This window comes from Opisthocomus hoazin, chromosome 7 (genome assembly GCF_030867145.1).
Source record: "Opisthocomus hoazin isolate bOpiHoa1 chromosome 7, bOpiHoa1.hap1, whole genome shotgun sequence".
Classification (NCBI taxonomy): Eukaryota; Metazoa; Chordata; class Aves; order Opisthocomiformes; family Opisthocomidae; genus Opisthocomus; species Opisthocomus hoazin.
The window spans coordinates 34,465,832-34,593,527 of record NC_134420.1 but is presented as its reverse complement, the minus strand read 5'-3'; the positions used below and the strand labels follow the sequence as shown (position 1 = coordinate 34,593,527).

The 127,696-nt window shown below is 40.8% G+C and overlaps 1 protein-coding gene across 9 annotated transcripts; it reads left to right on the top strand.

The window, feature by feature from the left end:
- The first annotated feature begins 20,393 nt into the window (after nt 1–20,393).
- Nucleotides 20,394–116,863, top strand: PCNX1 (pecanex 1). 9 transcript variants are annotated; one of them, XR_012764624.1, is made up of 37 exons: nt 20,394–20,693; nt 30,223–30,431; nt 36,398–36,503; nt 39,540–39,585; nt 40,499–40,588; nt 42,446–44,146; nt 55,676–55,808; nt 60,450–60,592; nt 67,951–68,041; nt 69,758–69,815; nt 72,019–72,236; nt 73,308–73,461; nt 74,238–74,270; nt 75,304–75,475; nt 79,100–79,210; nt 79,699–79,790; nt 81,009–81,118; nt 82,847–82,952; nt 84,669–84,761; nt 86,356–86,506; nt 88,462–88,603; nt 90,023–90,200; nt 90,599–90,707; nt 91,325–91,454; nt 92,554–92,612; nt 93,384–93,599; nt 95,182–95,435; nt 96,412–96,642; nt 98,051–98,151; nt 99,419–99,569; nt 101,303–101,533; nt 101,924–102,198; nt 103,900–104,141; nt 105,238–105,674; nt 107,083–107,223; nt 111,640–113,525; nt 114,687–116,863. XR_012764624.1 is itself a non-coding variant. In XM_075427291.1 (36 exons), exons 1-36 carry the CDS (start codon nt 20,541–20,543, stop codon nt 111,778–111,780), a joined length of 7,005 nt encoding a protein of 2,334 aa, XP_075283406.1. In that variant the 5' UTR covers nt 20,394–20,540; the 3' UTR covers nt 111,781–116,863. The 9 variants fall into 9 exon arrangements, 8 of the variants coding, with proteins under 8 accessions (XP_075283406.1, XP_075283407.1, XP_075283405.1 ...); XM_075427291.1 differs by having other exon boundaries at nt 55,679–55,808; nt 111,640–116,863; XM_075427292.1 differs by having other exon boundaries at nt 72,034–72,236; nt 111,640–116,863.
- Nucleotides 116,864–127,696: the final 10,833 nt, after the last annotated feature.

The following is a 127,696-nucleotide window of genomic DNA, read 5'->3' as shown; positions in this document are numbered from 1 at the left end:
CGGGGCGGGGCGGGGCGGGGCGGGGCGGGGCGGGGCGAGGCGAGGCGGGGCGAGGCGAGGCGAGGCGAGGCGAGGCGAGGCGAGGCGAGGCGAGGCGAGGCGAGGCGAGGCGAGGCGAGGCGAGGCGAGGCGAGGCGAGGCGAGGCGAGGCGAGGCGAGGCGAGGCGAGGCGAGGCGAGGCGAGGCGAGCGCCGCTGCTCGCTCCCTGACATCGGCAGTGGGCGCCTTCCGCGCCCCGGGGTTCTGCCTGGCCCGTGCCCCCGGGCCGAGGGTGATGGCCGCGCGTCGCCGGAGCTGCCGGCCTGGCCTCCGCAGGGCCGCGGTCGCCCGGGACGGGGGCTCAGGCCAGAAACCAAACCGAAGCAGGGGCCGGGAAGGCCTCGCACCTCCCGCTGGCGCCGAGCGAGGAGCCCCGGTACCCTGCCGGCGCCCGGCGCCTTCCCGTTCCACAAAACCCCGGGCTCGGCGGGTCTTCGCTGCTCTGTGAGTGGGGTTACGTGATGCTCCTCCGCCAGAGGAAGCTCTTAGAAGTTCCCCGTTCCCTGGTCGGGCTGTTATTTCGGCCTGTGCGCAGGGTAACTGCTGACCGCTGGTGAATCTTGTGCAGTTGGGCCTGTGGATGATGGTCCATCCTTGGGTCGGCGGCGAGCTGCTGCGCATGGGGAGCAGCGGGATTTGGGCTTCAGAAAGCGTGATGGAGGTCTTAAGGACGGCGTGCTCTGAGTTAAAGAGGTCATGCAAAATCCTTATCGTCATTTGTAAAATATTTGTATTTGTTTGTTTCCTGGGAAGACACCTCCACCCGACTGAAACTCAGTAACAGGCGCTGCGGAGAACCCTGCAGGGAACTGAAATCTTTCTAGTTCCCTTCTTTTTTTCATAAACTTCACAGCCTTCATTTCTGTAAGAAGCCAAAACCACCTTGCCTATAAAGAGCTGGTGTATCAATACCCTTATTTTCCAAACAAACACAGTGAAAAATATATCCACTTGAGGTTGGAACTAACATTTCAGCGCGACAGACGCGAGATTTGGGCATGCTGCAGCACCACTTTTTAACTGAGCTTGCCTAAGAAATGAGCTTTAGATTTTCTCCTGTCTCTCCATCTCCTCCTGGCAGTGACGGCAGAGCTGAGGATGCAACCTCTCTGCTATTCTTTTGTTTCTTAAGGGTGGGTTTTCACACTTAGCGTAAGCTTATCCCATATTACTCTGTTGCTAAAAGGGAATTTCATGCCCCTTGTCACACGCGTGACCCACTTCCTTGATTGCAGCAGCAGTGGCTGCGTGGCTGTAGAGTTGCTTCAGCTCATTTATCTCACTGAAAGCGAAGCCGCCAAGCAAAAGCTGCTGGTTTCCAATCGGCTTTTTAGGTTGATCTGACTTGTGTTAGGGCTCTCCACCCGGTCGGCAAAGGCCACACCATCTAAGGAAAGCAGGAAGGGCAGGCAGAAGGGGCGGCAGACCTGGCCCTCGCAGCAGCAGCCCTTAGTCAAGTTACCTTGTCTTGATCGTGAGGCCAAGGGGTGACAAATCGCTGTATTCATGACTTTTGGGGTTCAAATGGTAGATGACCGAGGTGGAATCTGAAGGACTGATGTTAGTGTCCCTAGTTAAAACAGCCTCAGCTGCATGCAATACTTTTCTGTTCAATTTTATTTAGGGAAAAAAAATACTTCTTTAGTTCACACAGTGAGGAATTATTACGCTTTATGTGAATATTGTGCTTTAAAAGTTGTAATATAAAAATTTGAGTGAGACATGAGAAGTTGGAGGCCTCCTGTCTGTCAGCTGACACTTCTTTTGATCGCTGCCGTAAAGCACTGATAGGCTTAAAGCAGACAGTTGTATTACCGATGGTGAAAACTGGGGAGAGGAGAAGAATGACTTCTGCAGAGGCTCGAGTCCCCTGCTGCAGTGACCAGCCGAGACAGAACCCTGCCATCTTGGGGGATGCCTTGATAGAGAAGCTCGCAGCCAGCTTGGCTTCCCAAAGACATCTTGCTTATTTTTTTCCTTCCCCTTTTTTTTTTTTCTCACCGATGATGTGTTTGTTTCTACAGAGATGGTGTGACTGGCTCCGGGAGCCCAGAGCAGCCAGTGCCTGGAGCTGGGAGAGTGTCCAGGGACACGAGCTGGAAGAGCCACGATAGGATTTTCCCATTCTCACAGACTTCTCTTGGCATCTTTTACCAGCCATGTCAGAGACTGGTTTCTGAATGAAAAGATTTGGCCAGACTGGGAAGGCTGTTCTTGGGATCAAGGTAAACAGAAGAGTCAGTAAATGTTAAGTTCATCTTTTGGTAACTGGCAACAGGCAGTAAAGAATAACGTTAAGAAGTGTCTGCATCCAGTCTGTGGATGATGATATTTTAGCATTTGCAAGATACAGAAAAAGTTTTGAAATGGCACATGCCTTTCTGGTGAACGTATAGCCTAAATGCTACACTGAAGGTTTTTTTCTTATGCATTTTCTAGTGAGAGCGTATCTTTTCCATTATTATTCAGCAGATCCAAATAATGGAAATTAGATTCTAAGTACAATGGATCCAGGTCTTAAAGTCTGTGTCTGAGTACACAATCAGTGCTTCCCAAAGTTTGGATATAGATTTTGTTATAATATGTTTAAAAAGGGGAGTCTAATCTGCAAAGTGCAGACGATACTCTAAATGTAGTTCAAAATTCCTCCAAACTGGGAACTTCAGACCAAGAATTTTAATTCAGGCTCATTTTTGTATCTACATTTTAAACCCCCCCCACATTATTAGAGGATAAACAAAAAGGCCAGTCTATAGAATCACAGAATCATAGAATCCTTTGGGTTGGAAGCGACATTTAGAGTCTTTTAGCCCAATCCCCCTGCAGTGAGCAGGGACAGCTTCAACTAGACCAGGTTGCTCAGAGCCCCGTCCAACCTGACCTTGAATGTTTCCAGGGATGGGGCCTCCAGTTCCTGTCTGGGTGACCTGTTCCAGTGTTTCACCACCCTTATCGTAAAAAATTTCTTCCTGATATCCAGTCTAAATTTACCCTCCCCTAGTTTAAAGCCATTAGTCCTTGTCCCGTCACCACAGACCTTGCTAAAAAGATTTTCCCCATCTTTCCTGTAGGCTCCCTTCAGTTACTGGAGGGCCTCCTCTGGACCCACTCCAACAGCTCCATGTCTCTCCTGTGCTGGGGGCTCCAGAGCTGGACGCAGGACTCCAGGTGAGGTCTCCCCAGAGCGGAGTAGCAGGGCAGAATCACCTCCTTTGACCTGCTGGCCACGCTGCTTTTGATGCAGCCCAGGATACGGTTGGCCTTCTGGGCTGCAAGTGTACATTGGTGTCTCATGTCCAGCTTTTCATCCACCAGTACACCCAAGTCCTTCTCCTCAGGGCTGCTCTCAATTCCCTCATCCCCCAGCCTGTATTGATAGCGGAGGTTGCCCCAACCCAGGTGCAAGACCTTGCACTTGGCCTTGTTGAGCCTCATGATGTTCACACAAGGCCCACTTCTTGAGCTTGTCCAGGTCCCTCTGGATGGCATCTTGTCCTTCTGGTGTGTCAACTGCACCACTCAGCTTGGTGTCGTCTGCAAACTTGCTTAGGGTACACTCGATCTTGCTAAGTCATTGATGAAAATGTTAAACAGCACCAGTCCCAGTACGGACCCCTGAGGGACACCACTTGTCACCAGCGTCCACTTGGACATCAAGCCGTTGACCACTACCCTCTAGCTGCGACCTTCCAACCAATTCCTCATCCACCGAATAGTCCACCCATCAAATTCATATTTCTCCAATTTAGAGAGAAGGATGTTGTGAGGGACTGTGTCAAAGGCTTTACGGAAGTCCAGATAGGTCACATCCATACCTCTTCTCCTGTCCACTGATGTAGTCACTCCATCATAGAAAGCCACTAGGTTGGTCAGGCAGGACTTGCCCTTGGTGAAGCCCCAGCCCTTGTTTTAAGAAGCTGTATAAAGTACTCTCCTTATTCAATTCCATTATTCATATAAATTTAGGATGATCATCATGGGGCCAGACTCCTTTGAGTGGTACCTAGCAACAGGACAAGGGGCAATGGGCACAAACTGAAGTGTAGGACGTTCCAGCTGAACATGAGGAAGAACTTTGTCACTTTGAGGGTGACAGAGCACTAGAACAGACTGCCCAGAGGGGTTGTGGAGTCTCCTCCTCTGGAGATATTCAAAACCCGCCTGGACGAGTTCCTGTGCAGCCTGCTGTAGGTGACCCTGCTTTGGCAGGAGGGTTGGACTAGATGACCCACAGAGGTCCCTTCCAACCCCTACCATTCTGTGATCTCGGCTTTTGCGCTGTCTTTTCTAGATGTTTGTGCAAACTACTACAGTAGTACTCTCTCTTTCAACAGGTGCCTTTCCTCTCTCTTCACTGAACTTAGCAGCTCTATAACAACATGTTACCACTGTGCCAGTCCATAGTTATAAATCTACAGTGGAGCACTCTAGGCTCCTAGCTTCTGTGCTCTGTGAGGGGAAAAGACCAGAATGCTCAAAAAAAAAAAGGAAGAGGAATGTCCAGAGAAAAGGAAAAGTACCAGCACAGTCCAACTACACCACAATACTAGAAAACCACTGTACTTCCAACTATAGCTACGATGAAAGCACATCTCTACCAGCACAGTAAGAAAGTATAAAAGAATAAGGTGATGCTCCTTGGCACATCTGCTTAGTGCAGCTCACTCCTTTTACATCTCGCGGTAATTTATATTGCATCTTAAATTAACCCAGCACTAGTGCTGTCATTTGGCTTTTATACATTTCAGAGGGTATATCTCAGCTGCGTTCCATGGTTATATCCACAGATATACCCATAAACACCACGCTGGAGATGTATCTCATCCCAGTAGATAGATTTGTTTGATCAACTGCTGATAATCTCTCCTTGAACAATGTAAGCTTTACTGACAAATGGATTCTTCTGTAATTACAAATCACCTCTCTGTGTGGCTGTAAAGGCAGACTGTGATTTTTTCTTCCCCAGTTTAGAACAGTACTGCTTTGCCAACATCACTTTAGCGTAGGTTTGTTCTTCATGCAAGGGAGAGAGGTAAGCCACTGGCAACAGAAGCTTTACGAACTGTGCTGTGCTAGCTAGGAGGCAGGCTGTGAATCTGGGTCTTCAGCATCTGAGTCAGTAAAAGAGAGAGCTCCACTCTGCTTCATGAAATATATATGCTAATCTCCCAGATGGCTGTATCTTCTTTCTCCATAGAACAGATGACCTGGAAGACAGAAGAAGAGTGAAAACACTGGAGAGTGGAAATTCTGGGCCAAAATCTGGAAGCTTCCCAGTAGATTTTACAGACAGACTTGGCTTTTAAATTTAGTTTGAATTTGTTTTGATAATAAAATATAGCAATAATTACATGAATATTCTTACAGGTCACGGTATAATTTCACATGTAACATGAAGCATTCATGAATTTATCAGCATCCTTATAAGAAAAATAAAACAAAGGAAGACTTTCAAATGAGATTCCTGCCTGCACTAAAAGATATACAGCTCATAAATATTGTTTAACTTTGGCTTAGTAATGACTACCATTTGCATACTGTGTATTATCTCAGTCCAAGCCACATTTATAGCTCCTGTTTCATTTGTTATTGGTTGAGTTGCTGTTCCTGTAGAGGAACACTAGAACTGCATCACCACACTGGCAACGCTGTGCCACAGTTTTGCAAATGTGTGGAACAAAAATTTGACTTATTTGTATAGAGGAACTGAGATTAGTGCGATGCAAGTACTCCCACTGGAGTTCAGCAAAGACACTAGAGCAAACCTTTTGGGTTTCTGAAATCTTTATAGCCACTGGTGGCCCTGATCTTCCTTTCCATGTTTTGTCTGAAAAACCAAGCAGCAGCACAGTGCTCTTCAGTGCCACAGCCAGCATCTGGTGCAGCTCCTGCTCAGAGCGTTCCGCACTGCCTGTGGCACCTCGGCTCCCCTTTGAGGCCTTCTGCCCAAGGGAATGACCAAGTCCCCTCGTTTGTGAGGGCAATGAGGTTTTGCTTGGAAATAACAAAGGCAAGATGGAAAACAAGGTATTAGCTAGTCCATGGTTTTGTTTAGGTTTTTAAGATTGTCAAACCAAGAGTTTGGTCCCGTTTTCAAGTCACTGAAGCCACCCTTGAATAGCTTCAGAAACATAACACAGAAATGAAGAATCCTGCATCTGAACTCAAACCATAGGAGACTGATGCAAACTTTACTCCTAATTCAAATGGGGCATTGGAATTACGACATACAGAGACATACAACATACACTAGATACCAGCACTTATATCCACATCATAGCTTTATACCCAAATCATAACTCTAGTAAATGTCCTGTCATTACAAAGTTATGGGCATAAAATAGATAGTCTTTTCATTTGGAGGAAAACAATCCTTTTGTTGATTGAGGCTGATGTCTTTTTTCTCTAATTTTTATTCAGTAAATTAATTTACTATTCAAAATAATAAGCCTCAATCTAAAATAAGACCAACTAGGTCAGTGCGGTAGTAATTTTTTTTTTCCATGTTGTCTTGAGGGAATAGGCAACATTTGCTGCTGTCTCCTTTTATTTGCAATCACAGTTTAAATCCTTAGCAGAATTAGTTAGAGGAGTCTCTTTCAAAAAATGTATGACTCTTTACCGGAAAATTTTCTGTCTTGATTTTCCCATATAGCATGTACTCTTTGCCTGGTGACTAAACTCAAATATGATACTGTATTCATTCGATATTTCATAAGGCAACTGTAAGGGGATTTCCTTGTACTTACATGGAAACGGACCTAATTCTGTTTTGATCTTTCAGTTAAGTGTGGGCAGAGAGACACGTCATGTTTTTATGTGACGCTGTCTCTCAGTACCGGCAGCCCCAGATCCATAGACAGCCAGAGACGTCAACCCGTTGAGCAGGCATTTCATGTTACACTGTTGCAGCTGTCTCACGGAGTCTGCCTTTACACTCCAGAATTAATTCGCATTACCTATTTTTTTATTCCTTTCCTTAATTGGCAGTGTTAATTGCTGGTGTCTGGTCCTGTGCACTGTCAAGGCACTGTACAGTTCACTCTACAGCTGAAGCTTTTGTGGAATGAGGGAAGCGTGATTCATGGAGTGAGCCCACATAGATCAGTCCCAGACTGCAGACTGTTGAGTGTCTTTGACTCTAATTGGTACCTGAGTAGTTTTCAAAAGGTAACATTAAACATAATTAGCATCCAAAGATACATGCCTCCTTCTTTCTCACGGTGTGGTATTTTCCCTCCAAATTACATCGCTGAAAGGGCCTCTAAGAGTAAAATTTATTAGTGTATGGAGGGCAGGCTTTCTGCATATATGTATTGCTTAAGCATAAGTCTTCCTGCTCCATTGCTGGTAGAATCTGAAATTTTGTATCACTGGGAAATGGAAAGTCTCAGCTTTGATCCCAAAGGGTCTCAGGTAAGACTCTACCTACAATGTTCATGGACTGACAACTGATAATCGGATCTTTCTTGAAGTCAACTTTGCCCCTTGTATTCAAAACAAAGAAGACACTTGGCTTTACAGGAAGAGGGGGTTTGAAAAAGAGTCACAATAAAAGGTTTTGCGGTTCTCAGATTTTTTTTATATTTATTTTTCTGTAACTTTTGTCGAGCTAACGGGGAACGGGGTAATGATGAACCAGCACTCAACAGAACGAGCTACATAATTCACTCACAGCTTTAGTGCTCGTTAAGCGTTCACCTCAAATTCATGCCAGCAGAGCCCTTCCATTGCTCCACAACAGTACCTACTCTCATTAGACTCCATGGTGCTCCTATGGGAGTCTACAAGGACTGAAGCCTACAACACAAGCAAGCACCTCCCTGGGACTGCGGGCAGGTAGCTGGTGGGACTGAAACACTGAACAGAATCCACTGTTGTTTAATAAGCTTCAGGAAACCTAGCATGCTGTTTGCTTGTATTATTTTGAATGCATATGTAAAATATATTACAGTGGGACTATATTAACAGGTACAAAAAGTTTGTTTCCCCACTTTCACACCGTTATCTCATCCTTTCTAGTATAGCATAGCTGCTTCACTACCAGCAAAGAAATACGCTTCCTTTCCATCCAGTTTTGGTGTCTGAATTGTTTTGCCCACTTAACCCTGGTAGAAGGCATCCATCCTTAAATCGTCCATACTGTGCCAGAATTTCTTTCTGTGGATGACAAACAGGAAAGGTGAACAAACTCCAGAGCTGCCTGGGGAGGAGGATCTCTAGCGAGGCAGGTCTCATTATGGGTGTGCCAGGGGAATGTCGCCCATGCTTGGGAGGTGCAGTGTCAGCCCTGGGCAGTCTTTCTTCTCTCTTCTCAGACCTGCTCCGGAGATACAAGCCGTAACATGACATCTACAGTAACCTTCCAGCACTTATTGTTGGCCATTTTTACCGGTGGAGGCGAACCAAGATCACCCCACCACCAGGAGCCGTAACTAATCGGCTCCGACGCTCTCATCGGTCTCAGCTAACACAGCGGAAGGACGAAACCTTTGACTTCAGGAGGGTAGAAATCCCTCCTGCCTCAGGCGGGTGCCAGCGAAGCACCCGAGGGAACCGAACCGGCGGCTACGAGAACCGAACCGGCGCCGCGGTGCCGCGGAGCCGCGGGGTGGCGCCCGTCCCGCGGCTGACAGCGCAGGAATCCTCTCCCGGGCTATTTCCGCTCCCGCTGGGGCCGCGCGCTGCCGCTTCCGGGCGCGCAGCTCATTGTTTCCGCTCACTTGGGTGAAAGAACGGCAGCGCGCGCGCGGCGCGGCTGTTTCCCAGGTCCTCGGGACATCGTTACCTTTTCCCGCTCCCCCTGAGGCAACGGAGCTCCCTGCGCGCGCCGGGGTGAGGTCACGGCGAAGGCAGGCGCGCGCCGTCACGGCAGGGAGGAAAGACTCAGACGGTGGAGGGAAACCTCGCCCCGCGGAAAAAGGCGCGTGGCCTAATAGTGAAGGAACGAGGTGGCGTGGGTCACCTCGCTCCCGGCCGAGCCCTCGCCCAGCCAGGGGGGAGTCTGCCGGGCCCCGTTCGCACCCCACCGCCAGCAGGCCCGGCCAGGGGTACAGCACCAAAAATGGAAGCGTGTGCAGTCATTGCCTAGCGTAGACGGGAGCCCATCTCACGGCTGCCCTCAGCAGAAGCATAAACATGTTTTACCTGCATTTTATTATGAATGACACCACCGAACCCAGACTCATCCAGGTCTGCAAGGAGATCTGGAAGGCTTAAGTCACAGAATCACAGAACGGTAGGGGTGGGAAGGGACCTCTGTGGGTCATCTAGTCCAACCCTCCTGCTGAAGCAGGGTCACCTACAGCAGGCTGCACAGCACCTTGTCCAGGCGGGTCTTGAATATGTCCAGAGAGGGAGACTCCACAACCTCTCTGAGCAGCCTGTTCCAGTGCTCCGTCACCCTCAAAGTGAAGAAGTTCTTCCTCAGGTCCACTGGCTCCCCAAGACACCCAGTTCCTCCACAGAAGACCCCTTTGTCACAGTCCATGCTTCATACTACTCTTACCATACTTTTCCTCCAGCTTCCCCCTCAGAACAACTCCTTTTACCCTCTGAAACTCGCTTGATTTCTGTTCTTTCCCATTTAAGCTCCAGTTTACCCTTTTTAATCTTCTATGGGACTTTGGTGTGCCATCACAAACCCTGAAGGTTCTGTAAGAGGGAGAAAAAAAGAAACACATGCTTTTTGGATGTAATGTTGTTCCCTTTTCTTCAAACTGCGCAATAGGGTGATGCAGGGTAATTAATTTTCACTTCAAGTTTGAATTAGTCTTAATTCAAGCGTAACTGTAGATGCATACCTAGGACTCCAGGCTTTTTCCTCAGCTCTGCTATCGACCGAACATGACAGTTTCCAGGTTTGTACCCACAGAGACTGACCACGTCTCAGCACACTCCCATTATTTTGGATAGAGAGTGTTAGAAAGGAAGACGGATCACAAAGACAATGGCTAGCTTATCGGTGGGAAGAAGACAAGGTGTTATTATAAAGGATGAGCTTTCGGTAATGAAATGTCCCTTTTTCCTGTAGACTACACGAGGCCACACACACTGCCTGTGCAGCCACCTCCTACTGAACTTGCTTGAAGGTCACTCTGTCTGACTGAATTTGATGGATTTTCTGGAGACATCAGTCCCACTCTGTGGTAAACGCTTCTAGCCTGGAGCTGATGTTCTTCCATCACTGCATTGAACTCAGTCCCTGGTAATTTCTGTGTTGTATTTATGAGCAAATCTGACAATCTAAGGACTTTTCTTAAAGTTTATGAGATGATGACGTTCATAGAACCAGGAGATGCAATTAACTAGTGAGAACAGCATCCGACAGAAGCTCCTGCCAGGCCTGCCAATCATATAGAAAGCTTTTTGAGAAAGTATGTGTTGTTTAGATCCATTGTAAGGAGTAAGGAAGAAGGGAGGCTAGTGAAAAGTTGGATTATTATAAGCTCTGAACTGTTTACTTGTAAGACCCAGATCCTACAGACTTCTTGCGTTAAAAAAAAAATCGAGTTGTGTGCAGTTTTCCTGATCTCAGTAGAACAGCTGTGAATAAAGATGCTTTTCAATATACAGCTTGCAAAATTATTCCTGAAGCTTTGACTTACATCTCTTTTTTTTTTTTTAATTTAAAATGTTTTGCTTGTTTTCCATTATATGCCATTTAAAGGCTTAGAAGAAAGCATTTAGTTGCATTGCTACCAACAGAACTGTGAAGCAGGAGTGTGTACCAGAAATTCAAAACTCAGTCCAAGAGTCAAAATACTTTGGCCACCTGTGCTTAATTCTGCTGTTACCACAGCGAGACTGGTTTTCATATGATTTGTGTAACACTCAGTATTGAATTAAATCTTGGAAGTACATCTTCTGCTGCAAAATAGCTTTTTGTGGTTAAAAAAGTGTTTGCAACAAAACCTCCTCTTTTCATGTCATGTCCCATGCTGAAACAATGGCAAAAACATAACTCACTCCAGATCTAATTTTAAGTGCTGCAAATTTTGTAAGAAGTTCACTACTTTCTATAATGTTTAGAACACTGTATATGACAGCTATAGGCATAGAGCTTCCAGATTTCTGATGCAACCTTCACTGGCATTTCTGGCTTCTATAAGCAGCATGAAGCAGAGTACAAATCTCTCCAAAAGGGCTGCTTACTCCACCCTTCCTTTGTTTCAAAGTCCTTTCTCATTTTTGCCTTTAGCGTTATTTTTAATATTAGATCATTTCCATTGTTTATCTCCAGAAAAGTGTTTCCAGGCCATTTTGCAGTCATCACTGTTCTGGGAAGGCCTATGAAAAGGTGAAGGTTACATGATTCTCTGGCAGATGTGGTCAGAAATATATGACTGTTATCAGCATCATACACCTATACCTAATTCCTTTGCTCTCTAACTGTTTTCTCCCTGTTCATTTTCATTGCTTAATCCATCAAAGATTTCCCAAGGGGCTGAATATATCTTTCCATGCTGTGGACTGATAAAGAATGCACCAATGAAATAAATAGACTAATGCTACTAATATGGTCAGTGCTCTGGGGCCAAACCCAGAGCCAAGAGCCTAGGAGCTGCACAAGGCATCCATGCAGGTGGCCTTGGGAAGCGCAGGTGCCTCTGGATGCCCGAAGATCCCTAAGAGTCTGCCCTGAGGGATTTACAGGCTGCTGCATATTTCTCTGATCAGTGAACTCCACCGCTACTGTGCTGTTCAGTATCTGCTCTTGATATGGGGAGAAACAATTTCATGTGATAAATAAATATAGAGGAATGAATAGCATTAGTTTCATCCCACTGAACCAAGAAAAAGCTCACTTGTCTAGTACTGACTCTGCAGAAGCTGTGACAGTTTGTACAGACGCTCTGTATGTTAAACATCACGCTGTTTAATGGATCAGGACCTGCGAGATCTGGGTGCCTGCCTATGTTGGTGGTTTACAACATGAACCAGAGTAAATCACATGATTTGCAACAGTTTCAACACCTGTACAAAGGAATTAAAGATACCTCCTTTGCAAGTTGCTTTCATCCACAAATTAAAAAGCTATATCCAACACATGCGTTAGTATCAGTGTCATTTAACAGATAACATGGAGTTGCAAAAACTGAATCTATTTTTAAGTCCACTTTTCTTGGCTGCACATAGTTCCCTACTCAATATGGTGCCACCATGCTGCTGGTGTTGATGAGGATCGTCAGGCCTTACCTGTACAGATGAGGGCAAAGAATTCTGATGACAGACCTTGTAGATACAAAGATAAATGTAAAAAGTGAAACACAATCTGGTTTACAAACAGGCTGAAGACTGTCAGCTAATGCAGCCGAAAGAATATTTGCATGAAAAATTATGCTATCTCAGAACCTGTGGTGTATCTACATATGTACACGAACACATCGGTCTATATATGGGCATATATGTGGTCTGTGTTCACTGTCCTACTGGGTTACAGCAAAGAGCTAGCTGAAAGCCAGGGCTGCAAGTAGAGGCTGAGTTGAACGTGCGTATGTGTTTCTGTGCAGCTATGGATTTCTCTGACAGTAAGAGCTCCCTCCTAAATCAGCTCAACATGAAATGCTTTTTATGGAGGGTAGGTTAAAAACAGTTGCCCATTGAATGGCTGCAACAAATCTATTCAGCCAGCAGGGGAGGAAGAAGATCTTTGTAGCTGCTGTTGTTTTCCTGATGAATAATTATGCCACCTCCAGCTGGCTGCCAAAGACCCTTTCCTTAAAAGCCATATGTCCCCTCTAATAAACCTCCCATTACACCTCCTTCAGGCTTCCCTCATTCTGCTGTACTTATGCCTGACTTCATTTGGTTCATGCAGTGGTATGGCTGTAGGATGATGGCTTCCTTAAGCTAGTGCTTAGAGAGGACATGGCCTACAGAAAAAGGAAGGGTTGCCCAGGACAGCCTGGGTCTGTGCCTCTGTGATTTCTGGAATGTTACTCACGGGCTCATACAGGTTTTCTTTTTAAGTAACTCTTTAAAGGGTTGCTGGAATTCAAGTTACTTTAGATCTGCCATAAAGTGGCAGTGTTTCAGGGTACTCCCCCCAGATTGATCATTTTCACATTTGAAATCTGTCAACCATACCTTTAGGCACTGCCAATTCAAGCAAATACAAAAATAGTATCCACAGCACCTCAGGGCATGATTTCATTAGATCTTCTACACTAAGCAGGTCTGACCTGCTCAATATTTATCTGGGAGACCTCCAGAGAACAGAAAGAAGAATACAGGAATGGGCAGATCTTGTGAGGCAGCTGAGATTTCTTGCCAGTATAAATCATACCACATCTCTGGGAATTTAAACCTTGGTTGTTTAAAAAATAGCACTGCTTCTGCTGCGACCGACCTATATTTGTGCTGAAGCAGCGTGTGACTAGCGATGCTACCTTCCAGAAGGGATTTAAAACGGAGATTCTGCACTTCTTTTCTCAAATTCAGGTTGTTAACTATGGCCACATTCCATCTCAAGGCAATGAATTACATACTGTTTCCAATAGTCTTGAATGTCAAAATTATTCTTCACACCTCCTACTAAAGCACACAGTCATTGCCATATTCCACTTCAGACAAGGCTGTATTCAGCAAGGAGTCTTACATACACACTTAGCAAAGGAGCTGAAATCAGACAGAAATATAAAGTTAGTCTTCTGTTTATTCAGAATGAAGCTGAAATCCAAGAAGGATCTAGGGAAACTGCCAAGGCTTGCGGGGCCTCTCAACTAATCTGCTTGAGCGGACCCTTGTATGAAATCCAGCCGCATGAAACTGTGATTTATATCCCCTACAACATTGTTGCCTTGCAATGCCACTAGTTGTTCCACAGATTTCCACAGTCCCTGCATCTGCACGTTACTCGCAGCTTCTTCCCAGGCCCTCACCACAATGCCAGAGCTTCCTCCATAGTTCCCCGCAATAATCTCCCCAACCCATGTTCCCAGTCTACACATTTTTTTTTTTGGCCTGCTAACTGTGAAGGACCTGGTCCATACTGTGGATAACATGAAATTACACGCCTGTTGATAAGCCAGACGGTTTAAGACTATTCTCCAGGTTCTGCTCACATTTCTCCTTTGGGGATCCTAATTTTGGCATCTTTTCATTACCCTGAAGTTTGGAGACTTAAATATCTTAAATTCTGCCTCTGACAACGTACTTGAAACAGAAACCCTCTCATAGACAGGGACAGACCAATTCAAAAGGTTTAACTTTCTCAGAAAAATGGCTAAAAAGAGCCATAAGAGAGAAGAAATAATTTAAAATGGAGAAGATGGTGTTGGGGACTCGTTTGCATGCTGTGGGAGCTTTGTACTTCAGACAGAGAGTTTTAACTGTGAACAAAGATCTTAAATAAGAATTTATCCCAGTGGCATCATGAATCATTGTTTGGTAGAAATTTCTTACAGTGAGGCACCACTGTGCTGTACTTTAAAGAATGTGGTATAAATGCTTCTAAAATACTGTCAGCTCTGTTTGGATATTCTAATTTTAGTCTTGTTTATTATGTTTCATCTCCATGGTGTTTTTAGGTGATTCTTGTAGCAGCAATGCTAGCAAATTCCTCTTTTTCAGAGAGACCTTGTGGTCACTGGGACACTGATGATGCTTCTGTGTGTGATTTCTGTATGGACATGTTTACAAAATTAGGTCTCGTAATGTGGAAATGGATGATGCTGTCACAATTTTCTTGCAAGAAACACTACCAGAACCACCTTTAGGAGGAAAGTTCATCTTAAAACTGCACTCTGACTCTAGCAATGGGAGCATTAAGCCATTCCAATTGATTTTTCAGCCATAGTGAAGCAGCTGCAAGAGGTTAGGTTAGTGAGACTGGGGCCCACGTAGCTGCTAAAATGTACAGCAGGAAGCTGTATAGAGACACTTTCTAGACATCAAAGAAAAGGAGAGGAGTTGAAGATGCTGTTGCTCGAGTGGCAACTTACAGAAGGTTGCTATCAACAAGTTGGTAGGAATTCTTTTTTCCTAGCTGTCATGGGGCTTCTTTGTCTGTGTGGATCTATTTTAAACAGTTTTCCCCTTTCAGCACTCCCTGATAATAAGAAACTTATGTAAGTGCTCTTCTTCAGGGAGAATCTTGCTTTGGTCTCCTTATTTTGTCTCGAGAAAAACCACAGGGCTCAGAGAGTGTACAAAAAGATCTTACATACTCAAAAGGTGCAGCAGGCAGCTGAGACAAACTGCAAGGGCAGGATTAATGGGACTGTGAGCTTCGTGGTTCAGCTGTTTGCAGATCAGTAATTAGCATCCTCCACCCAGTGAATTGATCTCTGCCTCAGTAGCACTGTGAAGTACTATGGAGAGCTATATTAGTCACAGGGATAGTTGAAAAAGAAGAAAAAAATAAATCCAACCCAGAAACTCAAACCTTTCTTCACCTTTATTGGTTTGTGAGGGTAAGAAGTACGTTCTCCCACACTGCAGAGGGGGAATGGTTTGGCCTGGCCTGCAAGGTGCTGGGCAGGGTGCATCCCGACAGGGAAGCAGGATCTGGGAGCGTGCTTGGTGCCGTGATAAAGGTGGGTGCGGGCTGTACCCTGGCACACAGCTGGGGGTGCATCGTGTGCTGTGAGCTGGGAACCAGCCAGCGCAGCAGGGAGAGGAGGTCTCCTGCCAGGTAGTCTTCCTACTGGTAAATCCGTGCCCGCTCTGTACTGAAACACTAGAGAATAGGCTTATTTTTCACACTGTCTCTAAAGGCTATGTTCTAGTTGGGAGTAGGGATAATACACAGGACTAAATTTCACAAAGTAATTTCGTAACAATCTCTTAGTCTGCAAGGCTGAATATAGTGTGACTTCTCTGCTAGAAAGGGGGTATTGTTTGTGAAAGGATCTGGCTCTTGTTGAGAAGTGTGTTTAAAAACTGTGCAGATAAGCTGCCACCAGAAGCTAACGTGATGGCAATATGTTCAGTAGATTCCTGCAGTTGTCAAAAGCCACTCTACTGTAATCAAAAGCAAATGTAGAACAACTTCCTGACAGGTTTTATAAGAAAAATAGCCATTTTATGGTGAAACCAGGCTAATAAATATTATTACAGAATTATTTTCTGCTTTGTATCACCCTGGTAAATAAGCCTACTTCTTAATTCTCATGTGAGACGACGAGAGAATAAAATGCATTGATCACCATTTATGACAATGTTCTGAATTCAGACAAACCCTTTTCTAATCAGGTTACAATTACAGGGAAACCGGGGGGGGGAGGTTGTAGGGGTGTCAAGACTTAAAATTATGCAGACCCTTAATGCCCCAGGAGCAAGTATGTATTTTAACTATTGCCTCTTCAGGAAATCAAAAGGTAGATGCACTTCCCTCCTAGGCTGATGAATTATATAGAAAATTGACTTTTTTCTTCTTTTTGGAGCCAAAGATGTTGCTTTGGATACTGTTTTCAATCCACAGTAAGTTGTACATGTCAGCAGGATCCAAAAATCAGGGTTGAAATGCTGCTCTCTAACTATAGATCCTGAGACAAGGAATCGATAGGAAGAATTTAATAAAAGTTGGTAGTGAGCCACCAAGGCCTAGTTTGTTAATCTGAAAACAAAGGCTGTATCCAGCATGGAGAGAGAAGTGCTAACCCTCATAATTGTAAAGTGAGTAAATCCGTGTTTTTCTTATTTTCTGCTGATTGTTTTATTAGCTATTTACAGCTTGGTATCATAGTGTGACGATTACTGTAATGAAAACTTACAAGGAAGTGCTAATCATAAGCTTGTTTCTGGACATAATAAGTTTCACCCAATTTCAGCAACATATTTTTTTAACTTTCTGTTTCACCTCTTGTCCTAATTATCTCAGTTATGTTCTCATAAAACTTAGGAATTCTCTTGATACCCAAAATTATCATTTTTAAACTAGTTATCCCACAAAAGATGTCTGGAGGGAAAGTGTAGTACTTCATTCCCTTGAATGAGAAGATAGGAGAGACTAGTGGTGCAAAGCATGCTGTAATATTGTTCTTAGAAATGGCAACACGTTAGAGCATTTTTGTGGCAGGCTTCAGCGTTTTGTTATTGTTTTGATTAACTTCCTGTTCTTGTAATATGATGTGTTAGAAAAAGCATGCTCATAAGGCTGGTCAAGAAACTGTGGTTAGTTTATCCATCTGAGTGTTTGGTATAACGTGCGTTCTACTGTGTACTCCATATAGCCTTGCCCTGATTTTGCAAATGCCCTTTCAACCCACTGGAGTGTGGCATGAAGGAAAATGTTGCTGTATATGATTACAAGACCATCCTTCCCTGGCCCAGCCCAAGTCAAAACAGTCATATCTTTAATATGACGGCATGCCTAAAAGGGCCCATAACATCAGTTTCCTCTAGAAGTTTCCCCAGTAGCCTGCAGTTGTGAGGAGGGCACTTCACTGTGTACCTGCATAAAGAATGTGAGGAAATAGGGAACTGAAGTATTGTCTGGCCAAAATAAGTTACAGTTTCAAGTTGGTCTCCTCCTGTGTGATGCTGGCTTATGTGTCAAATTACGTCTTTGCCTTAGTCTTGGCATACTAAGTTACAAGAAAAATGCTGGAGTTGATCTCCAATCATTTGATTTAATGTCCCCTCAAATATTTTATCTAATAAATTGTTCACTCCTCACTGATGTTGTGCTCTATTTTTCCTACAGCATGCTTTCTTTTCCAGTACAGAGAGTAATACCCATCCTAAAGAAGTTCTGTTAAGGCTAAAGTAGGGTGCAGAAGATAAGCTCGTTATCTGTTGGATTGCAGAGGTTCGATGCTTTCAGTCTACTGCTGATTCTTTCTATCCAGATGTGGATTTTTTTGTTTCCATTAAAAGCTAGTAATGATTTTTTTTTTTTCCCTGCTTTGTTAAAGATGCCTACGATGGAGCTTGTTATCAATTTTACCTTTGGGCATGGATGGATTACAACAATATTATTTCCCCATCTTGTGTTCCTAATGTTTTCAGCCTGTCTGCATTGTAATAGCTAAGCAATGAAATTTAATTGTCCTCTCAAGCACATGATATTCTCTTGCCTATTTGACTGGACACAGACTAGATCATGCCATGATTAAGTGCTCTTGAACAGGGCTATCTGTGCTAAAGTAGGGTATGCTGGTTTGGATCAGGGTTGAGCCTGTAATATTCATGCTTTGTTTCCTCTGTTTATTTGAGGTTTTTTTGCTTGAACACCCTTCCCCCCCACCCCCCCCAGCCTCTATCACTCCATGGCTGGTCCAGTGACTTCTAGGAGCAGGGCTGGGGACAACAGCCATAAGCTTCCACAGCATCCAGCCTCTCACACAGGGCCACTGTTTAGCATGAATCATTATTATGAGGCTGAGGCTAATCTGTCCAGATTTAATTAATGGCTCCTAAACAGTCGCATAAATGTTTTTAAAGCATTTACTATGGCCTTCAGATATGTTATTAATGAATGTTATCCCTCTTTCCTCTTTTTTTGCGGAGAAGGTGAACAGCTTTTATGTAACATTCATAAAACAGCTGCTGGAAGAACTAATGCTTCATAATCCTGATCGTTACAGTATCATACTATATTTATGGATAACACATCCTAAAAAGTCATCTTTTAACAGCTGTAATTTTAGTTTTTAATGGTATTTTGGCAAATGATGTAGTTGAAACAGGCTTTGTAGTTTTGTTTTGTGTGAGCCTACTGTAACTGGTGAGGCTTCTCATGCCTGGCTTTATCCCAAAAGAATAAAAGGAATTTCCCCCTCCCCATCCATGATAATCCTCTGTAGGTTTTCTCTGGGTTTTTTCCTCTTCTCCTCCCCCCTGCCCCCCCCCCCCCCCCCATCCTTTTTTCCTTTCATATCTCAATCCTGTTTGACACATTAAAAAAAAATGCTCCTTTGCAAAATACTGCCAGCAGTCTTATATTTGAAAATGCATTATCTGAAACAATAAAGTTAATGGTTTATCTGTTTTGGGGGGTGGAGAGTGCCATCGTGGTTGGGGTTTTGTGTCCATCCCTTCTCCCTACTTTCCCACTGGGAAAACAAAACATAGATCATCTGCCTTGAGTCAGTCATTTCTGGTTTTCCAAGAATAGCCAAATGCTGCCATTGGTTTGCTGTCAGGGAGGAAAACACTGTGGAGACTGTGGCATTAATGCAGCCTCTTGAAAACACCAGCCCAAATGCGTGCTCATCATGAGTCACGACTGAGTGCTTGGGTTATTTCATTCCTGCAATTCCTCCACAGTAGAGACCCAGAAAGTGCTGTTCCCCCGTCTCGTACCTGCTGGAGTGGGACAGTAACTTGGTCTTGGGACAGAACCTACATGGGATCCGTCTGTCAGCGCAGAGACAGTACCATAGCACGTCCTGAAAGCTACTTTTTGCCAAATACTGACTGGAGAGTCAGGTAATTTAATATGGGATCCTCAGCATTATTCCTTCAGGGGCTTTGAAGGAAGAGACATCGCCTTTCCCTTGCCCAACAGCATTTGCCAAACTCCTTCCCTGCTCTGTCCCTTTCCATCCGACGCGTGACTTTTGGGATGTGCTTGTCTAAAGGGGAAAGCTTGAAAAGCTGGGACTTGAGGAGAACTCGTGACCTTCTGTAGAAACAGGTGAATGTGGAGATGGAGACTCGTGGTGGACCCCTGGCCTGCTGTGTTGCGCTCTCATTTCTAATGAATCCAAGCAATTCTGGCTTTGTATGTGCTGAAAACAACATGTTGTGGGGGCGGGAACATGAGGGTTTTGGTAAAATTGACGATAAGTGGAAGGAGTCCAAAAAGGGCAAGGCTGTTATCTTGCTTTAATTGTGAAGAATTAAAACACACAATGGGACAATGTCCTCCTGCCCGGCCACAAGAAGAGGGAGGTCACTGCACCTCGCCAGGAGCAAGGCCCTGAGAGAGGGGAGGGAAAAGCCCTTTGCGACAGCCCCGTCTCTCTCCATTTTCTAGGAGTCTCCTGACACAGCACGAGCACCGAGAGCCGCGCTGGCTAGGCCGCAGGCGTCAGCCTGCCTCGGTGACCGGGAGACGCGTTTCCTCCCGGACACTGCGGGCCGACCCCGGCCTGCCGCGGGCCGATCCTGGCCTGCCGCAGCCCGGGAGCTGCGGTCTGGGCCGCCGACGGGCATCGCGGCGGCACCTCCCCGCCCGGCGGAGCGCCGCCCCGCCCTCCTCCGCGCCGCCAGGGGGCGCTGGCGGCGGCTCCTCCCGGCCGGGCGGCGGCGTGGGCGGCGGGGTGGCCGCGCGCAGGCGCAGTAGCGGGCGCCCCCGCCCCGCCGCGTTGTCCCTCCCCGGCGACAGAGCGCGGGGCGGGCGTCCCCTGCCGCAAGGGCTGCCGGTCTGTCGGCGGCGCGGGGGCGGGCGGCCGGCCCGGGGCCCGGACATAAGATGGCGGCGGCGTTGCTGGGGAGGCGGCGGCGGCGGTTACGGCCGTGCGGGCTGTCGCGGAGCGCGGGCGGCGCGCGGCTGTGCCCGGGCTCGCAGGGCGGATAGAGCGGAGCCGGCTCGGCGGAGCGGAGCCGCCATGGGCTCCCAGGTGCTGCAGATCCTGCGCCAGGGCGTGTGGGCGGCGCTGAGCGGCGGCTGGTACCAGGACCCGCACCAGGGCGCTGGGGTCAACGCGCTGCACCTCTACCTGTGGCTCTTCTTGCTCGGCTTCCCCTTCACCCTCTACATGGTGAGCGCCCGCCGGGGGAGCGGGCCCGGCCTGGGCCGCGGGCCTTGGCGGGGGGCCGCCCGCCTCAGCGGCGGCGGGGAGGCCCGGGGAGGGGGGAGAGGGCGGGAAGGGCCACGGGGCCGTCGTGCGCTCGCGCCCACTGCCCGCGCCGCCGCTCCGCCCCGTCGGCCCCCGGCGCTGCCCGCGGCCGGCCCGGCGGCCGCCAGCGGGGCGGCCCGCGGTGGGCCCGAGGCCGCGGCGTTCCGGAGGCGCGAACCTGCGCTCGGGGGGGGGGGTAGGGGGACGCGGCGGGGCTGCGGCCGCTGGCACTTGGCCTGCGTTTTTCTGCCCGCTTCCCTGCGAAGTCGGGCGTAGCTCTGCTGGCGTCCGCTGCCGGTCGGTGGGAGTCCGGGAGGGAGCGCGGCTGCTGTGGGAGCTGTGAGGTGGAGGCGGCATTTCTGGTGGCAACTCTGTCGCTTTCTCCGCTGGCTTCTGAGACTCGGGGAGCGATGTGCTGCGGGGTCCCTGACCTCGGGGTTTATTTGGCCGTAATGTAGCATGTGCTGGCTGGCAGCGTATCTGGACTGCGTGTGTCATTGACAGGAAGTTACTCTGGCTTTTCCGCTTGTGTCCAGACTTCAGTATACTTCGTTTGGGAGAATTCCTGTTGGATGTATACTTGTATCCAATACTGCAATCAAATCTGTTAAAATACTAACCTTTAAACCTAGGAGTTTTCTTGACGTGTGACTTGGAAACAAATACAGGAGAGGCATGATCAGTGGTGAGAGAGGGGTGCCATTTCCTGTTGGCCGTTGCTTTTTGTTCTGTGTGAGTTGTGTGTAATTTATGACATACTAATATTTCACTTCAGATTTCTCAATGGAGAAGTGTGCTCGTACTAGGTATGTTGTGACCACTTCTGAACCTGTGAGGTAGAATGTAATTTGCAAGTCTGCCAGGTCCAGATACTGTGACAACTTAAAGTAGAAACTGCCATGTGAAAAAAAGTGAGTTAGTGAATGAAACCTAAGAGGAAAAACTACGTGAGTACAGTTGCAGAGATCGAGAGCTCTGGGGTCAGGCATTTGCTTTGCTAAGGAGCAATTTGTAAGATTGCAGTATGAGACACTTCATACTAAGAAATAGCTAATGTGGAAGAGGAGGTTACAGCCCTGTATGGTTAGTTTTTAATTCATATTACCATGTCTTGGAAAAGGTAGCTCCAAGGCTTTTTGTTTGAATTTAGACTACTGGCAAAGAAACCGCAGGTGGAGACAAACTGCTTTTAAAACCAAAGTTAATGTGACGATAGATAAAACTTTCAACTAAGCAGATCCTTGCTGTAAAAACTGTGAATCTGTATCTATTCAGAGTTCCACTGAATGTGGGAAGAGTCCTTTAAGTCTCAAATGTAGGGTTGGTTTGGTTGGTTGGTTTTTTTTGGATGTGCGGCTGTTCTGCTTTGACAGAATAGTCTGTTTACTTAGTACTGCCTTGCTGAGAAAGCTGGTTGTAAAGGTGTGGTGAGCTTTATTGTGCACATGCAGGAGACTTTAGAAGGGGGACTGATATGTATTGTACATAGGTCTTTTGACAACTGATAAATCTGGACCAGTATTTGAGTTTCCTGCTCTTAAAGCAGCAGGTAAGCTTCAGTTGCCCGTACTATGGAGTACACTTCAGTGTTGCTTAAACTTTTTTCTTTTCCTGTGCGAAGGAAAAGACGGGCAAAAACAAGCCGCTTCAAGTTTTGTTGAGGTCGGAGAAATCTTGCTTCATAGCTCTGGACAAGTTAAAGATGCAACAACAAGTGCCAACTTCCCTGAGAATAAGTAGGGAGATTAGTCACAAGTTAAAGCAGATTGAATCATGTTTGGCTGTTTTCCCTCTTTCCACCCTCTGCAGTTGAAGTGTTGTCTAGACTTAAACAAAACAGGCAGAACTGTGATGGTCATCTTAGCTCTTTAGCATCTCTTAAGCTCTTTTTCAGAATAAAAAGCGGTATATGTTGTGTTCCTGTAGGACATACATAAATAAGCAGAACTTACTCAAAAAGTCTTAGGTAATTGTAATCTGAATTCTGAGCATGTCTCACTGGTGTGTAGGAGGGAGTTTCTAAGCTAGATTCAGATGACTTGTTGCTGGCAGACAACCCTGTGTGTTTAAGAAACAAGGTATATAGAAAGACTTGAATGCTGGCAGGTTTTACATTACAGATAAAACTTCCTCACAGAAGGAATTCAAAGATCATGGTGTTGCTTTGATGCATCGGGGCAGCAATAACTGTAATTATTCCTTTTTTTTGTAACGACAAAGGCAAAAGGATCCCCCTAAGAACTTTGCTTGTGTCTGGTTCTCAAGGCTGAATGCATTTTACAGTAAGCTAATCGCTTTTTTTCATGTTATTTAACCCCCAGCAGGAATGGAACACTTCATCTCTCTTGGATATGGTAATTTAAATGAACTTATTGCTTAAATACTTGGTTTATTGCACCCAATGTTGCAGATCTTTTGTCTGTGCATTCCTTCTATTGATCCAGTGTTTTCAGAATGGATTCTGGTAATGGCTGTGGCCAGAAAATAATAACATAAATCTGTGTGTTTCTTAGCACGTGTATGCTGGTGCTGGTAGTGTTGATGGGTTTAATGCAAACCGACTGAAGAAATTAGCAACAGAATTCAGCTAGCCTTTCTTCCTTGGTCCCTCATCTGCTTTCTGAGCTTAAGCACGTGAAAATCTGAGGTCTGTACCCTGTGTGAAGAAGACACTTGTATACATACATGTATCTATATTACAGATCCGGATACTTTTCTGTTTCTCGTGTGACACTTAACCTGACTTTGTCAGAAGTGGGTCAAAAAGAAGAGGGTCGATAATGAAGGAGTTGGGGTGTAGAGGAAGAGAAATGTCTGCTTGAGTGAAACTGTACTCATGTGTCTGTGGCTTGGCAGCATGCATACAAAAGTACTACTTTCTAGACTAGTGAAATCTATCATGTTTGGATGTTTGTATTCAGTAACAGATTCAACTGTGTTGCTCTGCGTATCTGTCTTAAGAGCTGATCCCTGTTTTACTGTAATCCAAAACTGAAGTTGGGAGAAGAAAATATTCTGCAATATGGGGAAACTGTATAACCAGGTTGTAAAATGCAGTGGTAGAGTTGGAAAAAATACCCTAAATGCGAGGCCAGTGTTGCGAGGGGAGGAGAGGAGGCTGCCAAAGCACTTCCCCTGGTCGGAATGCTGCTTCAGCCCCACCACGTGCGCAGGAGGAGGTGAAGTCTTGGCTCCAGCACTCAGGGAACTTTGCCAGTGACCGAAGAGGAGCCAGGACTGAACCTTGTTTGGGGTAATGGGCTCCTGTGTACTTACAGAACTTGTCTGTCAAAGTCAAGCTCGTTTAGACAACAGTTTGCTTTGTAGACACTTGATTTCCTGACTTGTGTACGTAGCTACAGAAGTAGGTCATGTAAATGTAGCTTCATGTAAAAGTCTTTTTCCCAGTGAAGTTTCTGAAATAGGTGCTGTTCCTTAAACTAAGAGTTCAAGTACTCGAAGTTGCATGTACGATGAGAATCCCTGGTATCCCACATTGCTCTAAGCCACAACTGGTTTCTCAGGTGCTCAAGTTTCATTTGTATACCTTGAGGTTTCCGTCAAAAACTATGTGATTTGTAACAGTGTGCTTCCTGATAACAGCAGTTCTTAAGAGCTCTGGCGGTTCAGAAACAAAATTGGTGATGAAACTACATCTGTTTTTTCTTGGTCTTTCCTCCAGTATGAATGCTTCTATAAAATACTGGCCTCAAAATGCTTGAACTTGAGAGCATTTTACAAGGCAGTTGTTGCTGCTTAATAAATGTTTGATTGATACCACTTTTACGTAAGGAGTTGCAATCTGATTTGGGTTAGGAGACTTTCCTGTGGATGTTCTCAACAGGTAACACACCTACACATCTTTTTGAAAATAATCTGGAAAATTCATTGCAGCTGTAGTGTCTAGCTAAAGCTAGATATGGTTAGGTAAGATCTGTATACTCTGTTTCTTCATACGTATGCAGCACAGATTATGATCAATGAAATTCCCTCTGGTTCCTGGCACTTAAATATTTGAAATGTTGAGTCAAGATATCTTGTGGTTCAGATGGGAATATTTTAGTCCTGTAACTAGTGATCTAAGGTTTCTTTTCTGTTGTAGGCTGACCACTGGAATCTAGGAGTGCTTAAAGCTTTTTCTACCCACTGTTTCACAAAGGCATGCTGTGATACAACTGAGCTGACCTAACAGCCAGCAGCTTCCGGAAGGGACAGTCCCACCCTTCAGCTGTGTGTTCCTGCGTCTTACCTTTGTCCACATGTATAGTATGGATTTCATAAGTTGTCTTAAAAGGTTTAAAAGGGGAAAGTAACTCCTGAGAGAGAGGTGGTAGAAAATCAGTGTCCTTCCCCTCCCCCTCTGTGCGTACTGCTTAACTTCCTGTTAAGATTTAGGGAAATATTTTCAGCTAGGAGTTTATCTAATGATTGGGTTTGTTCAGCTATTAGATGACTGAAGCTTTCAACAGAGTGTAATCAAAGCAGGCAGTTTTTATATGGTCATGTCTAGCTCTTTTTCCTCTCCTGCAAGAGCTTCAGTTGTGACTACTGCTCTTAAGTGTATGTTTTCTTTTGGTGCTAATGGAAGTGACTAGAGATGTGCAGTTAAATGGGGAGTTCTCTGAAATGCTGTTGCAGCTACAGACTTGTAGCCAGTTGGTATGTGCCAACAAGCTCTATCCTGAGGTTTTTAGTCTGTTGTGCCCTGTAAAAATAGTATAGTACTTGTGAAAAGAACTGAAATACGATCTAGCTGAAAATCTGTAGAACTTGGATGTGTATTCCAATCTTGAAGATGGTATTACATAGGATGCTCAGTTATGCTGGCGAGCGACTTGACACTCCTCAAATGTGATAAAATGCCAAGCACCGTTTAAAATACTCATCTCACTTTAATTTGCCTTGGCTTGTGGAGACAAGACCCTGAGTGGAAGTTTCTTTGCCAAACCAAGAAGCCTTCAAAATAGAGAAGGCATCAGTGATTTAGGATGGGTTGCAGTAGCTCTTTCTCTTCAGGCTGGAATGCAGGCAAGTTGCTGGTACAATGGGTAGAATCATAGAAAGTTTTGGGTTGGAAGGGGCCCCTAGAGGTCATCTAGTCCAACCCCCCCGCAGCGAGCAGGGACACCACTAACTAGATCACGTTGCTCAGAGCCCTGTCCAACCTGGTCTTGAATGTTTCCAGGGATGGGGCCTCCACCACCTCTCTGGGCAACCCATTCCAGTGTTTCACAACCCTCATTTTAAAGAATTTCTTCCTTATATATCCAGCCTAAACCTACCCTGTTTTAGTTTAAAACCATTACCCCTCGTCCTGGCACTGCTGTCTCTACTAAAAAGATTGTCCCCATCTTTCCTATAGGCTCCCTTTAAGTACTGAAAGGCTGCAATCGGGTCTCCCCGCAGCCTTCTCTTCTCCAGGCTGAACAAGCCCAACTCTCTGAGCCTGTCCTCATAGGAGAGGTGCTCCAGCCCTCGGATTATTTTTGTAGCCCTCCTTTGGACACACTCCAACAGTTCCATGTCCTTCTTGTGCTGAGGGCTCCAGAGCTGAACGCAGTACTCCAGGTGGGGTCTCACCAGAGCAGAGTAGAGGGGCAGAATCACCTCTCTCGACCTGCTGGCCACGCTTCTCCTGATGCAGCCCAGGACACGGTTGGCCCTCTGGGCTGCCAGCGCACATTGCCGGCTCATGTCCAGCCTTTCGTCTGTCAGTACCCCCAAGTCCCTCTCAGCAGAGCTGCTCTCGATCCTTTCCTCCCCCAGCCTGTATTGACACCGGGGATTACCCCGACCCAGGTGTAGGAACCTTGCGCTTGGCCTTGTTGAACCTCTTGAGGTTCACACAGGCCCACCTCTCCAGTTTGTCCAGGTCCCTCTGGATGGCATCCCGTCCTTCTGGTGTCTCGACCGTACCACTCAGCTTGGTGTCATCTGCAAACTTGCTGAGGGTACACTCGATGTCGCTGTCTGTGTCATTGATAAATATATTGAACAGTACCGGTCCCAGTACGGACCCCTGAGGGACTCCACTCGTCACTGGTCTCCATCTGAACATTGAGCCGTTGACCACTACCCTTTGGCTGCGACCATCCAACCAATTCCTTATCCACCGAACGGTCCACCCATCAAATCCATGGCTCTCCAATTTAGAGAGAAGGCTGTTGTGGGGGACCGTGTCAAAGGCTTTACAAAAATCCAGATAGATGACATCCATTGGTTTTCCCTTGTCCACCCTTGTTGTTACACCATCATAGAAAGCCACTAGGTTGGTGAGGCAGGACTTGCCCTTGGTGAAGCCATGCTGGCTGTCTCGAATCACTTCCCTGGCCTCCATGTGCCTTAGCATATCTTCTAGGAGGATCTGTTCCATGATCTTCCCAGGCACAGAGGTGAGGCTGACAGGTCAGTAGTTCCCAGGGTCTTCCTTTCTACCCTTTTTGAAAAGGGGCACCATGTTTCCCTTTTTCCATTCACTGGGGACTTCCCCTGACTGCCATGACTTTTCAAATATCATGGAAAGTGGCTTGGCAACTACGTCAGCCAGTTCCCTCAGGACTCTGGGATGCATCTCATCAGGTCCCATGGACTTCTGTACATTTAGGTTCTGCAGGAGGTCCCGAACCTGGTCTTCACTTAGAGCTGGAGGGATTTTACTTTTTTTTTGGGTAGCACTACTGTACTGCAGCATGACACAATGTAAAGTATAATCAGACAGTAGAGTATGCCAGACATGTTAAATTTCTTCTATTCCTAGAGTATACGCTCTATCTGGAAAGGAGTAACTACTAATGAATACTGAAAGCGAGTAGTAGTGAGTTAACTTATCTTATTTTAGCTTCCTCCAATCCAGTGGAAACAGGATGTGAGGAGAAAGAACCTATTAATTCTTTATTAGGTTTGCTACAAGTTACGTGAACTGTTTTGCTTTTTTCCCCAATTGTTCTTAAAGTTTTCCTTTGCAGAACATGATGTGTAGATTTTGCATTCCACAAGATAGACTGGATACGCTGTGTGACCTCACTGCTGATGGAGTGGAGGGGACAAATTCAAGAGCTCTCCAGATAGTCTAGAAAAGACGTGGATACTTTTCAAAGTCCAGCTTTTGTCATTTAGTGTTAAACTGACTCTTCTGGTAATGGTTTCTAAACACAAGGTACTTGTAAGGGAGAGGCTCATTGAAGTTGTGTTTGTGATTGAGTAGCAGGCTGCTTAGCAGGTACCGGAAGGTCATACGTTTTACCAAAGTTAACGGGCTTGTCCATGCCTGCAGGGAGCTAGCTGCCTTTGAAGTTCCTGGAAGCAGAAGCACTGCATTTCTTGAGGAAACCCTTCTAGCATTGCTTCAGGGGTTGTATGGATGCCATTAGCATCATTGTGGCTCCTGTTTGCTTACTGATGCTGTTTTTAAATAGCTTTATTTCCTCTTTCTTCTCCTAAGGTGGTGCTTGGTAAGTGAATCTTCTTGTCCATTAGGGTCTTGTCTAGCTCAGGATGCAAAATGTAGGTTAGCATACCTTAGCTTAGTTTGCCTGTCCCACTTCAAATGTTATATTAGGTGTTGACTTAACTTGTTTTGGAAGAAAAGGTAGGTTAAACTTGATCTCTTTAAGAAAAGAACCCTAATAAGCAACCTGCCTTGTGATTGATTACAGACTCAATTATTTATAGTTGTTTGGCTTTAGAAATGTTACATTGATTATTTGTTTTTGCTTACTACCAAAAAGTGAGCAGCCAGATTAAGGATTGTTTTTTTTCTGAAGTCAACAGTCAATGCAATATTTAGAAATGTTTATTGTTTTATCCCCTTTAGTACAGTATTTTGTATTTGGAGATCTCTTCAAACAGTGTTTTTCCTGAAGTCATGGCTTGTGCGAGCACTGCCAGTCCTTCTAGGACTATAAGCTCTTGAATATGTAGAAATATTAATGTTGTAATTGGATCTCTTTTAAAGGACTAAGACTAGCTTTATGTGCGGAATAGAGAGGGCTCTCATGCTCAAGTCATGTTCCCTTTCTGATTCTGCAAGTTGTGCATGGGGCTTTGATCAGCATAAAGACTCTTCTTTTGCAGTGGTCTGTATGGGGTGTACGAAACAAGCTGCAATTCTCCTTAGGCTAGGTGGTCTAAAAAGACAGTTCACTTGTTCTTCTCATGTACTAAAATTCGTGCTGGGTAACAAATCCTGTTTAATTCTGATTGTTGTATGTCTGCATGTGTGTGTATATTTATGGCTGTTAGAATTTTACATCAAACTACATCAGTGGGTTAAAGGATAGAGATGCAGCAAAATACACGAGAACACAGACTCTGGTTGCTTTTGTAAGGAAAGTGGTCTATTTGTGGATGAAGACTAAGAGTTAATATCCTGTTTTGTTTAGTGACTGTCTAGGGAAATGGCAAAGTTATAAATATGATTAAAAGGTGATCTAGAAGGGTGAAAGCCTTGGAGTGAAAAACTGAGGTTTAACTAGTACTCCAAACACTTCTTTTAAATAGCTGATACGCTGCACTTTATCAGTGTGTGTTGCTGAAGTGATTGGTCTGTAAAAGCCTTATGGGCCTCAGCAAAATTTGCGTGAGAAGTCTGAACTCTCAGTGGAATTTTAGATATTTAATTCAGGCCTGAGGTTTCTTGTGTGGCTTCTGGCCACCTTTGACACAGCTGAAGAATTCTCTTCAGGACGTCTGTGTTGGCTGTCTTTCCATGGGCATGTAATGGTCTAGCACAAACAATCTGCGGTGTGTGATCTTGCAGGTTATTGTGGACTGCTGCTCAAATGTGTGACCCACAAAGGTAAACAGCCTTTTTTTCATGTGTGTGTGCAGGTAGGGAAAAGTTTGGCTTTTGTGACTGATCAGTCATGGAAGAGTAGCTGTTGGAAGCTGACAAGCTAAGTCAAAACATCTGTACTGAGTGGTTGAGGTTTTCTCCCATCTGCCATGCTGTGGGACTGGCATCAGTTTTTCCAAAATGGGTTTGGTGCTGTGTGCTAGCCCTGAACTAAGGTCATACCCTGTGCTTTGTTTAGTTTTAAAGTTGCTTAAAATCTCTCTATCCTTTTTTTATTCATAACAAGTAATCAAAAATATTGAGTCTGACAAAAAATGCTAACCCTAGGTTTTGTAAATCTAGGTCTTGGATTCCAATAGCCTGGAAAAAGAGAATAAGAGCTGAGTTTGATTCTTGTTCTCCAGTGATATGTCCACTTAGCATGCAGCTGTGATGTTTTGGTATGTTGTAGTCAACTGTTCTTTTTTTTCTATCTTGCTAGACTTCTGATGATCTCCACACAAAGTTTGACTGTAGGGGGTGTTTGTTTAAACTTTCATTTTCAGCATGATTGATATTTTTGGTATGAAATAAGCTGTTAAACTCTAGATAGCTTTATGTATTCTAATAGACCTTTGACCTTGTGTTCATTAACTCTTTCTTACTCTCTTTTGAAAGGCCCTTCCTTCTTCCATGATGATAGTAGCTGTCTACTGCCCGGTGATAGCAGCTCTCTTCATCGTTTTGAAGATGGTGAATTACCGTTTGCACAGGGCACTGGATGAGGGAGAAATTGTGGAGAGGAATGCCAGTGAGCGTATGGACAGAGGTGCAAAACCAGAACAAAGCAATGTTTCAGCCAAGAGGAAAGACAGCAATGGGCCCAGGTAAGCTGTCTGCTGATGTTTGTATACTGCTTCAAATGATAAACAGACCTGTCTTTGTCAAATGTGTAACTGGGATGGTGGTTGAAATAAACACTGAGGAATATAGAAGCAGACTTCTGTAGCTCTGAAAGACTGTCTAAGTCTGGTCTTTAAAAGCAGACTTATTTATGTATGAGTTTGAAATGATGCGTTCATGTTAATTTTCTGGTTCCTCCCCCAAAGGATTCCAGAACAATATTGAAAATGCTGGAAGCACTGGAACAATAGCATGGAAAATGTATGTTGATTAGGTCACTAAATACTTAATGAACGCAACCAGTACAAGTAATCTTGTTTCAGCAGTAGACTTAGTTTTAAAAATCTAGCTGTTAAAGACCACGTACTACATGCTAAGTATTTTATTACTAAAAGGAGTGTCTGATCTGGTTTCAACTTGCGTAGTTTTGCAGAAGCAGGAGTCGGATGCAGTGCTTGATTCCAGTCATAGCCTTACTTCAGGAGGACACTGTCATGTGAATTTGGAAATTCTGGAATTGCTCAGCTCAGTGATGAACATGATGATTCTGAAGTACTGTCAAAAGGGGTGATTCCTTCCACAGATCTTCTTTGCTGTCACCAGCATAAAATAACCCCAGAGGTTTTCCTCCTTTGACAAGACTATTTGGAGAAAGAAGAGCAAAAGATGACTCATCAGCAAGGCCAGCCTAACCAGTCTGATCAGGCTGTGGATGTGTTACCAGCTCTATTATCAAAGCCTCTGCCTGGCTCCAGATAACTGAGGCCATCTTAAGAGTTAGACTACATGAAATAAATCAACCTTGAATTGCTAGCTTATAAAGAAGACCTTTCTCTTGTCGGAGTTTCTGGTGCTAGTAGCCATGAATAATTTTCAAAGTGAGGCAATTAGTATGCTGTCCTGACTTAAAAGGTTGTGTGTTTTAATAAAAGAAAAAGAACAAAACCCCACAATCCTGAAGCCTCTTAAGTCTGTTTATCAGGATGCTTAAAGAAAGGAAGTGTTAAAGTGATGCTCTTAAAAATGCTCAGCCTAGAAGTAAAAGGACTTCGTTGCGCATATGGGGTAGTTTCTCATGAGATGGGTCTTAAGTTCTTTTGTACCTGCTCTCAGCTGGGGGAGTGTGGTGTTAGCAAAAGTGGTTATCTTGGATTCCTTTGAAGTTGATACACAGTAACTTCTTGTATCAATCTTTTATAACGTGACCCTTTTTCCATGTTGTGTTTGGTAACTGAACCTGCTGATTTCAATTGTGACTCCGTTTAGATCACTGTATACCTTACTGAAACTGTACTGAGCTGTTTTGGGAGAATGCTTGTCTAAATGTATATTAATGCTTATTGTGCTTAATAAAATTCATGGAAGTAAATAGTGATCTGTTCTGTTCCAATGCAACCTTGATAATGTGTTTTAGCTATGTTCCTTAGATGATAGGGTGGGGTGGTTTATTTTGTCTTTTTTTTTTTAAAGCCATGTAGCTTTTGCTTCCAAAAGAGTAGCCAAGACTTGGCAAGGGACTTCTTGCTACTGGTATTGTGAATTACTTCTGGATGTTTCAGAAGTTGTGTTTTCTCTAAGGAGCAGCTGATATGGGACAAGTTACTACGTTATAAACATTAGTGAGCTCAGAAGTAGAGGTTAGTTTGCTGTGTGTCCTGCTTGCCACCAAAAGTTTCATTAACTTTTATATGATCCTTGTTCCCACTTTCAGGTCTCTTGACTAGAACTGGGAACAAGGTCAATGCAGAAATTACGGAGTTACTTTTTGGTAAGTGGGATGTACAGTATATACTAATCGTTGCCTGGAAGCTTACAAGAACTCTGGGATAACATTCAAACCAGCAGAGGGGATGTAGAGTGAGCGTTTAATATTAAGCTGTCACCTTCTTAGTAAGTTAAGTTGGAACACTTATAAAAAAAACTATCTTATAAAAAAGTGTGTATGTAGGGTTTTTTTTTTTTAAATTCTGCTCCCCAAGCATAGGGGAGATCTAGGCAGACATACTACCTTAAATATTTGCTTAATCAGAATATTAGTTTTGATAGCTTAGGCTGCAGCATGTGATACCAAATATATATGTATAGTGTGTGAAGCTGTCCTAAATTTTTCACCTCCCTACACACACACCCTCACTGAGACTGCTTTAGATATGAATATTACTATTTTTGAAGGATTAAGCAATAGTCTGGTTTCTGTTCAAAAGTTATGTTCAGGATTCTATTTAGCTTCTAAGAACTGCTGTTCTTTCTTTCTGAAGATGTTTATCTGCAAAGGGGTGCTTTCGGGTATCTGACAAAAAGTAGGTGCTGTTTTTTGTAGGTTTACATGAACTCATTTATCTTTGGTTCACGTTGGTTTGTGAATAGGATCAAACTGAGGGTTTTTAATCTTTTCATAAAACTTTGGCATGCTTATGCAAAGAACAACTTACTGTTCCCTAAGAAATACTTTGTTTATTTTTTTTGTCATCCTCTTTATAAAGCTGAAATTCTCCAGTTAATAAAAGAAGGTAGTCTAAGTTTAGAGGTAGTGTGAGTTGTCATCTTCTGTAGCTTCTAGTGCAGTTGGTGCTTTCATACTTAAGGAGGTGGGGTTAGTAATGCTTCTGTGAGGTTTCTGAAAACAAGTAATGGGGATACAAGGTCCTGATCTCACGTAAAAGGCAGAAGAAACAGTTGAAGTGTAATGTTTGGGTATCAGTGGACCTGCTTAAATGCCTTACAATATTCAAGTCAGTCTTGCTTTTGGGGATGTGAATATGGCTTCTTTCTTGTGTTGGGGACTACTGTGTTTCAGAGTGCCTTAAATCATAAACCTGGCGACATTGCTGTCCCCGATCTCTGTCAGCATGGGGAGCTGTAATCATGATGCTACATGAATTTCAGATGTACTTCTCCTACATTATACAGCTGACAGCTGGAGAATGTTGCAGCTTTGAGTTATGTACAGTCTACTTAAGTATGAGCAAGATAAACAAAAATAAATGTAATATCTAAAACTCTTGCCCTACCTTTGCTGTTTCTTCTCCTTGCAGTTTTCTGTGGCTGGCAGAGCTGTTTTTGAGCTTGGAGTTGTTTTGCCTTTTTGACTCTGTAATTAGTAATTCAAGCTTTAAAGAAAACTTCTCTTATTACTTGAAACTATTGTAGTCTAGGATTTGCAGTACATGCTGTGGTCCTTCTGTGTTTTGAGAGCAGCCTCCTGCTATTTTAGTTGGAAATTAAGGACAGAAGAACATGTTCGAAAGAAGAGAATAAAACTCTTCCTCTGCTTCGTCCTGAAATCAAAATTGCTCGTTCCAAATTCTCTCTAGAAGTTCTAGTCCCAGTATCGGATTTCTTTAGTTAAATCAGCCCAAGTCAGGTTTTAAACTTCTGAGTTCGTGTAGACTTAGAGCCTCTTCAGACTGACGTGCTAATGTAGTATAGTTGCAGATAGTAATTTTAGATAGGACAGTGACTAATAATTAGAAATACTAGTTTTAATTTGTTTTGTGCAATCTCTGGATGTTTCTTCCACAGCAATCTCCGTTACTGGTAGCTGGACATCACTTAGTCTGCTAAATTTGTATAGTAACTTCACTTCAGTTTTTTTGCTTGCAAAATGAAAAGTGTAGCACTTGGTTGAAGGTATGAAGTTGACAAACTGTAAGAAACTGTTTGTAGAACTTAGTAGCAGAAAAAAATGGCCACAACACTAGCAGAAAATAGTTCCTAAAGGATTTTACATGCTGTTGTAGTCCAGATCCTTGTGTGTACAATGATTAATCCTAGAAATCTATACTTCCTGCTTGTTCCTGCAGATGTTATTTGTTGTTGTTTATTACTAGCCTTTGTTAATCCGTTAGTCTGTGTGTGCGCCATCGCAGAATATAGCAGCTGTGATTAGAGTGGTGGTGTTGCCTTGTATTGTTGCTTATACTGGTATCTGTTGGGTCACTTTTAGACAAAATCACCTCCTTCTCCCCCAGCCTGGCTATGTACCTAGCTCTATACATGAGAGCTTATTTGCGTTGGCTTATTTTTCTACTTTGTAGGACATACTTTAATCATATGTAGTATTTCTGAATGAATTATTCAAACACGAAAAGAATTTAATCTTTTTGTAAAAAGTGTTCTTTGTTATATCTCCAGCTGTCATCATTATGTATGCTGAACTTAAATGTTAAGTGACATTTTTTTCAGCTTAGTCTTTAACTTCATGTTATGTCCTTATGTGTTCTTAAAATCCTTATGTAGGGAATATTTTGTTTGACTAAAGCTGGTGGAAATTACTGAAGCTGGAATCTGTATTTTTTTTTTTCCGCTCACCTGGTTCTGCCTTAGCATAATTAATAATATCAGGTCAGAGAGGGCTCTGTAAACAGGCATCCATAAGAGCATGCTTTTGTCTTGCTGCTGAGCTGTACCAAAATGGTGGCTTTTCACTTCTTTCTTCAGTTTGCTGGAGTTGGACCATAATTGTTCAGCTAACTCATGGCTGGCTGTCTCTTAAGTTAATTTATTTTTACTGAAGTAATACATTCCTAACTTCAGACTGTCTTTTTTGTCATCTCTTTCATGTAGGAAGGTTCAGGGATCTAGAATGGTTCCCAAGGTTGTACCTTTATGCCTCTTAGAGACTTTTTTCTCTTTAAATGTCATGCTGTGGAGTGAATGATGTTTCACGTTCTTTAGTCTACAGGCAGTTTGTTTGTAGTATCCTAGATTGATGTCCATATATTACAGAAATTATTAGGTGTTGGTGTTGTGAATGAGACTTCTCTGTGAGACTAGCTGTCAATTAAGTCCCACAGTGCTTCTGTCCATTTCTGTCCCCTTCCCCAGAGGGGCTTTATCTTCAGTTTCTTTAGTCCAGCTGGAGAAGGGCAGTACATATGTTCTTTCTCCAGCAAAGTGTCCGAGTGGACTTGCCGCAGCAGCTCTGAGTCGTTGATTGTTGGGAGGCAATTGGTTATCTTTGGGCAGGAGCAGACTGTCAGTGTCAAGTTACACTGCAGTTACTTCTGTTTAGAAGTCTCCTGGGTCAAGATGGTTGAAGAGCACTGCATTGGGAGAGGAAAAAGGATGCCTCAAATTCTCCCTCTTAGTTAACAAACAGGGCTAGGTTGGATCCCCCCAATTCATTTCACACCCTGTTGTCCTAATGGACAGGCCCAGCTTGCTTTTGTTTCATAAATATCTGCCTTTGACAAGCTGAATTATATTGAATTATAATTTGATGGTGTTGATTTAGAAAATACTTTCAAACCAATACTTACTAATCCTGAAAAGGTGAAATTGCTAGGACGTAATAATATATATATTGTACCTCAAACTATTTCTTGGTAGGGCCTGTAAATTATCTGAAGGGAAGTTATTTTCTGGTGGAAAGCAATGGTTTGTGTCCCTGGGAGAGATACTGTGTCCCTGTATGTCTTTGCCTTTCCATAATCTTTTACTGAGAGTGTGTGGCTTTCGTGGTTAGCCCATCCTCACTTTTGCTCCTAGATCCGGTCTAAGGAAAAGATCTTGATCACAAGTGCCTTCAATCTGAGTCCTTTCCCTGCTCGTTGAAAAAATTCTGTTCAGTACTTTTTCTGTTGATTTATTTCTAGGTATTATAGTTGGACAGATAGTATGAAAGTTACGTGTGTGTACATATAGACAAGAGAATTTCATATGTCAGCATTTCAGAAGGCCTTGTAGCTCTTAAGTCTTCATGGTTTATGTTGGCTGGTGACAGTGGACTTTACAAGGCAGTAGCTTCTGTGACAGTGCGTGGGGTGCTCGAGCTCTGAGCTTCCGGTCTCAAATGGGCAATATTCATCTGAGATACTGGGATGCATTTGAAAAGGGAAAAATTGTTTTGAATCTGCACTTAGTGTGAACAGAGAAACTTCTGTTTAACTGGTAGGTTAATGGTCTCTTCCCCCCCCCCCCCCCCCCCTCCCCTTTATGTTTCTCTCAGTGACCCTGGTGGAGGGATTGAGATGTCTGAGTTCATACGAGAAGCAACTCCCCCCGTTGGCTGTAGTTCACGCAATTCTTATGCTGGGGTAGATCCAAACAACCAGGTAAGAATTAAAGCTACTGCAGTTGTTGCTTTAGTACTGCTGGCTTTGCTGATTTTTGTCGTATTGTTTTGCTTTTGTTTTTAAATTGTATTAGGATAAACAACTTTCTGTGTTTCTTAACTGCTTTATTAGGGTGGCATTGCACTCTCCCAGCTGCATAGCTCTTGCTCGTCCCATCTTGTGTTCATTTTGGGAATCTCTAGATTTTATAAGGCAGCCTACTGTATCATCAGGAAGTATTCCTTTTTGCTCAGTTACCTTTCTTCTGATTTAGTAAATCAGAATGGCTCAGAGCATGGTCATATAAGTACCGAGACCCACTGTGATGGGCTTCCCTCTTCCGTTTGGTATCAGTTAACTGTTAGCTCAAGCTGTAACTTCCTCCTTATGTTCTAACTTTGTTTTACTCCCTTACTTTTTTTCGATCTGTCATTTAGATGCTTAATTGGCAAACTTCAGTTGTGCTGAATTTGAGGAGGCTTCTGTTAAGTCTTCTTAGAACATATCTAGTGCTGATTATCTTATTATTGCAATGCTAAATGGCTTTCTGAAAGTTATTATTCCTGACAATTCAGACTCTGCAGTCAAAACTATCTTGCTTTGTACTTTAGCAAATTAATAAAGCGGTAGAAATGGAAAGACTAGAACTGTTTATTTTTGGATGACCTCTACAAAGTCTTTGCTATTTTGACACTTCAAAAAGGGTGGGAAGAAAGTAATAAATAGGGGCTACTGTGCACCAGATGGAAGTGCTGAGGAACTGGGCATTATTAGATTTTTAGTGTAACTTTATTATGCTCTAGTTGCCTTGTAATTTCACTGGGGAAGTTGCTCTGTTTCCTTATTATGTCTGCTAGGTTTATGCATTCAAATACCATAGTGCTGCATGTGCAGCTCCTTCCATTTGGCTTGTGATGTTGAGCCAGTCGTGACATCTTTGTCCTACCAACATTTTATGAGGACAAGTAGATTGACTGGCCAGACTGTAAGGTTATGCTGACAATGAGCAATGCAACGTTATATGAAAGATACAGAAGCTATTTTTGAGTGAGGTGGAAATCCTTGGTGTGGTATTAGAATATCAAGTCCTTCTAGTTAGCTCTCTGAGCAAGCAGTATATAATGTAGTGCAGTGTTATGTTAATGTTGATATTTTATCTGAATAATGCTCTGTTATGCAGCAGAGAGAGTCTTGGAGGTTTTCTCCTTTGAAGAGAGCAGGTATTTGGTGGTGTTAAAAGGAATAGGAAGCAGTGGTCCTTGTAGGAAGACAGAACTAGGCTGAGGATCATATTTCTTTAACTGTTTTTTGGTAAAAAAAAATTATTCCAAACGTACTCATGACAGTTTTATTGTTAAAGCATGCGAAGAAGCTATGTGTTCTCTCCTGTGTGCTTTAATGCTGGCACTATAATGCAGTTAAAGCTACTGTGAAAGGTAGCACAGTGTTGAAAATGTGTTTTTGCTGATAAAATTAGTGCGCAGTAGTCCCTTGTGATTGAATTTGCAGCATCAAAAGGGTATGTGAACTGTAAGCATCTGAGTTCTGTTCAGTTTTTTGTGTGAAACAGTTTTCCCGTGCTGATGCATTTGCATTTAGCTACAGCATTCAGCAAGGCGTGTTACTGAAGGGGGAAAAAAAGTTGAAACACGGCAAAATGACTGACTAAAAGTGTGCATGGCAGTGTAGTGAGGAAAATGCATTTAACAAGCTCCAGCTGCTTTTTTTGCATTACACACAGCAAAGACATTGTCTTGCTGTAGTACGGCTGAATAAAATCTGCGCACAGCTTCAGATTACCTTAAATTTGCTGTGCTTACAGAGAAGAATTAGTGGAATTATGTTCTCTTTTCCCCAGAGTCATCTGAACTAGGATTTTTGAGCATCCCAACAAGTAGACAGTAAAATCAACTTGTTAGTATCTTGGCTTCAGATTTTGCCTTTGAGTGCTCTTGTATCTTATTTCTGAGTGTTTTAATTGAGACATGCATCTTTGTGTGCTTTTCTGAGTTCTTTGAGAGGGGTGATACTGAAAATCTTACTGAAGGAAAGACTAAGTTCTCTTTAGCAGCTCTGCAAAGTAATCTGCTAGAGATGACAGGATGTGCAATAAAGGGAGACTGCAAACCTAAATGGCTAGCTAGTTTTTGTACGAGGAGGTACATGCATGCTGGCTAGCCATTGAACATGGATGAAAAGCAGATACTATAACTTTGAAATGTGGTTGTAACTAATATCCAAGAGCAGATCAACGAATCCTGCGCAGTCTTTTACTAACCAGTTTACTTGCTTTGAGGTAACTGTAATCTGTGTACTCGGAAGCTGTCTTCAAAAGAAAAATTGCATTTGCAGGAATGAGAAGGAGGAATAAGATACAGCAGAATGATTAGGTTAAATTGATTTAAGTTTATTCAGCTGCCAGCAAGGATCATCCTGCCATATCCCCCTGTTCATACTGCTGCCACTTTCCATATACCAACACTTAGGTTCTTGAGGTTACCTGGTCATTGGACCAACTCTGAAAGACCTGAAAACTAACCCTGGTAAACATATGTGTCTTCCAATGGGAGCAATTTCTGGATTTAGCGTGGTGTTTACTGTGTTGAACAGAAGTTTTATATTAACAAGGTGTTTTCTTTAAGCGTTTAGGCAACTGTGATCACTGCATTAAACATTCAGCTTTACAACAGCAGTTATTGGTGTACCACCACACTATTAGTTTATTTACACTTTAAGTATTTTAAAGGAAAATTCCTAGATTAGAAACTGTTTTTAAAATCAGCACATGAAAAACTCCAGGTACATTGGCTAGAAAACAGAGTAATGCGGTCATATAGTTGGATGTGTAATTAGATGCCTTGTCATCTGCAAACATTCGGAGTTGGAAAGGATTTTACAGCACTGTGCTATTGGATGCTTTTGTGCCTTTAAAAATCTCTTAGGTGTATAGGCAAATGCATGCATTGCAGTAATAGGAAACAACAGTTGGGTAATTCCTGAAAGTTTACAACTTTTAACATAATTCCCTGTTTCTAGGTTGGATCTGGGTTATCTCGTCTGGGAACAGCAGCAACCATCAAAGGTGAGATTTTTGGCTACTGCTGAAAATTACTTTGTGCTAGCACTGGAAATAAGTATTGCTTACTATGTTGTTTCCAAATACTGTCTAGCGTGTTCATCTTCAAAACATTTTTGTGATCTAAGTACAGCATTATTAGTCAGAAGAAATCTTCCTTGGAGTTACAAATTACGTGCTTAAAACACTAGGGGAGACTATCCTGGAATCTCTGCTCTGTTTTCCATGTAACAACAGGTTTTTCTTTTGCTTGGAAATGCAGAGCTAAGGGGTTGGTTTAAGTGGACTTTTCCCTACTATTTTGAGTTCTGTGTAACCAATTGCCCTCTGGTATTGCATTTCAATGACTTGATTATTTCTAGTTGCTTGGCATCTAGCAGAACTATTGTCCAGGACAGCCCTTGTGAACTCCTGAGATGAAAAGATAAATTATATGTAATATGCTAAGTTACTATCTTGTAAATCTATTAAGCCAATAATAAGACAAATGAAAATGAGGTGTGAATTTGTCATCTTCCTGATCCTTTTTATACTGTTACCTTTTTTATCTTTACAAGTGTTTTGTTACAATCTACTCCTCGCTTTTATTGGCAGCCATGCAAAAAGGAATATTCAAATAGGTATATATTTAAGAAAAAAAAAAAAAAATCTTTATTTCCATTGGGTTCTGTGTAAGATTCATTTCCAGTTCTTCATGGAAGATCTGTGTAGTTGAATGAAAACCTTCTTATATACAAAATAAAAGAACTAGAGTAGACAATACTTGTCTCAAAAATAAATGTTGTGTTTCTTGTAATTATTGTTGTTTACCTTCAGATGAAGAAATAAGTCTTTCATGACAGGTGAGAAATCTGCAGTGCATGTAGATGTATGTATTGATACTTTGAGAACTAGTACTCTTCTTTCTTAAAATTCACAGGAGATACTGACACTGCCAAGACCTCTGATGATATAAGTTTAAGTCTTGGCCAGAGTTCTAGCCTATGTAAAGAAGGGAGTGAAGAACAAGGTAAAATTTCTTCTTATGCATATTAAACATGGTATTTTGTTACCAAAGACCCTTCACTTAACATGCTGAATAAATTCATGCGATTTGTTGGCAGACTCTAAGAAAAGCTATCTTGAAGCTCTGTGTATTCTTTCTTAATTACTTGAAGTTTCTGGGATACATAGCTTGAATACTTTAAACTTTATTCTTTGGTTGAGTGCTTCTTGTTCTGGCGTCTTCCAGCCCATAATAAATATTTACTGCCTCCTTAGTGCTGAAAGATAGCTAGCTTACATGTCTCTAGACAATCTCTCTCATACTGAAAATGGCCTGGGTTCATGGACTTCATTGTAGATTAATTTGCTTGCTTTCCAGTACAGCCAAATAAATGTTTTTTTTAAATTGGGCATACTTTTCGGTAAAGTGAATAATCCTGTGCAGAGTTCTGTATTTCTGGAGCTATAGACTGCTTCTAATATGCAAGCTATCAGAGTTTTGTAATTTTTTTTTTCCCTAGTATGTAAAGAAACTGCTAGCTTTTGTTCTTCAGTTGTCCAGTTTTGTTTCAGATCTCATTTTTCATTTAGCTGCATTGCCAGGAAAAAATCTGCTTGGACTGAAACAGAGCATAAAAGTGTAGGGAAATATTTTGTTTGCTGATTTTAAATTGCCTGGTGATTAGCAGGAAGTTAACTCTGGGCATACTATAGTTCTTTTTGGTTAATCTAATCAGACTGATGTTTTCCTTTCAGTCGTTACTCTGCGATTCAGTGCAGAAAATATGTTTAAAAGAGGGTTACAGGTGGCCATGCTGTTGTAATAGGCAGCAGGGTTCTAGTACTTTCACCGGAGTAGCAGAACTATTTGTGTCTCTGAAGTTATTACATGTGCATATACACTCTACAAAAATTTAGCAATAGTAGTAACTGATCTTGGTCTCCAGATCTTTAATTTTTAGTGACAGTACCAAAAAGGAAAGTAGCCTGACTTCCAATACTACTTGAAGGGGGACACTTTTGCAGGAGACTGCTTGTGATGGATAACAGAAACAATTGTTCTGACCAAGACCTAGCAGCAAATTGTTATGATTTGCTTCAACAGCACCAGTTTTAGAGGTAGTAAAACTCAGTAACTTCATAGGGAGTTTCATTATAGTACCAATAGACCCATGCCAGTGCCTGCATCCATGCAAACTGTGAGCTTGCTTGGTATCTGGTAGGAAAGGTGATGTTAGTTGGGTTTTTTGTGACTTCAAAGTTAATAGGGTTTACTCTGTTTGCTTTAGTAATTTTAAAGTTTATGTGGAAACAGTTTACTGCATGTAGGAAATAAAACAAAAGGCAGAGTACGCTTTTTATTTAAGAATCATAGAATGGGTTGAGTTGGGAGGGACCTTAAAGATCATCTAGTTCCACGCCCCCTGCCAAGGGCAGGGATACCTTCCACTAGACCAGGGTGCTCAAAGCCCCATCCAGCCTGGCCTTGAACAGTTCTGGGGGGGCATCCACAGCTTCTCTGGGCAACCTGTTCAGTGCCTCACCACCCTCACAGTGAAGAAACTTTGGGATATTTAAAAACATTCAAGTCTGAAACACATGAGTGATAGAGGAGGTTGGGGACTTGTAAGAATCGTATTGTCTTTTGTTAGCTGCTAAGATTAAGCTGGTGTTGATGGTTTCTTTTTTTTTTAATAAGAAAAAGTCTGTCAGGTTTGCCCAGATGCTAGGAAATCTTTTAAGTGGTAATGTGATGCATGGTACTAGCAAACGGATTTGTCAGTTTATTTACTTTATCTGATGTAAACAAGCAATATTAAAGCAGATTGTCTAACTTCCATGAACATTCTACATGAATATTTTTAAATATGTACTTAAACAGATTTGACAAGTGATCGGAAGCTTTTTCGTCTGGTGTCGAATGACTCGTTTGTCTCCATCCAACCTTCATTATCCTCTGGACAGGATTTACCAAGAGACAACAGTGACAAAGTGTGCCTCTCGAACAACCAGCTTGTGGACCAGTCTAAAAACAGTGCATGTGACACAGAAGTAGCTTCGCTTATAACTCTGCATTCTCACTCCTATAGGAAGGATCATAGACCACGAGGTGTACCAAGGACTTCTAGCTCTGCTGTTGCTTTTCCAGATGCTTCACTAAATGACTTCCCTCTCTATCAACAAAGACGAGGACTGGATCCTGTCAGTGAGTTAGAAGCTTCCAAGCCCCCTTCTGGATCCAGAGAGTCCTTGGCTGAGAACTCTTGCATTTCAGGAGTCTTTCAATTAGATGACATTCTGAAAAGTAGCAGCCCTCAACCATTGGCTAAGAGTGGGAAGAGCAAATCCTTGAAAGCAGACAAAAGTGTGGACAGTCTGAGAAGCCTGAGTACTAGAAGCAGTGGTTCGACAGAAAGCTACTGCAGTGGGACTGATCGTGACACTAACAGTACCATCAGTAGCTATAAAAGCGAACATACTAGCTCAACGCATATAGAAAGTGTATTGTCGGAGCACGAGGAGGAGTCTCCTAGAGAAGAGAAAAATGGTAGTAAGAGAAAGGACTGTGGTGTTGACTCGGAGGATGACAGTAGTTCTACTACTGACAAAAGGACTAGTAGCGAAAGGACTGCTGTGGAAGTGAGCACTAGCAATGGTGTTCAAGAGGTAAAGGGTTCTAATACATCTGATGAGATGCGCGGTCAGAAAGGTCTCAGTGCCTCTGCTTCAGAAGAGGCCAATAAGAACCCACATGCCAATGAATTGACTACGCAAGCTGACAGGCCCCCTGGGAAGTCTGCTGAACAAAGAGATGAGCAGAGTGAGAAACTAGCTGTGTTAGTAGATTCAAGAGCTTCTAAAGAAACAAGTGGGAAACAAAAAGAAGGAGACGTTCGGCCAAAATCTTCTAGTTTAATACATCGAACAGCTTCTACCCACAAGTCCAGCCGGAGAAGGACAGGAAAAAAGCGGGCTAGTAGTTTTGATTCAAGTCGGCACAGGGAATATGTTTCCTTCCGAGGCGTATCTGGTACTAAACCTCACAGTGCTGTGTTTTGTCACGATGAGGACTCCAGTGATCAAAGTGACTTGAGCAGGACATCAAGCATGCATTCAGCTCACCAGTTCAGCAGTGATAGCTCTTCCAGCACCACCTCCCACTCATGCCAGTCTCCTGAGGGAAAGTACAGTGCTCTAAAGACCAAATACATTTCTAAAGAACGTGGGGGCACAGACCCTGAAAGCGCTTACAAAACCCATGTAAGCTCTGAAGGATTTAGCAAAAAACGATCTACACGTCGGACTTCTAGCACAAACAGTGCCAAGAATCGGGCCAGAGTATTAAGCCTGGACAGTGGTACTGTAGCTTGCTTAAATGACCCAAATAGTTTAATGGCACCAGGTAACATAAAACAGTTAACCACTTCAAAATCTGATTTGGAAGCCAAAGAAGGAGAGGTGCTAGATGAGCTATCTCTGTTGGGAAGGGCTTCACACTTAGAGTCAGTCACTCGTTCTAGGAATAGCTTGCCAAGCCAGGCTACGTTTCCTGAAGGGGAAGAGCAAGAATCAGCAAGTGGAGGTAAGTAAATGACCTACCAGAAGTATCTTGCTGTCTTTTGTTGATGAGTCTGGTATCTGTGATTTAAGCTACGACTATACTTGGGCGTCTTCCTGTTTCTTTGTTCTTGCCCAGTAAAACTGACAAAGCATTTCCTTCATAATCTCTTGGAAGATCTACAGAAATGGGAGTTGGATTCAAACAAATATTATGAAATCTGCAGGTAGAGGTGTTCTGGATTTGTAACTGGCAGTCCTCGTTAACCAGAGCTGTATCTTAAAATGGTGATTTGTGATCAGATCAGACCTGCTCCATTGTATTACTCAAACTTCAAATTATATGTACTACTTTAAAAGTCAACAATAAAAGAGAGACTGATTTTGTTTGAAAGATTGTGCAGTGTAGAAAATTGGGAACATGGAAGTGATTGTTTGAAGTTACTGCTGCCTTTTAGATGAACTCTCTGGCATGGCTTGAGGTGGTATCAAAAAAAAACAACCTAGAACCCATACCATGCTGCCTTGAATTGTCCATTCTTACTATGGCCTGGTTACTATGCTGAATTCTCCTACGGATTTGATTTTGCTTAGCCTTGCCATTGTTGGCTAGACAGTGTTGTTCAGAATTGTTTTTTTTTCTCTTATTATGAGAACACAATAACCTTCCTGTGCTGGAAAGGAATGTATTTTTTCTCTTACTGTCCATAACTATTGCTTTGCTTGGTGTAATGTAGGTACTAAGCTTACCTGTAGTAGCTGATATTAACATAGAGTAATAGGGGCATTTATAAAAAATTTCTGGAGCTCTTAATAGTTTTTTGTTTATCACTTGTTACGATGTTTCAGTGTCTTTTCTTGGTTAGCTATATTGACTGCCTTAACTGGAAGGCTTTTTGTGTCATGGAAGATAAGTGGGTTTAAAATATATTTTCAGAGTATTATGGGAGGATTGCTAATTACCTCAGTCTGACTTTTGTGATTGTTTGAGGGGAATACCACCAGATAATCTGGATCTTGTTAGCTAAGCATGCAAATGCTTCATAAAATTGTATTTTAGATCAAGGAGTAGATATTTTTTAAGAAATTGTAGCAAATTTACTGTCCTTGTTATTTAGACTGCCTAAGCAAAGTATAGTGACTCTTCCATCTTAAAAGGAGAGACTTCCAACATTCGGCGAGATATGACCAATAGTTCTTTGTGGCCCCCCACCGATGTAAGAACAGACTCTAAAAATCAGTACAATTAATTTCTGGGGGAAATAAAGTGTGCGACACCTGAAATTCAGCTGTGCGTTGATTACTGATCAAATTTGACTGATTTACAATTATCTCAGACCTATTCAGATGCCTTCACTTAAATGCATATATTGGTACTTTCCATTATTCCTAGTAACAGAGTTCTGCAGTAGCTTTAATAAAAGAGTCCAGGTTGCTCTCTTAGTACTAACTGCGTAATCGAAACACTTAACACATGTTCTTATTATAGGTTAGTGACAGCTCCTCTTCATGTCTACTGAGAGTAATTTGACTAATAAAAAGTCTGCTTTATGTATTTACCATTTTGACTCTGTTCTCCTTAGCACAAGATTTAGTTTCTTTTTTGTTTGTGTTATTACAGCTTAAAATTGTTAAAGTTCTCTCTTTATATGCAAAGGAGGATTAATATGCTTTGCCTTACGGAACATGTGAGACTTTATATGCACTCACCAGTTGTCAGTAATCTGCAAGAATCAGTGTGTGACTGATTGCTGTATATTGCCACATATTTTGATTGCTCTTCTAAAGAGTGGAATGGTGGGGAAGACAACCCCAATACATTTAAAAGCAATCTACAGATCTGTCGCAGTTTAAACAGGGAAGTCTTGCTGTCATTCTCGCCAGACAGTTCTCTTCAGTTTCCCCTTTAAACTTTGTTTAGATAATGGTAATTTTGAAGTTGTTAGTATTTTTAATAAATGGTGAGCACACAAGTATTACTTGCCGATGGGTTTCAGGCTGACTTGAAGAAGCAATCTGGATTCCGGTTCTCCAGATTTCATGACATCATATGATAAATAACACTTGCTGTATCTTATGTTTCTCATTACCAGTAGAATAGGAAGTATTTCCTTTATGATTGTAAGAAATGAAAGACATTCTACTTTATTTGAAAGCAGAACAAAAATATCAATTGTCTTTAGCATTACTTAAATATTTATGCGGTCATGTCTAGCATCAAGCCAGTAATTATTTTGAATTTCAATGCTCATGATCAATCTGAAGAATTCCTTTATGTTGTTCTGTGGTTTTTTCTTTTGTGTGATTTGCTGGTACATATTTTTTCCCAGTTTATAGCTTACATTACAAGTCTAGTAACAGTTGTATCTTTAATTGTGGCTTTCTTCTTTGGGCTTACCTGTGACTAATAGTAGTCAGAGAAAATATTTTAACTTTTTAGAATCTAAGTTGCTTTATATTCAGTATTTCCCATTATTGAGTTGTCTTCACCTTTTGGGAGTGTTTTTGAAAATGTACATGCATAATATAAATATGCATCGTATGTGTGTATGTTTCTAGAAATTATTTGAGAAAATTAAGAAGTTAATTTATTTACATGTAGCAGATGAATTACAGAATAAACTTGGCTCAGATTTTGATAAAATCAGAGGATATTGGTTGGATGGGACTTCTAGAAGTTGTCTTGTCCAACCTGCTGAAAGAATTATTTTATAATTTTGTAGAAGTATTTTTTTAATTTCTGTGTTTGCTTATGATAATTTTCTGAAACAAATAGTTAACAGATGCATGCTGGATAAACAAAAGACTGATATTAATGCCGCATCCTCTATTTCAGACAGTAGTTTTCAGGTCCCAGTTTTCAAATATGACTTAAATCAGTAATTATAACTTTATTTGCTCTTTGAGTCTTTAGGGAGTAAACTAAGAAGTGCATTTGTACTTGTTTGTGTAACTGCTAAAATGCGTTTCGTAATGGATATGGTGTTTAGTAATCTTACTAAGCAGGATGCTATACAAACTTGTACAGATTTTACTTCAGCAGATACAATTTAGCAGTTCATTTCTATCTTAATATGCCAGGAAGTGGTGAATGACTCACTTTTTACAACATAACTTGTGTGTTGGAATAGAAATTGCAGTTCATTAAAATGCAGACAAAGAGCATTTGATAATTCTGCGATTCAATTCATGTGGTGGATGTATAAAAAGAAAATGGAAGATGTCTTACAATAGTTGTTATCCTTGTTTAACTACTCAACCTCTGAAAGTAGCTAGTGAATTGATGGATTATGGGTTAGGTGAAGTTGTTTGAATGTCTAAAAGTTTGCCTAAATGTCTAGTGATGTTTTGGAAATACCATCTTGATACTCTCCTATGCCTGGCTTCTGTCAGATGTGTGCTATTTCTGGATTACTGTTTGTAAAGGTTTAAAGAACCAACATAATGCCATATATGACACAGTGATATTCTGTAAAACTTGAGCTGACCTGAGAAGTCAAGTGTTTGCCCTCAGTTCTATGTTAACTGTAAAAGATACACTCGTTAAGCTGCTACTCTTTTTACAGCCTGCTGTAATTTAAGTTTTATTTATTTACTTCAAGTTCTTGAGTTACATACCATTTTGTAAATAAAACTGCATGTAATGTAATGCATTTTTCCATCTGTGCATTGCATAGTGATATTGAAGTAACAGCGTGTACTGTTCTGTGTTTTGTGGTCTGCAGTACATCTCTACAGGCAGGCAAAATAGGGTTTTGTGAGCTTGGATTAGAATCTTGCGTTTCATATGGAAACTTGTTCATCTTTCCAGTCTGCGTGTATGTGTACATACATGCTTAGCGTATCTGTCTGTAATCATTAGACAGTGTCCTCTCCAAAGTTAAAAATACAATTCAGTTCTTTGCTGCGCAGCCAGTGGTCATGTCAGCCGTTACCAATATATCACTTTTTTTCCTGCTATGCTTACGTTGTATATGGTCTACAGTCATTATTTATTTTGCCTGTGTTATAGAGCTGTTCCATGCATCTGATGGCTTTAGTTTGATACATTTTCTACAGGTGAAATTAATACAGTTACAGAAGATGGGGTTTCCAGTCTGCTTTCTGGGTGTCTATCAGTTCGCATTCAAACTGCAAAGCCAGACTCTGAAGGAGTTTAGAAATGGTAGAAACTGAAAAATATGTAAAGTTACTGTAACCTGGTTGTGTGTATGTTAGCAATCTCTATTCATGTGCTCAGCAGAACCCCTCCTGTAAATGGATCAGATTGAGCAGATTAGCCAATATAAAGGGCTCGCTTCTGTATGAGGTTCTTTGTTGGAACTATGAGACTGTATTCTGTTACTTAATTTTTAGATGTCAGCTAGCAGTTTCATAACGTACACAGCATTTGGTTCAAGCATGACAGAAATTTTAATGTTAGCCCTTCCCAATATCTGACTTTGCGACAGAACAACATGATGCTTTCAGCTTTTGTGTGTAAAGGTTGAGTTTTACGGAATTACCTCTGATTTTGCATGGCTTGTCATCAGTGTTAGGAGTGATGTGTGAGGCTGAAATAGAATTCTGCAGCTTTGGGGAACTTAACAGTGAAATAATATTTGGAATGAATCTTGTGCCTACTAATTATTAATTGCTACCTACTAAAGCAAAATGCAGTTTTAGTATATTGTGTGGGGATTCTGTCCTGCCTGGTTTCTCCCCTTTCTACTATTTATGGATAATACAGGGGTTTTCATTAGATGACTTATGACCTGAATAACTGCCATCTTCCTGATGCTTTGTGGTTCCATGAAGGTGGTGATGGGGAAAAACAAATAAAAACCTCAGATTTTGTCCAACTCGCGGCAGTGGCTGTTGAGAGCCAGGAATGTGTGTAATTGCTTGTCAAAAGCCCTGAACACTACTGGTAAGAAACTTCCTGTTACTGGGTAAAAACATGCTCCCATCAGTGTGTCTGCCACAGAGTAGTGGATTTTCTACCTGAAGTTCTGCAGGGCTGCATAAGGGAAATTCAGGATACTTGGTGAGAAATGCATGCCACAGTACATACCAGAAGTTAAAAATGAAGCAAAATACACCATATAATTTTGTGTGTGTTTGTTTTTTTTTTTTTCCTTGTTTTTTATAATTCTTGACCCTGGTTAAATTCTCTCAAGCCTCCCAAAGAAACCAGAAGTAGTAGTTCTTTTAAAATACTTTGCGTTGCTGTGGGAGTGAGTTATTTAAATGTCACAGATCGGTAGTGTTTACGCAACTACTTCTTGCAATAACTTTTACTTGGTTTGGAAAGGAAGGTTCAATTCTGTTGACAGCATGTGTTGTTCATAAATTTGCCAAGTATTCATCTCGAACAGGAGTTGAATAAGATTTTTTGATACTTGATGTAAATGAAGCTGCATCTACTAACTTAAGCTTAGAAGGCACTTTTTTTGTGCTCCTTAGTAGATATACATGAATTTATTGCTATGCATAGAGCCCAGAAAATTCTGAGAACTCTCTGAACTGTAATGGAAGTGCTCATATTGCTACCAAATGTAGCTGTGAGATGTAATTCCAGGATATATTGAAGTTGGTTACTAACTAACATTTGATGTTATAGTTAATAGAAGCCCATTCAAAGCAAATATGTCTTTCTGTGTATGATATACTAATACAGAATACCACTTATGCTAGAAAGACTGTGTGATCTGAAGACTTAAAACATCTTTTCCTTAAGATGAGTAAATCCAAGTATAAAATCGTAATTAAGTTTCATAAAGATTAATGTAGGTTATGAACATTTGTCTGCTGCATGAACATACCTCTAGCTATTGATACCCAAATCCCTGGATACAGGGACTATATGGAGAAGGGCATGAGATTAGGTCATAGCTTTAGCTCTTTGACCCAAAGTCCGTCAACATTATATTCAAGAAGTCTGTGTGAGTACTTTTAAAAGTGGTATAATTCAAGTGGGAAGTACAGTGAAGTAGAATAACTGAGACTCCTAGCTTTTTCTTTGGCATTAATACAGAAATTTGTCTATTAAGCTGTAAAACATATTTGGTTCAGAATTTGAAACAGGTGGTTTTGTCCTGGTTATTTATTCCCTGCCTGACAGTTTTTTTTGCTTGTTGGATTGTTATAGTGACTGGTTTGACATAATTGTAAATACTCCTCGGCCTAGTCTCAAACTTTTTTACATGCATTCAGCCACAACACTGAAGTCTTGGGCTTTACTTCCCTTGTTTCTATTTTCTTTTTTGATGACAAGCTTGCCTTCCTAAATTGTATGTCGTTTTCCTCTGCCTTATTTTCTAATAAATGTTTCTATCTTGGAGATGTCCCTCTGTTGTTCATTGTTTCTCCTTTGCTGCCCACATCTCTGTTCTTCAGAAATTGGCATTAGTGATATCTTTTATTAAATGTCCACAGTAAATTATAATACTATAAGCCAATACTTTGCTTTTTCATCAGAGAAGTATAAGAAATCTCTACAATTGTAGGTCTTATAATGGTGCATAATCCATGGTGATTAATAACTGTATACTGAAGATACGGACTGAATGGACTCCTTTCTACTTGGGTATCTTGCAAGTATAGTTTTTAGAGCAGCGTTAGAACACATAAGAATAAACTGCAAATGCTTCAACTGGGCGGACAATGATGGTGTTAACCTATAAATGCATGTGAGAAGTATGGCTTTTCTCAGGTTTTGAACACAAATGAGATACAGATGCTCAATACAGAAGAGCAAAATTTCAGCTATTTGGTTTGGCAAAGTACGTTCAGTGTTAGAAGGCAGATTTCATTGCGTATGTGAATGCATGAGCCATAAACTATTCATACCAGTTCTCACCAATAATTTGTAGGGTTGGTCATTACGAGTGGTTGAAAGTAGTTAGATGAGTTTCCCATTTGATAGGGAGAAAAATGGCATGTCCAAGCATCACTAAGTTCCGTGCACATGTTTAACCATGCTTAACCTGACTAAAGTTCAAAACCATCTAGACCTCAAGTGAGTGGGGGACACTGTTTCCATTGTGTGGGGATTTTTTGTGTTTTTTTATTTTCTTTCCAGCCAGAATGAAGTTGGTTGTTTTCCACATGGATGCTTTACCTCTGTATTACCTCCATACTGTATCTTTCCAAGAATCTTCTTACTTGGGAAGAATTTATCTGTATCTCAGAATTTGTCTGAGCCACTGGGTTTAGCATTTTTGCCTAGCAAAAGTGAAATGGGACTTGATGCAATAAAACTTGGATGTGTTGCTTTTTTATCTCGTGCTTCTTCAGTTTCCATCTTCTAAGATTGGGTCAGAAGCAGTGGTACATACACACAGAGTGATGTTGTAAATGTTTGGCTTGTATGTGTAAATGTTCCTGTTGGAAAAAAACACATTTGCATTTTATGTTTCTGAAAGCTAGTTGTACTGTACAACAATTGTATAGTTGTAGTGTAAAACTTTGAGTCTTCAGTTCTGTTTAAAACTTGAAGGAACTGCAGAGATTTTAAATCAAAAATGCTTGTGCAGTATAGAAAGAGAAATTTTGGAAAGGAATAACCTGCAGGCAGGATATTTGAACCTATGTTCAGATATTCCCAGCTGTTTGGCAAAGGGATGCAAATTATTTGTTGTTCTAGAATTCTCTCTAAAATAACTTTACTCTTTTTATTGGGAAGGTATCATTCCAAATGTGCGATAACGGAATGATATCCTCATGACTTTCTAAGTGTGTAACTGCTGATTGGGCTTTTTTCCAATCAGAAGTGTAATGAAAGGGAAAAAAAAAAGATTAATTTTAAGACGTGATTGTATAAACATTTTCATTAACAAATACAAAAGTAAAATTACTTCCTCTTTGAATTTAGATGTATTATACTTGAGAATAGTTGTGGGAGGGTTAAGTTTCCTACAAAGTTGTGATTAGGTCTCCACCTCTTATTTTATTGATCACTGGAACGTAGGTTTGTGTTTCTAACTTGTGTACTTTAAACTTTAAACCTGATTTTTCTGTTCTCTAGAACAAATAATGGTGGGGGCTCAAATTCAGATGACAATATGCAGAAGAAATTTATACTTAAATTTCTTGACATTAATGTAGTGTTTCAACATGAAAGTTTAGAATAAATCAGAAAAAATAGAACAGACATCAGCCACAAATGCTTTGTAAGTCTGCTTGTCTTCCTTGACTGGTTTGCTTAAAGTAAACAAGAACTGTAAAAGTATAACCTATGTTATCTCTCCCTACTAGATTTAGGTTTTATATCTGAGAGTAGATGTTGGATCTTACATTTGGGGAGTCTAAAGTAACTGGTTGTAAGTAGCAGCATCAGAGAAGTGTGAATGATGGTCTAAAAATGTATTTAAAAAAACAAAAACAACCACAAACCCTCCTCTGGCCTACAGGGATACTTTTATTTGTTCAGTTTTGGTTTTAAACATCAAAACACTATGTCACTTAGTGAATATTAAAGGAAGCTTATTTATGTTAAAACAAAGTGAATTCCCTCGTGATTGAACTGCTCTCAGAGCATGATGGAGGATATATTAGGAGCTTTATCTTACATCCTACTGATGAACTCACAAGCAGCTGTACTGCTCCTTCTCGTTAAAGACAAGTTGAAACACAAATAAAATGTATTAACATAAGTAGCTTTCCATACTGGTACATATTTTTCAATTCTGTGTGCTCTTTAAAGTGAGCTGTTGGTTTTGTTTGTGTTTTGTGTTTTTTTCTTTTTTTTAAAAAAAAAGCCCACAACTGAAAACAAAACCAAAAGGCATTCCATACTTCAAACAAACTGTAGTTCTTTCTGCTCAACTAGCTTTTTTTTTAACTTTTAGTCATGTTTTCAACATGTAGCTTCTTGTGTTGCATAATGTTAGCAGGCTTGGAGCTTATTGGGCTGAAAAGCTCTGCAGGCTTTTCAAAAGAATCTACAGACTTGGTTAGTGATCTTGGGTGTCACCACCTATGTTCAGAAAGAGTGTATATAGAAGATGTGCGTTGAACAGAAGTTTCAAGATCAATAAAAAAATCTTTTGGTAGATTAGGCAGAAAGATACACCAAAATATACTTTCCTTTTTAAAGGTTACAGTGAAATAATAAGAAGTTAGCAAATGCCAGAACTATTTGCCTTTGCAGCTTTGAATTTAATCTCAAAGTACGTATGAATTTTTACTTTTAATTTTTTTTTATCTTCAAACATGTTTGTGTCTCTCGCTTCGTCACAGGATACTGTCTTAGTGCTTGAGGTAGACTTGATTCAGTGGTAAATTGGAGCTGTGTAGGAAGGACCTCTAGTGTTTCCATAATCTGGGCTTCAGTTACTGCAGAAGGTGATGCTTACTTAATAAAGGATATGAAAAGAAAAACAGATGTTGTCAGTGTTAAGTATGCTGCCTTGAAGAAATGCACTTGAATGCTGCTTTTGCTAAGTAGTTGCAAGTGGTAATTAAGATGTGATACTGATGTTTACTATCTTAATGGTAATTAAGATTTTTACATTTCAGTTAAGACTAGTCATGGTTTTTCATTTCTTGGTGCTTAACTATGGCCTGATTAGCAGAAATGTGTGGAATTGCTTTTGCATCTGAAGTCAATGGAAGCTGTGTTGTGAATATGAGTTTTGATAAACTGATGTATACACTGGAAAAACTGAGCTTTACAGTTTGCATCCAAAATTAGTGGGCAGTTTTGACCTCTTGTATGTTAACCCACCAGAAAAGAAGTCAGGATTCATACTATCTTGTTTAGTGTGTAAAGTACTTCAAGTATGAGACCTATAAAGAAATCCTTGGAGAAAATAGGCTGTGTATTAAAGCATAAAGCTGTATATTAAAGCATAAAGATGCATATTAAAGCAGAAGAGAAATGTATTGAATTCTTGCTGAAATACATTGAAAAGGAAGTATCACCTATTCATGCTTGGAATAACAAAAACAGTTATGGAGGAGCGAGGAGAAAGTGAACAATCCCACAGTTTTCCTAAACATACAGGAAAGGACTGAATTAAGGATATCCTTAACTGTTAACGTTTTGGTAATGAAATGTTTGTAACTTTAATGTTGGTCTTAAAATATATGTCTTCATGTAGCTGCTTAGCTTTTAAAGCAAACTACAGATTGAAGCTTCATAAAGCAAACTACAAGTGGAAGCTTCATATGCAGTATTCACTTGATAACCTGTGATTCATGGGTGGAATCAGGCTCTTGTTCCATGCAGTCTTTATTGCTTGAGCTATGCCAGTAATACACAGCAGTACTAGGTTGCTGTTCCCTATAGACCAGTATTAGATTCTTTGCTGGTAATTTTTGAAAGCTTAATGACAGGAATGTTGTAACTTGAAATGTGCTTAAGTGAACATGGACTACTCCGACTATGATCTTTCTGCCATAAAAAAAGCATTGTTCCCTTAGTGTTTTTATTTTTTATTTTGGCTTGACACAATCCTTGGTTTTCTCACTGTAGTAACAGGCTTATTCACTACCGACTTGTGACTTCCCCTTCAAGATTGTGACTCTCCTCTTGCACTGACTTCATGTCAAGGTTGTCGATTGTTTTTTTTTTTTTTCTCCTCCTTCACTTGCCTACCAAAACCTATTTTCTCTGTAACCCATTCATTTGAGCTGTCTAGTGCTCTGCATTCAAACTGAGTAGTAGCTTCCCTGGTTCACAAGGAAATTTGAGATTGTAGACAAACCACGAAGCAGTCCAGATCCGAAGTTATTCAGACTGTGAAGCTTAGGGATCACAGGTGGATTTTGGAGGGGGGTAATCTGCGGCTCCCTGGAGTACATACAGACTGGTTTTTACAGTGTAGCTTTATAAGCGGACCGAGTCTTTTATGTTTGTTTTTTGTGTGTTGGTTTTTTTTTTTTGTTTGGGGAGTTGAAATAACAAAGCCCCCAATCCATACCAAGAAGTTATTCTCTCACTTAATCTCAACCCACTGCTCCTCCAAATCATAGTGTAAGTAGTCTAAAATGAGCAACATGTATCCCTTGGTGCTTATGAGGAAAAAAAGAAAAAAAACAACTCTTATTTTGTCCCCTGAGGAGGTGTGATGAGGTTAACATCAACCCTACCTGTTTGGCAGAAATGTTAAAATTGATAACAGAATATTATGATGAGGAATGGCAGACAACCTTTCTAGGTTGTCCTTTATTCTTCTCCTTTAATTATCTATTAAATGTGATAAAGGGTGAGGTCAGTCTTGTCTCTTCCTGCCCTGTGTAAGTGGAAGATATTTGGGATATCCAACTTTTTTTTTTTTTTTTTTCAACCTGACTGTTTGGATCGGGGGTAAAAAAATAAAAAAAGGCAAGCTGTATATTCAACACCCCTATCCCCCAAACACCCAACCATGCAAATTTTTACCAACAGTTGTGTGTTGTGATCCTGTCTTGAGGCAGGTTACTTGAACAGTCAGTGCATAAGCTACTTTTGTTATTGCAAGTCAAGTTTGTTAAGCTGGGGAGGGTCAGGGGGAGGAAAGGAGTCTTAAGTTACTGTGTACGTAACTAGGATGGGTTCTTATTTGACCTAAAGTCTGTCTTGATGCAGCAGCACAAGCCAGCGAGGAGACTGTCACATTTCGTCGTGAACGCAGCACATTTAGGCGTCAGGCAGTACGACGCCGGCACAATGCAGGGAGTAACCCTACCCCTCCTACATTGCTCATCGGATCACCCCTCAGGTAGGGTATCTAAATGTTCCACCATATTTAGCATGCATGCAGCAGACCACTGCTTCCCACACCCACCAGTGTTGCCAGAAAAGCACTTTTTACTTCCTTCCCCACCATAACCTCCTTGAGCTGTCACTGCATGTCACTGTGGGCTTGTTGAATTGTGCATGTACGTGTGGCACTATTTCCAAAATGATCAGGATAGCCAGTCTCTAACATGTTATAGCTGATTTCAGATTGATAACAAAATGAACTAATGCTAACGAACTTAGACTCAATGGGTTTTTTTATCAAAAACTTCAGAAACTTTTACTTTCAAGCAAGAAGAAAAACCCAAGAAAATATTGTTTGCCATTCCTCACTTTGTTTTTCTTTCCTTTAAGAAAGTAAGCATTAGGTACTAGTACTGTAATTGCTTTGCACATCTGTGGATAGTGAGAGATAAACATAACAGCAAAACGGCAGAACATTGTAAAAAGCTTAAATCATACATGCAGAGGTTCCAAAACTAAAATACAGGCAAAGCATTGTATGAACATCCTGCAGCTTTTTACAGCAAAAGAGAAAAAATGAAGTAATAGCTATGCCTTTGTTATAGAACGCACGGTATTGCTCAGTATGAAATTTAATTGTGTGGCGCTTCGCTTGCCTTGGCGATGTTCAAAGTGTACTGTATACATGTATCCCAGGAGTCGCCAACCTTCACTGGCCCATTTGTTAACAATATGGAGCCTAGTGATATGTGACATACAACAACTCTGGTCTGTCAGCTTCAACAGTAGAAGCAGCAACCATGCTAAGTTTTTAAACTTGTTTTTTAAATCTTTCAGTCCTGTGGTTGCCTATGGTGTTGGAGAATCTGGCGAGCAGAACACTGCCTATAGAGAAAGAAACACTCCCCCATACACATCAAAGTAATTCTTCCTCCAGTTATATGATAAATACGCAGGAATAGTTGTATATGTTGTGCATTCTTAATGATCATCTTTCATATGCTAAGCTGTCTTTTAGGAATAGAAGCAGTCTGCTTTTGTGTTTCAGGAACACTTTGGTAATTTTTTTTAACTGGAAAAAGCTATAGAGACTGAGCAAATAAAAAGAAAATACAATAGAGAATGAGGGAGGAATCATGCTGTCTTTGTGGCACCACTGAATTAATCAAGGACTAAATTTGTAAGTTTTCCTCAGGCAGGAGGATTGCAAGAATGGTACCTAAAATCTAACAAATGAAGGATTGACTTTTGCCACATCAAGGGCTGAAAGTAGTTAAATGTGTTTTTACTGGCTAGTGCAGTATGTAGCAGTAACCACATCATTTCTGATGATTTTTCTGTTAAGCTTCTGGCCTTGCTGAACATAGCTTGTTCAGCTCATAGTGAGGGATGCTAAAACTTTGCATTCTCTTATATCACTTTTGCTCTACTCTTTGTTGCATTCACTTCTGATTTTTTTTTTATTTTCTCCTTTTTTTTTTTTTTTTTTTGAGGAGGATAATATTTATTTGGTGTATTGGTTCATAAGAGGTTGTTCAGACTAATCGGAGCTCCTTAACTGTACATTAGTCAGAAAACAGTGTTTTCTTCCTCTTACACAGCTGGAAAGTAGGGGCAAATAAAGGACTGTTTTAAACTGATTCTGACAGCTGCCTCGTCTTCACGTGCTAGTGTAGTCACTGAGGTTCTCATGGCTTAAGCTGGACTTCAGTGAGAGAGCATGAGAAAACTGAAGTTGGTGGAAGTAACTTAATCAGTAATCAGACAAGATGTTCAAGGGTGGGAGAGCGGAACAAATATTCTAGCCTTGTATTTTCTCTATACATTTTCCAGTTACCTAAATTTGCTCCTTTCTAAATAATAAAAAGAACACCTTCCCAAACCGTTCTATACTTTCTCTGACATAATGACATATGTTATCAAAAATACTTGTATCATAAACATATGTTCAGAATTGAATACTTAGTGAGATTACTTTGCTCAAAGCATTGTTTGTGATGCTAAATGACTTCGCTTGAAGTGGAGTTAAATTGCCTTAGTCCAACCAAACACCAAAGTGCTTTCAGATTTCTTTGACATGCATTCCACAGTTGGTAGTTCAAATGGAATTTATCTGAAAATTTGTATTTATTACTGTTCTGATTTCTAGATGAATAGTCTGAAAAAACTTATTACATGAGTAGCTTAATTTTAGTGTAAATCCTATGTGTTGCTGGAAGAAGAAATCCTTAAGAAAGATTAAACAAACAAACAAAAATTGTACATAAGGAAGAAATGTGAAGAAATGCAGAGGTTTTTTTAGCCAGTTATCACCAAGATCCTTGCAAAATATCACTGCAGCTGTACTGGCATTACTTGTATATTCTAGTGGTGAACTGCCTCGGTCTAGTTCCTGGTACCGCTAATCCATATGACTTCAGATGTTAAACTTCTAACAGTATTAGATTTACTAATCTTTAGATGCCCTGATGTTACTTCTTTCTTATTCTTGCCAGCAAAACTTTAATCTCCTAATCTTCTAACTCTGGCATAAGATTGGATGTTGTGGGGATGTTCCCTTGGAACCTGTTGAGTTCAACCTGATTTATTTCAAAAATTTTTTTTCCTATCTATTATTGCAATTACTTTTCACTTCCTCTGTGGAATGTTTAGTATAAGAGAGAATGGTATTATATGTGTATGTGTTTGGCAGTGGTAGATACTTAAGTAAAACCTGGTCTAGTAAATTCTGCTGGTTTTAATGCTAAATTAGACACAAGAGTACTTTGCCTGGTAACTTAAAACCAAAAAACCCACAACCAACCAACCACCCTGCTTTTGTCCTGCCTAAATGTCAACAGTGTTTTGGGCACTATAAACATAAGTACGCATTGGCATCCTATGTAGTCAATGGTGTATGCATGTGTATGGTGACTGTCTGAAGCAGAATTTTACTTTTATGACTATTAATTAGGCAGAGAATAAATGTATCTTTTGCATATCCGTGTGATCTGTTAATGTCAGTATTTTGGTTTTTTTTTTTTCAATTGTGACAGATATTGAATAACCACGGAAAGGACAACTTTGTATATACTTTTTTGATGCGTAGCTACTCTTAAAGGGAAAGCAGTATTGTTTAGCATTGTTTTGGTGTTGCTGATAATACTTAAGGGAGACAATGAAGGCTGGCACATCTGTGAGCTTCGTTAGGGCTTTTGTTGCCATGTAACTCACTGAAGGCCTTGTGTACAGCAGCAAAACACCGAATTTGAAGTTCAAAATAAAGTATGTTAGAACGTGATAAATAATGAGTTGGAGTTTTTACCTCATGAGCTGTGTGCATGTCTGCTTTATTTTTGCATGAGTTTTTCTTAACACCTGTTCTTATACCCATATTTTGTTTTCCAGTGGTGCTCTAACAAAAGAACTGAAAAGTAGATGTTCTAGAAAATACTGTTAAAAGCAAGTACATCAGATATAACCCCTCAACTTAGTAAGATCTTGCTTTTTCGGTTGTCTTACTGTAGCATCACACTGGAAACAGTGAAATATTAAAAGCAACACATGATAAAGACTTTCTCAAAAGAATGTCTAAGATATTTTCCATAGTCTTTAAAATAAAGTCGTCTAAAATAATTTAATTTCATCGCATCCCACAGCTGACTGTGCCATGTAAGTTCTTTAAATGCACAGAATGAAGAATAATAAAAACACTAATCTTGCGAAGTAGATGTGATATCCAAGTGTAAATGTCATGTATTCTGACACTTTGCTATGTTTAATATTAAACAAGCTATTAAAAAATATCTAACTTAGTTAAAAAGCTTAATAAAACAGTTTTGCAATGAGAAGGATGTGAAGAGAACTAGCTTTTTCAAGCATTGACTACTCATGGCTGTAAAGTTACAAATTTATCTGAAGCCTAAGTTGACTTTTAAAACCTGTTTTTTGGTGCAGGTATGTGTCTGGGTATAGAAGAATTTCTTTGCGGTAGTAATACCAAGTAATAAAGTTTTTGCTGTAATGTCAAAATAACTTCAAAATAGACTTAAAAATTTTGCTAATTAATATTTTTTTATAAGCATTCTTAATATGTTAAAAAAAAATCTGAATCCAAATTTTTAACTACAGTTATCTTACAAGGTCTGTGGTAGCATATCTCTACTAACAAAGCTTAAAGATGTTTTCTAGTTAGTGCAGATTAATAGCAAGAAAGATTATGTTATTGCGACCAAAAATACCCAAATGGCCAACTAAGCAGTTGATCAGGTCATACATCAATGAGCAAAATGACCCTAACTATATATAGTGAGAAGGCACTGCTGTACGTAAGTGGTACCTCGGGTTAGTGTACAGTTAGACTAACCACCGGTAATTTGCTTTTTGCACCCACAAATAAAGACTTGTAGGAATATACTTGATGGGAATTGGGGAGGTGTTAGAAAGCAATACTGCCTCTTAAGAAGTAGAACAGAAACTGTATCTCTAGGTTACAGATGTAACTAGTATCCAAATAGTCTGTTATATGGAACTGGTGGGTTATCTGAGCCCTAACAAGTGGCTTCTTAATGCTATACTCTTAAGCTTGCCTCTTCAGATTAAAGTCTTGTCTTGCTTCGGTTCTAGCTGTTTTTCTCTTCTCCCTGGTAACGTGTCCCCAATCCGTGTTTTCTCGTAGCCTTGAAGATGGTGAGCGAGGCCCGCCGCCCTCCTCCCCACCCCGCCAGGCAGCTGTGCTGGTGAGAACGGGGAGTGCCCGCTTAGAAGCAGCCCCTGCCACTGCATCTGCTGTAGGCGGTAGCAGTTTGCACGATGAACTTGGTATGCAGGCCTTACGTAACCTTGGTGACATGGCAGATGTATCGGTAATAATGCGGTGAAAATCAGCTGACCTTAGCTTTGTTTCTGTGTCTTGTAGGTGCATTGCTTAGAAGGCTGTATTGCTCTTAAATTCCTTGCCTTCCACAGACTTCTTCCCAGGCATTTTCTTTGTCAAATGCACAATAGGAAACACACGAAGGGTGCATAGATACGAATAGTGATGATGTGCGAGCTTTCGTGATGTGAGCAAATGTAACACATGTAATGCATAAGTTTTCTTAACGTTGTCACAGGTAGTTGGGCAGAGGTTGTTACCAACTTTGAGGAACTTCTCGTTCCTGAAAAAAATATTTATTGTGCTTCCTAGGAATTCTCAATCTTCCTTTTTAGATGAGTCTTGCATAGCTGGTCTTTAAAAACAAAATCCTCTTGTAAATTGGAGTGCTTTACTTTTCATGTACACCTTAATTTAGGAGTTTGAGATTGGAAGAAAATATGGACTTTTTCTTATATCAAATGCCATGATTGTATGGAGCCTTGTAGTGCCCCTGAGTTCTTCATAGTCCATTTTATGTAGTATTCTTAACTATTTATTAACTTCTGTGCAGCTAATAAAGTTGCTAGGGAGAGGGAAGTTGAGGTGGTCATAAGAGGTGACTGATCTCCTGAGATGCAGTAAGGCAGGGACAGATGTGGAAAAATTCTTGGCAGGGTTCTTTGCAGTTATCTATACATGGCCTGAATTAATTATGACTTAAGTATTAATATGGAATTCTTATTCAGATTATTAAAGTGGGCATCTTTAGAACTGATAATTATTAGTGACAGTATTTTGAGTGGCTGCCAGCTGTAATAAAAATACAGGTTAGCTCAGAACACTGACAAACACTTGTTTTGGACTTTACTGTAACCCAGTACTAAAAGATAAATGAATTATCATCTTATTCCACTAGTGGGGAAGACTTCAAGAGTGGCCAGGCTGTGGTACCCCTTTAAATATGAGTTTGGCTAACGAGTTGCCGTTCTTGTGCAACATCTAACTGCAGTATAAGGAAAAAATGAATATGAGCAAAACTGAAAACAATGCCGACATTCTCTGAGGTGTTTTATAAAATTCAACTGAAGTTGTGCTAAATACACACAGTCTACTTATGTGATAATTTTTGTTTTAGAGTCAGTGGCTCTGCTAAGTTCTACATAGAAAAATCATGACTTGTGTCTGAATGCCTGTATGTATCTCTGAACTGTGGAAGCTTATCACATGAAACTAAAGATTTCTTTATTTAATTTGGACCCTTTTTATTTCTTGTTTGAAAAAGTGCTGGAATATAACTCTGAAATTCAGAGATACTGGTTATATCTGTCCAAGGTTAACACTGAGATTTATTCTTAAAGCCACTGTTACTGTATTTGAAGGATTTGGTTCATCTCACCCAACATACAATCAAGTTTTACAGAATTCAAGATTTAATCTACTATCTAGTTAAGCCTGAGGTATTTAAGAAGATGTATTACTATTGTTGTAGTAGAAACCAAAGTGGATGATGTAAGAAATTCAACATTGCATCCCGGCTCTCTAAAAAGGCATATTCATTGCACTTGGCGTGTATTGGAGTCTACAGAAATTTATATAGCTAAATTCTTCTGAAGTTGTGCGTACTGTGCTTATATGGGGCAGCACATTGCCTTTGGGAGGCACAAAGCTTCCAGGATCTGCTCAGTTAAAAATCTGGTGTATAACAGGGATTTATTCCTGAACTGAAGCTCTGAGTATCTGTTGAGAAACCTTCCATGCGTGAAAGCAGCCATTATAGGCAAGATCTGTTTTTATTATTTTAGGAAAATTAATTTTCTAGTTTGTGTAGCAGGCTTTGTGTGACAGGTACTGTCTTTTGTTAGGGTAAAGTGGTGAAAGGTTTCACGTGTATGGTTCCTTTATCATGCCTGACAAGAAGGGAGAGTATCTTTTCTTGTAAGTGGTACATGGCGGGTGGGGGGGCTGGGGGTAGGTGGTGTTTTTTATAATCCTCAGTCAGGGATGAAGTAACACTGCTGTTTTGTTTCACTGAAATCTAAGGCTGTTGGTTTTGCTCTGTTGTCCCAAGATACCTTTACGGTGAAAGATGACCATGTTTACTTTAGATTGTATATGGTTTGGGGGTGGGGGAGTGTAGTAGATAGTTTTTTTTCTTTTTTTTCTTTAACTTTTATTCTGATGTTGATCAAAGCAATGCAGAAAATACGACCAATTCTTTGTCATTGTGGAAATTGCTGTGGCTGCCCAAGGCAGAAAAAATATTGAAAATAGAGGCTGGGGAAAAGGTTTTGAAACAAAATCTGATTTACAGTAACTGGAAATTTAAGTGACAAATGTAGTAGGTGGGATTATATATCTCTGTACAATGCATGTAAGAATTTCTTTCCTTACTGAAATTCTATTATCATCTGAAAAACAAACTGTGTGTGTGTTAACTTATGTTAAAAGCCCCCATGTTTAGGACACTTTTTGTGCACCAATGCAGTATCTGCTTATGCATTATTTCTGTTTATATGTTGATGTCAAGCTGCAGCTCTTAACAGGACATACAATTTTTAATTTTTTGTTTGCTTTAAAGACTTGTGCCTGTTACTTGATTCTGGTGGCTCATTGTATGAAGGATGAACTGTAATGGTATTATACCTAGCCTACATCTAGTCTGGTGACTGTACAGTCATCTTTAACTGGGCATTGTCCTGAAAGTAAGGCAAGAGATGTTTTGAGGCGTTATCTTTAACCTTCCAGGTTTGAAGTAGAAAGATATTTATCTATTACGTTGTTGTTTTGTGAGGGGGAAGGAATTTGAAAGGGTGGAAAAGGAGCTTAATGTGGAGCAGTAAACAGGAAGTAAATCACAGGAGGAATGCAGGACAGAAAGGAAAGGTGACAGACCAAGTGCCGTGATTATAGGCAGGATTAATATAATATGAATCCAGAAAGCAGCAAAACACATACCAGGACTTAAGTGAATGACAGTTTTCAGAGTGCAGTGTGCCAGTACTGATGCCTTTTATTATCACTAATACCTGATTCTTGAGACGTGTAGGTAATGGGTGGGATTTTTCAGTGCTTGCAGCAAAGGCTGTAAGTGTTACAATTTATGAAGTAGTTAGGAATCCAAGTACTGGGTTATCAGAACAAATGCCCAGTCTCTGAAACTGGGGTGAAATAACAACCTCTTGTCCTCAGCTATATGATTTTTTTGTTTTGAGGAATATTGCTTTTGTGATAAGAGATAACTGGTCATCTGGAGCTTTAGAATACAGTTACGCTGCTGTGTTGGACTTCTGATTGTATCACTTACTTACATGCAAGTGATAATATTTCACGTTTACTGAAGTATTTTAATTTATGAAGGCAGTTGGATGGTCTTGGAGATCAAAACTTTTCTCCAAATACAGATATATAGCCTGATCACTGATTTTATTACAAACAATTTGGAATCAGTTCCTCAATATGTTTTTATAGTAAAGTAGACTTAATTTCTTTGGAATGGATTGGGGGAGTATTTTCAAAGGTACAAGTAGAAAATAAACACTCACTTGCCACTGTTCCTATTGAAAATACCCCTGTTGTAATCTGTAGAATTCTACATAATAGGTAAGTTACTCTGACAGACTTCATACAGAAATAAAAAATGAACTGCTTTGCGGTGTTCTGAGAACTTGTAAGTCTTCGTACTGCAGCTGAAGGTAAAATTTTGACCTCTAGAAGTGATAGCTGCTTGCATGCTACTGAGTATTCAGATTCTGATGGTTTTGTTGATTTTGCTGACTAGGATTTAAAAATATTGTCGTAAGTAGTAGATGAATATATCTTAATGATCTAAAGATGACATAGGCTTCAACATCTCAAAAAGTGTTACCAATTTTCAGAAATAGTTTGAAAGGTTTAAAACAAAGTAATATTTATTAGATGGAAAACTGGGAAGTGTAGTGAAAACATAGCTGAGGAAACCATCAAAGCACCATTTTGGTTGGATCCTGAGCCACTTCAGTTGTCCAGGTTTCATCTGTGTAAGCTCATCAGCCTGTTGCTGTCATTGATTCCCCTAAGTGTTGGAACACCAGTTTGTACAGTGTGAACTGTTGTTGCAATGTTGTCTCTGGACGTGATGGTGAGATATTTTTGTCTTTCTTTGAAACAAGTTTCTTTGTTTCAAAAGTGCATTCATCTTGTCCTTTCCTCGTGTCAGAACAAAGATGTATTTTGGATTTGTGTGCCTGAGTATCAATGACTTGGTTTCGTTATTTTTGTAACCTGACCCGAATAGAATATTGTTTGTGGGACTTTAATTTGCCAAGAGCTCACCGCTCTCCCTTTGAGCTGGTGGAGCGGAGATGTTCCAAGCATTGCTGTTTAGTGGACGAACATGCTGTTGGCTCTGTTTCTTGATTTGAAAAATAAGCCTTTGAGTCTGCCATTTGTTGACAACTTGATGAAACAGCAATCCTTGGAGAAAGAAGACACTTTCTTCTTAAGCTTCTTCAGTGTAATGCTGTCAAAAATATTTCAGAGAATGCTGTGGGAGAGCTAGGAATGGGAAGGAGATAAAATTACTAGGGTAATTAAAAACATTAGGTGTATCCATACGTATTGAATCTTACGAGCATTCAGATCTTTCATTAGAGTTTGGGTGTGCTGTGAGGAAACTGCTGTTACCTTGCACAGTTTAAACAGTGTTTAATTGATATGACTTTGGAGCTCAGCAGTGGCATCCTCAGTCAAACCTTAGGGTTTGCGTCCTCAACAGCACTGAATAGTCCTGGCATCTTTTCTGCTTTGGATGAGTTGAGGCTTTTTGGGAGCCTTTTGATTTTTTTCTTTTTTTTTTTTTTTTTTTTTTAAAGCGAGGGGGGAAGGGGAAGAGGCAACTTAGTTTTATTGAGAAGCCAGACTTTTCTTGACAGAGCTAACTTTCAATAGGAAGCCTGTGTAAATAGGGGGAGTGAATTGCAAGTATGGCAAAACCTGAGTCTGTTTTTTTAGTATGTGTGAAACAATTGGAATGAAGTGTTCTATCTGTTTGCTATGTCTCTGTTAACCAGGTTTGTTTTATCCCACCATAGCTGTGCAGTACTTATAGCAGCAACACAAATGCAGTGTATTTTGACAGGTTTAAAAATGAGTTGGATGTGAGGGAACTGTAGATATTTTCTAATGTGAAGTGTTTTATGCTGAATGTTTTTCGTAGCTTGAGGCTCTTTTCAGACATTTGACATAAGTGTAATGGTTCAGTAAACTACTTTTGAAACAAATGTCTCATGTATTTTCTCAGCCCAAGAGAATGGGAAATTATATCTTTCAAGTAGTATATTCTAATTTCTATGACTAGAATTTCATTAATTTAAAAATCAGAAAATTTAGTTTCCAGGCTCTCAGCTCAGTACTGCAAAACCATGAAGAATTTAATCTAAACTTGCTTGTCTTTTAAGGACTGGTTGCATGGAAGATTTTCCCCTAATAAGTTATGCATAAGTCCTGACTAGAACCTGAAGTGTGTTATCTAACATCTTCATGTCTGCTGTTGAAAATTTTTCTACTGATGCAGTTGAGAAATAGTCCTGTGTAACTGAGGTTATTTATTAGTTGTAGGAAGAATCCTAATGTCTTGCGCTAGCTTAAACTTTAAACTTAAGTAACAATTTACAACACTATGCATTAAAAACCAAAGGGTATTTAACTAAAGCACTTCATGAAAATCGTAACTATTGAGGAAAAAACCCTAACAAGTGAACTTTTCACCTGTTTCCTGTGTTTCCTATAAACGTCTACAGCAGATGTAATTAAATATCGAGAGAGCGCTGTTGCGTTGCTGAGCTCTGGTGCACGCTGCATGTGACTCCTGAACTCTGTAGCTGTCTGCCTTGCCAGGATGGTGGCCTTAGCACGGCTGTGGTATCTGGTTGGTCTGAAGTGCCTACTCTGAAGGCAGAATGCTTTGTGAAGATACTTTCAATATACCAGTGTTTTTCCTTAATTTCACTGGTTTTAATCATCCAGTTTGAGGTTTTTAACCTTCTTGCTTTCAGACAATTCTAAATTGAACTGTCTGTGGCTCTGAAGAGGAGTTGGAGCAGGATCATAGTGTGTTTAAATGTATGTGTCAAAACCTACTATATCAGAAGCAGGTTGTGTTCTTACAGAAAGGGGGAAGTTTGGAAGCTCTGATCTTGTTAGGTATCTCTCCTGGGACTGCTTGTTATTCTGTACCAACAGAAGAAGAGCAAGCTGCAAGACATGCAGCTGAGAGGTGTATGCGGTTTTTGCTTCAGATGCTCCAAAGTGGGTTCTTTTTTTGTATGAGCAGATCTTAAAATATTGCATGCTATGCATTGTGGCTTAAGAAGGGTTTTGAGCTAGAAGAGTTTGAGAAATTGGCAGAACATTTCGTATGAGATCACTATTTCAAAATCAGCTTCCTGCATTCAGAACTGAAGTATATTGAACCTGGCCTTCAGGGGAAATTACAATGCTTATCTCTCTGATCAGACTACTGTGGGAGAAGGGCACTGTAAAAGCATCATATTTGTGAGTAAGGTAATTTATCATTTGAGTTATAATCTCTGGCTACTTTTTTGTTAATTATATATTTAGGAATAGCTTGATACTATTAATTCAAAAGGTTTTTAATAACAACTTTAGGAAATGATCGTTAATGGAGTTCCAGTAGCTCCAGATGGTTTATCTTAGAAGTTAGTTTGCAGTCTTTGTACATTGAAGTGTTTGCTTCTGGCTTATAGAATAAATCTCTGCCTGCAATTCCTTTTTTAGTTTTTCTAGAGATAAAACTTAGAAGTATGTCAGGCCACTTCTTTCACTCTTTGTTTTCACATAGACATGTGCCTCAAAAGAATTTTATTCAGGACACTTGAGGAATCTCTGCCTTAGCTAAATGCCATGGTTCTTAAATGCTAATAGAGAATGATTTACTGGTTGGTCTACTGGGGGTGGGGAAGAACTGAAGAAGCTGGTCATTGCAAGTTGTTTGCCTGGTTATTCTCTAAGGGGGGGGAGGTTTACACTATGCTTCTGTTGTGTTGTGTTAATGGTGACACCTTGTAAATACAAACTTTAAAAATTTAATTCAATATTGCAGTTTACTGTATATATGTCATGTAAAATGCTATGAAAGGGCCGAGTAGCTAATGTCTTGTCTGCACTGGTGACACATTACTATGTAATCACATTTTACATTTTGACACTGATGTAAATTTAAATGTCTAAATTGATTTCAGTAGGAAGTTAATAAATAGAAACTAGTGCCAGTGGGATGAAACATTATGAAATTTTGACCTGCTTTTGACCTTTTCTTTAATAGGTAAGTTCAGTTCTACGCTCTACGAGACAGGGGGCTGCGACATGTCACTTGTGAACTTTGAGCCAGCTGCAAGAAGAGCATCCAACATCTGGTGTGTGTGAAGGCCAGTCAAGAGTGATGATTCGTGTCTTACTGCAACAAAATCTGTGATTTTAATTTTAAAAGGTCGTTTAATATGGACTGCAAAAATAATCAATATACAATACTATCCATATACTTTTACTTTTGAAACCTAAGTGATTTTTACTAGAAGATGACACTAACTGCATAAATAATCTTCTCCACTTAAATAAATCTCAGAAAATGAAACTACTATTAGCTTAAGCAATAAATGTTCAAACTGAGAACTTGACAAATGCATTTTTCATTGGTTTATAGAAAGCCTTTCTTAAAGGATTTAATCCAGGTTTGGGGAAAGTAGATGGCTGTTGACCGTAATGGCTATTAACTTATTTACAAATGAACTTCCAATTGTGAAGCAAATGTAAACTGATAAATTTGATGGCATGAAACAATACATGGAAGTGTTAACATGCCTGAGGTTACATCTTGACTTAGAGTTGAAATAGCTAGCTGCATACTGGAAAGTTCATCTGCTGTTGGAAAGATGCCCTTTCTTTCTCTGAAGGGATAGGAGGCAGAAGAAAGAAAAACAACCCAGAACCTACTCCTCTCCTCCCTCCCCCGCCATCCACTTCACGTAGAACTGCTCTGAGTCTATTGTGTCATGCTGAACACTACAAATTCCCACCACGTGTAGGTGGAATAGCTATTGTATTTATGGAGTAATGAATGTAAAAGCTCCCAGTTCAAGTCTGTCTTGTGAAAGTGTGCAGGTGCCTTTTGTAGACTTGAACTTTGACAAAAAGTTCTGTATTCCTTGCACAAAGCTGCCAATGCCTGCCTCTACTGCTTGCATGTTCCAGATGCAATGGCTTTGCTGATGGCTGCTGTTATGAAGTTATATGTGCTAATGGAAGGAACAAACTGGCCACATCCAAATAATCAGATCTCAGCTTTTGAGAGTACTTGAGTTTCAGTGAAGTAAAATTGATAACAAAGAATGTTTTTATCTTAAGGCAAGGAACTGAAGGGAAGTTGCATAAATTTGATACAAGTCTTACAGCCATGTGATTTACATGGAAAACAAACATCCAAAAGATACCCAAAATTGGGGGAAAAAGCAATGGTTGGATGTGGACTCTCATACAGTAAGAGAAATTTCTCCTGATCTCTAATGAATGGAAATTGCAAAGTAATTTTGCTCTTCTTACTAGAAGTTTAAGTTTATTTAAAGTTAAATTTTTCAAAGCAATTGAAGATTAAGTAACTCAGTATACTTGTGTTAAGTATGTACTATTTGTGGCAGTTTCGGGACCTTGGTAAAAGCAGTATAGAATTAATAAGAACTCTGTATGTGAACACAGAGCGAACTGTGCACTCCTTTAGATATGTGATGCGTGTTGATACATCAGTAGCTAACAGATTATAAAATGTCTTTGTTTTTTCAGGTGGAATAATTACTGTCATGATAATCCTTGTTAGACAAGTTAGAGACTAGGTGTTGAGAAAATTATACCAAGGGTAAGGGTAAAGAGTCTCCTGACTTATTATAACTACAGGATTTGTCACAATACACGAGATTAAGTGGATATTTGTATTTAAAATTTGTGATCAAAGAAAAAACTTAAAGGTTTTTAGATAAAATTTGCAATGAGTCAAAATTAATTTGGGACACTAGAAAATTAGTGGCCTGTTGAAATAAAATGTAGTTTTATAATCTGAAGTCTTTCCCCTGTTCTTATAGTGACACGGACTCTCACGTATCGAGTTCTACCTCAGTTCGCTTTTATCCACATGATCTAGTAAGTTTTTCTTATTTATTTTTAAAGCATGCAAAAAATCAGAAGACTTTCCAATTTTATAGCACTGATTAATCATCCTATGTGGTAGTTCTGTGTTCTTTAAGAAGGAATTTTACCTGGGTTTAAATGAAGATAAAGTATTTATTGTTGCAATGTCTTCAGATGTACACACAAATTCATCTTTCTGCATAGTACTTCAGAATTTAAATATAAATGGTTTCCTCTGATCTAAAGAACAGGAATTTTCTAAATCACGTGGAAATTGGATGTCTTGTAAAGGTTTCCAGAGATAACTGGACAACTTGGACAGAGTTTTCCTGCCTTGCATTACTCAGATTAGCAGGCAGCAGAAAGAATAAATTTTGTATTCTGACCAAGAGAAACTTCAGTAATTTCCCTGGAAGGAATTTAAAAAACGGTATTTGGAATCTGCTGTACAAAATTTTAATTCATACACAAGGAGTGATGGGGAGGGGAGGGGGAAGGCAGAGGGATACACTGTTTCATACTGAAAATAGCTTTAGAATTCCTTAGGTTTGTGTCCTCAAACAATTTATATTGTTAAGTGCAGACGTACCTGTACTCTTAATTCTGAAGTCTTGTATCACTGTGTCATGAAAGCAGTGCAAATGGTCATGATTTTGAAGATCATGATTAAGTGAGGAAACCAAAGTATAATGAAGTACCTAATGACCTAATCAAGAGAGAAAATGAAATATGGATTCAGCATTTGGCAAAGGAGCAAGACACTTCCATTTGCCTGGCCATGCTTTTGATCAAGAATGTGCTTTTCAAACCTGATGTCTGCTAGAGAAACACTCTTTGCTTTCCACCATCCCTCTTGAAAATGTACCCTTCAAAAAAGAGGCTGCATTACCTGTTACGTGCTGTTGGTTTGTCCATGTGGTCCTGTTGGAGGGAATGATTCTATTTAAGGCAAACTCATATTTGTAAAAGCTTAGCCCATGTGCCTAAATGGAAATTTCCACCACAATTTATTATTAGTGCACCGAATGTTACATTATGGTGCTTCTACCTTTTAAGAAAGCAAGTTTTGAAGAAGTTGTCAAAAGCACTTGCTTGCTGACACAGCTTATTTTACATAGTATATTTTTTACTTTTGAAATGGCTTTAGAAATGGAGTGTTCCTGCTTGGTTTTATGAGTATTTTTCTAGGAAGGAATAGCTGCCTTAGCATAGTTACAGTACACTGATGCGTTAGTCATGAAAAAATTTTTCAAAACCAAAAAGCTGAATGTTAAACTTTAAGATAATTGTGTGTTTCAGAAAAAAAAACCCACAACAAAAACCCCCCAAATCCCCCTAACAACAACAAAAAAGCCCACCACACTGAAAAAAAACCCTTTGATTTTGACACTTAGAGGTGACATATTTAAATTTTACTCTATGCATTAAAAGATTTTTTCATTAAATGACATTTTAATAATGATATTGTTTAAGAATAAAGGACAGTGCATAAGATGTTTCTTGGCCTGTTAAAGATGACACATGTACAGTAGTTGCTTTTTGACCTGCTGAGTACTCTACTTAAATGTCCTTTATGGTTGTTAGTATTACTGTGATTTCAAGAGAACTGTAGAAAGACAAACAACGAAATAAGTGAGAAATACAGTCAGTCATAAATATTATTTGACTAGTTAGAGGAGACTTATTTTTCATTTGTCTCCGAGTATATTCTGAACGTAGTGAGTTTGAATTTGACCACTGGTGCATGCGTATGTTGCTTTGTTGTGCGAGAACAACCATTTGGCATGGGTGCGTATGCATATGAGCTGACTATAAGAAATGTGTTCTAATTTATTTAAATTTAGAATTGGATTATTCTTGTAGTATATGTTATTCCTCTTCACGTATCAGTTTACTTGTCTTCAAATTTGAAGTTTTCAGAGTAAATGAGATAATGTGCTTGGAAGACATGTTCATACTTCATTTGAAATAAGGTGTATGCTAAAATGCCAAACAGTTGTGTTGTATGTATGCAAACTATTATTGCTGCCAGTGCTATTTGTTTGCCATGATAAGGACAGGAAAAGTAAGTAGAAGCCTGAGAACTGACACTGTTTAACATACAACTTCTCAAAAGTGAGACAAAATATCTCTAGCAGTCTTTTCCAAAGCAGTTTTCAGTAGAAGACAGTGATATGATAAAAATAAGCTTTTGTTAATACTGACTTTCTTTTAGATTTCTCTTCCTCAGATCAGGTTGAACAGGCTGCTAACCATGGATACAGATCTGCTGGAGCAGCAAGATATTGACCTGAGCCCTGACCTTCAGGACCACATGCAACCTCCAGAGGAAGCAGCTCAAAAAGTCAAGCAGTACTATCGCTTTTGGATCCTGCCTAAGATTTGGATTAGCATCAATTTTGATAGATTAACTCTTCTGGCTTTATTTGATAGGTGAGATCCTCGTGTGTTACTAGACCTCAAAAAGTAAAGATTAAAAAATAACAACTAGGGTAAAACAGATAAGGCTATCCTTAGAGAATTGTACTCTGAAATATGAAAAAATAATACAAAATGCAGTTTTTCTAAAATAATGAAGGCTACTCTTCTTCTTCTCCAGTAATGCTAAAAAGGTGAAAAAAAAAAAAAAAACCCAAACCCCTCGCTTCGCAGGAGTGGGGTGATAACATATTTGAATGGTCAGAAAGAGAGATTTGTTGGTAATCTTTAAAGCTAGAAAATAACCTTCAAAAAACTAATTGAAAGCGTCTAGAACCTGGCAGACACATTATTTCAGCAAGTGGAGAGAGAATTTACCTGCTGTTTCAAAGCATTTTTCCAAAGGGTCATCTAATACTGTAACCTGTTGTCCCTGCTACTTTTACCTAGTGGAATAAAACAAAGGTGACCCCCCGCAAGTTACCAGCTTCTGAAATGTGTAGAGTATGTCAATTTTGGTAATGAACTTTCTTGAGATAAACAATATAGTAGTGATTCTGTCCAGGCAGAAAAACTATTAATTCTGTTCATAAGCAATATCATACAGAATTCTCTTTATTCCACTTGGCATATCTTAGCCAAGTGAGAATATTTTTAGTTTCTTCATTGCAAAACCATGAATTACAGATTGTATACAGATCAGCTATGATGTGTATATCTCTCACAGGCTTGTAATCATGCTATATGGGCCTTGAATATAAATTTATATTATAGACCATGGTTCTGGTTGAGCATTTGAAATATTTCTCAAGTTATCTGCTGAAGTTATTTTCTCTGTTTAAAGTTCAATTCCGTAAGATACTAGTTGCTTTCAGCTATCATTGAAATCCTGCTAGCTTCTAGCTTTGCTAAAGGACAGTGTTGCTAGTATAGTCTATGCAAGATCAAATCTATTCTTAACTACTTTGCTACCAGCAGCATTGCTCTTTTTAACTGCTGACCTGAACTATTCCCTTGCAGCTTTTTCTAGACGTAGTTAGCTTTTAATTATCTCTTTTTTTTTTTTCCCCTCTCCCTCTAATACAGGAATCGTGAGATCCTTGAAAACGTGTTAGCAGTCATCCTAGCTATTCTAGTTGCATTTCTGGGCTCTGTACTTCTTATAGAGGGCTTTTTCAAGGATATTTGGGTCTTCCAGTTCTGCCTGGTAATAGCCAGTTGTCAGTACTCGCTGTTGAAGGTACTTCAATTTCTATCTTCACCTTCTATAAGCAATAGAAATAACTTTGGTTGGGTGTTGCAGGTTAGAGCTTTAAGGAAAAAAGTGCATGTTTATCACTTAAAAAGAAATCAGTAAACTTGAACTTCGTGGAAAGTTTGGTAGATGGTCGTACAAGGTCACTTCACTAGAATGGTTCTGCATATGTTTGTTAAACAATCCTTTATTTGTTGTTCTCATGCACTTTCTGTTTTCCCAAAGAGGAACACATTCTTACTGGTTCAAAACAGCCTGCAAACTAAACTTGAAGTTGTTTGGTTTGGTGTTTTGTGGATTTTTAGGGGTTTTTGGGGGGTTTTTTGGTTTGTTTTTTTTTTTTAGTGGATATGCCTCAATGCATTCATATCTAAGCACATTTTTAATCAGAATCTTATTTGTTACTAGACAATTATTAATGGTATTATTATAATTTAAGAATGATTGTTCATTTCCTTATGATTTAACTATTAGAGTGGAAATTAGATTTAAAATTAAAGCGCGTAACACATTTTGTGTCTTAAAAGGAAAGTTCTAAAAAATATTTTTAAACTTTGTCTGTAGATGTATACTCTTTTAACAGGTTTTGTGGTTTAATATATTGCGCTGTTTAAAGGCTGTGGAGTGGCTTGACAATTGTAAAATTGTTGTAGTTACTATTAAAAGAACTTTAATCAAGAAAGGTGCGGGGGGGGCGGTAAATACACTCATCTGTAGATTGGGTAACTTTCCTAACTTGCCTCTTTTCATTTTGGTCTTAGAGCGTTCAGCCAGATTCTTCTTCCCCTCGACATGTAAGTCATGGGCATGTGTCACTGTACTAACCCTGCAGATGCAGAACTTCCACAGAGAATTGATCTTTTTTGTTTGGTCTTTTTGGTGTTTCTCTTATGCTTATAAGACACAAATGCTTATGTTGTCCTAGTGTGCATGAAGCAAACTGATACTCCTTTTTTCTCCCCGTATGCTTTGTTTGTGTTTAGCAAATCATGTCCTCCCTGTTTTAATCCTAGGTTTTGCTATAGACCCATATTGTGATAGTTATTTTGATGAATCTTTAGTATTCCAGCATTTGTACTGAGAAGTATTCTTAATGTTGTAATTTGCTATGCTGGTATGAACTGACACAGCTTTGATGTTCTATTCTGGTCTTCTAGATCATAGTGTGCACACAGCCTTATTTTTTCACTCTAAGCTGAGTATGCAATGCTCTAGTGAGTATGAACATTTGAACATGGAAATGTTAATGTGCTTGTGTTGCACAATATGTTTATATTCTATTGTGTCTCTGCTAGATTGCCAAGACAAAATATTTTTATGTCCTACATAAGATATGAAAAAAGCATTATTCTTATGCAGCAAGTAATTAATATTATTTTAGGTAAGAAGTTACATGTTTTAATGAACACACAAATACAGATTTTTCTTTTTTTTTCCCCAGCAGGAGCAGTGTGTGAATAATAAACTTTAATTGCTTTTTTGTTCAAAATTAATATATGCTTTTGCTTATGAAGCCTAGCCAGAGTTTCTCTGGCGTTTAGTATTGCGAGAAACGTACTTTAAAACTTAGTGGAGAGTAAGAGTAAACATAGCTTGGTCTACCGTAATCGAACTGTTGTGTCCGTGTTATATCAAAACCACAAAAACTCCCCCTTTATCACTGCAAGGCAACACATTAAGGATTTTATGAACAAAACTTAAGGATGTGTTGAGGTGACAGTATATTAATTGATTAACGATTAATTTTGGTTCTGATATTCTGTAACAGAAAAGTAACAATTACCTTTTCTGCTAATAATGAAATAAATGTTCTTTTTTTTTAAACAGGGTCATAATCGTATCATAGCCTATAGTAGGCCTGTATATTTCTGTTTATGTTGTGGTCTTATTTGGCTGTTGGATTATGGCAGCAGAAACATATCTACAACAAGATTCAGGTTGTATGGAATGGCTTTCACGAACCCATTGCTGCTGCTGTCAGCCAGGGATTTAGTTATAGGTGAGCGGCTTTTTTCATATATTTGAATTCTTTGCTTCACCACAGTAGAAATCTTTTTTTGGGCCCCCCCCCCCCATTTTGTTATGACACTGTTGCAGCATCACCTTCTAAATGCAGTTCATTTATTTTCCATTGGAAAGAGTAGTTTTAGCTTTGCGAATTTTATGAGAAAATTCCCCCCACCCCCATAGCTTTGCTGTAACAAACTGCAGAGATGTCAGCTAATATGGTGTCATAAGAAAAAAAATAGTTTTAGTTGCTTGATTACATAGTACATTACTCCTCATCCCTGAACTTTCTTTTCTTTCTTCTTAACTTGGACCTGGATATGCTACCCTGTGCTCGGACCTGGCTGCCCAGTAGTTAAAGATTTGATTTGGACTCTTTCGTACTCCCTAGAGGGGCATATAGCAAATGAGTAAGAGTTCTCTTAAATCAGGTTATTTGTGTTTTCCAATCAGGTAGAGCAGTACGGCCACAATTTTGAAAAACATGATAGATTTAATCTTACTTTAATGTGTCTCTTCTCAGAACAGGCCTATCAGCAATACCAAAAATACAGTTTTGGGCTACATGAGGTACTTTCATTGTACTCTGAGCAGCACAGTGCATTCACAATACTGCTGACATTTAACACAGCATCCCCCATCCCCCCAGAAAAGACCCTAACCCAGAAAAGCAAACAACAAAAAAGCCACCCCGAAATAAAAAACCTTTCCCGTTTACTTACAAAATTTATTGAATATAGTAACTGCTACATAATCTCAAACAGAGCCCAAAGAAAGGGGGGAGAGAGTATAAACATTTTAATACTATCTTATCGTGGAAACGTTGTGCATATTCTTTAATGGAGCAAGGTTATTTGGGTGATCCTCTCTGGACCACCTCTTTGGAGGAGGAAGAAAATCTGTACAAATTCGTGTAAATTGAACACACTCTTCGGTTGTACCAAAATACCTGTGCATGAAAGACTACAGCAGTTAAATGTTACAACTGCATGCCTCCAGTTTTTGGACAGTCTTCTGTCCAAGAAAAATGAAAACTTCGTTTTGATTCTTGCTCCCCCCGCCCTCCACCCCTTCATTTTTGACTTTTAATGGATTAATAAGAATGACTGACTTGGGCATTTTGGGAATTAGTATTTATTACTTGATTTTTAGGAGCATCCTGAATTTAATACCTCATACTGTTTCCCCCTTCAGCTTTCTGCTAGTAAATCTGTATTTAAGTTCAAACGTCCGGAGGGAAAATGTATAAGCCCCTTATTTATGAACACAGTATTGTCCAGGCATTTCCAAAGGTGCTTTTCTACAGATTCTGTGGATCTGTTTGTGCACTGGCATACTTCATTCCGCATGCGTGATGGAAGTAGAAGTTAAGGCAGCAGATACTTTTGATGCATTCAACATATAAAACTAGCTTAATTTCCCTTTGTTTATGCTCTGTCAAGTTCAGAAGTCTTTTTTCCCTTTCCTGTCACCTTCAGTCATTGCCATAATGTATACGCATATCCCCATAAGGTAATACATAACTGTATATGTAGGTGGTGTGTTGTATTGTGAAAGTGACCTACTTTTTAGAAGTACTTAAGGGTCTTTTCCGGCTTTAAAAAGATGTGCTGGCATCTTCACCAGGCTGTGTCCATTGTGGGATTAGCTTTTAAAACTTCTTAGTTCAAGACTTCTGAATGCTTTTTGATCCCTATGTTCTACTGTTCTTTTCGGGTATCTTGCACCAGCTTATGTGGTTTATATTTCTTAGCAGGTCTACCAATAGAAAAATCAGATTTGCTGAACCGCTCTGACTTCTTAAGAAATAAACCAAATAAAAACCTACACCACTCCACCATTACCCCCTTACCTTTGGAGCAACTCTTAAAGTTGCTGAAGCACTGTTTCAGAAAGCTTTGTGTATATTGCAAAGCAAGCTGACTGCTAGCAAACATAGTTTGTTAGCACGAAGTAAAGATCTCAGCTGCCTTTTTTCCCATTCCCAGGCATAGCTACTAGAACAACACAGGTGTGGGGCAAGGCAAACTTTGTGTTTGGATAACATAATTGCTGTGTCCTTGCCCGCAGACAAGTCAGGGCTGGTATAAATTTTTAACGTATGTATTTTGTCCCCTGAATATGGGGCTTGATTGATTGGTCTAAATCTGCTCCACATTTATAATAATTATTTTCTGTTTTCACCTCTGTGGTCCCCATTAGAGACCGATACTGTTACAGACTTTAAAAGCTATCAGAAATGTTGGCTTTTTGCTGGACTTCTCTTTATAAATCATGTATTCCCAGATCTATTTTGTAATTTTGTTTTTAATGTGCCAAAGATAGTTCAACTTGTAGGCCTTCACAAAACAGCTTTTTAACCTGTCAGTGAGAGAACACTTTGCCTGATATGTAGGCTTCCTTGAGTAATGATTTGAGATAAAGGTTTGACTTGAGAGTTCTGGGAAATATTTTCTGCTGGTCCACAGTCTTGTATTTCCTAATTTGTATCAGTAAAAAGATGCAGAACTCAATGTTTTTCTCAAGCCCTGAACCTACATGTGTTTAAACAACGTTTAGCTGTTTAACTTTGCCAAGGAGTAGGAAGAAAAACAAAAATCAGATTCTCAGTACCTATCTCACTGTAGATATTTCTAATGTGATACCCTTTAGTATCCAACAATTCTGTGGATATAAAGTTAGAAACTTAAAATTGAGACCAGTTATTCTTTACTTGTGATACTTTAAAATTGATTTCTTTTGGTCACTGAAGCTACAAGTCAGTAAGTTAATTATAGAAAATCCTCCCTGAACTGTCAGATTTTGTCTGCTACAGTTATTTTCACTGTTTGATCCTTCTATTCCTTTGAACCTAGAACTTATACTGCTGCTTGTGAACCATATCTGAACTACTTATCAGTTGCGTAAATGATTGTTATTTCTGTGTCTTTGATTCCTTAAGATGGAAAGTAAATGAGATGTACAGGTTGGGACATGTCATTCTCTGTATTAAAATTGTGGCATTCGCTTATCTTTGCATTCTTAAGTTCTGTAATTTGCAGAGGTTTTAATGATTCATACAATTACTCATTTTTGTGGTTTGTTTTTTTTTTTTTTAAGTCATTTAGGATCAGAACTTTTCAGAATGGTGTGGGAAAATGAGTAAAATTGTGAGATGTTATTAGTGGCAGAAAACCCAGAGGTGAAATGCTTACGTCAGTGTGGCTAGTGTCAGCTTGCTCCTGTAACTCCAGACAGATAGTTAGGCTTGGATAAGCCTCATTTACAATGAGTGAAAGCTTACAAATCTTCTAATCTGTAAACACTCTTGGATGGTCTTTGCTAAATAAAAATGGAATGCCTGAATTGGCCCATATCCATTTCTACAGTGATTAAAACAGCAGTACCAAGAAGTGTTCTGACTATTGGTCTATGTAACCTCTACATTCAGTCTGTTCTAAGTCATTGAAGTGGAGATTGACATAATGGATGTTTTCCTAAAAAATAGTAGAAATACTTCAGTGATGTTGAGGTAGATGGTGTGTGGGATACCATAGAATTTAAACGGAAGAGTGCATTACCATGCTATATTTTTTTTTATATTCACCACTTTTTCAACTATTTTTTTCCTCCGTAGTGTTTACACTATGTTTCCCTATAGTATTCTTCATTGGTCTCCTGCCTCAGGTGAATACATTTGTGATGTATCTCTGTGAACAGCTGGATATTCATGTCTTCGGTGGCAATGGTGAGTGGTGTTTTTGTCAGTGGCAAAAGTGTTGGATTAGGACAGCCATCAGATTAGTAGGCTAGTTAAAAAAATTTAAGAACTACACTATTTGTATTCCTACCCTCTAAACATAGAATACTAATTGTATTTTTAAAAAGGCTAAAGGTGTTCTGATTGATTATTGAGAAATAGAATTATGGTCCTAGTAAGTCTGTTAAAAAGTATACTTTCTTCCTTGACTGGCTTCTGTTGCAGTTGTTAACCATTCCCATGGTAATGCTGTTGAATATATGAAGAGGTAAATAAAGCCACATAAATTGCTTTTAAAAAAATCATATGTAGGGGAAAATACAAGTAGTTGCTGTGGATTGGATAATTTTTTTTTTATGTCAGAGGGGCGTTGCAACTCAAGGGCTGATATCTTTCTTAAACAATCTGAAGTATTTTGTATTCTAACCTAATTACGTAGCACTGTTTAATTTTTCTTTCTTTTCTGTGATATTCAGCTACCACAAGCCTGCTTGCAGCACTTTACAGTTTTATCTGTAGTATTGTGGCAGTTGCATTGTTGTATGGACTGTGCTATGGTGCCCTGAAGGTGAGCAAAATTTTAGACACAGCATACCTTAATGTTTTGGGTTTTGTTCTCCGCTTGCTTGTGTCTTACATACTTAAATATGCAGAAAGTGAATTAGAAATATTAGTCTGATTTGGTAGGGGTTTATACTTGGTCAGCTGTGATGTCAGTAAAGGAGATGACATGCAGGAACAAAGCAGATTTTTTGCTTTTAAAAGGTGTGATTTGTGCCTGCACTGACAGGCTGTTTGTTTGGCTGAAAACATGTGACATTAATTGTCAGTTCCATTCTGTGTTAGCTCTTGGGAAAAAAAAGTGTAAGTGGCTTATTTCTAGTACAGTCTTCATGTATTGCTTTGTTAACCTCTCAAAATGGCTCATGTGAGTGTTTTTTCCAGTGCTGCAAACTGGGAAGTAGCTTGTAGTGTCAAAGTGAAGATGTGTGCCTATCTAAAAGGTAGAGTTAGCTGGCAGGGGACAAAAAAAAAACCCCAAACCAAGAGCTTTTTCTTGCTTGAAATGCTGTTCTGTTTAAAAATAGTGTGGTGTTGGTTTCAGGTGTGTCAATAATTAAATGCTCTCAGTTCACAATTAATTGTAGCATGTGTGTCTGCCAACTCAGTTGACTGGCTTTTCCACTCTGTCACAGAGAGTAAAAAAGTTGCTTGAGGAAATACTCCCATGATGCTATCAGCCGCAAAACATCATTAGTTTTCTGTGAATTTGTACATTTGTCTCATTAGTCTTTTGTAAACACATCTGTTCAAGATAAACAAGCTTTAGTAAATAATCACTGTCTCATCTCTGCAGATCTGATGCAGATCGTGAAAACAAAAGTAAAACCATTGGTTTACTCTGAATTCAGCACATTAGAAAAAAAATAAATCTGAGTAAAAACAGATGTAACTTTCAAAACTAAGAAGTGACTAAATGCAACTCTGAGAACCTGTGGTCTCAAGGAATGGAGGAAATTCTTCATAGGGTTGTGAAAACTGATGAATGTTTAATGATTTAGATGGCATAGGTTTAAGGGATGTACACTGTGTTAGAGCTTCTGATCTGTAGTTAGGCATAGTAAATATTGAACAATATTGTTGTACTAGAAGTCCTGTTTAATTTTTGTGGAATTGTAGTTAACTTTCTCATTCTTTTACCATGATATACATAATTCTGGTATGTCAGATAAGTGTTACATATACTTTGTCTCCTTTTTATTAACACTTCATTTCTGTCTCCCAGGATTCTTGGGATGGGCAGCATATTCCAGTTCTCTTCTCCATATTTTGTGGTTTGTTAGTGGCAATATCGTATCATCTCAGCAGACAAAGTAGTGACCCTTCTGTGCTTTTGTAAGTGACTCAATTTACGTGCTTTCGCCAAGGAAGAAGCAAGTTGCAAGGGAACATTATAAACAATGTTAGATATTAGTTCTGTTTGAATTGGTAGTCACCAGCATTATCAAAAATAGCATGATATTGGTTCAGTAGTTAAAGAGAAATTCTCAAATTTTGCACCTTGTTTTACTTCCAATGACAACCTTTCTTTGTGACTTCTGGCAAATCACTTACATGCCAAAATCTGATTTAACTGCTTGCTGATGTTCTCCAAAATGCCAGTCAGGTGCCATCTTTCTGGTGTGTTTGTGCAGAACAACCTGTACCTATTCTGTATTTAAAGAGATGCTCAAAGCAGTAGTTTAAGCTAAAGGCCACATACGGATTTTTTCAACTGTTTCTCTCACTTAATTTGTTACTTTGTTCTTATCTCAAATGTACGCTCAGAGCACTTGTTCAAATAATTTCATCTCTGATGCGAAACAAGAAGGATTTGTTTTGGTGATGAGTGTTCCTGTCTAGCATGGGGGAATGTGTTCATGTTGCTATTCTGAGTTGGAGTATTGATCTGATGATGACAGTATTTCTGTTTCAGTTAATAATTATGTGTGTAAAACAAAATAGCTCCAGTAGGAGAAACACCTCCTACAGAATAGCCAATAGAGGCTCAGTCACATACCTGGGTTAGGCAGCGCTTGAGCTTGGATTTATATATAGCCCTGATGTTGGGATGAATTTGATAAGTGGTAGTCTGGGACAGATAGTGAGGGGCCTCTTCTGTGACCAGGGAGATTAATGATTTGTGAGTGTTCACACAGAAGTAAAATTCTTATCTTTGGGTTGACAGCTAAGCCTTTTCTTTCTACTCTTAGTTCAGGTGACTTAATTGGTATGAGGTTCTTGCCCCTAGATACCTGTTCTTCTGTTCTTTCCAAGGACTATAGCCTGGATGCTTATGTTTGACTTACAGGTTTGCCTATTTAGCCAGATGTGGCACAGTTAAGCATTGGAATGCATTGCAATATGTAACTGCTTTTGAAGATCTAGGGCTCTTTCTGTAGTGAGCTTCCGGTCCATAAAATGAAATAATACATATTTCTGTACCACATAAGGTAGTGTAAGAAAAAAATCACATTGAGGGGTTGAGACACTTGGGTATGGCTAGCAGTGCTGCATAAGGTCTTCTCAAAGCTTAGGTAGAAGTTTTTTGGGCTATGGGACCAGCAAGGTCTGCTAAGAATTTAGTAGCTTGGCCAGCATAGCTAGTTTATGAATTAATCAGGGTAGTAGTTTTTTTGTTGTTGCTGTTGAAGTTTGAATTAAATCAAGGAATTCTTCATTTTCTAATTGGTGTTGACAAATAGACCACTTCTAGACTCTGCACCAAGTTACATTTCTGTTCAGTTATTTATGAACTAAAGTTTTGTTTCATGAGTACTAAGGACTTCACTTAAAATTCAGTATTTGTTCAGTTACTCCTGTTGGGACTGGAGAAGCTCCTGTCTGAACAACATTTGGCTATTCGTATTTAACGCTGCTCATTGTGTGCAACCAGAGAAAGAGTTCTTTTACGAAGTTGAGATCTCATCTTTGTAAATTTGCTCAGTCATGTGAAAGCACTAACATGCCAGGATTATTTTTTCTTATGATCAACTTGTAATAGAACTTTGACTTGGTTATTCTTGTAAAACCACACAGAACAATACATGCTTTTCAGTGGGTTCTTTTATGTCTTTCCTTAAGCTCTTTAGTGCAATCAAAATTTTTTCCTAATTCTGAAGACAAAAACCCTGAGGATCCTCTGTCTGAAGTAAAAGATCCTTTACCTGAAAAGCTTAGAAATTCTGTGGTAAGTAGGCTTGGTTTTTTTATTGAATCTAAGCATTTACTTTATGTTGGTTTGTATATCATCAGTCTGGGTCTTACTTGGCTCACAACACTTGTTAATTACCATGGTGTTGATTAGAATGGATATTAGAGTGTTTCCTTTAAATCTGCCGATGAACCAATGTGCTACACTAAGAGTATAATGCTTATATTGCAATTTAAGTTATTTAAAAGGAGGCTTCTGAGAGAATTGGTATTCCCTGGTGTGAATTCGGTGAAGTATCATTGAGGATTTTCTTCTAGCTCATGCTGACAATAATAAATGATACTTGCTTTTGTGCAGAAGTTAGTGGGAAAGAGTTAATGATGACAAAACTATATTAATCAGTATTTCTAGTAATTGTGAGGCAGAGCTTTGTGCTTGCTGTTCCAGAAGCAGAAAATAAAAAGTGTGAAAAATGTTGTGGGATTTTTTTGTGGTTTGTTTGGTGGCTTTTGTTTTTCTTTTTTTAAAGAGCGGATGTAACCTGTTTACTTTACTTTAGCACATGCTTTCAATTTTCAGTGAAATTCACTCTAAGTATCTATGAAAGTAGTAATATTTAAACATTCTTTTTCAGACAGTGGAGCAGTAAGTAAAAGACTTAAGAAGCTTAGTATGTTAACTTGTACAAAAGAAGATTGAACACTCGTTTAACCTTGTGCAGGGCTTGGCTGTAGGGTAATAACAGTGTAGATGGGTTTCTCCTAGTACAGCAGGCGCAAGTGTGGCAAGGTGCAGTGTGTGGAAACTGCAAGTAAATGTTTAGAGCAGAGAAACTGCAGTTCTCTTAAGGCTTAACAGGAGATAATGACCATAGGAGCTGCAAGCTCCCCTTTAGCTCTCAAACTGTGTTTTTAGTCACCAAGGGGGCAGGGGAGCTGAGGATTATGATATGTTCTTCCTTTTGGCGGTTTTTAAATCAGGACTTACTGGTTTTTTAAAAAATTAATTGTATCCTGAGAAGTTAAGACTTTGCAGCAGTAATTGCTGTGTGTAATTACTTGGCCAATTTTGGAGTAGTTAATCCTTTAATGATTTGCTGGGCTGAAAATTTTAATACTGTATTTACAGAGTTGGAACAGGTCTAAACTTGGAGACTCCGGGTTGTAGTGGTCCTAAGCACTTATTGCCCCCTTGTGACTGAGTCTGGCATTAGTAGTTTTGTTATTTGTTTTTGCCCCTTATCAAGGGCTTGTCTTCATTGTTTGGGGATAACAGAAAATTCAGACTCATTCCTCAGGGTCTTTCCAAAGCTATCCTTTATGCTTCTGCAAGGCAGTGGGGAAAAAGGGTTAAAAAGATGAGTTTTTCCACCTGGTGGTTAGCTCTGTCTAGGCAGCTGTCTTCCAGAGCTCTGAATTGCCCCAGAGTGTAAGCAATTCTTAGATCATAAATGGGAAACTTGGTTAGCCCTTCCAGTTCTTATACCCCCTCACAGTCCAGAATTAGAGAGAGAATGTTTTGGGTATATTAATTTCTCCTGCCCCACTGTGCGTATATGTCTTTTCACTCCTTTTGCTCTTAGCCGTATGATTGATCTTGTGAAATTTCTGGTAACTTCAATGGAAGTAATCAAAGAGATTCAAATTATGCCAATGTTAATCAGTTTCAGTGTTACTGCTGATGGGCATTAAGAATCTGAAGAGGGCAAGCAAAGCTGGTATTTTCTAAAAATGTTTTGTTTTGACTCCCCAGAGTGAACGATTGCAGTCTGACCTGATTGTGTGTATAGTCATTGGTGTACTCTATTTTGCAATTCACGTCAGTACAGTATTTACAGTTTTACAGGTAAGGTGTTCAATCATGTCTGCCATTTGTCTTCTGTATATAAATAATGTGATATGATGCTTGTTCTCGGAGTGCACTGGGTCTCCTGACTAGTTTTAGATGGTCTTTAAATGTGTAGTGTAACAAGTACATAACTGAAGATCTTCACGTTCCAGTTTTATGTCTCAAAAACTCTTCTTCCCCTGCTATTTCCTGGTTTCTTCTTGCATTCTGGATTTTTGTTTTAGTCTGACACAAAATGCCCTCTTTTACTTCATCTATCTCTGTTAAATAGTGTCAGGATTGTTTTGGAGTAACAAAAAAATGACACTTTAAAAAAACAGTTTAAAAGGTTTGATTCTTAAAGATTCAGGGACTGAACCTTGGCTCAGCAATTGCATGCTAGCGTAGCTGTTTGTAGACGATAGTATAGGGGAATACCCCTTTACTGGGGTGGTTATTTACAGGACTTCAAAGAGCCTTTGAGTTATAAGTTTTTTACTTGTCAGTGTAGCTAATATTACTGCTTCGGATACATTTAATATGTATGTATCACTCCTACTTGTTGATGATAATGTGGGACCAGATCCTGTGCTTGAAGTTGTTTAAGTAAAGGCATTTGCTTAAAGAGTTGCAGTTACTGAATTTCTTATTTTGGCATTCTTGTAATGGAACTACTGATTAGCTTGTGAGCAGCCTTATGTCAGGCAAATCAAAGTTTCGTGCATGTATTTTAGAAGGATTTACCCTCCTGCTTCTGCCTACAGTTACAGAAAAAAATGTATGCTTTTCAAAATTAGTTTAGGTAGCTTCAGGTTTTCAGGTGAAGTATCCTGCTTAAGCAGGTGTACTAGATTTTTCTAAGGAAAATATCTCTTTTATTGTATGGCTCGACTTCAGCACTCCTCCCAAATGTTGCTTTCTCCTACGTTTGAGAAACTTGGCTGTATGCTCTTCGCCAGTTGGCTGGATAAGCCAGTTGGATGGATAAGTACAATAGGCTTAGACTTCATAGCACTTCTGAATCAAGAGTTTGTGAAAAGGTAATGCAATCCAAATTTTGCTGTGGTGTATCTAGAAATATAGGGAAAAATTTAATATATAGACAGCATAACTATGAAATCCAGTCTTCATACCATGTCAGTATAATAGTATTTTGTGACTTCTGTGAAAGAGTTTGGTCTTGGTCGGAGGCTTCTTATTCGCCACCTTCTCAAGAGAATGAGATTAATGATTTGGTTTTTCTTATGTTTATGCCTCCTTTTATCCAGCAGATGGAAATGTAAATTGGGTTCAGCCTTTAGAGGATAATAGCTTTATTATTTATAAAATGAAATGCAGCTGGCTCAGAAGCAATGGACTATGAAGGAAGATGGGTGTACTATTTTTATTTTAGAACACTTCTCAACTTAGTGAAAATTTGTTAGGAATAGATGGTTTATTCTCTCACAGGCATTTCTTGTTGTTTGATCTTAAAGCTGGTAGTACAGCTTCTCATGGAGAAATACATTCCCAGCTTACTATTACAGGACCACCTGCCTAAATGCTGAAAAAGGTATTACATTATTGTGTTATAAAACACAAACCTTGATTTGTTCAATTCTTCTCTTTTTAGCCCATTTTAAGTTATGTTCTCTATGCATTGGTGGGTACGGTAGGCTTTGTGACCCATTACGTTCTGCCTCAACTCCGAAAGCAACTTCCTTGGCATTGCTTTTCTCATCCACTGCTGAAAACCAAGGAATACTATCAGTTTGAAGTCCGAAGTAAGTATCATTCATGATGCTTTCTTGAACTTGCTGTAGTTGCTGAACAACTTGAGTTACCTATTGATACACTTAATCTGTCTTCTTTTATTCTCATCACTGGAGTATTTAATGACATCTGATTTCAATATGTAGTAGTATTCTCAGTTCCATGACGTCTTATGTATCTCTTAACTGATGATGATAATATATTACATGTCCTAACATTCTCTCAGAGCAGTTCCATTAAAGCACAGTCTTCAAAATCTTAATTTGCAAAGTTTGTGCTAATGATCGCCGTAATTTTTTTGTAAAGGTAGAGTGTTTCACTAGGTATTTCTTCAAGATAGCAAATTTTCAAATATTTTAGAGGATTAGGTATGGTGAATGCTGTTGGAGATTGCATCTTGGCATGGATTTGGTTCTTAATGGTATTGTTGGCATGTTTAACAACAGAAAGTAGTGCAGGTGGCCTACTAATGGAAAAAAGCACTAAGGGACCAGCCGTGCTAGCTGATCTGCATAGACACATGCACCTTGTGTCAAAGCCTGCATTTCCATGAAATCTTTCCCTGGAGGCTGCAGAAAATACGTAGTTATACTGCTGAACAGTTATTTCCAGTACAGATAAATATAGCAGTAGATTGTGGGGTCTCCACTGTTGGAATGTTTGTGTTACAGCAGACTTAAGAAATTTCTATCAAAATTGCTTAGAAATGACTGAAGCTATTTTGGTTTTTCTCTTCAGTTAGTTTTCAAGGTAAGACAGTAATGAAAAGAAAGTGAGCTTTCTGCTGCTTTCAGAAGCAGGGAATTACCAGAACTGATTTGTAGACTTCCTACCTTTGTAGCAGCTATGCAGTGTGGGCTTTTCACTGATGGTCTAAATTGTGCGCTTTTTTTCAGTATTTGGGTGTTAAGATGGATAAATATGAATAGCAATTGTAATATGATGCAAAACTCTGTTTGGAGGAAGCAGTGAAAAGTTCACTTGTTTGCCTGATGTTTTTAATGTGTGAAACCAGAGAAGCTGCAGTTGGTGCCCTTTTGCTGATACCAGACTTCAGTCATACATTGTAGTGTTTTCAGGAAAGATGAAAGTCATATCCAGTAATGTTAAATACAAGTTTGTGGCATTTCCTAGTTTGGTCCCTGCAACCTAACAGAGAATTCATGCCATGTCGATGACTAGTTGTCCTTACAGCTTCTGTTGTAGAAAAGCAGCTTCAGTTTTTGCTGGGGCTGGTCTAGGCTTGTGCAGTCATTCATAGCAATGAAGAGGGGTTGGCCTTGTTCTAGCCTGTTTCAAGTATGCCTTTAACCCTTTATGTATGCCGCAGTGTTTAAAATAACTCTTGACATAGGCTCTTCCAGCCTATATTTGTACTGCCTTGCAAAATAAAATTTCTCATTATCTTCATTTGCGTTAATTTGAAGCATAGCAGTCTTGTTACGTATTTGGCAATTCTTGTAGAAACGTAAAAGAAGTTCTTAAGTCTCAGAGATTTGTGTTGGCATGTTATGTGTGCTCTTCTACACTCTAGAATTGTAAACCAAAATATTTCGGTTTGAATATGGTTGGAAGACATCCTTTTGCATAAAATAAAATGCATAATGTCAGCTTCATCAGTATCAACATTTAAATTATTGAAGAGTTGGAAACCCAGTTTGTTTCCTGCCATGAGCAATAAGCAAGTAGCTTGCAAACTATTATATCGTAATACATTTTGTATAGATGTGTAACAGTGCAAAAACTATCCTAGCTACTGAGAGTAGCTGAGAAGGGGCTTCTCTTTGTTTTGGTTAGATAAAATATGGAAGTCCAGTATAAGAATACAGTTGGTGTTTGGCTTCCTGTTAGAGTGGTACGTGGGCTTTTTTAATCACAAATTACTTGCATCAAGAATCTTTATTCTGTTAGCCGAGTTTGATTTGACAATGCAATCTGATTTCTTCTTTTTAATATATCTTGATAGATGCTGCACATGTTATGTGGTTTGAGAAACTTCACATTTGGCTCCTTTTTGTAGAGAAGAATGTTATCTATCCACTGATAGTTCTCAATGAGCTTAGTAGCAGCGCTAAGAATATTGCTAGTCCAAAGAAACTGGATACTGAGTAAGTAGAAAAGGCTATCAAGTAATCTGAGTATGTCTACTGTGGTGGGAAATTAAACAGTGAGTTCTGGCCTTAGTGGGAAGACACTTAATGCTGTTGCCTTAAAACTAAAGCAATGAATAAATAAAGCTTTCCTTTATTTGAAAATTTGTACAGAACCAAGTTAGCTTGCTGAGTTAAACTGAATGGAGTGTTACAGTGTTAAAACCTACATGAAGATTAATCATTCAATTCATAGAATATACTATAAAGATTGCAGGTTGCAGAATTATCTAGTAGTGTGACATCAGAATTTCCTTGTTGATCTTCACAGTCTGTAATATGGTTATCCAGACTGCAAGTTCAAGATAGTGACAATATGTTCTGGTATTTTGTCAGGTGTAAACTTAGGACTTGTGTAATGTTCTGTGAGTTGGTGTGCTAGCTTGCAGCCCCTCTACAGCTTGCTGCTCTCATCAAGGAATCCCCCAGGCCTTCCAGCCCTTAAGTATAATGTGTGTTAAAATGCAATTGCACACTGTCTCTTACATTGAGCCTTAGTTCTAATTCCTTGAGCAATTCATCTGACTGTCTCAGCAAATGAGAGCTCAGTAATAGGCCCTGCATTTTTTTTGCCTCCAAGAACAGTGACTAGGTGGCTTTTTTGGATTTGAAGTTCTACTGATTTAGTACAGAAGTGTTCTAGAGAAAATAAATCTTGAAACAAAATAGAATATATATTTGGCAGTGGGAGTGTTGGATTTTTTGGGTGCGGGCTTGTTTTTTTTTAAGTTTAGTAGTCGTATGATCTAGTAAGTTCTTGCTTTGGGTTCATTAGTCGTGTCACTGTAACACCTTTGGGAGGAATATAGCCTTACGTTACTACCTTATTTTTATAACTCTTTGATCTGTTAGGTATTATCTCTGAGAGAGAGTATCACTATGCTTATCATTAAGTTGTGGTTCCAACAATGTAAGCTAGAGCAGTATAGTCATGCAGGAAATAATAATAATCCAGTGTTCATTAACATCCTTTTGCTGATTAATATAGAGCACTTCTAGCATTTTTGCCTCTCCATATTCATAACCTAAATTAAAGACCAGGTTTCTGTTCAGAGTACACTGATATTTCACCTCTGTGTTTTTTATTACTATTGTTTTAGTGAGGCTGTTACAAATAATGCTAATCCTTGGACATTGATTGGCTTGAGAATACTGATAGCAAGACTTAGATAGTAACCTTTAAAAAAAAAAAAAATTGAAATTGTCTCTGAAAAAATAACAAACCAACACCCGCACCCCCAAAACTCCTGAAGCAAACCCAAATCTAAACCTGGAATTTGAAGAGATTGGAATTGCATGACAGCAACATTATAGATGGTCTTTAAATCGCTTTCAGACAGCCTGTACTTGACTGTTTTGTGTGACTTTTTTATACAGGTTGGGTGCTTTAATGATCACAATAGCTGGCTTGAAGTTACTGCGTTCATCATTCAGTAGCCCAACGTGCCAGTATGTCACTGTTATTTTCACAGTGCTCTTCTTTACTTTTGATTACAAAAGTTTTACTGAGACCATGCTGCTAGACCTCTTCTTCATGTCCATACTCTTCAGCAAGGTAACTTTAAATCTCTGTTTCTAGGTGTTTCGAATCATCCAAAAGGGAAAACAGATAGTCCTAACTGATAGGTAATCTTCCAGATCATCAGTCCTATTGGTACTGTAATCGATAATGCTGCAAGACAGCTAAGACTTCTCCTTCCCGAAACACTTACGTTTGCTTCAGAAAGCATGTGTAACTTTCTAAACATCTCAGGAGTTTCTGTTAGTAGAACAATAAAGTGTATATTATGTTACTTGCTTCAGTTATACATCCTTTTTGTAAGTCTCTCTCAAGGTTTCTGGTAGACCAGTAAGAAATTCCTCAGGATATTTGTATACTGCAAAGCATATTGATTCTCAGCCAAATCACTAAATTTTTCTCCTCTTTTTTTTTCTTCTTTTATTTTCATGTAGCTTTGGGAACTCTTTTATAAATTGAGATTTGTATATACCTACATTGCTCCCTGGCAGATCACTTGGGGATCTGCCTTCCATGCTTTTGCCCAGCCCTTTGCTGTGCCACGTATCCTTTGAAAATGCAGACTTTCTCCTGAAGTCGTGTATTTATAACTTCTGAATGTTGCGTTATAATGGATTATGTATTACGGGCTGAATGAACTGAATGAACACCTATGTCTAGTGAGTATTTATGAGAAACAGCACACTTTCTGCCTTGCTACCATGCTGGAAATTACACAGCAGCAGGTAGAGTAGGAACAGAACTCTGACATAAAAGAAAGATGGAGTGGGAATTATTTAATTCTGAAAATGATACAGCTTTTCTTCTGACAGTCATTCCCTTTTTTTTGAAGAGTCACTAATTGTGGTTTTAGTTCTTGAATTTTTTATTTTAAGCTCCTGTAGACTGGTTTGAATGGAGTTTTGAGTTAGTATTCTCTGTAGAATTTTGAAAGAGAACGACCACCATGTCAAGTGCCAAATTTTCCCCTATTTCTGTTTTTAAAAACAAAAGTAATCCACTTACTGCTGGAGGTGTTGTAAAGATACTTTGCTGCAAAAAAATTCTTAGAGATCTTATTTTGCTCTTAATTGGTGTTGCTGTCTATTTCAGGTTCTATTACAGAAGCTTGAAAAAAAAGTAGTTGTTGCTTTGCTTTCCTTAATTCTGTTATCCTGCAGATTCTGCAATGTTATTTGTCCAAGCAGCTGTGTCAGCTTTCTTCTCTACTCCACTGAATCCTTTTCTGGGAAGTGCAATATTCATCACTTCATATGCCAGGCCTGTCAAATTCTGGGAAAGAGACTACAAGTAGGTGAAATAAGACCTTTAAAGTTTGTGTGCTTTGTTTTTAACTGTGGCTAAATGTGTTGATTTGGGGTCTTTTTGTTTTGTTTTTCTCCAGATGCTGCTATTTTCCCCCCCCCCCCCCCCCCCCAAGAAAACTAGTTTATGGCACCGAAAATTTTCGGTGAGGTTGTTTCTGAAATAGCGTAGTAGCTGCTTTATATGCTAGCAACATTCGCTTTAGCTTTTAAAGTAATTTCTACTTAGAGGTATGCTATCCTGGTAATTATTTTAAACATAAAAATTACAGTATTGTAAAGTGCAATTTTGAGTGAATTTATGTACAAAAAGGATTTGGGAGGCAGTTCGTAACTGCATTTGACCCGTGTTCATTATTGCTTATTTCACAACTAAGACCGGCTAACCTCAATACAAAAATCTTTAAAGTAAATGTCTTTTAATCAAGGTGGGATCAGTAGTAAAAGATTCTGCATGTCAGATTATACCTACCTGTGTTTTATTTCTCCCAAGTCCACTATTGTTGATGGAATATCAAAACAATGAAATGTTAAATAAACAGCATAGGGCAAGACGAGCCAATAGTTCTGGTATTTATGGAGAATTAATTTTTCATTTCACTGCTTTATGGCTTTTTTCCCTTGTAACACTAGAGCAGTTTAAATACTGTGTTCCAAATCTTACATTAAAGAATTCACATTGTAACTTCAGCCAATAAAATAATAACTTTCTGAAAATTGCCTTTGCAGTAAAGTCTACTGGAATGTTTAGCTGTGCTGATTTAATTGTTTTTGTCACATCTAGAGCTTTATGATACCTGTCAAAGAAAATAGATGCACTTATATCTAAAGTTAAAGATTATTCTATGGCTACCTACTGTGGACAAACTTTATTAGGTATTGGATCGTACTGCTGTTATAGGAGAAAATACTTTTACATGAGAAGAGTAGCAAAGTTGCACATAAAATTATTTTAAAATAACTTTGTGAAACTATTTCAGCAGGAATATTTTTTAACAATTTTTATTCTGTTAGTAGTTTCTTTCCTTAGATGTTCTTACAGTAATAAATTTTGTGTAACGTATGCTTTATTTCATTATTTTCAGCACAAAGCGAGTGGACCATTCAAATACAAGACTGGCTTCACAGCTTGATCGAAATCCAGGTAGCTTTCCTAGTCTGATCATGGTGGTTTTCGGTTTAGTTTTGGGGTTGTTTTTGTTTGGTGGTGGTGGGTTGGTGTTTTTTCTGATGGCAGTTGGGTTTGGTTGTTTGTCTTTTTTCTTTTTTGTGGCAGTGGGGTTTTGAAATGTAAATAGATTTTATAGGATTAATGCTCAGTTTGCGCTCTGATCTTCTCCAACCCTGCGCAGCTGTTCTGTAGTATTCTCTACTGTTATTTTCTCCTCGTTCATCTCTTGCTTTAGTCCTGTAAGTTTTTCTTGTTTCCCCCTTACCTTTAAGTGTGTCTGATTTACTTTTTTATTTATAATTGTAGTATGCATTAAGCTGTTCTGCTTTTTATTCTTAAGTAATTAAAAAAGCCAAACGTTATTTGAGGGTGTCTCAATGTCGTGGTGATGAGACTAGTACAACAGTCATTACTGAGATACTTATGTGCTCATTTGCTTTTGTACTTTATTATGTGGAATAGATTGATGGGAGATCTATGAATGGAACTGAAAGAATAATTTGGAAAATGGAGGGGTGACTAAGAAGGGAAAAAATTTGGTCAAAACCACTAAATGTCACTTAACATTCATTTGGAGTAGTTGTCCCCTAAAAAAAGGGAAGGTGAGGTGCAGAGTGAAGAATGACCCTGAAACAACGTTGCTGTTAAGAAAAGAGTAGGATTCAATGTGAAATGATAATTGACATTCAAGCTTCATGTTTTTCTGCAGATTCAGAGAATAACCCAAATCCAATCTTTCTGCAGGTTCAGATGATAACAACCTGAATTCAATCTTCTATGAACATTTAACGCGTTCCCTTCAGCACAGCCTATGTGGAGATTTATTGTTGGGTCGGTGGGGAAACTACAGTACTGGGGACTGTTTCATCCTAGCCTCTGACTACCTCAATGCACTAGTACACCTTATAGAGATAGGAAATGGCTTGGTCACTTTCCAGCTGAGGGGACTTGAATTCAGAGGTGAGTGTGTTAAAATTCCTTAACTGTCTGTACCAAAAAGTGGACTTCTGCTTTGGAAAGTTAAGCTGTTTTCAGTTCCATTCTGCAAATTAGTTGTGTTGAAAATGGGCTGCAGGGCCTCTTTATGCCCTGATCACTTGTGAGGAAAAATACCTTGCTTTAGCAGAGTTGATGCTAAATCTCTCTTCTTTTTGGTGCAACGTGGTTACCATAATTGGTTCTTAGAGACACCTAAATAAAATGTGACCCTACAGTGATGCTTTAAGCTATCTGAATCTTTTGTGTTCATTGGCAGATAGTTCACTTGATGTTACAGAAACGTGATTGGAAATTGTAATCTGTCTTGATACCTGTAAGGCCTTTGACATGGTTCCCCACAACATCCTTCTCTCTAAATTGGAGAGAGATGGATTTGCTGAGTGGACTGTTCTGTAGATGAGGAATTGGTTGGGTGGTCGCAAACAGAGAGGGTAGTGGTCAATGGCTCAGGGTCCAGGTGGAGATCAGTGACAAGTGGTGTCCCTCAGGGGTCCATATTGGGACCAGTACTGCTTAGTATCTTCATCAGCGACATGGACAGCAGGATCGAGTGCACACTCTGCAAGTTTGCAGATGACGCCAAGCTGAGTGGAGCAGTTCACATGTCTGGGGGACAGGATGCCATCCAGAGGGACCTGGACAAGCTTGAGAAGCGGGCCTGTGTAACCTCATAAGATTCAGCATGGCCGGGTGCAGGGTCCTGCGCATGTGTTGCGGCAGCTCCTGGTATCAATACAGGCTGGGGGATGAAGGGATTGAGAGTATCCCTGCGGAGGACTTGGGTGTACTGGTGGATGAAAAGCTGGACATGAGCCACCAATGTGCGCTCACAGCCAGAAGGCCAACCATATTCTGGGCTGCATCAAAAGCAGTGTGGCCAGCAGGTCAAGGGAGGGGATTCTGCCTCTCTACTCTGCTCTGGGGAGACCCCACCTGGAGTCCTGCATCTGGCTCTGGAGCCCCCAGCACAGGAAAGATGCGGAGATGTTGGAGCGAGTCCAGAGGAGGGCCACAAAGATGATCAGAGGGCTGAAATCCCTCTGCTGTGAGGAAAGGCTGAGGGAGTTGGGGCTGTTCAGTCTGGAGAAGAGAAGGTTCCGGGGAGACCTGTTTGTGACCTTCCAGTACCTGAAGGGGGCTTCTAAGAAAGACGGGGACAGACTTTTCAGCAGGGCATGTTGCGATAGGACAAGGGATAGTGGCTTTGAACTGCAAGAAGGTAGATTTAGACTGGATGCAAGGAAGAAATTTTTTACTATGAGGGTGGTGAGGCACTGGAACAGGTTGCCCAGAGAGGTGGTAGATGCCCCATCCGTGGAAACACTGAAGGTCAGGTTGGATGGGGCTCTGAGCAACCTGGTCTAGTTGAAGATGTCCCTGCTCACTGCAGAGGGGTTGGACTAGATGACCTTTAAAGGTCCCTTCCAACCCAAACTATTCTATGATTGGTTGGATTCTAAACACTTCTAAAAATGTGGCAACATTAAAGCAATCATATAATGTGTTCAAGTCTTTCTCTTTTTTTCCTCTATTTTCTCCGAAGGAACTTACTGCCAGCAACGAGAAGTGGAGGCCATCACTGAAGGTGTAGAGGAAGACGAAGGTTTTTGTTGCTGTGAACCAGGCCACCTTCCTCATATGCTTTCCTTTAATGCTGCATTTGGGCAGCGTTGGCTGGCTTGGGAAGTACTTGTGACAAAGTATGTTCTGGAGGGTTATAGCATCACTGACAACAGTGCAGCTTCCATGCTTCAAGTCTTTGATCTCCGGAAGATTCTCACCACTTACTACGTGAAGGTATGATTAAGATCAGTACAGCTCCTGGGGGGAAGGTAGGCTGGATTACATCTGGGAACTGCTTAATGTCTTGAATTTCTAATGTCTGTCACATGAGGATCATAGAATGTGATAAAATTTCTCGATATATAAACACCTTCATCAAGGGAGGACAGAGTTTGCTGTACTGCTGGTTTCCTGATGCTCTGGTTCACGAGCAGGACAATGACTCTGTAGTCTAGAATAGAGAGAGCACACTTTCTAGCTGAAGCTGAAGTAGAAACTTGAAAGCTGTTACCCAAATCTGATAGCTGTGTTGTAAAGAAAAAGTTAAATAAATAGTGTGTTTCTGTTGGAGAAAGCCACGCTGCTTCGCTCTTTAAAAGCTGTCCAAACCCATCTTTGTGGTTTTTTTAAAACAAAAACAAAAAAAACGCCCTGCCCTGCAGTTGGAAGAGGACTCTAGGCCTCAGATCGCTTCTAATCAGTTTAGTAATTGAGATCTTTCATAAGCTACCCTCTTTCAGAAAGCTGAAAAAGTTCAGATTGAAATCTTTCAAAGATACTTATTCGCACACACAAATTGTTACGCTGGTTTTCCTTCCTGCCAAACACAAGCATGTTTAACTGCCTTGCCTTTTATTTAGCATTTGAATTTGTTAGAAATTCAGTATCTCAGCCTCCATGTTAACTAGATTAAGATTCCCATGTATTCGTTTTTCTGCAAAATTTCAATGAGTCCTGTCTCATCTTTTTTTTCGTTTCCTTAGTTCTTCAGTGCATGCTTCAGAAGTCTTGACAGTCTTTGAAAAATATGCCTGTATTCAAACCTGTATTGTGTTTTCTGTGCAAATTTGTTGCATCTGTGAGCTAAATAAATGCTACTGTGTATCAGTTTTGTTCATTACCAGGAAAATAATGCAAATGAGTTTAAACAATTGAGATTGACTTTTTTTGTTGCAATACTGACTCATATTTTTAACTACTACTGTTTCAGGGCATCATCTATTATGTCACAACATCCCCCAAGCTAGAGGAATGGTTAGCTAATGAGACAATGCAGGAAGGACTGCGGTTGTGCACAGACCGCAATTATGTTGATGTAGACCCAACATTTAACCCCAATATTGATGAGGATTATGACCACCGTCTAGCAGGGATCTCGAGGGAGAGTTTCTGTATGATATATTTGAACTGGATAGAATATTGCTGCTCTCGAAGAGAAAAGGTAAGTATGAACATGTGCGGAAAGCCCTTCACTATTCTAGGATGGTCTTTTTTTTTTTTCCCTGTTGGTTTGACTTACAAGCTGGTTTAATATTGATTTTTAAAATAAAGATTTATAATTGAAATATTAATTTATAGCTTACTGTTTTGATCTTCCACTCTTGAGATGTGAATTTAAATAAATTTTTTAAGTAGTGTATAATTTAAGCTTTTCATTAATCAATTATTCATTTACCAACTTAAATGAACCAGTTGAATCTTAGTCAGGCATTTATCTACGTACAAAAGGATATGTTTATAGAATTGATGTTTTGTGCTTAGATATCAGTGTTTACAAATCAACCCCAACTTAAATAATAATTCCCGAAACAGAAACCCCAAAAACCAAATAGCTGTTGGCAGCTTACAAGACTGACCACTTCTTTGTTAATGGTCATAGTATACCATTCCTTTGGACCACTGGAATTGTTTGGCTGGTGAAAATGATCATTGCATATTCAACCTTTTTCCTGTATCCAAATCCTTCCACCTTTTAAACAGAAACGTTAGTATATTTGTAGAGGAATACCTTGACTTGTTACTGCTTACAAAAAAACTGTATGTGGTCTAGTCAAAGGGGAATGGCTTTTGACAATAAGCAGAAATTGATTAAGATTATAGGGACAGCAATATAATGGGAATTTATGTGTTTAATGCAGGATCCGAGACTTCAGAGTTCATCTTTAATTTGGAAGTAAAAGATTAATTAGAAGCTCATTTAACTGGTGTAATATTTAAAGGTTTTTACAGTCAGATGATAAACAACAGCCAAAGAAAATTGTTTCCCTCCAAGTCACGATCTTGTGAAATGTTTTGTTAGGTATTGAAAATCAGGTTTAATCACTTAAATGAATGATACCATTATCTAGGGCATTATATACCTTATACAGCTACTACTGGCTTTTAGCTGAGGCCGAGTTTCCCCTGAATAAAGCTGTAGTCCAGGGGAGCTTTCAATTTCTTCAGAATTACATACTCCTAAGCAGTAAGTGAGAATCCACTTTATTCCCCCAAAATATTTTTTGTCTTAGCCCCGTAATTTTGCTAATCAACAATTTGCATGCAAGGTACACGGTATCCATGATGAATGTTGCATTCATCTATTCAGCTTACAATTTTTCCTATTTCAAACATAGTATATGTGTGTCTGCCTTTACAAGTATTCTATGTACTTGCAAAACTTTTACAAAAGAATTCCTGTAGAAAGTCTGAGCAAGAGTAACTGATGTGGTAGGTACATACGCACACTTGAGTTCGTGTGCCTTTGTGTGGGTTTGGGTCTTTTTACTCCTTTTGGCAGAAGGGTTTTTCTGTGGCCATTTCTTTTCTCCATTCACCTGACTGTTCTTTTTTACTTTTGTTATTGCTAGCCACTGGATTCAAGTAAAGACTCACCCCTGGTGACGTTGTGTTATGGACTGTGTGTTCTGGGGCGGAGGGCGTTGGGAACAGCTTCACATCATATGTCTAGGTAATAAAACATTGTTGTAAGTTTCTTGTTCTCAAAATTGCTCTGGGTTCCTAGGTTAGGTGTTAGATGAGTACCACTTCATAAAAGAAACAGATTTTTAATGTCATCTTTCCGTAAACTGAACAGACATGCACATAACTTGTCTTCATTATAACAGCTAGTGAAACGTAATCAAAGAACAGCAAATGAGGGAGAAATTGAATTTGAGCATTTTGTTTTATCGAACTAATGCAAGGTGAGAGTTCTGGTCTGGGTGAGGACCATGATAACAGTTGAAAAAACCAAGAACTGACTGAGTTCTAGAAGTAAACTCCGTTTCATGCTTTAAAGTATGTGCCCTATCTGGAAACAGGGAGGAGGACGACTTCTTAAGATGAAGAACGCATGTCTTGAGGGAAGTTAGATCAGACCACTATGATAAGTTTCACAGTTTATCTGGCTCTGCAGCAAGCAGTTGTTTTGTACACATCTCCTTCAGCTGAACTGTGTCGTGATATGGCAACCTCTTTCTTGCAGACTGACAGCCTCAACATACTTTAGAAACGCAACGAAAAATGTAGCTGTATGTTTCAGGGAATCACAAGGTGATGGTTTAAAAAGAAAATAAGAAAGCATAGTTGAATATGGAAGCTATTGGTCAGCTGGGTCCCAACTGTAAAACCTGTTTTATTTCACTTTCAGGGAAACTGATGACTAATTCTTCTAAATACCAGCCAGTTGCCCCCTCGAGGTCTTGCAGATACGCAGTTGCAAGAGTGATCAGAGGATATTTGATTTTTCACTCTCAGATTAGCTTAGTAAAAGGAAATGATGCCTTTAAGCATGAGGAAGTTGTCAGGATATTTTTATTCTCTGCTAAAGTATGCACAACTGAAGCTACATATCCTCTGTAACTGGTCCATTGTGGTGTTATATTCCCTGAAAAGTTTTCTCTTTAAAAATCTTCAGAATAAAATCAGCCATTCCTCACAGTGTTCCTGTTTACTTCAGTTCATGTAAACAATCTGTTGCATGTATAGTTCATTCATTACTTATTCAGTGCGCATAGACATTTAGTGTCCAAGCTTTGCTCACACACACATCTTTACTCATATGTTCTCTTCTCCCTGTCTTACCCTGTAAGTTACCTTTACAGAGAAGAATTGTGTGCCTTTTTCTACGGTTTGCTATTTTCTGCTCTTGTCAGTGATGATAATTGTGGACATGTTTGTATTTCCATTAATATTTGTGCTGTTTTATTCCTCTTTTTTTCCCCCCCTCTCAACAGTAATCTGGAATCCTTCTTGTACGGTCTGCATGCCCTATTTAAGGGTGACTTCCGTATATCTTCAATTAGAGATGAATGGATCTTTGCTGATATGGAATTGCTGAGGAAAGTAGTGGTTCCTGGAATACGGATGTCACTTAAGCTGCATCAGGTGAGAGATTACACAGGAAGATGTGTCCAGTTCTTTTTATTTCTATGCGTTCATTCTTTTAAACATAGGAGACTGGGAGACATAAAAAATAGAAAGAGAATAAAAGGGCATGTGATAGGCATGGACAACTGAAAATAAGGGAGTATCATGTCTTGTCCTTTGTTTTATTGTAGCTTGTCTGGAAGGTGATGCAGAGAATAAGGGAATGCAGTTTATGCTCAGAGCTTGAAAATTACATAAAATGTAATTTTCAGAGAACATATCAAGCCTTGTTTTTATATCCATGTGGAGATAATTCCCATATGAACAGCCTCTCTGATATTTTCCCTCCCTTTTCCCCTCTCCACATATATGTAATTGGCTTAAAAGTTTGTCATGCCATTCAAAGCTGTACAGCCCTCTCCTCCAATGGGAATTGTTTTTCTTGTTCTTTTTTTTTTTTTTTTTTCTTTTGAAGCGTTGTAATAACAGACACTGTGGTGTAACATAGTGATCCTGTCAGTAAGATTTCAGGTGAGAATGAGAAGGTTGCTTTATAATAATCTGAAATTGGGGTCAGTCTTTATAGTGAAGTGAGGGTGAAGATGAACAATCTCAAATTCTGTCCAGCATGTCTATTAGCTAAGCTCAGCAAGTACAAGAAAGCATGTACTGAGTGATAAGACCCCCCAGGGGCGGGGGGGAGTGTTGGTGTTGCAGAAGAACAGATTGCTTGAAAATCATGTAAGTAGGCAAATCTTCGTTGCACCTCTTAAAAAAATAATTAAAGTTGCCTTTTTGCCAGTGATTGAATCAACTCCTTCATGTAATACAAACTCCCTGAATTTAGCAGAACGCACCTAAATGTTAGGAGTACGTGTAGCAAAGTAGAATAATTACAAAATCATTGTTGAAAGCAGCAGAAGTTCCACTTCAATAATTCTGAAGTGTTCTCAGTATATTTGGGTTACTGTGCAAAAGGGGCTTGAATTGAGTCAGAATGAAAAGTAAGAAAAATACAAATATCATTACACCATAGAAGTTTTTGCTGAATGTTATTGTATTAATCTATAAAGGGTGATTTTATTCACTTGCAGTGCAGTAGCATATTGAGGCTTCAGCCAGTGTTGGGAATTTAGCTATTTATTACTGTCCTTTTTTAACCAAAAAAGTCATGTGACCTAATACTGTATTGAACCTGTGAATTTTGTGTTTTTATTTGACTGGCAGCAGTGCAGTGGTGTGATAGTATCTGATGCTGAAGTAGTCTGTCATCAAGTATTAATGTGAACCCTTTAAGAGGAAATACAGATAAACCTTATTGGTTTTCTTCCTATTGCTGCTTTCATGTAATAGTCTCGTTGAATAACCAGTGCTTTATTTAAGTGTGTTTTACAGTTGGAGACTTGTGGATAAGCAAAGAAGCTAAAACTAAAATGTTTCTGCAGGCAATATAAATAGATATAAATATAGTCTAAAATTCGACTAGAAACTTACTTGAATCAGTAATAGGTAGGTCCTTCCAATCACTTTGTTTTTAAGTTAAAGGATGCAAACACAAGTAAACAGAACTAATCTGTTGTAAAAGAGGTCAAAATTAACAATGTTCTTTAGTCGGTATCTCCTATTGTTGATGTCTAACTTTGTGCGATGCACTGAGCCTTTCAAGAGTTTGAGCTGTGAAATGTTTGATTTTTATACATAGTTACATCTGAAATGTTTATCATATCTTACGAACGTGTTCTTGGAAACAGGATCACTTCACATCTCCAGATGAATATGATGATCCTTCTGTACTTTATGAAGCCATAACAACCCATGAAGAAAATCTAGTTATAGCACATGAGGGGGACCCTGCCTGGCGAAGTGCAGTTCTTTCTAATTCTCCCTCTCTCCTTGCTCTGCGTCATGTAATGGATGATGGCACAAATGAATATAAAATCATTATGCTGAATAAGCGCTATCTCAGTTTCAGGGTCATTAAGGTAAGCTTTGTATGTGTTCCACAACATGACAGTGTGTTGTGGTGTATTTTAATAACTATGCCAAACTGCTTCTTCAACTCAAATCATTACATTTTGTTACTGATGTGGCTGCTTCTTCGCTTACAGTGGAAGCATTTAATCAGAAAATGAATTACTGACTTAAAATATCTTATTTCTCATCTGATTTTTAGATTTGCTTTGTTCTCACTATTACAGCCTGTGTCCATAAGTTCAGCCTCTTAATGAAGTGAATATGAATGCTTGCAGTTCTCCAGTGCAGTATTACATACACACATGAAGGCCTAGGTATAGCAAAGCAGTCTTCACACACTCTCGTTTCACTTTCTGACACAGCCTTTCTACTTGGCCTCTGTCTGTCATCTTTTGCAGGTGAATAAGGAGTGTGTGCGTGGCCTGTGGGCAGGACAGCAACAGGAGCTTGTCTTCCTGCGTAATCGTAACCCGGAAAGAGGAAGTATCCAAAATGCAAAACAAGCTCTGAGGAACATGATCAACTCTTCTTGTGACCAGCCAATTGGATACCCAATCTACGTCTCACCTTTGACTACTTCCTATTCAGATAGTCACGAACAGCTTAAGGAGATTCTCGGGGGAGCCATCAGCTTAGGAAACATCAGAAACTTCATAGTGTCTACATGGCACAGGTGAGCTGAGGAAGTGAGTTCTCATTAGTATGTATTCATGCTTTCATATTCCGTTAACTAGTCTCATACATGCCCAACACAGCATAATTTATAATATTCAGTCACACAAAAATAAATAAGCCTTGGCTTTTATTTGAGGCACATCTGTACCATATGGCAACTGCTTTGGTACAGGATTAATCTTCAAGGCGTATAATAAGCCATGAATTATGTAAATCACAGCTCAGAAAAAACAGGACAGAAAGTGTAGATGCAAGAACTACAACTTCAGTTCTGATGTGTCTGATAATGAGAGACAATGCCACTTCTGTATTACTTATTTCAGTATCATCGCTTTTGCAGTCTATAGTACCATCCTTAACAGGATCAGGACTATTTGGTAGGGGTTCCTGTCTGGTAAATATTTAGCATGCAAATGCCGCTGTTAGTGTTGTTAGATATGCTCATACATAGTAACTCAAGCTTTAGCTATTCAGAATTTCATGAGTGCTTATAAACAGTATGTTGGAGCCAGAACAAGTAACTGGAGTGATAATATAATCCTCCCTCCACATGACCCCTTGTAACCCAGCACAAACTCTTGCTGTGCTGTGTTTTATAGGCCATGAGAACTTCTACTGTACTTCTGGCCCCTTACGACTGTGGCTCCAGAAGCAAGTGGCAGCTGTGTGTGGCATTCAGAAATGTGTGCCCTAGTTCTTACCAGTTCCAGGAGCTTGTGCCATAGTTGGAACAGTCCTGTAGCTGTTCTGATAGTCATATTTACACTTAGACATCTACAGCATATCAAAACAGAATATGCCACACTTAGCACAATCTGTGGTGTTTGTCTTCTGTTGCCATCTGCTTGTCCGACACATGGATAGACTGACAGGTGAAAGTATGACACAGAACGGTATTTGGATGCAAGCTGTGTACGCTTTGGGATTCTGCATCCCAGGAGCAAATAAAATTGAAAAGGAGTGCTCAGTGTGTTTGAGTGCGACAAAGAAAAGAATAAAAGTAGGAATTGAAGGGAGGAGCAATGTGCTGTGGTTTTTGTGTCCAGCCGAAGTTCATTAATGCAAACAATGTGGTGAAAAGCTTGTATGTATGCTGGAAAATGTTGGCTAGCCGACTATCTGATAGTTCAAAACTCACACAAGAACTTGTAATTCAAGTAATTGCAATATGTGCTTCAAACAACTGTGAGTACATTACTGAAGGTAACAAGAAACCAAATACATTAAAAAGAAAAAAAAATAAACACAAAACCATCAAACATTATTTTCCTGCTCATCAGAATAGACAAAGATTATTCAGCAGAAGGATACACATGACTGGTATGTTAAGGAACATAAGTTTTTCTAAACTGTTACAAAAGAACCAGGATGTTCTACCAGCATTTTATATTTAGAGTTTTTCGCTGTGTTGTACTTCAGAGATGGCTTGATTTTTTTCAAAAGCTATTTTATATGAGCATGTGGCTTATCATAAATAACTGTTACTTGAATAGCTGTCATGAAGAAAACTGCAGTCTCTTAGAAAGCAGTAGTTATACTTGCAAAGCATATTCTGAGAAAATAAAGTCAAGTTTTACCTGATTTGGGGGAACTGTGGGTTATGCTGAGTAAAGTCTTTTGCTTGTCGTCATAAGGCATTTCTTAGAATCCTGATGGTTAGAAGGCCTGACTTAATGTGTCAATTGCATTATGTTTTCAGACTAAGGAAAGGTTGTGGAGCTGGCTGCAATAGCGGTGGAAATATTGAAGATTCAGATGCTGGAGGTGGAGCTTCTTGCACAAGTAACAATGCAACTATCAATGAGTCACAGAGCAGCATGTCGCAAGGAGGAGGGAATGCACCTATAGGGCAGGGACCTGGAGCAGTGCAGCACCCTCCTGTTGCAGCTCATCACACAGCTCTTCCTGCAGCTCATCCACCAACTCATCCCTCCACTCTGGGTAAAGTTAAAATAAAACAAAGCAGAAATTTTATGCAAGTACTATCCTATAGCCAGAACTGGCCTTTCAACTCTTTGGATTGGGCCTAAATTAAAAGAAAAAGCAAACAAAAATGACTTGGTTATGTAGTGTTAACACATGCTGGATTCATCTCAGACCACAGTACTGTTTTACGCAGTGCAAGGCTCTAAAACAGAGATTTGAGCTATAAGGGGTATAGTTGTGCTGGCAAAAATAGATTAAATAACTTTTTATAACACATCTCAATGTATTGGATCTTTTCTGGTTTTTTGTCTGCAGATGCTAAACTTGTCATTTTTTGTGAATGCCTTTATATTTCTTATTTATGGAGTGGAATGGATTCTCCATTTCCATAGTATTTTAGCTGAATCCTATCCAAGAGTCGGTAGTGATCTTCAGGTAGGGAGATCAAAAACAGTAGATCTGAGAGAAAGCTTTCCAAACACTGCATTTACTCACAAAGAATGTAAAAGTGTATGTCATTGAATGAACTTTTTTTTTGCACAACATAATTACGTCTGTCAGCTCTGGAGAGCTAAGTCCTTAGTATAGGAAAAAGCAATGATGCTAATGCTCATAAATGGCAATTCCTGTTTTTCACTTTTAAGTGCATTAAATTTCTCTGAATTTGTTTAAAACCAGCTTTTGCTCTAACAGATTTTCTGACTCAATCTTTGAACATCCAGTCAAGCATATTAAGGAAGAATATTTAGTATTTTGAAACATGGACATCTGTCTGCCATAATGCCTTAGGTATGGGAAACTTAGGTGTTAATATTAAGAAACAAATGGATAATGCAGGAAGAGCAAGGCTGAAGCATTTTTCAAGCTACTTGTCTTGCAGGGATTGCGAGTTGAACAGAATGTGAAATTACAAGATAATATGAATAGAGTGTATTCAAATGCTCTGCTATATGAAATGCAACAGAGATCTTCTGTAATACAGCTGTTTCAGATGTTGCTGATTAGACCCATCAGTTTTGTATCTAAGTGCTAAATCATTTGTGTGTTGGAAATCTAATGTGTGTTGGGAGGCTTTATCAAACTCTCCTGATTCTGTATTTTTTACTTTTAGGCACCAGTCACAGCTCTCACTCTGTCCAGTCGAGCCTTGTCAGACATTCCCCTGCCCGTGCCTCAGTAGCTAGCCATTCATCTTATTGCTACGGCAGTCGTCATTCATCTCTTCGCACATCCACAGCAGGCTTTGTGCCTTGTCGGCGCTCTTCCACCAGTCAAATATCCCTTCGTAACCTCCCATCATCCATCCAGTCCCGCCTATCTATGGTGAACCAAATGGAACCTACTGGCCAGACTGGGGTCAGCGCGCAGCATGGACTGCCCTCTTCTAGCAGCTCCAGCCAAAGCATCCCAGCCTGTAAACAGCATGCCCTTGTGGGCTTTCTAGGGACAGAAGGAGGGAGTAATGCATCTGAAACACAGTCAGGTGGTAATGCAAGCCCTGCAAATCAAATGCAAGCCAAAAAGGATGACGTTATTTACAGAATCCAGGTGAATAGTCCAGAAGAACAAGTTAATCTATGCTTCCATGTGCTTTTGTTAGTGTTACCTTATATGTTGTTGAAATCAACTACATTTAAATACACACACAGACTGGAATGTCTCAGTATACAACTATTGTGCAGTTACATTTGGAGAACTAATACAAGGAAAAGGGTTTGTGACAACCAGCCTTCCTGTATGCTTAGATGTTTCTGTTTACGCTACTTATATGATTTGCCGTAGTGCAGCTTTGAGAGTGTCAGCTGAACTCAGTTCCACTTCATACTTCACTTGCCTTTATTTGTTACAACATGTAAAGCTAAACAGCTTCATTTTCGGGGCAGAAAGCAATTAGCTTTTTTCTTTTAAACAAAGTATATATTCCACAAAAGTAACTGTAAAAATACTTTCACTTTCATATGTATTTATTCATTTTTATATATATTTATTCTTTGGTTATTGCCACAAGTCTGGCTTTACTGAGCAGCAAAAAGTACACCATTGACTAAGTTAATCGTGGCAGCTTTACTCATTTTGTGAAAATCCAGAAATTTGTATTCTTGCTCTTTTGCTGTAGCCCTACATACATTTTGTTGGTAGTATATTAGTGGGAAACATCAAGAACTCTATTTAATAGGATAGATCATAACAAACATGACTTCATTGCTAATATCTCATTTTAGAGTAATCCTTAGTAAACTGCATCATAGTGGGCAAAGTTAACAAATTAATTTTGCAGGTCTGTTTTTTGCAGGCAAGGGCCCTTTTATGAAATTGTTTAATTTCTCTGTGTTAGGAGGATACAGGCAAAATTGGCATGTGCCCTTGGATAGTGGACATTATGCAGTTTTCTCTGTACTTCAATAAGAAGTTTACGGGAGTTTTCTCCTGCTGCCCCTGTGGAAAGGCCAGTTTCCTTCAAAACATGACGTGGGTCTTGGCTAACCATGCTAGTAGATACGTAGTTCTGCAGCCTAACAGTAAATTCTCCAAGACCATGTTTCTTAAAATACTCTGTAAGAAGTGATGAGCTAGTTTTAACAGCTCATCATCACCTAATGCTTCCCTGCTGCTGGACCATGTGCTGCTAATGCTTATGTTGTGCCAGCTCCTCAGACCCTGCCATGAGCCAGCATAGCTGAAAGAAGGGGTGGGAGAGGGAGCCAGAGCTGCTGCTTCAGACAGCAGTGATCTGGTATATTGTCAGCTGTGTCTGAAACCACAGACTAATTTCCAAATTCTGCACTGCTCAGGCTTTTTCCTAGCCTGGAGCTTGACTTTCCAACATTGAAATTGGTCAGAAATTGATTTCTGTGGGTTTAAGTCAGTTCTTTGCAAGTGTGCTAAAGGTTACAGTTTATCTGTTTCTTTTAAATTTTGGCTGGACTAACAGTCAAAACTCAATTCCTACTTATAGTTAATGGATCCCAGTCAAGTACTGGAAGGGATCAACGTGTCAAAAAGGAAAGAGCTGCAGTGGCCAGATGAGGTGATACGGCTAAAAGCTGGAAGAAACAGCTGGAAAGACTGGAGTCCTCAGGAAGGCATGGAAGGCCATGTAAGTTTTGCTTAGAAATTGACAAGCTAATTTAAAAAAAAGGCAGTGTCTTGATTCTGTGGCAGTCTGATGAGATGTCAAGGCTGTCAAGTAGCAGGTGGGATCAGCAGCTGTCCTCTAAGTCACTGTTGCTGGAAGAGCAGGTCTAGAATCCTGATTTGAAGCAGAGGGATATTTGGGCAACTGTATCCGAAAGATGCAGGATGATGATTCAAATGGTGTCAACCAACTCTCCTTCCTTGCCTTCTTCCAGCTCTTGTCATGAACTCTCAGGCATTGCGCTCATTCATCCAGTCTTCATTTTGCTTTCCTTAAACTGCCAGTCCTTGAGCAAATACGGAAGGTCAATATACCATCGAGTCCTTAATTGAATGGTTAGCAGTATTTTAAATTATTCTGATGAAAATGAAGCCAAGTAATACTGTCTTTAGATGTCTTTATATAGTTGGTCCATGAAAGGTGTTTATTTTCTTTTAAGAAGTCTGCTGTAACTCAAACTTGCAAAAGCCTTTGACTTGAAACTCCCATGTCCCTTTTCCATAGGGGTGTTATATCTGTATTTTATAAAAATCCACTGCATTAGTGAGAAAACTTGTCTCCCAGTTTAGGTTCTCTTTAGGAGGGCAGACACCCAGCTCTATCTTCAAGGCTTTTTGGTTTTTACTGAGGCATACATTTTTTTAGACTTTTATGTCTATAGAGATGCTCCAGTGAGTATTCTTTCAGTGATAAGTAGTAGAAGGGAAGAGTCGCTGACCATGTGTCTGTGTTGGTTCATCGATACACCTGTATTTTCATTTGGAATATGTCAGTTCTGGCAGTGTAGAAGAATTGGCTTTGATTGACTGCTTACCTCAACTGGGGATGTTATTTATAAATTGGATTCAGGGGCTGGATTTTGCTGTTTGAAAGCGCACATCTGCATCACTGTGGATGTATGTGGAAACTTCAGGTAAGAAATCGCAATATACTGATAACATCGTGTATGCCAAATCTACCTTGATGTTATATGGATGTGAAGGAAGGGACCTGGAAATAAATTCCTTCCACGACTAATTGTATGATAGTGGATGGCCCGCTCTTAAGGTAGTAGAGTTAGCTTGTAGGTAACACCTTGGAGTAGAATGCTGTTGTGAATGTTCATAGTTATGTTGGGTTTAGACACTGTACTTTTGGAATTTCCTTTTTAGCTATTGCAGATCAAGAATGTTCTAAAGATGGTGAATGTAAAGGGTTATATTGAAGCATGTCCTGTTACCTGGTATCACTGAACAATTTTTTTTCAGGAGTTCGTCAGTGTTTTGCAAATTGCAGCATGCTGACACGTACAGTGGTTGACATTACAGAAAGATTAAAACAAGATTTGAAGGTCAGAGCAAGCTACTGTTCTGAATGCTGCTCATATATTTTTGGTGCAGCATACTGGCAGGTTTTTTTAGAACGTCTTTTAACCTAAGAAGAAAGAAGAGCACCAGATTATCCTATGTGCGATTAGGAGGAGAGGATTTAACTTGATGACTTAGTTTCCACTGCCTGCTTTAACTGCCTGTGGTTAGACATACTAGTATCAGTAAAGCCATTAGTGCTTAGGACAGTCTTCCCTTTCTGATCCTGTGACTGTGGTCCTTCCTGCAACCAGGCAGAAATGATTCTTACCTGCTGAGATGCTGCTCATCAAGCGGTTTACAAGCTAAAACCTTATGTTGGTGCTCTTGGTATGAAGTCCAGCTTCAGAAAAGCCCATGTCCTGGTACTGTCTACGTACCAATAATTATGGCCACATTCTGAGTGGCATATAGATTTTCCTGTTGTGTATTAAGAGGAAAGAAGCACTAGTCAAAAGCAGAAGCAAACAAAGGAAGGATTGGAAGAGAATGGTAAAAGACGAGAAAAAAGAAAATAGATGAAAAGAGACAACCACGTTGTTCCTGGGGTTTGTCCATGGCAATATAGGATAGGGATTCAGGAATTGAACTATGACGAAAGTTCGGGAGTCACTGTACTGGGGGGGGGGGGGGGGGGGTGTTCTGTATCCGGTTTCGTGATTTTTTGTGAAGTATCAAAATGTGTTTTACTGTCGTGATGAGTAAGAAATAGGTTGTGTCAGACCCGATGCTGATGATATGACCCTTAATTAACACTCATCTAAAGATAATATTGCAGGTGACATCTAAGGGTGAATTTCTGAGCACTACATCCTCTTAGTTGTTCAAAAGTTTTCTACTACATAGAAAAAAGCATTTTTCCTAACTTTGCTTTTGATTTTGCTGAGCATACAGTACAGTGTATATATAATAAACAAAGATATTATAGGGTTTCTTCAAGGAAATTGAGTTTAGCAATCCTCTTTTTATTGTAGCTACTTTTTCCAGCACTTTGAGGTTAAGGTGTACTCTGCATTATCTTTCTGTGACACCTGACACTGGCATGCAGAATTCCCGTAAAAGATTAACATCTCTTGACTATATAGTGACATCATTTTGCATGTTATCAGTCATTTATGGGCATCAAATAAATGCCAATCATAATAGAATCATAGAATGGTTTGGGTTGGAAGGAACCTTATAGATCACCTAGTTCCAGCCCCCCTGCCATGGGCAGGGACACCTTCCACCAGACCATGTTGCTCAAAGCCCCATCCAGCCTGGCCTTGAACGCTGCCAGGGAGGGGGCAGCCACAGCTTCTCTGGGCAACCTGTGCCAACGCCTCACCACCCTCATAGTAAAGAGTTTCTTGCTTCTGTCTACTCTGAATCTACCCTCTTGCAGTTTGAGCCATTACCCCTTGTCCTGTCACTACATGCCCTTATAAGAAGTCCCTCCCCAGCTTCCTTGCAGGCCCGCTTCAGGTACTGGAAAGCTGTTGTAAGGTCACCCCGGAGCCTTCTCTTCTCCAAGCTGAACAGCCCCAATTCTCTCAACCTTTCCTCATGGGAGAGGTGTTGCATCCCTCTGAACAGATGGTAAAACTGGGTGTGAGGGAATGATGGTAGTGAGTTACAGTTTATGTACAATTTGTACGTATACACAGTTTTTAAGGAGCCATGATATTGATGCTTTTGCAGTCAACCCTTAGCTATCTCAAAGACACCAGTTTTAAGTTGGACAACAAGAATGTAGTACTTGGACTTTATTGGGAAATGTTTTATGTGTCTGGGCATAGGATATTCCTGACCTCACTCCCTACAGCAGCATAAAAAGGTTGTTTGGACAGACTTTGATGAAGTCAGAGTTCTGAATACACCACTTAAATATCCTGCTGTTGGCATCAAACAAAGGGGAACAAAAGATGCCATGCTTCCCTGGCTGAAATGTTCTTCAAATAGTTGCAGTATAGGTGTCATGTAGTGGACAAAGCAGAATCTGCTTCACCCAGTGGTAAAGAAATTGGCAGCTGTCAGCTGGGTATAGTGAGGATTTGGGGGTGTCTCTTGGATTTGAGCTTGGAAGATGTAGATTACTTGTGGTTTTCTGTCCTTTTTTCCCACCTCTATCTTTAGAACTCTTGAAAGCTGTACTGTCCTCGATTTTGTAGAAATTAATTACATTTGCTTTTTACCTTACCTTGTCTTGCATTTGGGGTTCTTTTTGCACAACTGGCAAATTTGACATAATTCTACTTCTATGGAGCTGGCAATACTTAAAGCTGTGTTACTGGAGCATCCTTGTGGTTCCTGTGGGGCACCCAGAAGTTAGGGGTGTATTTTTATGGAGGCAGCTGAGCAGTGTGTTATACAAGGGCCTGTATGGAGAAGGGACCTTCTGATGGTCAATATGAGGTGGAATCCTTAGAAGCAGAAGATCAAAGTACCTGAATTCTGTAGATCCCAGGGAATATGGTTGTGGCACAGTTTCTGAAACCCTTCCTCTTTGTAGTATTTTTTCATTTTAAATTATCTTTGAATAATTTAATTTAAAAGATCAACCTTGAATTCACATTGAGTAGGGAATAAAATTAGGGCAAGGGATTTGACTTAGAGGAGATGACAGTTTACACCTGACTCCTGAGAAACTACAGTTCTGTGCTATTGTGTGCTGCGCAACACTGAGCTGTTTTAAGACTAATACAGCTAGAGCATCAAAATAGCCCAAATCCATATGTGTATGCTTTTTTCAGTTGTTACTCACTTTGCACAAACTGTTTGGTTCTGATTTGGGTCAAGTTGTTTGTTCCTGATGAAATTCATATCAAAGGCTGGCTATTCTCAGGTAAGCTGCAGCTCTCCAGCAAGACTTCTATGAGTAGCTTATCTGTGGGTATGCTGTCAGTGAAAAAAGAGTGACTAAGTCGGTATAGCACTTGTATTAATTGCTCCTTTTGCCCTGTAAGGGTCTTGAATTGTCACCCACAACTTTGATATTGCAGCTCTCCCTATGGAACTTGGGTTTCATTGTACCTTTTTCTTTTCGCCTTAGGTGATTCACCGCTGGGTGCCTTGCAGCAGAGATCCAAGTAGTCGGTCCCATATAGACAAAACCATCCTGCTGGTTCAAATTGAAGATAAATATGTTGCTGTTGTTGAAACTGGAGTCCTTGAACTCGGGGCTGAAGTGTAAAAACTTTTTGAGACTGAAACTTCCCCTTCTCCAACGGTTCAGAGGAGAGAAGGGTCCAGAAGAAGCAGCTCCCAGGACATGAAACTTCGGTCCAGTTGTAGGAAAGGACTTAAAACAGATTTGTTGAAGTCACTTTCCCCAAATAAACAAGTGTAAGAAATATTTTTTAAGTTCTTAGCTGCTGAAGAAACATTTGCATGAAGGATAGATTTGTTGAGACATATCTTTTTGTTTATAAATTTTGTTTATGCATTGCGTAATGCTTTAAATCAACAAACTTTTCAGTTCTAAGATCAGAGCACCTCATATTTTTCTAATTGTTTTGCCAAAAATTGCCATGTCTTGTCACAGAGTGTGTGGAATTCGTCCACATTATTTTAAAGAAATTGACTACAAACCTTCAGTTTGGTGAAACAGTGTAAAGGTTTCAGGTGTGGCAAGAAGAGACTGAACAGATGTATAGATTCTTATTCCTTATGAGCTAAACATTAATGAGAACTGCACTAATTTTTTTACAGCAATGCACTAAAAACAACCCTGAGATTGCTGAGAACATTTATTTATATATATAAATATAAGTATATAAAATACCATTATTTAAATTGCCTTTGGGATTAATCCCCTCCCTCTCCATATACATGTTGATGGTAAGGGCTGTGCCATGGGTTTGGTTCTATGTTCTGTATTTCGTACAAGTGCATTTGCTGCATCCTCTTCACAATAAATGGTAAAATAACAAATATATAGAAAAGCACCTGAGTATCCCTGTACTACATCAGACTCTATTGTGGTGGCAGTGGTACCTCAAATCTGTACAATACGTCTAGCTTTAATGTGGACCCCAGTATTCTGCATTTCATCTGTCCTCCCTTCGCTAGCCATGGCTACTTTGCTTCTTTACACTCAGAGTTGGCTGCGTTGTTTCATTGGCTCTTCTCTGGCAGAGGCAGTTGTTTGAGTTTTGTAGGGGGAGGTGCAGATCCATGATTAACTTCATGGATGCTTGAAGGTTTTTTTAATTCCATCCAATTTAAAAAGAAAAAACAGCAACAACAAAACCCAAAACAAAAACCAACAAAAACTTGACTTCAACTTTTAAAGAGCTTTTACAGAAGGCACAGCCCTAAACTTGTATCACTTTTACCACCTTGCCTTTTCTTTCCCTTCAGTCTTCATTCTTTTCTATGACTTGAATTTTATTTTCTGTGATTATATATTCTATGTAAGTGTAATTTGAGTATTTATAACTGTGAAGTTGAATTATTCATGTGTTACATATCCTAGGTTTTACTGTATTTTTTTAAAAGTGTGTATTCAGGGAAACAAGTAACTCAGAACTATCATGGGAGTGTGAGAGGGAAACTGGTTTGTTCTTGACTTGCAGTTCCTGTGACTCACTTCTCTTAATCCGTAAGAAAAAAATGTACCTGTTGTGATTGTTTCCTGTTTCTGACCTGTAATTATGTAGGACTCTGTCGGGAAACTGCACACAGTCCTAGCTTTTGGGAGCAGCCATCTTCTTCCCAGTCACCTCTGCTTCTTTATGTAATGTAACCCGAAGGGACTTCTGATATACCACAGAGGTTATTGTAATTATTTCTCTGACATCAGAGAAACCTTGTCCATTATGTACCTAATGTAAGAGTGAAATTACACGGGATGAGAAAAAGCAAAGGAAGAAACAGCTACCTAAGAAATACTGGTATTCTGACTCAAGTCACTCTATGCCATCTAGCCACGAAAGGGTAAGTCTGCATGCCTGGTAGCTAGTCAATTCTCGATACTGTTTCCAGTGAATTAGACTGGGACCTTGCTTACATCATATACTATGCAAACTTGAAGAACTGTGCATCTTACAGTTGCATATTAGTATTTGGTTTATGCATATGCAGTCCCATTTAATCTTGGTATAAACGCATAGTTCTGGATCTGCCACCACTGAAATAATTTTGCTGTTCTACGTAGTTATAGTGTGGTTGAATTCATCTCCCATGTATCTGAAAATATAGTACAGTAGGTGGACCTTCTTCAGCAGTCTGGTCATGTTGCTGTTGGGAATGAAGAAAATGCGCGAGTTTTGAATTTAAGGTGTTTTAGTTAAGGTTTTATTCTGTGTCCTTCCCTTCAGGTAATTACAAAGTTTCCTGTGTCACAAGGAATATTGCTTCACTTTAGAAAGAGGAATTTGTTTGAAAGTAGGCCCCCTTTTGATATTAGTTGCACAAGGGGTTTTTTTCTTGTACTGAAGCCTTGAGGTAGACAAATGACTGAAAAACAAAATACATAGGGGTTGGGGTTGTGTGTTTTGGGTTTTGGTTTTTTTTTTTTTAATTGACTGAAGCCACTTTCAATATGTTAACTCTGGCTTTGAACAATCTCTTTCACTCTCTTCAGGGCGAGATAATGACAATGTCCATTGCTGGTAATAGACATGACAGAAATTAATGGCTTGTTATAAAAATTCAAGAGAATACGTAACTGCCTGGAATTAGATCAGCAAACAGCAGATGGGGAAAAAGAAAGGCGTTTTTTTTTTTTAAGGGACAAAGAAAATTGATGGATCTTCGTGTTTAATTTTTTTAATCTTAAGGCTTTTGGTGTATTGCCTTCAGGAGATGGATTTTAATGTGGCCATTTAACAGGTTAATACCTTCTTTCAGATACTGAGCAAATGCCTCTTGTGAAGCCATTCACATATAGTGCTCATACCTATTCCAGATCTGCTCAACAAAAGCCACTTACCTGAAATTTCACTCTTCCAGGCTTTGAAAAATGAACTTTTTTAAAGTTTTCCTACATTCTGAACTCTTAAGATTCATACATGATTGCATGTTGATTTGTGCAAAGTTTGTGTCTCAGTTTCCACTGTGCAAGTGACAAAACTGTTTTCTTCTAACTCTCCACAGGATAGATCTGTCCTTGGAAACCTCTGTTGTAGATGGAGATAATTTCATCTTCTGTTTTCTTTTCTTTGGCGTTTGTCTTGATGCATAATATTTTTCTCTTGTTGTGAGTATGGAAAGATGTTTTTTTTCAAATTAGTCCTGTCCACATTGAGCTCAGCATAGAGCAGATTTTTTTCATTAGATCTTTCTAAGCTTTCATGAAAACTCATTGTAGGGAAGTGCTTTAACTCTGTCCGCTTGCCATAAGAACATTCCGGTTAAGTCCTATTGTTTTAGCTTCCAGGTAGATCCCAATCTATTTTGTTTCTCTCGGGTTTCTTTAAAGGTGATATCTGTGTATATACATAAGGACTTACTGCTCCCTAAAACAAATACTCAGTTACAGAAGAGTGCTTGAAAACCCCACTAATCAGATTATTTCATTGGTAAAAATGGCTGCTACTTAATTTTTTAAAACTCTGCCACTTTGACCTCTCTGAAATCTTTCAAAATGTTCAGATTCAAACAAACAAACAAACCCCTAAAATGTGTATGTGAGACCACTGATGACACCTAGACTTCTGTGCCACTTGCACTGTGTGATACTTGTGATGAATCCTGGGGATTTCTCTTGTGATTCAGCACTTGTGAAATTACTTGAGAGCAAGGGGGAAGATGGTGATTATTTTTTAAGGTAATTCCATGTAGGTTGAATGGTCCTACAGCTACTTGGCCTGGGACATTTGGCATGTTTCTGAGTGGTGATCTCGATTTTTCTAGTCAGCCGTGTAGTTCGTCACCAGGCATTCCTTACCCCCATGTTCACAACCCCTTTGGGAACTGAAGAACTCTTTGAGGAGCCTAGATGACTGGTGGGGTGAAAGTTGAAGACTTGTGGCACAGGTCCATGCCCTTGTCTGTTTGGCAAATGGCCATAAACTTTATCTGGACTTGGGCGAGGCGGGGAGGAGAGGTGCCTTACAATTGGATTCAACTTCAGATTGTTTCTGTAATAATGCACACAACACCATAGGACCTAGGAGTGTAGATACAAAGACACTGCTTCACAAAGATTTTTCTTAATTGCAGAACTCTGCATTCACAAAGTGGAGCAGGGTAAGTTGCATTTCTTACAGTTAACAATATTATTCAAATACTATTTAACTTAGATTGGATTTGGGGTTATACCACCACAGGTTTTATGTACTTAATTTTATTAAGGAATTTTATACCTATTATATAGGCATCTATGCTTTTCTTGTCTGGCTTGCTATTTGATAATCTAATGCAGTACATTCAGTGACGCTGGACTCTCTCAAAAATTATACTGGTAATTACTGGTGCCTTAGTAAAAAGTGGGTACATAACACCTTGGTGGAAAGTAAAGCATGTGTCTTGTTTCCCCCCAGCATGATATGCATATTTCCAAAAAGGTGATTAAGATGGCTGCTCCAAAACATTTCAGGAGTATACATACATCACTTGGTCACAAACATCTGGATATGAGCAATTTTTATAATTCCTGGTATGTACAGTTGGAATGGATAATCCCAGTACACCTAGTCCAGAAGTCTGGAAGGTGGTGATTGAATAGCTGGAGATGTTAACTTATTACAGACGCCCCCAAAAGTTTGACAATAAGCTGCTGGTTAGGAAAGGGAGGGAGAGGGGAGCAGAGCATAAATGAGAGGGTGGATTTGCTTTTTAATAGACAATGAAAATACATGTTGCCTCTACCAGCAAACGGATACTTTGCCAGGGATAGGGATATGTGTACCTGCGTGTCTGTGAGCGTGTATGTGTCTGCGTGTGTTATAGGAAACAGCCTGTAAATATTGTAGCTGTTTAAAATGGAAAAGGCAGAGAGTTTTTTGCAACGTGTTGCAGCAAAAGGACAGTATTGACAGTGGAGAAACACTGAGAAATAAAAAACCTTTTTTCACTTGTTGTCATTTATTGCACTATTACATTCTCTTACGATGTCATTCTCACAAATTCCCTGTAACCACTATTTTAGGTTTACTCAAACCACCCTTTAATGAAGGATTCTCTTATTTTAAAATTATTTCTTATGTAGCTGTAGTAATAGAAAGGAGAACCTCAGTGGTTTCTGCTGCCAGCATCATACCTGGTTTTATGCCTGTACATAAAGTGCCATGCACCCTCTCTTCTACAGTTAAAATGTTTTTTTTCTTGTCTTTGTTGAAGCAGTTTATGTATTTATCATAATTTCCCTTTTTTCTGAATCTTCTTCAAAGCCCAGACCACTGTTGTACTGTCTTCATGCTCAGTAATTTTCCATTCTTCATGCTTCCCAGGGAAATATTTTACCTTGTGTGGTTTAATCAGTGATTTCTAACTTTCTGCTGTCCTTGATGTGATAGCCAAGTGCAGCATTGTGTGAAGTCCTGATAAACGCTATGCTTACCTGAAGCACTTGTTGATACAGTGATACTAACTTAAAAATACGCAGCTGCTGTCTGTACACTATCTCAAATTTCTTCATGCTAGTACAGAGAATTACAATATCATCTTGTCCCTCTGAGATAAAGTGAATTTTTCAGACATAAAAACAGTGGTGACTTACTCATTGGACAGCTCTAGGTGTTTCAAAATAAAGATTGGATATTGTCTTTTTTTTCTAAATCAAACCAAACCATCATCCTCCACCTCCTGCACCTTGCTTCTGTTTGCCTGTACTGGATGAGGTGACTTGACTAACGGCTTTATGAATGAAAGAGAAGAATACAAATAGAACAAGAAAAGCAAATCCTTTTTAATAAAAGTTAGTGCATTTCATTGAAAAGTTCAAAAGGTCTGTAACTGATGTGCTTACAAAAAGCAGCTGAAGTTCCAGCTGTATTTTTAAGTGGTGATTTCAAAAGTGGACATGAGCAGCACTTCTTCCTTTGCAAGGCAAATGCCAGCGTGATTTCAGGATGGCAATGGAGAAAAGGGATTTGTGCTGTACTCTGCTGTTTCTTGTGGCTGGTGTCGGCTGAAGGATGGGAACTGATAGAAGTCGGTGGACTGGAACCTTGGTAACTGTTGGAGTCTATTTGCTCATTTAGTTTTGCTAGATCAGAAAGTCGTCTGGGTGTTTCTCCCTCGATGCTGCTGCAGAAGGCCTTGTCCTCTTGCAGTGCTAACACCACAGAGCATTGCTGATGTAGGTGGTGGAACCTTGGGTTGCTTGAGGAAGGGGGCTGCAGACTTCAGCTGTTCTGGCTTTCTCCTGGCAGCTCGGCCTGCGGGGCTCTGCTGCGTAGAGTGAAGAGCACCAGGTTATGCTGTGACTGTAAAGGAGGGAACACCTGGGACTGACAGATGTCACTGAGAAGCCAGGTTATTTTGGGCTGCCTTCAGCCTACCAGAAGAGTGTTAAGGGGTGGGTGGGTGTGTGTGTGTGTCAGTCAGAAACGAGCCTGAGAAGGGCGGAGTAGGTGGGCAGGTGCTCTCTGTTAGTGCGAGGTTTATTAGGTAAGGTAGCACGGCCTTGAGGTAGGACGGTGAAACTCGAAGGTGGGGTTTAGGACGAGGAAAGAAAAAACAGAAGGGGCCTTTGCTTCCTGGAGAGTTAAAGGGAGAAGCGGTCACCCTGGAAAGGGGGCTGGGGGGAGGACTCTGCCTCGCGTCTCGGTGGTGCCTTTCCCGGGGTGCCCGAAGGCCACTGCAGCCAAACGCACCGGCTCTGCGGGTGGGGTGAGGCCAGCGGGGAAGGCGCTGAGGCCTGTGCCGCGGGGCCCCGCCGCTGCCGGCGCCCGGGCACCCCGCGGACAGCTCGGCCCGGCTGCCGGTGCCAGGCTCGGGGCTCCCGCGGCCGGCAGGGGGCGGCAGGGGCCCGCCGAGCGCCGGGGCCGGGCCCGCCTGCCCCGCGCTGCCGCGGCGGCCCGGGGGGCTCGGGCTCCGCCGGGGACGGGTGAAGCTTTTACCGGGGGCGAAGGGCGGCCTTTTTGGTCCCCGCCGGCCCGCCCCAGCGCTTGCGAACCGCTGCTGGAGCGGGCGCGGCGACAGGCACCGCCCGTGATGGCAGAGAGCCGGTGTTTAAATCCCCACCTGGCTTTGGGCCGGCGAGCCCTTGGGGCTGTTCCTTCCAGCGATGCCCTTTCGATCCCCGCCGCCCGCCGAAGCATCTGGACGTTGCCGCTCCGGCCGGCGGCAGAGTGCTGGGCCTTGAGGCCGGCAGCACAAAGTCCCTGCGAGCTCACGCCGCCGTGCTGGAGCCGCCGCTTCTCCTTGATGCCATCGGGGAACCCGCTTTGGAAACGCAAGCTTTTCCTCCCTGCGTCCAGGTGGGAGTGGGACCCCGGCCCCAGCAGCCGTGCGAGGGTAGCTCCAATCCCTCCAGCAAGCGCGGAGCCCGAACGCATCATCTGGTGATCGCACAGCCCGAAGTAACGTACCTGGGACCTTGCTGGGCCACCGCGTATTGATACCGATGAGCCTCCCGCACCCGTCCATAAGAGCTGTTGGAAATTCTCCAGGTGGTGTGGGAGCAGCGGCGCCCGTACCCCCACGGCAGCGCGGGCACCGGTGAGGGCACGCTGAGGCCTGTCGCTGCCCTGCACCCCGCGCCCCGAGACGGTGATGTGCCCAGACGGCTGGGGCTGGCTCGAGGCACACCGAGAGACACGGCAGGGCCTGCCCCACCGCTGCCACAGCCCTGGCCTGAGCTCGAGGGCGTTCCCAGGAGCCCCTCGCCCCCATCAGCTCTGCTGCCGTCTGGCTTTGCTCCAGTCTGTCCCCCAGTATATTGGGGAAAGGACACGTGATGAAAAAGAAAGAGCACCTTCAGCTTTCTGGAAGCTGCAAGAGACAAAGTTGGCAGCTCCAACATAATTTCTCAGCCTCTTTCCAGTAATTCCCCTGTGTTTAAGCGAATCAGAGGTGAATTCCTCAAAAGTACAAATTAATTTTGAATACAATTCTGATTTAGCAAACACCAGTCTTGGAAACTACTAAAAAGGTCATAATAGGCCACTTTCTTCACTGTGATGCTTTGTATATATTATGTTGCATTATCATTCCCATGCAAAGTTGCAGATTAAGCCTCAGTTTAAGAGCATGGTGTCCCTGGTCCTCTGCAAGGCTGGGAGTGAAATGGCTGCTGTTTCCATGTGCAGCTCTTGCAAATGCACGGCTAACTGCTGCAACCCAAACATGTATCCATACTGCAGCTGCTCGAAATGCAGGCTGATGAGGATCTGAGCAGCTCCTGCTGCTTCTTCGGACTCTGCATCCCTTCCACTGGGGTGGCAGGTCTCACAGGACAGCTGGGAGAGGCGTACTGTGAACCTGCACGGGGCTCAACAACTCTTTTTCACTCCTGCTGTGGAAACTAATCCTTGGGACCTGCTGTCACTGATAAGTCAACACTGTCTTTGTAGAAAATAATTCCCTACTTTTTCAGTGAAGCACGTTGTGCATGACCTAGCAGTGGCTGCTGGGGACAGAGAGGCCATAGCGATGTTCCCCAGCAACAGGAAACATTCCAGCCCTCATTTTCCACTGTGGGAACATCAGGGGTTTGGAGAACACCAAGCCCCCCTCCCCTGCACTGTAACTTTTTATTTCACACACTTCATATTTACCAGTGCTTTGAGCAGTCGGCCCTGACACCCACAGAATCACAGAATCACAGAATAGTAGGGGTTGGAAGGGACCTCTGTGGGTCATCTAGTCCAACCCTCCTGCCGAAGCAGGGTCACCTACAGCAGGCTGCACAGGATCTTGTCCAGGCGGGTCTTGAATATCTCCAGAGAAGGAGACTCCACAACCTCCCTGGGCAGCCTGTTCCAGTGCTCCGTCACCCTCAGAGGGAAGAAGTTCTTCCTCATGTTCAGACGGAACTTCCTGTGCTTCAGTTTGTGCTCATTGCCCCTTGTCCTGTCACTGGGCACCACTGAAAAGAGCTTGGCCCCATCCTCCTGACACCCACCCTTCAGATATTTGTAGGCATTTATAAGGTCCCCTCGCAGCCTTCTCTTCTTCAGGCTGAACAAGCCCAGTTCCCTCAACCTCTCCTCGTAGGGGAGATGCTCCAGTCCCCTCACCATCCTCGTAGCCCTCCGCTGGACTCTCTCCAGTAGCTCTTCATCTTTCTTGAACTGGGGAGCCCAGAACTGGACAGAGTACTCCAGATGAGGCCTCACCAGGGCAGTGTAGAGGGGAAGGAGAACCTCCCTTGTCCTGCTGGCCACACTCTTCTTGATGCACCCCAGGATCCCATTGGCTTTCTTGGCAGCCAGGGCACACTGCTGGCTCATGGTTAACCTGTCGTCCACCAGGACACCCAGGTCCCTCTCCGCAGAGCTGCTCTCCAGCAGGTCCACCCCAAGCCTGTACTGGTGCATGAGGTTGTTCCTCCCCAGGTGCAGGACCCTGCACTTGCCCTTGTTGAACCTCATCAGGTTCCTCTCTGCCCAGCTTTCCAGCCTATCCAGGTCACGCTGAATGGCAGCACAGCCTTCTGGTGTATCTACCACACCTCCCAGTTTGGTGTCATCAGCAAACTTGCTGAGGGTACATTCTAACTCTTCATCCATTCCCGCTCGGAGAGGAAGCCAAGCTGTTCGCAACGTATCTTCTTGCCAGCGCAGTTGCAAGCCCCATCATTTGGATGGGCAGAGAGCAAAATCAGTAGCAGCTTGTCCCTCTGCAGGCTACAAAATGGCAGCTCTCTCTAGAAGAAACATCACCGATGTATTAGGAGCAATTACAAACTACAGCTTCGCCTCCTCTTACCATTCTTGTTGTTTGCTATTAATGGAGCGTTTTGTTCCACCAATGTGTATTGTGTACATCTACAGCAAGACTGGAGCTGCAGAGAAGTTAGCCAGTGGGGCTGGTGATAACCGATTGCCTGGCCACAGCAGAGCCCAGCAGCTTCTATTACTTGCCTTCTCAGGATCTTTGCTATGAGCAGCGAGGTAACCTGCTTGCTGCGCCCTGGGTTTAATGCTCTTTGCTCACCTTCACTTAAGGCTTGCAAACCCCTGGGCTGTAGCTTCCTGCAGCAATCTTGTCTTCTGTCACTGAATCTGTGAGAATGATCCCTGAAAACAACTCCTGGCTGTGACCAGGGTGATCTGCTTTATAGGTGCCTTACCTGATGTTAAAAGAAAATTGCATTTGAAAAATACCGCGTACTTCAAGGTAGGTTTGTTTGTTGCTGTCGGGGCGGTACCCGGGTGAGGGTCCCCTGGCCAGCCAGGGCTGCTCGCTGCCATCCCTGGAGCCTGGATGTGTCCCCGGAGCCACAGCCGTGCTCCCCGAAAGCTCTGCCAGTGCACCTCACTGGCCCTGATTGCTTCCAGGGCAAACTGGGCCGGCTGGGCAGCGCGAGGGTGACCCAAACCGCAGTAAGGGCAGCAGCACCGACACATTCACCAGTAGTGGCCGTGCCAAGCTTTCCCCCGTCCCACCTCACGGCTGCACGTGCTGCGGCCACCTCCCGCACTGCCCACCAGCAGACCCCACCACAGCGCCTGCCAGCCCGTTTGCCTCCTGCCTGCTCACAGGGAGCCATGGCTGAGATCTGAGAGCTGGTTTGCTTTCCCCACCACTTTTTTTTCCATTTGGCATCATGCAGAGTGTGTTAGGATTGAGGAAGCCAGCACCCGTGACATGAGACAGCCCTGACATCATATGGAAGTGCCACTGCCTGGGATCTGTGAGCCAAGCAAGCACCCTGTGGACGGGGAAGTCTTTCATCTGCTGTGCAAACACTCCAGCCGAGGTAAGGATTAGCTGCTGCCTGGGAGCTTGTGCCTGGATAACATATATGGTGCTGGAAGGGTACCTGCGTGGGGTAGCATCACAGGATGTTTTGGTCTGGAAGGGACCTTCAAAGACTGTCTGGTCTGACCCCCCTGCCATACACAGGCACATCTTCAACTCGATCGGGTTGCTCAAGGCCCTGCCAACTTGACCATGAACGCTTCCAGGGAGGGGTCATCCACAACTTCTCTGGGCAGCCTGCTTCTGTGTCTCACCACCCTCATCATAAAAAACATCTTTCTTACGTCCAATCTAAACCCACCTTCTTTCGGTTTAAAGGTGTTGCCCCCTGTCCTGTCACTACAGGCCGTGATAAAATGTCTGTCTCCATCTGTCTTGTAAGGGCCCTTTATATACTGGATGGCGAGGTACCTGCTGGGTGCGAGAAGTTAGGAGCTCCAGACAGCAGGAACATCATTACCTGCTGTGAAGCCAATAAACAACAAAGATAAGGGTGTTAAACAACCAAGCAGGACCAGGCCAAGTGGCGATCAGATGAAAGCCCTGTGCGTTTCTGCCTGTGTCCCGCTGCCGCCCCGGCTTCGCTGTTGCAGCAGAGGTTGGAGGTCTTGGGGCTCTGTGCGTGTGTCGGGGATCACTATGAGCAACCGGCTGCTCCCCTCCCTCCCTCGCCTCGCACTGCAACCCCCCCTTGTGTAAAGTAATGAATGGAGGTGACCTGTGTAATGAATCATTGGCACGGAACGTGGCGCTGGCCGCGATTACGAGTTTGTCTGTAGGTGATGTTATGCTGCACAGTTCCCTAACGATTTCCAACACAACTGGTTTTCATTACAGAAAACGCGTTCTCCGAAGGAGGCGGCAGTGGTGCTGGCAGTGCTGCACAGCAGCACAGCAGAGCTGGGCTTTGTCTTGGGCACCAAGCGCACCAGATAAACATGAATAGATCGGTCATCTGGGGGAAGTGGTGCTTTTTCCACTCCTGTGCCAAGCCCAGACACGCATGCTTGCCCTTCCCATGGCCAGGGAGCTGCTGGCAGCGGGCGGACTGCGGGAGGAGAGCACCCCCTTGCCTCTCTCAGCCCTGGCCACAGCAGCTCCTCTGGGCAGGGAGCAGCTGGGCCCCCTGAGCTCCCTGTCACCCCTCGCCGCAGGGAGGGGGTGAATGCCGTGGTGCTGGCCCTGAGGCCTTGGCACGGGCACGGCTGGAAAACTGCACGGGGGCCATCCTCTGGCTGCCAGCTTGGGCCTCACAGGCATGCCGTGACTTTCTGCTAAGTTTTTCTCCGTTTTATTAAATATTTAGCAGCGACTGTTCTAGAGATTAGTGGTGAATGGTAGGGAAAAACCCAAACCGCGCAGATGACTTTTACAGGCGGGTTTGCTGTACCGGTACTCCTACGCCTGCGTTTCTCTCCCAACAGAAGCCAAATTGCACAGCTTTATGTAACCAGCTATATAAAGAGCGCCTTGGAGGAAGGTAGAAACGCCGCCCACCCCCCGCCCTCGCCCCCAGCTCCCCCTGCCCACCCCCGGGTGCGGGGGCTGCTCACGGCCCCGACGGCCGCCAGCCCCAGTGCTGTCACTCAGAGATGCCCAAGTGCCACTCGAAGATGCCCGAGTGCCAGCTACCCACCCGATGCGCACCCAAATGCCTGAGGCGCGTCGGTCTCTGTCTGCGCCCCGGGAAGCTGCTTCTAGCTCTGGCGTGTCCCTGCCCGAGGTCTTTTTGTGGTCAAGGGTGGGGGGATGGAGCAAGAGGAGGGGGAGTTTACAGGCACCGTGCAAAGCATGAACTGAGCAGCATGTTCAGGCTGGGAGCCTCCGCTCGCTGAGGCGCAGCAGGCGTTCAGGCAGGGTGGGCAATGATTCCGCTGTGTGGCTGGTCTCCGGGCAGTGCAGGGGCAGCCCCTGGTTTGCTAAAGAGATCCCAGGACACATTATTCTATGTGTAGATACATATATATATATATGTATATATAGACACACTAGCTGCTGGTATTAAGGCTGCCTTACAGAGATGTGTCCTGAGACAAAAGCAGGCATCGCAGGAGGATTTAGGCAGAAAGCCAGTGGGTCATGTGAGCTGGAACCTCGGAGAAAATTGTAGCTGTAGCTCAGCTCTCCTGCCTGAGCCCAGCTTGGGGATTTGCTACGGGGCGCTCGCAGCTGCGACTACAACTGCATCTTTGTTTTCATCCTGCGAATGATTTCTAAACAATGCCTGGGGACAGACATGGCTTTACCAGCGCTCGCTCTCATTCATAAACATGCAGATGCTCACCTTCCTAACTGTTCTCTAAACGTTTTCCTTGCCGGTTTTAAATGTCACCTGGGAGGATGCAAAGGGTGGCAGTGAGGGGAACTATGCCTCCGTCGTGCACATAATTACAAAACAGTCACGTAAGATACATAATTGCTTGAGCGAGAACTGTTTGAAATATGAATTCTGACTCAGCTGGCAGCTGCTGTAGCAGGGGCCAAGGATGATGTGGGAGAAGGTGTCTGTGCAGAGGTTAAAGCTGAGCAGCAAGGCATGGGGGACATGGATTGCAGTCAAAACTCTGCTGCTATGGTGACTTTTGGACCGTCTTAATTCTTTCCACTTCCCTTTTCATACCTTCTCATAGGTGAAAACAGTTTTATCCACCTCATGGGAGAGAAGTGTTGTGGGAAGCAATTTCTATATATATCTGTCATGCTATAAAGGGTTTCGTAATACTGATGTAGATGTGAGCTTTGGATTTTCTCTTTTTTGGGGGGAGACGGGGTTTCTGAATCAACTCACTCGACACAGAGCTAGAAGCCAGCTGACAAAGCAGCCCATCTCAACGAGCGCTGCCGTGCTCAGGGGTGTTGGAAATCTGAACTCATAGCCTTGAATTTTGCAGCCAGAGCCACAGCTCTGCAGGGGGTTCTCTGCAGCCAGTGCACTGCACAGGGGTCAGGAGAAAAGCCTTCGAAGTCCATTTGCCTGGGACAGGGCTGGAGGCTAGAAAAGGGTTTTCTGTGAGAAATAACCTGCCTGGGGGAGGGGATCTGCTTAGACTAGTTTCACCGTGGGAGCAGAGTGTCTTGGGAACTCTTTGCTCTGGACCTGCTTCCCTGTATCACTGCTGCTCATTTTTCCCTTCATCTTCCTTATTGTACCTTGCCACAAGCTAGATTCAGCACACAGATCTGGTCTTTTACGTTTGTACAGCTCCTGAGACAATGTGGCCTTTGAGAGCTTATCATAACATGATTGTTTTAGGGCATTGGCGGCTGTTCAGATTTCCCAGGCATGGTTATAATATTGTTTAGATCCTTTTTCTTCAAATGTGAAAGTATCAGTAATGCAGGCTATGCTAGTAATGCAGACTACAGCTGGTTTATTTCAATATGTATGAGATTTCTTCCTATGCAACATGGGAACCTTCCCAAAGTCGAACATGAAATGGGCCGTTACTCCCTTACAAACCTGCCGCACAGTCCCCTCCACCGACATTAGCTCAGTGCCATCCCTTTGTTATGCCACTTGCAGAGAAATGGCTCTGTGGGTATGCCTGTGTCTGTCACCCTCTCCCCACCTGCCCCTGGCTTTCCCTGGTAATTGCCATTCTCCTCCGGTCCCACAGGTACAGGGAGGTCTACAGGAAATTATATTGCTAATTAAGCTATGGAAGAGAGTACAAAAGCCTGAAACTATAAATACTCCGTCTGTGTTAAAAACCGGTGACGTGTGTTGTCATTGCTGGTTGGAAGCCAGCACAGCCAAGCAGGTAGGCAGCAACTTTGAGGAGCAGGCAGCACAGGCAGAGTGCTCTCAAAGGGTCTCTGGCCACTGCCCCCAGACTCGAGTCACAGCATCGCTGCAGCAAGAAATGGAGATCACAAGCAAAACCACGATTCCCCTGTTATCCGGCTTTTTAAATACAAACTACATCAGATTACAGGTGATGTCCCTAAGATTTTTATATACTGTCACGCTTAACGTGGCTTTCTGGCAGCGGTGTAGCACGTGGTGATGGGATGAAGCTGACACGCTGCTCGCAGCTGCTGCAGCAGCATCCCCGGTGAAGGTGTGTGCGTGGGTCTGGCGGTGTGGCTGGGGGACAGCTGCCTTGCTGGGTCCCGCTCGTGTCACTGGCCCACTCACTGGCTGACCATTCCCCCTGAGCACCTCCTTCCGCCTGACACCGTCATCCCACAACATGCCTGCGCGATTCTGTACTTCACGTCGTCGTCGTCCGAGGTCCTGCCTGTAGCACCGTGAGTTGCATGCAGAGGTGTTAAAACTGTTTCTTGTTGTTTTGTACGGAGGCGAATGGCTGTAGAGGGAGAGCGGGCGCTGGGAACGACGCCTGCAGCTGAGCAGCCCTGGCCAGATTTGCCTTCTGCTGCTGCATCTACAGATTGCACCTGGGCTGCGAGTTTTTCTTTGCCACCAGAATATTCAAAACTTTCCTTTTTGATGGAATTTAAGATGTTCGCATTCTTCACAGGCAAGAGGTTTAAGAAAAATGACAAATATTCAGAGAGACACAATAAACCTTGAGACTCAGCAATGCTGTGTGTGCAGAAAAAGTATCTTTTCTAGGTCATGGAAATAGGTTAATTCAGCACTTACAGGAGCTGAAATCTGGTCCGCATAAGTACTTAGGCAGAAAAATGCTGTTGGTCACTACGGATGCTTCAGCTCAATGTTTTGATTCTCAAGAACTGTGCCGAGATGCTGAGAGGACGAACACGAAGAAGTTCAGGCCCATTAACCAGAGCTACAGGAGATGCCAGCAGCATTCCTTCTGCCCAAAATGGTCCAAGCAGCACGAGATCAGTTAGCTAAAAGACCCGATTATTTCTTACAACAGAGGGAGCCACACTGACGCACTCTCAAATAAGATCGTGCACAAATGGGCATTACTTTGGTTTGGTAAATCATTGTTAGATACGGTTTCTTTATTATAAAAAAAATACTACGCTGAGCTACATGTAAAAGGACACATTTCCAAATGGAAGTACTCTCAATTAAGGCATTTACACAAATAAGTTTGTGCTTTCTTCCTTAGCTTTGCCATTCAGTGCTTGTTTGTTACAATGCTGCTTCATTACTTAATTGTATGTACTTTTGGCGTATGTTTCTTGCCTAACATGCTGGATGTTGTGCAGTGAATGAATCAGTGTTGGACGGCCCATCCTGCCTAGTGAATGAGGCAGATGTCCTGCAGGAAAATAATTCAGCTTCTACTGTTGCTTGTGTATGCCAAGCAGCCAGATCGAGGTGTTTCGAGCAGATTTCATCTCACCTCTGT

Coding starts and splice junctions, on each gene's coding strand:
- PCNX1 (XM_075427290.1), top strand. CDS start 20,541: ATGGGCTCCCAGGTGCTGCAGATCCTGCGCCAGGGCGTGTGGGCGGCG. Junction 69,816..72,018: donor GCTTTTATCCACATGATCTA/GTAAGTTTTTCT, acceptor ACTTTCTTTTAG/ATTTCTCTTCCTCAGATCAG. Junction 104,142..105,237: donor AACTCATCCCTCCACTCTGG/GTAAAGTTAAAA, acceptor TTTTACTTTTAG/GCACCAGTCACAGCTCTCAC.